This window comes from Phyllostomus hastatus, unplaced genomic scaffold (genome assembly GCF_019186645.2).
Source record: "Phyllostomus hastatus isolate PE091 unplaced genomic scaffold, TTU_PhHast_1.1 phas_contig_17, whole genome shotgun sequence".
NCBI lineage: Eukaryota > Metazoa > Chordata > Mammalia > Chiroptera > Phyllostomidae > Phyllostomus > Phyllostomus hastatus.
The window spans coordinates 33,609,291-33,753,469 of NW_025333664.1; the positions used below are offsets into that span (position 1 = coordinate 33,609,291).

The 144,179-nt window shown below is 37.5% G+C and overlaps 1 protein-coding gene and 1 pseudogene across 1 annotated transcript; one reads left to right on the forward strand and one right to left on the reverse strand.

Moving 5' to 3' along the window:
* Nucleotides 1–2,043: 2,043 nt before the first annotated feature.
* SEL1L2 (SEL1L2 adaptor subunit of ERAD E3 ligase) lies at nt 2,044–95,015 on the reverse strand. The gene is made up of 18 exons (XM_045832617.1): nt 94,999–95,015; nt 93,896–93,994; nt 90,358–90,520; nt 65,049–65,102; nt 64,551–64,610; nt 64,379–64,460; nt 62,941–63,095; nt 62,251–62,307; nt 49,861–49,929; nt 48,681–48,758; nt 27,100–27,162; nt 26,560–26,647; nt 24,203–24,351; nt 22,900–23,065; nt 22,727–22,801; nt 17,886–18,058; nt 2,308–2,436; nt 2,044–2,163 (listed from the first exon to the last, which is right to left on the reverse strand). Exons 2-18 carry the CDS (start codon nt 93,943–93,945, stop codon nt 2,044–2,046), a joined length of 1,731 nt encoding a protein of 576 aa, XP_045688573.1. The 5' UTR covers nt 93,946–93,994; nt 94,999–95,015.
* A 27,754-nt stretch (nt 95,016–122,769) lies between these two features.
* LOC123815385 lies at nt 122,770–123,170 on the forward strand (annotated as a pseudogene).
* The last annotated feature ends 21,009 nt before the right edge of the window (nt 123,171–144,179 follow it).

Here is a 144,179-nt window from a genome sequence, read left to right on the forward strand (position 1 = left end):
TAACCCACTATTTCGTTCTCCTTCCTCATTTTGATCAGCATAAGTAATGACACCTTTCTTGTTTCTAGGTTGGATTTTCAAATAGGCAAGCAGGATCTTTTCCTGCCAAAACAACTGGCATTTTGGCTGCAAAATTGACTGCATGGCCCCAAAACCACCCAGATTGGTATCAAATCATCTGACACCATATTCCAACCAATTTGCCTTGAGCTTTTAAAGAGCATTGAAAGTCACAGTTTATGGAGCTCATTCAAAATGCCCTGTGATAGTCCCTTTACATATCTTATCTCATTTAATCTCATACCAGCCCTTTAAGATAGGTATTATTCTTCCCATTTTGCAGATCAGGAAACTGAGGCTCAAAGAGGTAAAATAGCTAAAGAATTATGGAGCTGAGATTCAAGCCTGACTTTTGACATGAATCATGTGCCTTTTGCACTCCCCGTGTCCACCCTGCCCTCAGCTCTGGGACCCTGCTTTGCCTGTCATGGAGAGAACTGGAGCATTTAGCTTCCATCCCAGGAGGCTGGTACCTTCTCTCTCTATGTGTTCTTCAAAGGTGATGCCACCAAATAGAACAGGGTTCCAAAGGAAGATGGAAGAGAGGCATGCAATGCTGGATAGACCCCAAATGATGATGTTTACTACACAGTTACTAATGGTGCTTTGATAGGAGGCCCTTGGTGAGGAGCCTGAGTCACAGCATGCCACAAGGAGCTTTTGCACATTAGGTTTATGATGTAGCTCACAAGATCAAGGGTCTATGTGTAATTTTTGTATGTATCAGATGCTGAGGGATCTGTGTTCCTGCCCTCCCAGGACTTGCCCTTCTCCCAGCCTCAGTAGTCTGTAGGAGCCAAGGCACCCATTTGTCCTCTTGAAAGGTTGCTATAAGAACATAAAAAAATTGATAGTCTTTATTCCTGATTCAGAACTAAATCACTAAGATGACAAGTTTTCAATGAAGTCTTGGGTGACTAGTCCCTAGTACCCCTCAAGTGGTCACTTCAACTAAGCAGGAAGTGAAATATTTTCTCAGAGAACAGGTCCCAAGCTTTGTCCATTTTTCATCCCAGGCCTGTGTAGGAAATTGTTGGGAACCACCCTGACTGGTATCAGAGGCTGAAACCCCCGCCCAAGCTAAGGCTAAGGGAACGCCCTTGGAACTGTAAGCCAGCAAGGAGACAAAAGCTTATCTCCCTGGCAGGAATGCTGCTTCTGCTGCTTTATTCATGACTGAACCCCCAAAAGCTTGGTCGGTTAGCCAAAGATGGGTAAGATTCCCCACGGGGGGAACGACCTAAGCCAGGCACGATCACTTTGGGAGGCCCCCCCCAAAAGAAGGACTTGGGGGGCTGCAGCAAAAGGGGGTGATGGACCCTCACTCCTCGGCTTTGACAAAGTCTGAGTTCTCAGCGTCTGGAAGAAAATCTCCTTATCTCTTGGTTACCTAGTTCCCTTGCTCCACCTAAGCCTGAAACAATGACAGGGTAGTACAGCTCGGTACTGAGAAGTGCGGATTTCCCGGGGTGATCAGGCCTAAGAAAGAACATGTAAATTACTGTGAAACCTTCTTTGTTTAGAATGCTCTCAGTTGAATGAGAAGGGTCTTAGGAGGAAGTTATTTTGTTCCTCAGTCTTACAGCTCTTTGACCCCCAACTCAATAGACCGGCAGAGTTCTTTGTTTTCTATAGTTCCTTACTTCCCCTAATGAGTACTGTACTTTACCTGAATTATTATGTAGCATGAGCCCAATAAAAGCAGGTATGGACGGTAAATCAGTGTGCTCCCCACTAGGGGGGGGTGGCCATTTCGTCCCTACTTCCCCACAGAAACTAGTCTGTCTCTGTGCATGTGGTGTTTTTTCTCGCGTGTTTATCGTCGAGCCATCCACAGCGTTCCGTGGTCACTGCTGGCTGGTGACCCACGCGCAACAGGAAATCTGCAGCAGACTCTTGAGTTTGACGAGGAAATTCTTTATTTAGTGAAGATAACATGGCATGAACCAGTTCCCACGAGCAGGTTTTCCTAGGATCCAGATCCTATCTGTACCGATTTCTAAGCAAGAACATCAGTGCAGCAACAATTAGGCCAATCACGAATAAATCCCAGTATGATCCAAGGTTATTGTCCAATTGTATCCATTTCCATCTCATTGTAAACTGCTGGGAAGAGATATTCTGTTAAAAAAAAAATCCAAGCCTCCCACTTTATTCAGAACCATCATCTCCCTTCATCCCACTACCTAAGAATTGCTTACTGGACTTTTTTTTCAGAAATTTGAGACCTGTTCAAGACAAACTTACATTAAAAAACCAGATATCTTGGAGCAAATGCACAGTTTCCAGTTTCATGAGGGCAAGGAATACAGGTATGTGAGCGTCAGGACTTGTTTCAGCAGCCATGTCATATAATCTCCTGGCCAAGTGAATGTCCTAGAAGTAGAAGAATAGGCCCATTCTCATTAGGTACAGATTCTTTAGGAGTAAATAACCAGAAGCCATTGTAATTTATCTTTGGTAAGCAAATGTTTATGTCCTATTCCTCAGAGCCTGTGAATATGTTATGTTACATGGCAAAGGGGACACTGCAAATATAATTAAAATTACAGAACTTAAGACAGAGAGATCCTGGGTTATCCAGGTGGACTCAGTATAATCACATGGGCCCTGAACCACAGAGTTTTCTCAGGGCTGAGGACAGAACAAAAAGTCAGACAAATGTAGTGGAAGGAGACATCAGGAGTTCTAGGCATGAGAAGGAGTGAAGGATTCATCCCTCCATTGCTGGATGGCCACATGGAAAGAATGAGAAGGAATGTGGACAGCCAGCAAGGAAATGGGGAGCTCAGTCCTACAAATGCAACAAACTGAATTTGGCAAATAACCTGAATGAGCTGGGAAGTGGATGCTTCCCCAGTGTGGAGAGCAGGACCAATAAAATGGCATTGGTCCAATCAAGATAGCATAAAGTATATAAAACAAAGTGGAGTCACTCATGTTAACCAAAATGGCTGCCAGTCAGCCATGACACTTTGGTTCAAGAGGGAAACTACTTAAGTCAGAGCAGAGACATCTGGCAGGAAAACACACCTAAGATATCTGCAGATATGATCAGAATAGCCATGTTTGCAGAGCGGGACCACCCATAGATAGGCTCCTGGGAAAATTCCCCACTTGTCATCAGGGGTGCCAAGATTTATTAAAAGACCCAGAAGGGTGGAGTACTCCACTTTCAAGGTATAACTGGGGCAGGTACCAGACCACTGCTGAGATAGTGAGCTCCACACACCAGAGTGCTGCTCCATGCCACACTGATCTCCCTTGGCATCAGCCACAAGAGGCTCTGCCCTGTGGGACTGAGGACTTTGCCTGCCCTGCTGCCCACCTGGCTCTGGAGATCCTTCCTTGCAAGATGCTGACAACTCCCTTGCCCACCATGCTGTTTCCTGGACCTGCAGATTGAGACTCTGGGACTCGGGTTCATTATCTCCCATTGCTTGCTCTGTGTGTGTGTGTGTGTGTGTGTGTGTGTGTGTGTGTGTGTGTGTGTGTGTGTGTGATATTTCTCTTAGATTGTTAGAGTGTGAGTAGGATGTTAATGTATGTTGATGTTCTACTTTGTTTGAACTTGCGTTCAATAAAAGCTGAGTGAACAGTATATTACCATGTGTGACTCTTGTCCTGTCCTTGGTGCCAGGCTGCTTAGCAGGCAGCTAGCCACCAGTTGCCTGGCTGGGCTCTTATTGGAAAGACTATCATGAACATATGCTCATGACACCCAGAGGCCCCTGGAAGGAACAAGACCTATGCAGAGAACGCAGTCAAGCTCACCCAGACTTCTGATCTATAGAAACCATGAGATAATAAACGTGTGTTGCTTTCAGCTGCTAAATTTGTGGTAACTTGTTACAGAAGCCATAGGAAACTAACACAGTCTTCAAAAACTTTTTTGGATACCCCTGGACCTGATACTAGGTATGATTCCAATTAAAGGGGCAAAAGAATGCTTGATATTAACAGTGCAGTTCCTTAAAATAAATGACAATACAAATAATAAGTATTTAAAATCCTAGTTTCCTTCATAGTACTTATCATAGCTGAAGTTACAGAATTTGTTTATTCATTTGTTGAAGACAAGTAGTTGGACTACCTGTTTACCTCTGAATTCCCAGTGCTTTATGCAGTGGTGAGTACATAAAAAACTTTGATATTACAGTACTTGTGGAATGAATAAATAAACTATTTTTGTTCTCAGGCTGGAATTTGATTCCTCAGAGGACATACTATATTTTTAGGGAGTTTTTTTTTAAAACTATAACATATACCATGGCACATAAACATTTTTTTCTTTAACTTTCACCTACTATGACTTGTTCTTATTTGCTTTATTTTTGCTTTGTTTTCCAAAATGAAGTAATGAAAAGGCTAAGCAGAGTTGCTTTTAAAGATTGAAGTGCCCTGGGCCAGTCCCAGAATTTTGCTTGGGTGGCCTGTGGATTATTTTCAAAGAAGAGGAAGAAGAGAGATTTTCGCCCCCCACAAATTGTGGTCATTCAGTATCTCTGTTGTTCCTCTCCATTTCCCAGAACTTTATTATACAGAGTTCAGTAGTTATGAATCCTTGAGACTTCTGCTAAACCATTTTTTGGGTAGTGTCCTCTTTCAGCTATGTTTTGCTTGCTATTTTTTAAGTTTTCCCAAAGCTTTGTGTCTAGTAAATTGATTTGTTGGAGAAAGAGGAATGATTTTGATTAAAACACTTAAAATTAAGGAGACTGAGCAAGTCTTCCTGGGAACAGAAAAAGTGGATGTTGGGGGTGGAAAACCACAAAAATAAAAACACCCCCCACTCTAATTTGTGTCTCTAATTCCAACAAATTGAGTGTTCGTTTGAAAGCACCCTGCAGATGAGAATGGCTGTGTCACCACCCTTCCCCTGCCCTTCCTCACACCCCCTCCTCCACACACGTTAAAGGCATATTGACTTGAATAGCTGAGGGAAAGGGGGCCTTTGTCATTATCTTAGGTATTCATTCTTATTGGAGGCAGGCAATAGTTATTATTTCTTCAGGCACAAACATCACAATTCAATCACTAGGTTTATAATGAAAAGTAGTGAGAAGTACCTTTAATGCCCAATCAGTCTCACAATTTGCATTGGGGGTGGGGTGGTATAGAAATCCTTTCTTTAAAATTCCCAGAGAAAGAAATTCCTGAACACCTGTGGTTATTTTGGGTAATCCATACAAAAGAAATTGTATTACTAGACTCTAGAACAGAGTCCTGTTCCTTATCCTGTTTAGCAAAAAATCCAAATAGTTCAAATAAAAAATTTCCTCGCAGTAGTTTTGATGATGACCAGAGTTCATTAAATAAGTTCATTATATACCTAATCGACTTACATTTAACTTTTCTGTGGTACAGTGAGTTTATTGGCTTTAACTTCAGTGATTTAAGAGATTATGTAAAGCAATCTACTGATTCTTCTTTCTTTTTCCCTTTTAAATATTTTGTTGTTTATGCTATTATATTTGTCCCAATTTTTCCCCTTTACCCCCTCCACCAGCCCACCCTCTTCTCCAACAGTCACTCCCTACACTGTTGTCCATATCCATGGGTCATGCATATATGTTCTTTGACTAATCCCGTCATTTTCTTCAAACCAGTCCCCACCTCACCCCTCCCTTCATAGCTGTCAGTCTATGTTTCTATGCTTCTTATTCTATTTTGCTCATTAGTTAATTTTGCTCACTAGAATCCACTTGTAAATGAAATCATACAGTATTTGTCTTTAACTGACTGGCTTATTTCACATAGCATAATAGTCTCTAGTACCATCCCTGCAATCACAAAAGATAAGAATTCCTTCTTTTTTACTGCTGCGTAGCATTCTGCTGTGTAAATGTACCACAGCTTTTTTATCCACTTATCTACTCATAGACACTTACGCTATTTCCAAATCTTGGCTATTGTGAATAACATTGCTATGAACATAGGGGTGCATTATATTATTTTTTTAAATATATTTTTTAAGATATATTTATTTATATTTATTTATTTATTTTTAGGGGGAGGGAGGGAGAAAGAGAGGGAAACATCAGTGTGTGGTTGTCTCTCACACTCCCCCTACTGGAGACCTGGCCTGCAACTCAGACATGTGCCTTAACTGGGAATTGAACCAGCAACCCTTTGGTTCACAGGTCAGCATTCAATTCATTGAACCACACCAGCCTAGCAGGATTCTTAGGATATATTTCCAGAACTGGAATAGCTGGGTCAAAAGGCAGTTCCATTTTTAATTTTTCTATGGAAACTCCATACTATTTTACAGAGTGGTTGTACCAGTATGCATTTCCACCAACAGTGCACTAGGGTTCTTTTTTCTCCACATCCTCATCAGCTATTGTTGTATGCTGATTTTTTTATGATAGCCATTTTGGTGGGTGTGAGGTGGTATCTCATCGTGGTCTTAATTTGCATCTCTCTGATGGCTAGTGATGTTGAGCATCTTTCCATATGTCTATGGGCCATCTGTATGTTCTCTTTGGAGAAGTACCTATTCAGGTTCTTTGCCCATTTTTAATTGGATTGTTTACCTTCCTGGTGTGGAGTTCTTTATATATTTTGGAGATTAAACCTCTGATGTATCATTGGCAAATATGTTCTCCCATTCAGTGGGTTTCCTTTTCATTTTGATGATGGTTTTTTTTAGCTGTGCAGAAGCTTTTTAGTTTGATGTAGTCTCATTTGTTTATATTTTCCTTTGTTTCACTTGCCCTAGGAAATGTATCAGCAAAAATATTGCTACATGAGGTATCTGAAATTTTACTCCCTATGTTTTTTTCTAGGATTTTTATGGTATTGTGACCTTTATTGAAGTTTTATATATCTTTTGTTCTTTCAAGTTTATTCTGGTGTATGGTGTAAGCTGGTGGTCTAGCTTCATTTTTTTTTTTGCAATAGCTAGTCCATTTTTCATAATATCATTTATTGAAGATACTGTCTTTACTCCATTGTGTGATCTTGCCTCCTTTGTCATGTATTAATTGATCATAAAGGTGTGGGTTTATTTTTGAGCTCTTTGTTGTGGTCTATTGATCAATGTGCCTGTTCTTATGCCACTACCAGACTGTCTTCATTACAGTGGCCTTGTAGTATAGTTTAGTACCAGGTATTGTGATCCCTCCAACTTTATTTTTTCTCAAGATTATTGTGGCTATTTGGGGTCTTTTGGTTCCATATAAATTTTTGGAGTATTTGTTCTAGATCTGTGAAATATGCCATTGGTATTTTAATAGAAATTGTGTTAAATCTACATATTTTTTGGGGTAGTATGGATATTTTAATGATGCTAATTGTTCCAATCCATGAACATAGTATATGCTTCCACTTATTTGTACCTTCCTCAATTTTTTTCTTCAGTGTCCTACAGTTTTCAGAGTATAGGTCTTCTTACCTCCTTGGCTAAATTTATTCCTTGGTACTTAATTTTTTTCTGTTGCAATAATAAATGAGATTATTTTATTGGTTTCTTTTTCTGATAGTTCATTGTTGGTGTATAAAACTGCCATCAATTTCTGAGAATCGATTTTGTATCCTGCTACTTTGCCAAATTAATTTATTAGGTCTGGTAGATTTTTGGTGGAATCTATATGGTTTTCAATGTACAATATCATGTTGTCTACATATAACAACAGTTTTACTTCCTCTTTTCTTATTTGGATACTTTTATTTCTTTTTCTTGTATGATTGCTCTGGATAGAACTTCTAGTACTATGTTAAATAAGAGTGGTGAAAACAGATATCCCTGTCTTGTTCCTCATCTTAAAACTTAACAATTTCAGATTTTTCCTATTGAGTATGATAGCTGTGTATTTTTCATATATGGCCTTTATTAGGTTGAGGTATGATCCTTCCATTCCCACTTTGCTGAGAGTTTTTATGATTAATGGGTGCTAGATTTTATCAAATGCTTTTTCTGCATCTATTAATGTAGTTATGTGATTTTTTCTTTCATTTTTGTTTATGTGAGATATCACAATTACAGATTTGTGAATATTGTACCAACCTTGCATTTCCAGGATAAATCATACTTGATTATAGTGTATGATCTTTTTAATGTAGTTTTGGTCTAGTTTGCGAATGTTCATCAGGGATATTGGCCTACAGTTTTCTTTCTTTGTTGTGTGTTTACTTGGTTTGGAATTAGGATATTACTGGCCTGATAAAAAGAGCTTGGAAATCTTCCCTCGTCTGGAATTTTTTGGAAATAGTTTGAGAAGGATAGATGTTAGTTTTTCTTTGAATGATTGATGAAATTTGCCTGTGAAGCCATTTGGTCCAGGACTTTTGTTTTTTGGGAGTTTCTGATTACTGCTTCAATTTCATAAGTTGTAATTGGTCTATAGATTCTTCTTAAATAAACTTTTTTCTAATTAAAACATCAGGTGTGCCAATGATCACATGTTCAGAATAGGTTCTTATAATTCAAAGTACAAGATTCTTCAGCAATAAAGTATCTTGTTTATGAAAATTATTCAGTTACATCATGCAGGAATTTTCTATCTCCAAATATTCGAGTGAATATAAAAAAATAATTTTTTTTTGTATTGTGACAGGTAGTTTTTTGAATAATTATGCTAATTCTAGAAAATTTTGAAAATATGAAAGTGAACAAACTTAAAAATCACCTATGATTTCACTGTACAGAGGTAAGTTCTGCACAGTGAATATATCATATTTTACATCATCCTTCCAGCATTCCAGTGTGTGTGTGTGTGTGTGTGTGTATTTTTAATTTAGAAATTTTTCACTTTGGGTAATATTATGTCTTCTTCTTTCAATATACTTCAACATATATGTATCCTAAAATATTCCTCTAGTCTACAATATTTTATTTTTAATGGTTGTATAGTGTCTCATAATAGGCTAATACTTATTAAATACTTTTACTGCTTGCCAGTCATTGCTGTCATTTAGTTAAACCTCATGACAGTTATATAGGGTAGATGATATTATTAACTCCATTTTAAAGATGAAGAAACTAAGGCACAGAGAAGTTAAATCACTTACTTAATTTCATGTGACTTGTAAGTAAGTGGCAGAGCTGAGATTCAAATCTGGATAGTATGCTTCTAACCTGCTCACTTAACAACTAGGTCCTAAAATATCTAACGGAATCATAATCTACCACACAAGAGTTTAAACAACATGTTTTTTATTTTGGAGCATTTTGGTTGTTTGTAGGTTTTTTCCCCCATGATTAATAAAGGTTTACACACTCAATTTTCCTCCCACAGTTCTGATTATTTCATTAGGTAGCTGATATTTATTTCAAGAATGGTTGTGACCATTTCTAGGAGCTGTATATTATTTCCTGTCATATTTACAAGAGGGCCATTTTATATATCTAACTTAAGCTTTTTTTTTCAGAAAATAATTCTATTCTAGTATTTAAAACTATAGTTGTAACACTCCATAGGTGTGTTAAGACCAGACAAATGAGAAATTAAAAAACTTTGTGCCATAATTACTTTTCTTTTTAACAGGACTATTTATACCTTATTCAGTATATGCAGTTTTTGTTTTCCCTGCAGGATCCAAAAATGTGTTATTAACTACGTTGCAATATTGTGATTTGTAAGAAAATATATATTTGGTCAATCAGATGACCAAAATATATTTCTCATATATTTAGTTTTCATCTACAGGTCCTGGCTCACAGCTCTGAAAACTCTTGGAATTTCCAAGTGCTTAGAGTAGTGATTTTCAGCTGGTATGCTGTGGCACACCGGTGTGCTGGAAGAATTTTTAAAACATGCAATACCTGACTATTATTTTTAAAACATGCAATACCTGATTATTTAGTCAGGGGCACTGACTGCTTTTCCCTTAGATAGTCAAAGAAGATAGTCAAACAGCCAACACAACAATAGCTGTCCTGTGTAATGAATCAAAATTATACCTATTTTTTGTCAGATTGGCAAAAAATATATTTTTGATATGCCACAGAATTTTAGTAGTTAGCTCATGTGTGCCATGAGATAAAAAAAGTTGAAAATTGCTGGTTTAGAGTGATAAATGTGCTTTTGAATGAGGTGAATTTTGGATGCACCTAAGTTTGTGGTTGTTAGGGGGTTGGAACTTTCATTTCCATCCCAGACCTTGGGGGTAGAGAGAAAAGCTGGAGGCTGAATTAATGGCCAATGACCATTGATTTAATCAACCATGCCCTTGTAATTAAGCCTTGTAAAACCCAAAGGGCTCAGAGAGCTTCCAGGTTGGTAAACCCATGGAGGTACTGGGAGAGTGATGCACCAGAGAAGGCATGGAAGCTTTGTATCCTTTTCTCATATACCTTGCCCTATGCATTCTATGCACCAGTATTCTAGTAAGTAAAATGTTTCTCTGATTTGCTGTTCTAGCAAATTAACCATACCTGAGTAGGGAGTTATGGGAATATCTGATTTACAGCTTTGGGTCAGAAGCACAGAACAGCCTGGGCTTATGACTAGTGTCTAAAGTTGAGGGTGGGGACAGCCTTGTCAGCTTTAACCTGTGGAATCTGATGCTATCTCTGGGTAGATAGTATAAAAATTGAGTTGAATATTTGGACACCCTGCTGGTGTCTGAGAATTAGTTGTTGGTATGGGAACACACCCGACCCATTTTAGAAATTGGGTCTCAGAGCACCTTAATTGATAAATCTAACTATGTATATTTGAAATTCATTTCCAAGGATAATTCCCAAAACACATTTTGTCTTCATTTAGCATAGATTTCCTAGTTATTATCTTAAAATATATACATGCTTTCTTTCACTTAAAAAGATTGCCATTTGTTTCTTATACTCCATGTTACAAAAATATTTTAGAACTGGATCTGACAGTACTTATCCCTCCACCTGAATTAATTGTTCTCCATTCACATGTTTATAGCACTTGTGTGAACATGCACTCATACCATTTTGGGCTTTCGCTAGAGCTATGGACATGTTTCTTTCATAGTAATCTGTGATCTCCTTGAAGGCTGTCTTGTTCCTCTTGTATGCTCAAAACCAAGTTCAGTGCTTCTTGACACAAAACAATTACTTGATAAATATTTGAGTGAATAAAAAAAAAGCAAGGCATAGTGCTACAGTAATTTTGAAGAAGATATCTTTTTAATTTGGGTGTTCATTGCAGGGCTCAGAGAGGGGATGATATTGAAACTACTCTTTGAAAAATGGATTGGTCTTCAATGGGCAAAACTGTGGGAGAAGGTGAGTCTAGCAAATGGAGTGATATGACCAAAGGTCAGGAGGGTTTAGTTCAAACTCTTTTGGTGGGGAGAAAAAGTAGTTTAGAAGATTTACAGGGAATGAACTACCAGGATAGGAAGTTTGGACTTCATTAGGCAATTGAAAGTAAATAAGTTTTCTTTATTTTTATGTTTGCTTGCTTATATTTTTCTTGTGTGTGTGTGCATGTTTGTGGGGGGGGGGGGTTAAGATGGAAAGATAATAGTACCAGAGTTATCAAGAATAATCTGATGGTGCTTTGTTAGATGGATTATACATGGATTAACTAAAGTAATGCTATATCTGTTACAAATAACTCCCCTCCCCAAATTGCAGTGGCTTAACACATTCAACATTTCAAGTGGTGTTTGTAGGGGAACTTACTGAGATGCAATATGGCTCCAGCAGCAAAGGCATCTAGGAAATGTTGGACACTTAACTCTCTGTAGCCTCAGTTTTGGCTGACTCCCCAGAAAACAGAAATTTCATGCCCCAGAAAGGTTAATGAATGTGTAGAGTATAACAAATTCCTGATGTTATCTGTTAACATGCATTGTTTTTTCTGATGGTCTACATGACTACCGACCATATGATTTTACTACTAACCCCCTATCAAAAAGAGACCCTGTCCTGGCCTGCCACTACTGGGAGCAGATGCCTTGCTTATATATGTAAGTTTCTCTGTTAAAGCTCTTTTGAATTTGAATAAGGCTACATGTCCATTCTTCAGAATTGATCCTGAATTTGGATTTTTGGGGCTCTCCCCCAGCAGTGTTCCAGGTTGGTGAAGAATTTTATTCATGTGAAAACTGAGGGGCCCAAGCTCCTTCTAGCATGTGGTTCTGCCATTTCCTAAAGCTTCTGTGTCTTCTGCATTCAGTATTAGTCCAGAAACAACACCTTCACTTTTACTTCCATTCCTTTGGTAAGAACTACAAACATGGATGTGAAGGGAACCTGGAAATGCAGGTTCTGACTAGGAGACACATCCCAGCAGCAAGACCTCCCTGTGGATTGGGCATTACAAGTAATTAGTGGACAGAGCTACCCCTGCCTTATATTTAAAAAGGAAAATGTGGATGGGAGACCCCTGAAAAGCCTTTACAATAAACCTATGTGAATATAAATTTGGACCTAAACCAGTATATGGACAGAAGGAATGGGCAGGAAGGCATAGGCAATAGGTTTTGTTCTTGGTTGTATTTCTGAAGTACTTCTCGACTTCTGGCCAAGACAGAGGTGTAGGTAGATACACTTTGCCTCCTCGCACAACCAAAAGAAGGACAACAACAAATTTAAAACAAAAGTAACCAGAACTGCCAGAAAATTAAACTGTATGGAAGTCTGACTGGTAGGAGGGGCAGAGACCAGCAACCAGGGCGGAGAGGACATGAAGCATGGTGGTGGCTAGAAGACCAGGGTGAGTGAGGTGGCAGCTGGTGGACCAAGTGGTCCCACATTTGAATGGAGATAAACTGGGAGGAACAACTGGAGAGTGAGACAGACCATGCAACTCAGGGTTCCAGCCTGGGAAATAAAGCCTCAAAACCTCTGACTGTAAAAATCTATGGGGGTTGCAGCAGTGGGAGAAACTCCCAGCCTTGCAAGAGTTTGTTGGAGAGACCCATAGGGTCCTAGAAGGTACACAAAACCACCCACCTGGGAACCAGCACCTGAAGGACCCAATTTGCTTGCTGGTAGCATGGGAAGAGACTAAAAGTCTGCTGAGAGCTGAGCAAGTGGCATTGTACCCTCTTGGACCCCTCCCCCACATAGAGTGCCACAACACAGCAACACAGGTTGCTCCGACCTGGCCAATACATAAGGCTCTGCCCCTTACTACTGAACAGGTTGCCAAGACAAATAAATATGGTCCAAATGAAAGAACAGATCAAAGCTCCAGAAAAAAAAACAACTAAGCGGTGAAGAGATAGCCAACCTATCAGATGCATAGTTCCAAACACTAGTAATCAGGATGCTCACAGAAATGGTTAAGTATGGTTGCAAAATAGAGGAAGTAGTGAAGGCTCTACAAAGTGAAATAAAGGAAAATGTACAGGGAAGCAACAGTGAAGGGAAGGAAACCGGGACTCAAATAAAAGGTTTGGGCCTGAAGGAAGAAATAAACATTCAGCCAGAACAAAATGAAGAAACAAGAATTAAAAAAAAATGAGGAGAGGCTTAGGAATCTCTGGGACAACTTAAAACATTCCAACATCTGAATCATAGGGGTGCCTGAAGGAGAAGAGAATGAGCAAGAAGTTGAAAACTTATTTAAAAAAATAATGGAGAACTTCCCTAATCTGGCAAAGGAAATAGACTTCCAGAAAGTCCAGGAAGCTCAGAGAGTCCCAAAGAAGTAGGACCCAAGGAATCACATACCAAGGCACACTGTAATTCCATTACACAAAATTAAAGATAAGGAGAGAATCTGAAAAGCAGCAAGAGAAAAGGAGAGTTACCTACAAAGGAGTTCCTATAAGACTATCAGCTGATTTCTGAAAAGAAATCTTGTGGTCAAGAAGGGGCTGGAAAAAAGTATTCCAAGTCATGAAAGGCAAGGACCTACATGCAAGATTACTCTATCCAGCAAAGCTATCATTTAGAATGGAAGGGCAGATAAAGTGTTTCCCAGATGAGGTCAAGTTAAAGGAGTTCATTATCACCAAGCCCTTAGCATATGAAAAGTTAAAGGAATTTATCTAAGAAATAGAAGAAGATCAAAACTATCAACAGTAAAATGACAACAAAGTCACAGCTATCAACAACTGAACATAAAAAGCAAAAACAAAAGCAAACTAAGCAAACAACTAGAACAGGAACAGAATCACAGAAATCTAGATCGCATGGAGGGTTATCAGAAGGGAGGCAGGGAGAATGGAGGAAAAGGTACAGGGAACAGGAAGAATAAATGGTAGGTACAAAATAGACAGGGGGAAGTTAAGAATAGTATGGGAAATGGAGAAGCCAAAGAACTTATATGTATTATGCATGGACATGAACTAAGAGGCGGGGGGGGGGGGAATGATGGAGGGAGTGGGGGTGGAGGGGAATAAAGGGGGTGAAAAAATAGGACCACTCTGATAACATAATCAATAAAATGTATCTTAAAAAATAAATAGAAAAATATGAAACCTCCAAACCTCTCTCATGCATCCTCTGAAACTCTACTTGATTTCACCTTTCTAGATGTGAACACTTCTGACATTTAACATCACAGATTGATTTTGACTATCTTTTTGCTTTATCTAAATGGAATCATAGTGTGTTCTCAGTTGTGTCTAATTTCTTTTACTTGATATTAACTTTGTGAACTTATTCATGTTGTTAAATAGGTCTTTTTTTTTTTTTGCTGTGTTTTCTGGTAAATTCTAATACTGAATTTCTAATAAGTAAATATTCAAGTGTAACCATCACCACAGAATCCTCTATTGTGCCCCCTATTAACCTAAAAATAAAAGGCCAAAGTGAAAAAGCATTTTAAAAATATTTCTGAAGTACTTCTGAATCAAGTATTAATTGAGAGTTTCATAACAACTTATGCAATGAATATAGAATTATATATAGATATAGAATTTAGAATTTCTAAATTTAGAATTGGGAGGTCATCTCCCAATTTTTTCCCAGGTAGTTATTTTTTGTTCTCAGAACAATGGTACAGTCAGTTCTGGGTCACAGTTTAAGTCAAAAACTTATTGAGCTTAATCAGAAGCCAGAAATTGAGGAGTGACATGTTCTTAGTGAAGCTATGAGGATAACTCTCCTACATCTCCCCAGTCCCAATGTTCTCTCTAAAAGTAGAGCATTAACAATGACCTGTATTTTTACATTCACAATGAGTTGATTTATATTTCACTTTCTTCTCCTAGAGGGCTTAAATACAGAGTTTATAAAGCCTGATTCTACTCTATGTACTTTTTGATGGTCAGAGAAATCCTTGTAATAATATTACACTCATCTTTCCCACTGGTTGCACAAGGATTAAGTAATAAAGAGGGCTGTGAGGTGCCTTGCTGAAGAAATGCTTAATTGCTGGATGATTTAAGTGCCGGGAAAACCTGTTCTAATTGTTTTTCTTTCATTAACCATCACTAGGAACAAAGTTTGGGCTTATTCATTTTAAGATATTCATTTAAAAATATTCATTTAAGAATTAGAAAATGTGGAATCTCCTTGTTAACCTGACTGTGATAACAAAATTAATATACTTGGCACCTGAGTACTTGGTTATTATTTTATAATTGCTAAACAGAAGAAATTAATAAAGATAAAGAGCAATGGCTCCTCATTAACTAAATATAAAATTCCCATATCTTCCCACCTCAGGTCTGAGGTTAAGTGCAGGCTGTGTGTATGTGTGCACCTGTGTGCATGCACACATGTGTGTTATTTATTTTTTTTACATGTGGAGACTTTCTGTAGAAAATATGTATGTCTGTGTCTGATTGATCAAAATGAACTAACTACCCATGATAAAACAGAAACCCTGACAGAAAAGAACAGAAATGTGGTAAGAAAGAAACTTCAGAAGTTTTTCTAAAGGTATGAAATGTATGTCTTGACAACTGCTATCAGACATTGTGAAGAAAGTGCCTCGGAGAGCCATCAACGGTGACTCCAGAGAAGAAAAGCAGACCCTCTGACACAGCTGGCCAGATGGCACCAGCAGGGAGTGTCCTCTCTGGCATAGCTGAATGTCCTGAGTCCTTCTGGAATCACAGGGGGGTTGGAGAGTTAATTTGATTTTCACTTACGGAGTGGGGTCACTTTTACCTTTTATACAGACAATGACCCTCTTACCCTTGTTATGCTTTGCGTGGAGAATGATGAACAAAAGCTTTAATCTTTTTGAAGCCTTACAGTAGCAGTCAGTCACATTCTCTTCTGATCTAAATACCAGTCATTCCACACACACACTAGCTATAAAGTCCTTTTACAAAGGCTTATTCATTTTATCCTTAGAGCCTGGGGCAGGACAGGTATCACTATACTATTTACAGATGTGATGACAGTTGGAAGGGAACTGGGTGTGGCTAAATTATATCTCAAGAATCATCTAATACAGGTATACATCCAAACCCATTATCTTCCACTTCCGGAATTTTATAAACACAGGAAGCTTGCAGCTGCTAGGAATGGGGAAAACACACTGGATTTGAAGTTGACATTTTTTTCCACTACTTAGGTGCTGGGGCTGATGAAAAGTGATCAGCCAAAAACAGACAAACAGGCCACAGTGGAGTACAGGAAGGCAGGGATCTTCACCACTGGATTTTCAGGACCTGAATAAGACACTCTTGATTGCAATGTGAACCATTAGCAGTTGTCAGGTAGGAAATTCCCTACCACTAATTCTCAAATACTAGCACAACTGGAAGAAAAAGACAGCATTAAAAAAAAAAGCATAGAAAATTTGATAACCCCTCTTTATTTGGATCTAGAAATGCAGCCCAGAATATAAACACTGAAGTGAAACATGTTCTTTAGCACTAAGAATGACAATGCAAGGCCAACTCTTTTCTCCCAAAACATGGGGTCTGACAGTCCTGGGTTCAAATTCTGACACCGCTACTGGTAAGTTCTGCAAACTTGGCCATGTGACTTAACCTTTCTGTACTTCAGTTTCTTGATGCATACATTGAGGACAATTATAGAGCTTATCTCATTAGTGACTGTGTGATTTAAATGATATAGTATATATAATAAACCAATACCTGACTATTCTCATTATTGATATTTAATACATTTCTCACTCTATCAGATCCAAAGCCATTTTCTACCTTAATTACACTTACTGTCTAAGAGATTTATTTACCCAATAGTTCCTTGTTTTGTGAACTCATTTTCTTTTTTTTTTAAGAGTTTATTTATTTTTAGATAGAGGGAAAGGGAGGGAGAAAGAGAGGGAGAAAAACCATCAATATGTAGTTGCATCTCATGCACCCCTTACTGGGGGCCCTGGCCTGCAACCCTTGTGCCCTGACTAGGAATCAAACTGGTGACCCTTTGGTTCCCAGCCAGTGCTCAGTCCACTGAGCCATAACAATCAGAGCTGTGAACTTGTTTTCTTAATGAATATCGCTCATCTCCTCAAGTTACAGGTAATCTTTGAAGGGTGGAGATCTATTTTCTTGGGCCTTTTTAGAGTGCTCAGCACTCTGTCATGAACACAGTGGGTGTTTCATAAGACATTTCTAGATTAATGTCACTTCAGTATCCATCTCTAACCTCATTCCCACTTTCTCCTTGTTAGTGAGAGCTTTAGAGTCAATGGAAAAGGCCCAGAGGTAGAAGGGAGTTGGGGCAGAGTCCACTAGTATTTCTGGAAAAACCATGAATTTATAAATCAAATTGGCCTAGACTAGATTTATTTTACTCATTAGTTATGTCCTTGAGTATAAGTGGAGAAAATAACTTCTACCTCATGGGGTTCTTATTAGGGTAAGTAATATGTGTTGGCATGTAGGATGGACTTAGCAGGTGTTAAATCTTTTTCTTCTTTCCTCTGTATTTTGATGACATCCATGAAATGCAAGACAATTATAAATTTTCCCTTCCAATAGAGCTGCCATTACTAGGTTTGGACTATTACCAACACAATTACCTTTGCGACACCTAATCCGTGTTCATACATGTAAGCCAGATTGAACATGGCTTGTGCGTTGTGGTATTTGTGAGCTGCAATGCTGTAATGTGTGGCTGCTGTTTGATAGTCCTCCTTAGTCCCGTAGGCATAGTAATGGTAATCTCCAACTTTTATTCTAGCAAACGCATTGCCTGATAGAAATATTAGAAAGAGAAGATCTCAAATGATTCATATACATTTCCTAGTAACTCGACCTAATGAATATACTGTATTTTTCAGACTATAAGACACAGTCCCCCCCGCCCCCCAAATTTGGGAGGAATAATGGTTGTTAATGTTGCTATTGAGTTCTGTTTACATTTACATTGGTGAAATATTATGTTACTTATGTTATTAAATATTTTACCACATTTTTTGCTTCAAAAATTTTTTTCCTATTTTCCTACTCTAAAACCTAGGTGCATCTTATGGTCCGAAGAATACAGTGTGTGTGTGTGTGTGTGTGTGTGTGTGTGTGTGTGTGTGTGTGACCATATTAATATATATATGTGTGTGTATATATATATATACATATATATATGAAAAAAAATGTTTTAAAAGATTTTATTTGTTTATTTTTAGAGGGGAAGGGAGGGAGATAGACAGAGAGAGAAACATCAATGTGCGGTTGCTGGGGGTTATGGCCTGCAACCCAGGCATGTACCCTGGCTGGGAATCGAACCTGGGACACTTTGGTTCCCAGTCCGCACTCAATCCACTGAGCTACGCCAGCCAGGGCTTATATATGAAAAATTTTATACTCAGAATCCAAGAATCAGGATTAGATATAATTTATGGAATACAAAACATAATAACACTCACTGCTAGTCATCTTCTCTGTGGGGTAACTCTGATGGTATGGTATAAATGTTCTTAAAACATAAAAAAAGATTCAACATAAATGGTGAATCTTACCTTCTAATTTTGTGTTTTGAAGGTAGGTCAACTCTGGGGAAACTGGATTCCACCCCTCCCATTATCAGATTTCACTTATAATCTTTACTCTCCTGAATCATGTGTTTCTCCTTTTCCTAGATCAATCCAATCAGTCATTCAAACATACTTGGTATTTTCCATCAGGCAAAACCCTTTCTCTATCCCACAGTGTCTTCTAACTACTCCCATTTCCTATTTCTTTTACACTAACCATCTCCAAAGCTTCACCTCCCATAGACTCTTCAACCCACTCCAATTTAGCAACTGCCCCGCTCCTGCATTAAATTACTACTTTCAAGGTCATCAATAACCTCCATGCAGCCAAATCCATTGGCCACTTCCCTGTCCTTGGCCCACTGGACCTCTAAGCAGCACTGCAGCCATTGGATCTATCTTCCCAAGCACTTTCCTCTCTTTACATCAATGACATTACTGCTTCTTGATTCCCTCCTGCCTCAGAAGCCTCTCTTTTCTAACCCTTGCCTGACTTCTCCTCTACCCAAGTTCTAAATTATGAAATATCAAAGGCTTGCTATTTGACTCATTTTTTCCCTTTCTTCCCTCCCTTCTTTTATCTCCTTCCCCACCCCCTTCTCTTCCCATTACTCTCCTGTATCTCAACTCTTTCTCTAGGTTATCTCATCTAGTTCTGTGGCTATCTTTATGTTTACTATTACTGAAAGTATACCTGTAGTTCTGCCTCTTCCCAAGCCCCAGACTCTTATAATTGTCATATTGACTTCTCTACTTGGATCTAAATCATAAAACATTCAACAGAGATTCTTAACACCCTGCTATCCCCTCCCCCAAACAAAATCAGTTTCCTCCCTAACTCAGAGCCACTACCACCAATGTTCAGGGCATAAATCTAGGAAAATTATTTCTAATTCTTTTCCCCAATTTCCATCACCAAATCTATCCAGAAGTTGGTTCTACTTCTAAAACACACCTGTTTCCTGCATTCTCTTCCACATCTAGTCCAAGCTTGGAATACTATAATAGCCTCCAAACTGTTCTTGTATCTTATCAACATTTTTTCTGCACAACAGCCAAGGTGATCTTTAAAAATGTAAAATTTAATCATGTTATTCCCATGTCAAATCCTCCATGTGCTTTAGTTTGCATTTGCAATTATATCCAGACTCCTTACCTAACCTACAAGTCATGCTTCATCTACCTTCTGCCTCCCCGACTAGCTTTATCTCATGTCACTTTCTTGATATGCTCTAGCCTTTTTAACATTTTTTAATATTCCTTCAACACACTTAGCTTATTTTTGCCTTAAAATCTCTGCAGTAAGATTCTTCAAGTCCCTCTGCCTGGCATGTTTGATATTTCTCTGACTCTTTATGTGGCTAGTTTCTCGTAATTCAGGCCTCATCACAAATGTCACTTCCCTCCTAGACACCTTCTCTGACTACCTTGTGTCAGGGATCTGTTCAGCTTTCATCACAGTAGTTATCTATATCATCTCCATGTTTTATTTTATTCACAGCCCATATGACAGTTATTTTATTTGTTTACTAGTTTAGTTTCTCTCTTTCTCATGAGGGCAAGAATTTATAAGCTCTGGATCACTAGGATAGTCCCAGAACTAGAATGGTACTTGGTAAGTATTTGTGAAATGAATGCATAGACATGGTAGGAAAATTTTAGAAAATGCTTTCCCCAGATGTTAAGTATTTTAGAATCTTACTTTCCAATAAGCATGGATAAATTCAAGAGTAGAAAAATTCATATGACATTTTATGTTACAAGACTTCAGGTTTTTTTTTAAGATCTCTTAGGGATGACATCTAAGGGTCTCTTTGGAGTACATGGTTCCATCCACTAGGACAATGCTGATTGGAAAGATGAGGGAATGCTCATCTAGGGCATTCATCTCAGCTGTGGCCAATCCCTCTAGCACAGTCTAGGCTTGCTTGGAAAAGGAAGAACTCTCCTGTGTGGTATGATTTGAGGTATATCATGAAGGGCTATAGGATTCCTTCCAAATTCCATTTGGTCTAGTGCAATGCCTAAAAATTTTTGGAATTGATTATCCTGGGCACTGACGTTCTTTTAATCTGCTAGAATCCTCTATTAAAATGTAATACCATGAGCCATCTTTAGATCTTTCTGAGCATAAAATCCTTAAGCTGCCAGGATATTATTTATCAGGGTTTGCTTCCCTGGTGCTTCAGATGTACAGGTAGCTGGCAGTATGGTCTTATGGAAATGATGCCCAGGAGAGGGGTCTGCAGGATCCTGGAGAGGCAAGAAGCTCCAGAAGCCCTGAGGAGAAACCCACTGTATCTATAATTTTGCCAAAGGTACTTTCTTTTGACCCTAAGATTCCTTCTGTGCCATAACCACAAAAGGATAGGACTTCTGTACGTTTTTGAGCTGTATGAGCAGTAAGCAGAACCCTTGAAGCCTCTGAGAATGGAAAGCAGTGAACAAGTAGGGTCTCCAGAGGATTCAGATCCACCCTAATTAGGGAACTAACTGGGGGCATGTGGGGATCCTGACAGGCTACCAGGAGTCACTTGACAGTGATAGGGATTTCCCCTTCAATTATACAGTCATAGGACGGTGACTGAGTCCTGATGGTTCAGCATCCTCCTCACATACAGTAACTGCTGAAAGAAGCACTACCAGTGACTGATTAGAACTTTCATTACTAGATTTTCTAACCTCAAGTGAGCTACATCTTTGGGGACATTCATGCTGACCTCTCTTGTGACATGTAATTATTTTTAGCGGTCTGACATTATTATATTGGTGAATTCTGTTTAATATTAATGTTTTCTCATTATCAATGGCTCTTGGTGAAATTTCCACACCATTTCCTGGCTTGGAATAAACTAGTATTTGCTGCAATTGGGCTAATTTGCCATACCTGGGAGGTTGCTGGTATCATTTCTCACTCCACACAAGGTCTTTATTGCATTTAGAAAGAATAGACTTTTCTTTTTTAGGGAATTCCTCACTAAAATTTCATGGTTGGCTTGCTGCCGTGTTACCAGTTCACCTGGGTATGAGAAGCACTACTGTGACTTCTTCCTCTGCCTCATATTAGTATCAGCTGAGAAACATTTTTTTAATCCCACTCACTTATTGTAGAAAGGATGATTTGGCCTCAGCATGGGAAAATTTTAAGAAACTTAATTGGAAGTAAAATTACTCTCTTACTGCAGGAGAGTTCCTCATGTATACAAATGCCAAGTGACAGTTTTGCAGTATCTGTCTGCTCTTAGTAATATAGTTTTAGGGAAAGAATGGAATGAGACATAATGATGCAAAGCTTCCCCACTAAATGCTATGTTAACATTCCTTATCACATGTGATCCCTTCAAGTGGGGCATGAGAACTCCAGGAAAGGAAAGAGGATCTGGCCAGTTAACTCTTTTTTTTTTTTTTTTGATGGTAGCATGCTAATGGTTATAATAGAGATCTAAAGTTTGTAGTAATCATCAATGTGCTATTTTAAAAGAAATCAAATTAAGTCTTAGAGCCATGTGTATTTTTACCTACAAACTCATTGAGACATAGACCAATCTCTAATTAAATTCAGAAAAAGCTCAGCAAATGACTGAAGCCAGACCAAGAAAATTGGTTTCTTGAATAAAACTGTCATGTTTCAAACAACTGTTCTGCTTCCATAGAGACAGAGCCACAGAACAATTCATATGGTTTGCTAAAGTGAGGACCTTGAGAATACTAAAGAAAAGAAAGGTTTAGAAATGGCATGCAACCAAAGGCTAACCCTAACATCAGTACAATGTGAAATACCACCTACTTGATATTCTGCAACTCTCTGCCTCTGTACCCAAGAACTCAGTAGAAGCAAATGAGATGAATAATAGTGGACAGGGAACAGATAATTTATCTAGGTTCTATACCTTGAATAGCAGCTCGATTCCACAGGAGAAGTGCCATTGGATACATCTTCTCTTTTTCAATAATTTTAGCCTTTTCTAAAATAAAGGAGACATTCCATTAGGAAGACTTAAAATGCCCCTATAGTAAAGTCACATATGAATATGTATGATTAAGGAATTTTAATTTATCTTACTAGATTCCAAAATGAATGCTGAATTGCTTTGAGCTACTTCATAGCCCATTTCTGCAAGTAGTGCATATTGAGCAAGAGAAGAATCTATATCACCATCCTTATAGGCAAAGTATGCTGTCAGGAATTTCTCAGCCCAGTGTCCTAGTTCACAGACACCTTTATAGAGCTGTATATGGGAAGAGAAATCAAATAGATTAGTTAGCCAATATACTTCATTCCAGGTAAAAGATAAATGACATCATTCCTCAGGTCCTGCTGGCCAGCCAGACAAGGATTTCTGGTCTAAAGCATGGCATTTGCAAATGATTTAGGGTGAAGAATTAGTACCTTTCATGGAGACAAAGATTATAAGTGGTCTTTCCTTTTTTGTATTGAGCTGAAACTTTCTTAGGCTTATTTTATGTTTTATAATAAACTTTCCTGAGTTGGAGGCTGTTTGGCAGGACAAGACTCTATCGACCTCTGTTTTTAAACAAAAGGCCTTCCTGGGCACTGCTGCTCTGAGAAGGGGAGTTATAAGGCTGAAGCTGGTGTGGAAAGGAGAGAATGAAAGGGAGACAGTGCCTGCGGGTATAGGTGACATAACCATGAGGGAGCTGTGTAGAGATCTATGGGGACAAACGTCAACTTAGCTGAATAGCCCTTATGTAAACAAAAGAGGTTAGCCATACATAATTCATTAGGAGTTGGCAAAGGAGCAAATCTAAAGATAGATTATTATCTGGCAGCTTTTGAAATGAGTTTCAGACAGGCCAGATAGCAACATGGAGGCATTTATATTGGTGCAGTGGAAGTGTTTAATAAATCAAAGAAAGACATTAAGATCCTAAAAGCATTCTTTTGAAAAGTACATTCCTGGCTCAGGCTGAAATACTTCACTTTTTCAGTTGTCAACCAAATCATAACATACCTAAGGACCCTGCTTTTGGGGAAGAAGTTAACTACATTTTCTAGGCTAGATCAAGCCTTTCATTTCCTAAGCTGCATTGCCCAATCCCACTGGAAGTGCCAAATTGCCCTGGTGATTCGATTGAAGACTGAAACAGAGCTTCTTAACTGAATTCTGAGGGAGCTCTGAACTGATGAAAAGCCAAATGCAAGAGCAGAGGGATCATTTCTCTTCCTCCGTTTCCCAGCCTGAGTTACATCAGTGCTTTTCTCCTCTGACAACTGTCAGGGTACACATTGTCAACTGGAAGAACAGAGGTAATATCTATAAAATCAAAGACACCAACAATTTCAGGGCAGTATCACTTTTTCTGAAAGATAAATTAAAAGTACTTAAAAACATCTCATCATTTACCTCCACAGCAGTTCTGCATGATCTCAACACTCCTGTTCCTGTTGAGTACATCTCAGCCAGGTAATAAATGGCAAGGGGCTGCCCACTCTGAGATGCTGAGTAAAAGTATCTGAAGGCAAGTTTATAATCCTTCCATACTCCAGAGCCAGCTGAAAATGGAAATCATTCTGAGTTACTGCTTATTTCTATTTTTCATATTATAATCTTTGTACAGAATGGTCATAGTGATGCCTACTCTTTTAAATGGATGGAAAAAGCCAACCAAAAATTAAGCTGTTCTAGGGCCACTGTTTTGGGGGTGGGAGGTTGAGTTTGATTATAAGTATGAATATGGAAACTTTTGTTTATGAAAATATTCAGAAAAGCAAAGCACTGTTTAGTCTCATGAAAATATCTTGTCAATATAGTATAATAAAAGTTAATAAATAGGAGAGCAAATGGTGGTCTCTGAGGACCAGAAGCCTCACCATGATGTGTCTCTCCATCCTTGTCATACCTTTATGCCAGGAAAGCAATATAGCTCCTCCCAGTTGTAACTATGGAGTTTGCAGCAGGCAAATCCCAGCTCCTGAAGGTCCTGCTGGTACTCAACTCGGGCTTGGAGCTAGGGACAGCGAATTAACATACACCCAGCAGCTGGGACTCTGGTCCTGGCTCTTCTTTGTGAGTTGGGCACCTCCAGGGACTTCATTTGCAAAAGGAGGGACTTTCAGTAGTTGGTCCTTAAGTTCCCCTCCAGTACTAATGTTTCATAGCCTTTAGAAGCATGCCCTGTAGTGGATATTAGCAAATGCTCTAGGGGCAGATTGCTTGGATTTGAATCCCAGGTTCACTGTGATCTTGGCCAAGAAGTTTAACCACAGTACAGCTCAGTTTGCTCATCTATAATCTATGGGAAACCCCCTAGACATTTTGAGATAACTAAATGAGTTAATACATATAAAGACTAATAAGCATTAGCTATTATTATTACTTTTATTCTAGAAACTTAAAGGATAGATCCTGAGCCTGTGATTTGGAATAAACTAGAGAAATAAGGCCATCTTAGGTAACTCCCCAAGACAGTACAGAATAAGCCCTTTCTCAGGCTACTGTGGAAAATGCCAGCTGACTTTTTAGCCAGCTCTAACCTCTTGGATGATGCAGCCTACTGTTACACTAGCCCAACCTCTGACAGGAAGGTCTTAGTTTAGTGACTCAAGTATGTTCAGATCTCCTGATACCTGCCTTGACCATGCCCCATCTCAGTCCCCACAGAGATTATTACAAATCTGTATGGCTTTCTAAGAGCTCCTACACCAATCACTCTACCTTTGCTCTTGGAAGCAATTTTTAAACTGACAGCTCACTGAGGAAATCCTCACCTGCCTCTTTCCCCTGTCCCTCAGATATACATATGTATTATCTTTTTCTCCCTGCCTTCATCTTTGGATATGAGAAATCCCTCCTCTATATCAAGCATATAGATCCTAAAGCCACCCAACTTTTTCCAGAACCCCTTTTCATCAATTATTTCATCTCTCCCATGATTCATTAACCACCTTCATTGATTGGTTTTCTTTCCTCTGGAAAAAATTATACTCACATATCTCATCATCTTAAAATCAACTCCTCTTGGTTCTTGGTTCCCATCATGCTACCATTACATCTCTTTCCTTCCATTTAAATGTGCAGTACTTCAAAAAATAATTTTTACTCGCCTACTTCCTCACTTTCCACTCACATTTCAACATGCTGTATCTGGCTTCTACACCAAGCACTCCAATGACCTCACTAACATCCTCAATATTGACAAGCCCATGAATATTCAACCCTTCCCTCCCTTCCCTTCCCTTCCTTCCTTCCTTCCTTCCTTCCTTTGAAAATTGAGAACCAGGGGTGCTCATTCATTTACTCTTTCTTGAAAGTTCTATATTTGAGTTCCTTAAGATCACTTCCCCCCTACTCCTTTGACCATATGCCTTTTCAGTCTTCTTTTGATATCTGCCAATCTTTTTAATATGACACCAAAGATCACCAGATTTCTAATCATGGCCCTCTGCTTCACCTTCTAACACTCTCCTTTCCCTTGGAAACCTCAGCTGTTCTTAACAAACACCTACAAGTTTGACCTTTCTTGTGAGTTTCATAACTTGCTTCTGGGTATGTGTGTTGGATATCACAAGGTACCTCAAACTTAACCTTTTCAAAAGTGCACTTCCTGACTCTGTACCTCCTCTCCCATTTGGCATTCTTTCCTTCTGTCTTCTTTACATTCCTTTTCAAATTGCTATCTGAGTGTTCTATCTAAACCACACACACAATCCCTTGATTGGTAAAAAAAGAGTAGATTTAAAGATCATATTCATAGCACTTACAGTAGTACATGAAGCCTAATTGAAACTGTGCATTGGGCCATCCTTTCTCTGCAGCTTTCTGAAAGTATTTAAGTGCTTCAGCATAATTCTGCAAGATAATTACATTACTCAGAGGTGTATGTATAACTCCATGGTACAATTATCTTCCATTTTTTAAGAGTATGGATAGTACTTTATGTGATTTAGGCTAATTAAAATAGTACTAGAAGTATTATACATTTTATTTATTAAATTATGCTGGGAAATAATTATCTCATTTTTGATATAAACTGTGTCTTTTCTTACACTGACAGGAAGTTTTTTCAGATACTGGGGAAGGTCACTCAAAGACAGAGGTTATGCTAAGAAGATAAATTATCAAAAAAATTCTCAGGGTTAGATGATTTCTAAAGTTACCATTACATTAGGTTATTATTCCTTAGGTAATGATTAGGGTTGCTATTCTTGTCTCAAGGTTGTTCTATGTCTCTTTGGCAAATATTTCACTAGATCATTTTATTCTCTATTATGTTGAAATTATAAAGAAATTATTTAACTTACCACAGGAACTCCTTTTCCATAAAAATAAAGGAGACCAAGCCCATGAAGACCAATTGCATTGCCCTAGAACAGTTTTAAAAGTCCAAGTAAAATTCGAGAATAATTAATGGTAAGGACAATTACTGAAAAAATCATTTAAACTACTTGACATTACACAGTAGGTAATTAATCAAGGCAGTTTAATCAGGCAGTTGGCAAGTTATTCTGACCCTCTCTAGTTTCTATTTCATACCTTCATAACTCTTTTTTTAAAGATTTAAAAAATATTTTATTTATTTATTTATTTATAGAAGGAAGGGAAGGAAGGGAGAATGAGAGGGAGAGAAACATCAATGTGTGGTGGCCTCTTGTGTGCCCCATACTGGGGACATGGACTGTAACCCAGGCATGTGCCCTGACTGGAAATCCAACTGGCAACCCTTTGGGTTGCAGGTAGGGTGCTGAATCCACTGAGCCACACCAGCCAGGCTCATAACTCCTTCTGACTAAAAAAAGGTAAATTAAAGTCAAATCTTTCCTCCATTCTTTCATTCAGCTTTTATTTAGTGCTTGCTTTGTGTGTGAGTCCATAAAAGGCATATGGCAGAGTTAGGAGGTAAAGGTTAGAAGGTGAATACAATGATCCTTGCCTAGTGGCATGACTCACTAGGTAGGCCCTCTTAAAGTGATCATGTCAAATGTGGTAAGTCCTATAGTAAAAACAGATCAAGTGCATTGCGGGTACATGGAAGAGGAACACCCAAAGGCCTGGATGAGACTAGAGTCTGTGGGGATTGAGTAGTCAGAAATAGTTACATTTGAGCTAAGTTTTGAAGGGTATATAGGAGTTTTCCAGAAGGGAGAAGTCTATGCAGACATTTGTTACCTGCTTTGGTCAAAGGAAATTACCACAAATGCCCAATAACATTTTAGGGAGTGGGGATCTTAATGAGTCATTATGCATAATTAAGCATTGTTGGAATATGTTTCTTTATTCAAATTTGACCCCTTATAATATCAACAATGTTTTCTTTTCCATTTGATGGTTAATTACAATTTCTTTTTCTGATTTGTATTCTGAATAGTCTAGGGAATGGAGTATTCAGCACTTTAGCATTTAGCACATGTTCAAATATATTCATATTTAGCATATTAATCCTTAAAGAATGTAAACCTTGCAAGTAATTTCTCCATCAGAAAATTGACTTTTTCTTTCTTTAAAAATTGTTTTAAAGATTTTAATTTATTTATTTTTAGAGAGAAGGAAAGGGAGGGAGAAAAAGAGGGAGAGAAACATTGGTGTGAGAGAAAAACATCCACTGGTTGCCTCTCACACACACACTGACTGGAGACCAGGCCCACAACCCAGGCATGTTCCCTGACTGGGAATCAACTGGTGACCTTTCTGTTTGTGGAATAACATCCAGCCAACTGAGCTACATCAGTCAGGGAATCACTTTTTCTTTCTATTTTCCATCATGCATTTCACCCTGTGGTGACTTAGTGATGAGTCACATTTGGCCATTTAGCTTTCATTCACCAGATCTACAGGTTTGTTTTACTTATTTATAGTATTTCCTTAGGAACTTTAGTTCTAATAGAAAATTCTCGACTTCCGGCCAAGATGGAGGCATAGGTGGACACACTGTACCTCCACCCACAACCAAGATTGGAACAACAACAATTTAGAGGCAGATTAACACCTAGAACTGACAGAAAATTTATCTGAATGGAAGTCGGACAGCCAAGAAGTTGAAATAGACCCGTTCATCCAGACCAGTAGGAGGGGCGAGATGCTGTGCTGAGAGCAGAGAGAATTGGGTGCATAAGGCAGCCGGGAGCACATAAGGCATCTGGGGTGCGCAAAATCGCAGCGGGTGGACCCTGAGTATGCAAGTGGCTGCTGGAAGACCCAGTGAGGCGGCAATTGTGGAGGAGGGCAGAGCATGCAACCCAGAATCCCAGGGAAGGGACTAAGGTCCCATGAAGAATGGAGCTACCGCCATTGTTCCTTCTTGACTCTGCCCTCACATACAATGTCACAATCTAGCGATTGGGGTGCCCAGCCTAGGTGAACACCTAAGGCTCCACCTCTCACCATAACAGCAGCGACCAGTCCAAAAGAGAGAGAGAGAGAGAGAGAGAGAGAGAGAGAGAGAGAGAGAGAGAGAGAGAGAGAGAGAGATGGCTCAAACAGAAAAACAAATCAGGGCCCCAGAACTCATCCTTTTGAGCGACTAAGAGATAGCTAACCTATCAGATGCACAGTTCAAAACACTGGTATTCAGGAAGCTCACAGAATTGGTTGATTTTGGTCGTAAACTAGATGAACAAATGCAGGTTACCATAAAAGAAATGAAGGAAAATGCACAGGGAACCAATAGTGATGGGAAGGAAAGTGGGACTCAAAACAACAGAGTGGACCAGAAGGAAGAAAGAAACAACCAAACAGGAAAAAATGGAGAAATAAGAATTCAAAAAAATGAGGAGAAGATTAGGAACCTCCAGGACATCTTTAAACGTTCCAACATCCGAATTATAGGGGTACCAGAAGGGGAAGAGGTAGAGCAACAGATTGAAAACATATTTGAACAAATAATAAAGGAGAGCTTCCCCATCCTGGCAAAGGGAATAGACTTCCAGGAAGTTCAGGAAGCTCAGAGAGTCCCAGAGAAGTTGGACCCAAGAAGAAACACACCAAGGCACATCATAATTACATTAGCCAAGGTAAAAATGAAGGAGAGAATCCTAGAAGCAGCAAGAGATAAGGGAACAGTAACCTACAAAGGAGTTCCCATCAGACTGTCAGCTGATTTCTCAAAAGAGATCTTACAGGCAAGAAGGGGCTGGAAAGAAGTATTCCAAGTCATGAAAGACAAGGACCTATATCCCATATTACTCTATCCAGCAAAGCTTTCATTTAGAATGGAAGGGCAGATAAAGTGCTTCTCAGATAAGGTCAAGTTCAAGGAGTTCATTATCACTAAGCCCTTATTTTATGAAATGTTAAAGGGACTTATCTAAGAAAAGAAGATCGAAAAAAAAAGCATGTATAGTAAAAGGACAGCAAACTCACAATTATTAACAACCACACCTAAAGCAGAACCAAAAGAAACTAAGCAAACAACTAGAACAGGAACAGAACCACAAAAAATGGAGATCACATGGAGGGTTAGCAACAGGGGAGTGGGAGAAGGAGAGAGGGGGAAAAGGTACAGAGAATAAGTAGCAAAGATTATAGGTAGAAAATAGACAGGGGGAGGGTAAAAATAGTATGTATGAGAAATATAGAAACTAAAGAGCTTATAAGTATGACACATGGACATGAACTAAAGGGGGGGAAAGTGGGTGGGAGAGGGTATACAGGGTTGAGGGGAGTGAAGGGGGGAAATGTACAACTGTAATAACATAATCAATAAAATATATTAAAAAAAGAAAATTCTCCATATTTCTTGTTACCACCTAAATGTAACTGTGGATGGAGCCAGAGTACCCCTCAGTGACACAGGAATAGCACATAACTAGAGAAGGTGTAGTTTAAAGACTATTTTAAGACTCCAAACTTTGGGCCTGTTAATATTAAAGAGCCAGCTATTGTAAGAATTCTTAAGGATAGTGCACCTGAATTTAAAGCAGGTGGTATATGTATGTCTGCTCTCTTCTTCCTTCTTCTCCCCAAGAATATCTACTCGTGGTCCTAGGACTATTAGGATAGTATGGTTTGATGATAGTAAGGCCTGATGTGATGGATGTGATAAAATCTACTGAATCTGTCTTCTAACTATCCTTATTTAGGGGTTGAGAAAAAAGGAAAGGAAGAGAAATGAGAGGAGGGAAGTAAAAAAGAGAGAAGGAGAAAGGCTAGTATAGTGTGGACAAATTACTTTTCTTCTCTAAGAGAGTCCCTGGGAAACCAGGGGCTTATTAGATGACTGCCCAACTGATTAAGGCCCATAATACCTTTTATAACACTCAGGTAAGTAGTGGCCATGCAGGTAATGTAAGAAGTGCATTAAACCAGTTTATGAAATGGTGGAGCCCAAGGCAAGCCAGAGAGTGCCGCCCTGTCTAAAGGTAGTGGCAGGTCCTCATTATCTGCTCTAAGCAGTTACATTTTAAAAATAAATGTATATTTCAAGGGAACCAACCATATGGGAAAATATATTTGCCAATGATACCTTGAGCAAGGGTTTGATCTCCAAAATATATGAAGAACTCACACAACTCCACACTAGGAAGACAAACAATCCAATTAAAAAGTGGCAAAGGAGCTGAACAGACACTTCTCCAAGGAGGACTACAGAAGGCCCAGAGACATATAAAAGGATGCTCAGCATCACTAGCCCTCAGAGAGATGTAAATTAAAACCACAATGAGATACCACCTCACATTGGTCTGAATGGCCACCATAAACAAATCAACAAAGAAGAAGTGCTGGAGAGGTTGTGGAGAAAAAGGAATCCTCATACACTGTTGATGGGAATGAAGACTGGTGCAGCTACTGTGGCAAACACTGTGGAATTTCCTCAAAAAACCTGAAAATGGAACTGTCTTTTGACCTGGCAATTCCACTGCTGAGATTATACCCTAAGGATCCTGAAACACCAATTCAAAAGAACCTATACACCCCAATGTTCATAGCCATGCAATTTACAATAGCTAAGTGCTGGAAACAGCTTAAATGCCCATCAGTAAAAGAGTGGATCAAAAAACTGTGGTGCATTTACACAATGGAATACTATACAGCAGAAAGAAAGAAGGAGCTTTTACCCTTTGTGGCAACATGGATGGAACTGAAGAGTATTAATGCTAAGTGAAGTAGGCCAGGTGGCGAAAGACAGATACCATATGATCTCACCTATAAGTGGGACCTAATCTATAAAATAAACAAGCAAGCAAAATATAACCAGAGACATTGAAATAAAAAACAAACTGACAATGATAAGAAGAGAGGAGGGAGGTAGATAAAAAGTGAAAGAAGGGGAAGGGTCAAGTCAAGGAACACACAAAAGACCCATGGACAAGGACAATGGAAGGGGAAGACTGAATGTGGAAGAGGTGGGGTAGGCAGGACAGGGGAGAATAATGGGGAAAAAGGGGGACAATTATAATCAAATAACATTAAAAAATAAAATAAAATGAAAAAATATTTTATTGGAAAACTCTGGGAAAATATACATCAAATCATTATTATGAAATTATGACAAATTTCACTTTCTAGCTATCTGACTTTTTTTGGTTTTATCTTTTTTTAATTAAAATGTTTTTCAGTTACAGTTTACATTCAGTATATTTATTAGTTTAAAGTGTTCAGGGGGGCTAAGATGGTGTCAGAGTAGGAAGGAGCAGATTTGGCTTCCCTCTGCTCAGGGGAGAAAATCCTGACCGATCTATGGAGTAGAGAAGCAAGCAACCAGCATACTTCAGCATATGTGAAAATAGGGGACAAAGGATTGTGGTGGAACCGAAAAACCGGACCCTAAGAAGATTACTGCAACAAGAATAGGTGGAGGCAGTGAACACCAGGATACCCACTGGAAGAGGAAACCCAACAACAAAGGAACCACTAACAGATAACAACAGAAGAAGGTGAAGGAGGGAGTGGTAACCACACAAACCTCAATCCAGGACCTATTTGGAAATACAACTAAACAGTAGAGACAGTACCCAATACAAACAACTGAACAAGAGCAAGAGAGAATTCCTTAAACCTTATACACATGGAAGAACCAGCTTCAACACAACCTGCCCTCAACAGCACAACAAAATACAGGAGGTGGTGGACAGAGTGACCTTCATTTAACCAGCTGGTGGGAAGGAACCACCAAAGAAAGACTCAACAACAATTAAAACCCAAAGGCAAACACAAAGACAACTTAAATGACAGCCCAAGACCAGTGAGCTTGGGAGATAAAGGAAACTGCACCACTGAAACTCACTGCTATTCTACTAAAGAAGTTCACACCACAAACCCAGGGAGCCAGAACAGATCAATTTAAGAAGCTGAGGCTAACAAGAAGAGTCTCACAAACCATGGGAAGACAAAGAAACAATCCCCAAATGAAAGGAAAGGAGGAAGCCTCAGAAAGAATGCTAAATGAAATAGAGGCAATTCAACTATCAGATATTGAGTTCAAAGCAATGATTGTCAGGAAGCTCAATGAGCTCACAATGAGCTACCAGAAACTATAGGGAAGCTACAATGAACTCACTGAAAACTACATCAACATGAAAAAAGGAAATAGAAACTCTCAACAAGGGCCAAGAGGAAATGAAGAATACAATTTCTGAACTGAAGAACACAGTAGAAGGAATGAAAAGCAGGATCGATGAAGCAGAAGATCGGATTAGCGAGCTGGAGGACAAAGTAGAAAACAACATCCAGAAAGAGCAAGAAAAGGAAAAGAGGCTCAGAAAGAATGAAGAGGGATTAAGATAAATGCAAGACAATATGAAACGTAATAATATCCGTATAATAGGGATACCAGAAGGAGAAGAAGAACAGAAGGGATAGAAAACCTATTTGAAAAAGTAATGATGGAAAATTTCCCTAATTTGATGAGAGAAAAAGTCACACAAATCCAGGAAACACAGAGTCCCAATCAAGAGGAACCCAAAGAGGCCCACCTCAAGACACATCATAATTAAAATGGCAAAATTTCAAGACAAAGGGAGAATATTAAAGGCAGTAAGGGAAAAACAGGAAGTAACATACAAGGGAGCCCCAATAAGGCTAACAGCTGACTTTTCAATGGAAACGCTCCAAGCCAGAAGAGATTGGCAAGAAATATTCCAAGTAATGAGAACCAGAAATCTGCAACCAACGCTACTTTACCCAGCAAGGCTCTCAATCAAGATAGAAGGCCGAATAAGAAGCTTCTCAGACAAAAGAAGTCTAAAAGAATACACCTCCACTAAACCAGCTCTGCAAGAGATGCTAAAGGGACTGCTTTAAGGAAAGAAAGGAAGAGAGAGAGAGAGAGGAACACACATACATAAAAGGCAATGAATAAGTACCTATCAATAATAACCTTAAACGTAAATGGATTAAATGCTCCAATCAAAAGAAATAGAATAGCTGATTGGATAAGAAAACATGACCCACACATATGCTGCCTACAAGAGACCCACCTCAGGATTAAAGACCTGCACAGGCTGAAAGTGAAGGGCTGGAAACAAATCTTCCAAGCAAACAGACAGGAAAAAAAAAGCTGGGGTAGCAATACTCATATCTGACAAAATAGGCTTCCAAAAAAGGACCACAAAGAGAGACCCAGAAGGTCATTTCATAATACTCAAGGGAAGAATCCACCGAGAAGACATAAATATTGTAAATATATATGCACCCAACCTAGGAGCACCGAAACACATAAAGAAAATCTTAGAGGACTTCAAGAAAGATATTGACAGCAGCACAATTATTGTGGGGGATTTTAACACCCCACTATCAAAAATGGACAGATCTTCCAAACAAAATATCAACAAAGATATTGTGGCATTGAACAATGCCCTAGATGAAATGGGCTTTACTGATATATACAGAACTCTCCATCCCAAAGAAGCTAAATACACATTCTTTTCAAATATACATGGAACATTTTCAAAGATTGACCACATGATAGGACACAAAACAAGCCTCAACAATTTCAAAAAAATTGAAATCATACCAAAAATTTTCTCGGATCACAAGGGTCTGAAGCTAGAAACCAACCCCAAGGAAAAAACCCCAAAGCACTCAAAATCATGAAGATTAAATAGCATGCTATTAAACAATGAATGGGTCAAGAATGACATTAGGGAAGAAATCAAAAGGTTTCTGGAAACAAATGAAAACGAACTCAGAACAACCCAAAACTAATGGGACACAGTGAAGGCAGTCCTGAGAGGGAAGTTCATAGCGATACAGGCCCACCTAAAAAAGTTAGAAACATTTCAAACAAACAACTTAACCCTATGTCTACAAGAACTCGAGGAACAACAACAAAGACAGCCCAGAGCAAGCAGAAGGAAGGAAATAAGTAAGATCAGAGCAGAATTAAATGACATAGAGACTAAAAGCACAATTCTAAGAATCAATGAATCCAAGAGCTGGTTCCTTGAAAAGATAAACAAAATCAACAAGCCTTTAAGCAGACTCATCAAGAAAAAAAGAGAGAAAACCCAAATAAACACAATCAGAAATGAAAGAGGAGAGATTACAACAGATACCACAGAAGTACAAAGGATTGTAAGAAATTACTACGAAGAACTGTATGCCAAGAAATTTGAAAACCTAGATGAAATGGACAAATTTCTAGAAAAATATAATCTTCCAAAACTCAATGGAAAAGAAGCAGAAAGCCTGAACAAACCAATAACAACAAAAGAAATTGAAGCAGTATTTAAAAAACTCCCAACACACAAAAGCCCTGGACCAGATGGTTTCACAGGAGAATTTCTACAAAGCATTTAAGGAAGAGCTAACCCCTATCCTTCACAAACTATTTAAAAAAATCCACAAAGATGGGAGATGCCCAAACTCTTCTTATGAGGCCAACATCATCCTATTTCCAAAACCAGATAAAGACACAACAAAGAAAGAAAACTTCAGGCCAATATCGCTGATGAACATTGATGCTAAAATCCTCAACAAAATACTGGCAAACCACATCCAACAGTACATTAAAAAGATCATACACCATGACCAAGTGGGATTCATTCCAGGGATGCAAGGATAGTACAATATTCGCAAATCAGTAAGTGTAATACATCACATAAACAAAAGCAAAGACAAAAACCACATGACCATATCAGTAGATGCAGAAAAAGCATTTGATAAAGTACAGCACCCATTTATGATAAAAACACTCAGCAAAGTGGGAATAGAGGGAGCATTCCTCAACATAATAAAGGCCATATATGAGAGACCTACAGCCAACATCATACTCAATGGGCAAAAATTAAAATATTTTCCACTAAGATCAGGAACAAGACAAGGCTGTCCACTTTCACCATTTCTATTCAATATAGTACTGGAAGTTTTAGCCACAGCAATCAGACAAGAAAAAGAAATAAAAGGCATCCAAATCGGAAAGGAGGAAACAAAACTGTCACTGTTTGCAGATGACATGATAGTGTACATAGAAAATCTTATAGACTCCACCAAAAATCTTCTTGACCTAATAAATGAATTTGGCAAAACAGCGGGATACAAAGTCAATATTCAGAAATCAAAGGCATTTCTGTACACCAACAATGAAACAGCAGAAGCAGAAATCAAGAAAAATATCCCATTTGAAATAGCAGAAAGAAAAATAAAATACCTAGGAATAAACCTAACCAAAGAGGTAAAAGACCTGTATTCAGAAAACTACATAACACTCAGGAAAGAAATCAAGGAAGACACAAACAAATGGAAACATATACCATGTTCATGGATTGGAATAATTAATATCATCAAAATGTCCATATTACCAAAAGCAATTTACACATTCAATGCAATACCTATTAAAGTACCCATGGCTCATTTCACAGACATAAAACAAGCACTTCAAAAATTTATATGGAACCATAAATGACCCTGAATAGCTGCTGCAATTTTGAGAAAGAAGAGTTAAGTAGGAGGGATCACAATACCTGACACTAAACTATACTACAAGACCACTGTAATCAAAACAGCCTGGCACTGGCATAAAATCAGGCACATGGACCAGTGGAACAGAACAGAGAGCTCAGAAATAAACCCAAGTCTCTATGGTCAATTAATATTTGACAAAGGAAGCAGCAATATAAAATGGAATAAAAATAGCTTCTTCAACAAATGGTGTTGGGAGAACTGGACAGCCACGTGCAAAAAAATGAAACTCGAGCAGCAACTTACACCTTATACAAAAAAAATAAATTCAAGGTGGATAAAAGACTTAAATATAAACCGTGACACCATTAAAGTCCTAGAAGAGAACGTAGGTAGGAAAATCTCAGATATTTCACGCAGAAACTTTTTTACTGACATGTCTCCTAGAGCAAGGGACATAAAGGAAAGAATAAACAAATGGGACCTCATCAAAATAAGAAGCTTCTGCACAGCTAAAGAAAACAGTATCAAAATAAAAAGAGAACCAACTGTATGGGAAAACATATTTGCCAATGATACCTCAGACAACGGTTTTATCTCCAAAATATATAAAGAACTTACATGACTCCACTCTAAGAAATCAAGCAACCCAATTAAAAAGTGGGCAAAGGACTTGAACAGACACTTCTCCAAGGAGGACATACAGAAGATCCAAAGACACATGAAACAATGTTCAATATCGCTAGCTATCAGAGAGATGCAAATTAAAACCACAATGAGATACCATTTCACACCAGTCAGAATGGCCATCATAAACAAAGCAACAAACAAGTGTTGGAGAGGTTGTGGAGAAAAGAGGACCCTAGTGCATTGTTGATGGGACTACAGACTGGTACAACCACTATGGAAAGCAGTATGGAACTCTCTCAGAAAACTAAAAATGGATCTGCCTTTTGACCCTGCAGTTCCACTGCTGGGACTATATCCTATGAACACTAAAACACCAATACAAAAGAACCTTTGCACCCCGATGTTCATAGCAGCACAATTTACAATAGCTGGGTGCTGGAAGCAACCAAGATGCCCATCAGGAAATGAATGGATCAAAAAACTATGGTACATTTACACAATGGAGTTCTATGCAGCAGAAAGAAAGAAGGAGCTCCTACCCTTTGCAACAGCATGGATGGAGTTGGAAAGCATTATGCTAAGCGAAACAAGCCAGGCAGTGAAAGACAAATACCATATGATCTCACCTTTAATAGGAACGTAAACAACAAAACAAAGAAACAAGCAAAATATAACCAAAGACACTGAAATAGAAGACAAACTAAGAGTGACCAGAGGGGAGAGAAGAGGGAATTTCAGGGGAGAATGGGAAGGGTTTACAGGAGCAAATTTAAGGGACACATGGACAAAAACTAGGGGGAGGGTGATAATGGGAGGGAAGTGGGGAGGGTTGGGTGGGTGGGCTAGCATGGGAGCAAAAGGGAGAAAACTGTACTTGAACAATGATTAAAATAAAATAAAAAATATAAAGTGTTCAGCATAGTGTTTAGACAGTCATATATTTTACAAAGTGTTCTTCCCCAGAATTTCCATTACCCACATGGCACCATAGGCAGTTATTGCAATGTTATAGATTATATTTCTTATGCTGTAATTTACATTCCCATGCTTATTTTGTAACTAAAAATCTGTACTTCTCAGTTCCTTTACTTTTTCTCCCAGTTCCCAAACCCCTCTCCCTTCTGGCAACCATTATCCTATTTTTCATATCTATGAGTCTGTTTCTGTTTGTTCATTTATACTGTTCCTTACATTCTGAATATGTTATATCATATGGCATCTGTCTTTGTCTGACTGACTTATTTCACTTAGCATAATACCATCTAGGTCCAACTGTGTTGTCACAAATGGTAAGATTTCATTCATTTTTGCGGTTGAGTAATACTCCATTGTATATAAGTACTACCGGTCTTTTATCTACTGTTTATTGATGTGCACGTGGGTTGCTTACATATCTTGGCTATTATTAGTAACTGCTGCAATGACGAAAGGAATGCATATGTTCTTTTGAATTAGTGTTTTGGGTTTCTTTGGGTATATACCCAGAAGTGGAATTGCTGGGTTATATAAAGAGTTTCATTTTAATTTTCTGAGGAAACTCCATACTGTTCTTGATACTGTTTGCACCAATCTTCATCCCCACCAACAACACACAAGCTTTCTTCTCTCCACATCCTTGCCAGCACTTGTTTGTTGATTTATTGATGACAGCCATTCTGACAGGTGTGAGATGGTATCTCATTATGGTTTTAATTTGAATTTCTCTGATGATTAGTGATGTTGAGCATCTTTTTCATATGCCTATTGGAAATCTGTATGTCATCTGGAAAAGTGTGTATTCAGGTCCTCTTCCTGTTTTTAATTGGATTTTTTTTTGTGTGTGTGTGTTTTATGAGTTCTTTATAAATTTTGAATATTAACCTTTTATTGAATATATCATTAGCAAATATCTTCTCCCACTCAGTAGGTTGTCTTTTTGTTTTGTTGATGGTTTCTTTTTCTGTGCAAAACCTTTTAGTTTGAAGTAGTTCCATTTGTTTACTTTTTCTTTAGTGTTCCTTGCCCAGGGAGATATATCAGAAAAAAATATTGCTAAGAGAAATGTTAGAGATTTTGCTGCCTATGTTTTCTTCTAGGAGTTTTATAGTTTCAAGTATTACATTAGAGTCTTCAATCCATTTTGAATTTTTTCTTGTATATGGTGTAAAATGGTGGTCTAGTATCATTTATTTGCATGCATCTGTCCAATTTTCCCAACACCATTTATTTAATTGACTGTTTTTACCCCGTTGTATGTTATTGCCTACTTTTTCATATATTAATTGACCATATAGGTGTGTCATTTCTTAGTTCTCTATTCTTTTGCATTGTCTATATGTTGGTTTTTATGCCAATAACATGCTGTTTTGATTATTATGGCCTTGTAGTATAGTTTGATATTAGGTAGCATGACACCTTCCACTTTACTCTTCTATCTCAAGATAGCTGTGGCTATTCAGGTCTTTTGTGCTTCCACATAATTTTTTGGAATACTTGTTCCAGTTCTGTGGAAAAAAAAATGCCATTTGTATTTTGATAGGGATTGCATTAAATTTATAGGTTGCTTTGGGTAGTGTGGACATTTCAATGATATTAATTCTTCCTATCCTTGATAATGGTATATGCTTCCATTTATTTGTATCTTCTTCAATTTCTTTCTTTAATGTCAGAATTTTTTTAGTACAAATATATACCTCCTTTGTTAAATTTATTCCAAGATATTTTATTTTTGATGTAATTGTAAATGGGATTGTTTTCTTAGTTTCTCTTTTTGATAATCATTACTGTTGTATAAAATTACAATCAATTTCTGAATAATTATGTTGTATCCTTCTTTACTGAATGCACTTATTAGTTTTGTAGGTTTTTGTATACATGTGTGCAATCTTTAGGGTTCTCAATATACAGTATCATGTCACTACAAATATTGACAGTTTTACTTAACTTCTCTTCCTTTCCAATTTGGATGCCTATTTCTTCTTGTCTAATTGCTGTGGCTAGGAATTCCAGTACTATGTTGAATAAGAGTGGTGAAAGTGGACATCTCTTTTGTGTTCCTGATTTTAAAGAAAACACATTTAGTTTTTCTCCATTATGATATTAGCTCTAGGTTTGTCATAAATGGACTTTATTATGTTGAGATATGTTCCCTTTATTCCCACTTAGCTGAGATTTTTTTATCATATAAGGGTGCTGGATTTTGTCAAATGCTTTTACTAAATCTACTAATATTATCATATAGTTTTAATTTTTTATTTTGTTCATGTGGTGTATAAATTTAATTGATTTTCGACTATTGTACCAACCTTGCATTCCAGGAATAAATCCCACTTGATCACTGTGTATGATTTTTTAATGTATTGCTGGATTCAATTAACTAGTATTTTGTTCAGGATTTTTGCATCCATGTTCTTCAGGGACATTGGCCTATAATTTTTTTCTTTGTACTGTCTTTATCTGTTTTTGGAACTCAAATAATGCTGACCTTGCAAAATGAGATTGAAAGTCTTTCCTCCTCTAGAATTCTTTGAAATAACTTGAGGATAGGTATCAGGTTCTTTTTGAATACATGGTAAAATTCAAATATGAAGCCATCTGTTCCAGAACATTTGTTTTTTGGATGTTTTTGGTTACTGCTTCAATTTCATTAGTTGTAATTAGACTGGTCTTTGTAATTAGACAAAGAGAGAGAGAGAAACATTGATGTAAAAGAAAAATTGATTGGTTGCCTCCCATACATGTCATGACTGGGGGTTGAACCCACAACTAAGGTATGTGCCCTGACTGGGAATCAACCAGTGACATTTCTCTTTGTGGATGAATGCCAAACCAACTGAGCTACACTGGTCAAGGCATCACTTTTTCTTTCTATCTTGCATTTGGATCAAATCCTCAACCTTTTGATGTATAGGATGATGCTCCAACCAGCTGAGCCACCCAGCCAGAACTCCTCTTTTATTTTTTATTTGATTTATATAGGATCTCTCTTTCTTTTTTTTCTTGATGACTGTGGTTAAAGTTTTATCAGTCTCATTAATTTTTTCAAAGAAACAGATTTTGGTTTCACTGATCTTTTGTATTGTCTTTTTTAGACTCTATTTCATTTGTTTCTGCTGTAATCTTTATTATTTCTTTTTTTCTACTCACTCTGGGCTTTGATTTTTATTCTTTTTCTAGTTCCTTTAGGTGTAAGTTTTGATTATTTAAATTTTTCTTGTTTCTTGAGGTAGGCTTGTAATACTATACTATAGTATAGAAATACTATACTAATTTCTCTCTTATTACTGCTTTTCTGTGTCCCATAGATTTTGAGTTATTGTGTTCCCATTTTCATTTATCTCAAGGTATCTTTTGATTTCTTCCTTGATTTCATTGTTAACCCACTCATTGTTTAGTAAGCTATTATTTAGCTTCCTTGTGTTTGTGCATGTTTCAGTTTTTTCTTGTAACTGACTTTTAGTTTCATACCACTGTGGTCAGAGAAGATGCTTGATATAATTTCAATCTCCTTACATTTGTAAAAACTTGTGTCCTAACATGTGGCCTGTCCTAGAAAATGTTCTGCACATTAAAAGAATGTATATTTTGCTACTTTGTAATGAAATGCTCTGAAAATATCAATTGAACCCATCTTACCTAGTGTGTCATTTAAGGCCACCATTTTCTGGTCAATTTTCTGTCTGGAAGATCTGTCCATTGATGTCAATGGGGGTGTAAAAATCCCCTGCTATGACTGTATAACTGTCAAACTCTCCCTTTACATCCACCAAAATTTGCTTTATATACTGAAGTGCTCCTATGTTGGGTGTATAGATGTTTACAAGGGTTATATCCTCTTGTTGAATTGTTCCCCTTTTTGTTATGTAGTGTCCTTCCTTGTCTCTTATTATACACTTTGTTTTAAAGTCTATTTTTTATCAGTATAAGTATTGCTTATATCAGTAATTAAGTATTACTTATATCAGTAATTAAGTATTACTTATATCAGTAATTACTTATATCAGTAATTAAGTATTACTGATATAATCAGTATTATATTATCAGTATAAGTATTGCTACCACAGCCTTCTTTTTCATTTCTGTTTTCATGAAATACTTCTTTCTATCCCTTTATTTCAGTTTGTGTGTGTTTTCCATTCTGAGGAGTGTCTCATATAGACAGCAAATATATGGGCCTTGTTTTCTTATCCATTCTGCTGCCTTATGTCTTTTGATTGGAGTATTTAGGCATTTATATGTAAAGTGAGTATTAATAGGTACATATTTATTGCTATTTTATTTTTTATAACTATATTTTCTTTTTCTCTCTTTCTCCTTCTTAAGGAAGTCCCTTTAATACTTTTTTTTTTACAATACTGGTTAGGTGGCCATAAACTCCTTTAGCCTTTGTTGTCCAAGAAGCTCTTTATTTCTCATTTAATAACAAATGGTGGCCTTGCTGGGTAGAGTAGTTTTGGTTGCAGGTCCTTGCTTTTTATCACTTTGCATGTTTTGTGCCAATCCTTTCTGGCCTGAAATGTTTCTGATGAAAAATTAGCTGACAGTCTTATGGGAGCTCCCTTGTAGGTAAGTAACTGTCTTTCTCTTGCTGCTTTTAAGATTCTCTTTGTCTTTAACCTTTTCCATGTTAATTGTGAAGAGTCTTAGTATTGGCCTCTGTGGGTTCATCACATTTGGGACTCTGCATTTTTGGACTTGTGTGGCTTTGTCCTTCACCAGAATAGGGAAGTTTTCAGGCATTCTTTTTTCAAATAAGTTTTCAGTCCCTTGCTCTCTCTCTTCTCCTTCTGGTACACCTAGTATGCAGATATTCTTATCCTTCATATTGTTCCAAAGGTCCCCTAAACTATTCTCATTTAATTTCTTTTTCATTTTGCTGTTCTGATTGGGTGTTTTCTGCTATATTGTCTTCCAAATCACTGATTCTATTCTCTGCTTCATCTACCCTGCTGTTGCTTCCTCCTACTGCAGCAATTTTGAACTGTTGTGCTGTGGCTTATGGGTATGCTGCAAGGCATTTTAAAACATGTAATATCTGACTATTTAATCAGGGCACTGACCTCTTTTCTCTTAGATTGTTCAGTAAAAAAATGGCAACAGCCAATACAACAATAGCACCAACACATCCAGTGTGAATGAATCAAAATTGTATCTTTTTTGTCATATCAGCCAAAAATATAACATTATTTGGTGTGCTGCAGAATTTTAGTAGTTTGAGTGTCATGAGATAGAAAAGGTTGAAAATTGCTGATCTAGTGTATTATTCATTACAGATAGTGTACTCTTTATTTCTGATTGGTACTTTCTTATGGTTTACATGTCCTTCTTTATGTTGGTGAAGCTATTCATTCCTAAGTTCCTTGAGCATCTGTATAACCATCATGAGCTCTGTATCTGGTTTATTGCTTGCTTCTGTTTCCTTTAGTTATTTTTCTGAAGATTTTTTATTTTCTTTCTTTTGAGGCATGTTTCTTTGTCTCTCCATTTTGGCTGCCTCTCTGTGTTTGTTTCTGTGTATTATGTATATCTGCTATTTCTTCCAGTCTTTGCAGGATGGTCTTATATATTAAGTGTCTTATGGGTCCCAGTGGTGCAGTCTCCAGGAATGTACTATGTGTACATTCTTATTGTAGGTGAGTTTTGATTGCTGTTTGCCCCTCTGTGTGTAGGGCTGGCTGACTCTGAGGACTGACCCCAACTAGTTTATGAGATACTCTGTGGGTGCTGACCACACAAAGTGGAATTATCACCAGCAGGGTCTGGTGCCTGCTGAGATCTCCTATTGGATGTGCCACTTGTGGAGCTAATTGGACCCTGCTCTGATATTGTCTGAATTCTGCTACTGGATGTGTTGATTTGGGGGCTTCTTGAGAGGTAATTCAGTGCAGATCAATGTCAGAAACTTCCTGTAAATGCACCTGAGAAAACTGCTCAGATTATAATGTATCCAGAGTTTATGGCTGCCCTTTCTGGGCCTGTGTGTGCAGTGGAAGAGCCAAGCTGTGCACCACAGCTGGCTGCTTCCTGCACCAAGTTGGGGGGCAGATCAGCAAAAGGCCCAAGGCATCCTGAGATCTTCCTCTGACTGCCTCCGCTAGCTGCCCATTTGGCTCAGTCCCTGAAAGAGCCTCTGGCAGCACTTGAGTTGCATGAGGTAGATTCTCAGTAAGTTACCAGCTAGGGGTGAGTGGTGTTCACTAGACTGATACAGATTCAAACTCTGTGCCAGTGCTAGGTCTGAGACCACTCAGAAAAAGTCCCAAAGTATACCAGCACCAGCTGCCACCTTCCAGGTGCCTGCAGACCTTTGTGTTGAGGAAGGGTCTTGGGTAGTCATCAGAGTGAGGCATTCAGAGCTATCAGCCCCAAATAGACCAATTTGGCCATATAAAGGGAGGACTCTACACAGGAATATTTTGAGGGAAAAATGGCCCTCACCTTAGTCACAAGACTCAGTCTGTCTTGGATTCTGCTGATACCTACTCAAGAGCCTGAGTCCAGCAGAGTGAGGTGGCAAGGAGTTGGGATGGTGGAGCTAGTTAATCTCTCATGGGGTGTCAGCTCCAGTCAGGCTCTCAGGAAGAAGAGGAGTGGCCTGTGTCTCAGAGCCACACAGCTCAGTCTCTGATATGACCTAAGTCTACCTAGACCTCTACACCACAAGTCCAGGAACCTGACTCCTCTGCAGTGTGTGAGCTCAGCAGGGTGGGGTGACAGCAAATCAAGAGGGTGGGGCTATTGCATTCTTCCAGGCTGATGCCCTATGGAAGAGAGTGTTCAACCCAAGAAAGATGGCAGCTGTGGGAAGTGTGGGAGAGGGACTCAGCACAGGGATCCTGGTAGTTTTCCCTTCAGCTCTGTTTCCTGAGGCACACAATCTAGTTTATTCCCACACAACAGTCTGTTCTGAGCTGCCCTCCCTCTGCCAGAGCCAAGAGTGGTGGCTACAAACAGGGTATTATATGTTGGCCCTTTAAGAGGGTGCCTGAGTTTCTAGCAGACTCTCATCTCTCCTTGGCAGACAGAATCCCTGCTGATTTTCACATCCAGCTAGTGTGTGGGCTCCTCTTCCTGGCTCTTGTACTCTGGGCTGGGGAGCCTGCCTTGGGGTTGAGACTCCATGCTTCTCAGGGGAAAGTTTACAGCCAAGATATACCTCTGGAGTTTTAGCCACTGAACATGGGTGTGGGGCTAGCCCTTTTCATGGCTCTGCTCTTCCTGCCAGTCTTGATGTGGCTTCTTCTGTAAATTGTTGGTTATAAGACTTCTGTTTAGCTAGTCTTTAGTTGGTTATTCAGGATGATTGTTCTATATACTAGTGGTAGTTCCAGTTTGGCCCTGGGAGGATGTGAGTGTAACATCCACTTACCATGCCACCATCTTGGATCCTCTCCAGGCAGTTGTTACATGGAATGGCATCCTTATATGGTCAGTTTTTCCCATTTTCCAAGACAATTTTGATATCCAGACTTTGATATGAAATTTCCTTAATTTTAAAAACACTTTCTGGGTCAAACTTGATGTTTGTATAAGCAATCACCCCAAATATAACTTCCACATTAGAGTCCTTGCTTAGGTTAATTGACATGAACTTAGGGAGGATAGGATCATTTATTTTGCAAATATTTAATGAACTCCTACTATGTACCAAGACTGTAGCCCTTCTCTAGTTGAGGAGATATGGTCTTCAGACAGTAGGGGAGAATCCCTAAGGTAGAAGCAATAAAGTTCTAGCAGTATGTAGCATGAGTGCAGGGCAAGTTCAGAAGAGAGAAAAGATTACATGAGCCAAGAAGGGTAAGGGTGGCTTTGTGGAGGGAGAGAGGATTAAATTCTGCTCTGGGGGATGAATAGATTCAGAATATGAGACTCTGGGAAGGGAGAAGGAAGGACAAAAGTATGGAGATGAGAATGGACCTGATATGTTAAAGTCTGTATCTTTGCATCCTGGTACTGATATGACTCAAAATCAAATTGAAAAGCAATGAAAAAATTAGTAAAAGAAGAGTATGAGTGTGCAAAGAGTGGAAGACAGAAACCTTTTACTTTAATAGTGACCTCAAGTGAGAAATCTCATAAATTGTCTAGGTCATGATAAAGGAATATGTGGCATGTCCACCTGATGCCATTCAGAGCAATTACCTTAAATACAATGTCAGATTTCCTCTGTAAAAGAAGGTAGCTCAGGTTTAGAACATGAGTAACTTAGATCACTGCTGATTACACAACCCTGAATAGCTTGGGACTTGGGTTAATTTACACACTCAACTTCCTGGCATTATTCCTTTGGGCTGACAAATCAGCATTATTTTCCAGATTACAAGACATCTCCCTATTATATTACCCCCTTTTTGGTTGACTCTTTCTTGTCACCCTCATCTAATGCTACATCAGATAGCTGTCTCGCTGAGCAACAATTTCATATAACTTACAAGGGAGAGAAGTTGAGTACCAGTCTTCTCAGTAATTTATGACACAATAGCAGCAACATGGAAGTGTTAGTTGTTTATAAATAAGCTCCAAGAGCAGCATGCGGGTTTCAAAAAAAAGAACAGTTGATAATATTCACTGATTTGAGCATATCTTTACAGCTAGTATTGCAGTATGACATAATAAAATAAAATGTTTCCTGTTGTGCAGGAATATAAAGTTTTCACCTATGTTAAATTGATGAATGTTGTGATTAGGAGCTCTTTATGTACTGAAGAGATTCAGGGTAGTCTACTATGTTCTATCTGAGAGATACCAGCCTCACTGAACCTAGCAACCAAGCAAAAACTTCAGTATAACACCGTTTGTATATTCCCTCATATACCAAATCCATTTTGCCTTGGATAGGCTTTGAATTTTACTCTTTCTAACTCACCCCAGGCTGCCAAATATAATAACTGATGCATAGAACTTACTGTGTGCCAGGCAGTGCTTTAACTACTTTACAATAGGAAGCAAAGAAATGTCGACTCAATAAATCTTGACAACAACAATACAAGGCAAATCTTTCTATTCCCATTTTATAAATGGAGAAGTTGAGGCCCCAAAAGATTAAGTAACTTGTCCCTAGTTGTTGGAAACTGCCCTGCCTGGTTTCAGAAGCTGTAACCCCCCATGGCTAAGGTTGAGTAAAAAGACCTTGGGACTTAAGGAGATAAAACTTATCCTCCTGGCAGGGGCACAGCCCCTACCCCCTTTACTTCACCCTGCTTGGTCCCTGGAGGATGACTGGATAGTCAATGACAAGTAAGATTTCTCAAGGGAGGAACAACCTAAATCAGGCACACTCACAAAGGAGCCATTAGGTAAGGGTTTAGGGGATTATGGAGAAGGGACAAAAGACCTTCACCCCTCAGCTTTGTTATAGCCTGAGTCCTCATTCTATCTGTAAAAAGTCCCCTAATCTCTTTGTTGCCTTACTTCCCCTGCCTGACTTAAACCTAAAACAATGCTGGAGGCAGTGTGGCCCTGTGCTGGAACAGAAGGTTCCTGGGGGCAATCAGGCCTAAGAAAGAATGCATAAAATCCTGTGAAACCTGCTTTGCTAAGAATCCCCTCAATTTAAATGTTAAGATTCCCAGCATAAAATGTTTTTTTTTCCCAAAGTTTTATGCCCTTTTGTTGTCACTCTATCTATCTGACCCTGACTCAGAATAAGCCTTTATACTTCTTTGAATGTTATCTGTTCCTTGATTATTACTGCCTGAAAATGATTGATGAGCTTTACGTATATGCCCTGTATTCCTATGCAAACTGAACCCAATAAAAGTGCACTGAAAAAGAGGCTCAAGGCCTTTCTCCTCTGAGAGACTGGTCAGCCTTTACTCCCCAAGCAGATCATGTCTTGGTAGACTTATTTTCATCCTGGTTTCCAGGGGAGCTTCGTGGGATGGAGCTCCCCCCACCTAGTCACACAGCTAGTAAGTAGCAGGGCTAGCATTCAAATCAAATGTCTGCAGAGCCTTGCTCTCAATCATCTTGTTCTGCTTGCCTCTCTGACAACTTTCCTCTTGGGCCAGAGGCATTTCCGGCTTTTGGGCAAGGTCCAGTGGGAGAAAACTGGGCATTTCTTGGTTGTTATTGTCCTGAAGTTACTGCTTTATTGATTGAGTTTTTCCTTCCTCTGTCCTTATCTATTGTATTTTATTTCTTGTTTGCTGAGTTAGATGGCCTCATCTATGCATGGAAGAGGGGAGAGCTGAACTTATCTCTGGTCTTTTGCTAGGATAGCACAAGTCATTGGCATTTCTGTTTACCAAGAAGACATGTCTCCCCTGTGACCTGAATCCCATATTTTATAGTTAACAATATTCTCCTTCTCTTGGACACAAAAGTCCTCCTAGGCCTGTTAGCCAGGCATGAGGCTTTGGAGTCAACTTTTCAGCATAAGTCTATATGTAATAGAAGCCAAGTATTTTCATGTGTTTGCAGAAATGGGCTAAGTACATACCTTATTGGCTGCCATGGAAAAGTATTTGAAAGCAGTAGCATTATTTTGTGGTGCTGCATCATTACCTTCTAAATACATCTAGAAAAAAATTAAAAGAGGATGTAAAAAACTAAGAAATTTGAGGGTGATGAAAATGTTTTAGAACTACATAAAGGTGAAGGTTGCACAACACTGTCAGTGTAGTAAATGCCACTGAAATATACACTTTTAAATGACTAATTTATGTCATATGGATTGTACTTCAATTTTTTTTTAAAAGGGAAAACTAAAGAAACAATCTACTACATGCATTCTGGAGTGACATTGCCCAAACCAAAACATGAGATCTACTTGTGTTTTTTCACATTTCCTAGCATCTAAATTTACTGTATGTAGCACTTCTGGAAACAGGGCATTTGTCCCCATGGTTGCTAATAAATATAAGCTCGCTGTAAGGAGCCAAAGGCAGTACTTGGCAAAGGGAGTGATCTTTGAAGAAGAAAGAACATGCATTTCTAGAGGAACACAAGGGTGGACTTTGGTCAACCTGGAGCTGGGTCTCCTTCTGGGAGTTAAGGAAGGAGACACCTCATTGAATTGAAGAATGTACCAGTCTTCAATTCACTAGCCCTGTGAATTCACTAGCTAGTTATGTACAACTAGCCCTGATCTCCTGTTACATGCCAGGGGAAAAGATTGTGGGAGAGAATCTGTGCTATACTCAGTCAGAAACCCTGGGACAGGTGTACTTCAAGGTTGTTTTTGGTATCTCAGGTGAAAGTTGTTGATTTCTGGGGACTTTTAAAAACTATCATCTTGGGCCCTGGCTGGTGTAGCTCAGTGGATTGAGTGCAGGCTGTGAACTAAAGTGTCGCAGATTCAATTCCCAGTCATGGTACATGTCTGGGTTGCAGGCCATGACCCCCAGCAACTGCACATTGATTTCTCTCTCTCTCTCTCTCTCTCTCTCTCACCCTTTCCCTCTCTAAAAAAAAAAAAATCTTAAAAAAACAAAAAACAAAAAACCAAAAAACTATTATCTCAGGAATACTACCCTCATTTTGCAGCCAAATGCTCCTCTCAGCTGCTTTCATGAAAGAGGCCTGCATCCCTGTACCCTACATTGGCTTCAATCAACTAATACCATTAATTTCTTAGGTTTTTAAAAAATGAAAGTTATTGATCAAGATGAAGCATGTACCTTTCCTATAAATGCCATGGCATTTGCACTTCCAGCCTTTGCTGCCTTTAAAAAGTAGTATAGTGCTTTCTGGAGAGAAATGGAACAGTATTATTGACAGTTATAAACATATTATACAAAATGGCTTTTCAAAGAAAACTATTTCATTTAACATGCATTAAAAAAATCTATTAAATTTCCTCTTTCTTCAAGGCAGTATTTCAAATGCTATTTGAGCCATAAACTGAACAGTGGGAGAATGAATATATAAATATATACACACACACTATATATATATATGTATATATATAGACACCTTTGCACACACACACACATATTGTATATATGTGTATGTGTGTGTATACAAGGTATGTCCAGAAAAAGTCCAGCCATTATTAATGTAATGAGAACGGTGTGCGCAATATTGATGTAACCTGGCAGCCAAGGAAAGTGGACTGGAATGCACATGTGTGAACAATGGTGACTTCTCTGTATTAATCAGTTGGGGAAGTAGATGCCACTGAGTGAGCATGTGAACTGTGTGGTCATCACATTCAAAATGACTTAGTAAATAGAGCATGAATCTGCATCAAATTGTGTGTTAAGCTTGAACCTTCTTCTGTGGAAAGTATTTGGGTGATTCAGAAGGCCTCAGCTATGGACAACTGGTGACTGGAAGCTTCATCACAACAATATGCCCATCACGTCTCATGCAGAGTTTTTTTTGTGAAACATCTAATCACCCAGGTGACTCAGTCCCACTACAGCCCAGATCTGGTGCTCTGAAACATGACTTTTCCCCAAACCAAAATCACCTTTGACAGGGAAGAGATTTCAGACCATTGATGAGATTCAAGAAAATATGTTGGGGGTTCTGATGGCAATTGGGAGAACTGTGAGAGGTCCCAATGTGCTTACTTTGAAGGGAACTGAGGTATCATTGTCCTATGTACAATGTTTCTTGTATCTTCTTCAGTAAATATATCTAATTTTCATATTACACATCTGGATACCTTCTAGCCAGACCTCAATATATATGTGCATGTGTGTGTGTGTGTGTGTGTATACCTGTGTATGTGTGTATGTGTATGTATAATACATATAACCTAGAGACCACACACACACACACACACACACACACACACACACATATACATATAGTCCGGCACAAATAACCCCTTTTTATTACAAAATCTTTTATTACAAAATCATAAGCATTTAATTCTGTAACATAACAATATAACACTTAAACATACCATATGACATTTTAGGTGAAATGTTCAAGTTGCTGTCCATCTCATGCGAGACATTCACAAACCCTACCAACCACACTCAAGCAAGCTTTACTTCTACTGGACCCTGTGTGTGTGTATTTATATATATATATATATATATATATATATATATATATATACATATATATGTATATATATGTACATATATATTTAGAATGTGAGGACTTTTCACATTTGGAAAGGCATGATGGGTGTATGACTTAATGAGAACAGACAAATCTCAGCTGCACACCTAACAGTCCATTGTTTTGAAAAAGTACACATCTATGTTGATACTATGTACTGATAAGACAGTTTATACAACTGGCATAATTAGGTATGTAGCATCTTAATGTTTATAAGGCAGAGTGAATAGAACCAGACACAACTGTCTGCCTGCTGAGACCAGATATTTTTGTAGAGGTGAACTTGAGGCCAATTCTTTCTAAATCAAATTGAAGGATGCCAGCAAACCTTCTGATTCTCTCTAGGTCATAACATTAGATGAAACTCTCAGTCTAGAATGCATAAGGTCTGCCCTGCCTCTTGCTGCTTCATTCCATAGGCCTCATCCTGAATTCCCAGAAGCTCTCCTCAGACACAATATGGAGTAATAAAAAACGTCAGCCCCAGGAATAAGAAATGAAGACACTCTCCAAAGTATCTTATTAGGACACAACTCTTCTGCACTTTAAAGAGCATTAACTAGGCTGATGTGCAAGGGTCTGCTGCTTCCCAAAAAGAAGAAATTGTCTACGGAAGAAATGTGGGTAGTTCTTTTATCTGTAAATTCGCTCTAGAAATATTACCGAATTATTTGACAACCACAGGCTTATTAGTTAAGTAGGTCTGTCTTGTAGACATAAGTACAAATGTCACCAGTGCTGGACCTCATCATATCATGCATACATTTGTCCATCCATCTCCTCTCTTCTTTTTTAAAAAAATATTTTACCTTTTAGAAAAAGGTAGGGAGGAAGAGAGGGAGAGAAATATCAATGTATAGTTGCCTCTCTCACCCCCTCCCAACTGGGGACCTGGTCTGCAACCCAAGCATGTGCCCTGACTGGAAATCAAACCTGCAATGCTTTGGTTCACAGGCTGGCACTCAATCCGCTGAGCCAAACCAGCTAGGGCTCTTCTGTTTTTCATTTATCTTTTCAAAGCTTGATTGAAACCTGATGTATATATGGTAATATGCTAGGTAATATAGGTGATTCATAGGTAAAAAACACTGTGTCCACAAAAGAATGTAAATAAATGGCAACAAGGCAATAGATGATAGGTGGGATAAAAGGAACATCAAACAAGAATTAGAGGGGTATAAATAATACATATTGTAATCAGTTCTGTGATAAGTATTTTACAAGTTTTTTCTTAACTAATATTCACAATGACACTATAAGGAAGGTATTGTTAATATCTAAGCCTTTTTAGTGACACTTAAGGGTACTGGAGTCCCACAAAAAGCCTGAACCCAATTCCCATGTACTTGGCACTCAGCCTTCTCAGTTAAAGAAAGAGGGCTTAAGTGATAAGGGTCTCATGAAAGATGGAGAAAATTTACCAGTATAGAGGTTATCATAGGCTTGGAGAATAACATGAGTAAAGAAAGGAGATGGGAATGTCCAAGGTGTGTCCAGGAAATAGTAATTTTTTCAGTATGACTTAAGTAGAATATCTAAAACCTAAGACTTGAAAAAATATGATGGGTCCATATTATAGAAATCTTGAATACCAGGCTAAGGACTTTTATTTTATTTGGTTGAATATAGAAGCCACTTAAGATTTATAAACATGAGTAAATAAATTAAATGTATGGTCAAATGTATGATTTACAAATTACATTTATCAGAGCCAATATAAAAAATAAGGTTATTTCTTATGAATGTCTCTATTGAGCCAAGATCCAAATATACTCTTAGATTACTATAATTTGTGCACATCACAGTATCTCCAGGCCTTGCTTTCCTCATTTATGTTTTCTTCTGTGTGGTCCTAGAGCATTCTGTCCTTCCTTATAATGCCATCCATTCATTGATTTAATTGTCTGCTTAACTGTTTGTCTTCTCCAATGTTGAATACTCTATACTTAGTACAGTGTCTACTATATGTTAGGCACTCAGAAAATATTTCTGGAATGAATAAATAAATTGTGAATTTAATAATAAATGTATAAATCTTTAAAACAAGAGGACTGCATTTTAATCTTTATGATCCATTTTAGCTCTAGTATTATGATTCTATGAAATCATTTTCAAAGTCCATTTTCAGAATTTGGCTCTCAAATAGGCCATAGTGAGTTATAGAAAAAAATTTCACTCTAGAAAACTAGATTTGAACTGTTAAAAGATAATAATCTATTCACCAGCACCTATATCTTGGTGCTTTCCCCATTGTTCAATATAACCATTCAATAAAGACCAAAGGAATTGAGGTTTTCTGAAATTCCCTGTTCCATACTCCTCTACATTCATGGCTTACTTGGCATTTCCATTCTCTCTTCTTTCTATTTAAATTAACCTGCCCATAAAGCTATCACTTCAACACTTTATTAAATAAAAATAACATGCAAGTAGTTTTGATGGATATGCAAGAGCCAACCTGAGTGCTTGCTTTCAAAAAGTTAAGATCAAGTATTCATTCATCTGTTATGGGCTACATATTTGTGTTCCCCCCAAAGTCATAGTTCATATACTGAAAACCTAATGCCCAAAGTAATAAGAGGGGAGGCCTTTGAAAGGTGATTGGCAGAGCTCTCATCAATGGGATTGATGCCTTTATAAAAGAGTCCCCGGAGATTTAGCTCATCCCTTCTGCTATTGGAGGAAACAATGAGAAGTCTGAAAACTGAAAGAGTCTTAACCCAACTATGCTGGTGTAGGAGACCATTCTACGTGGTGTGGGCCCAGATCCCACTTGGAGATGCACAGGACCCATGCCCACAGACAGGTTTTTTTCATGGGGAATCAGGCCTGCATTGTGCCTAGGCCACTTTGAGTCTTGCTCTTGTTAAAAAACTCCCTCACCCTGAATTGAGGACATTTACTGCAAAGTAACTTCCTAAAATCCATGCTAAACCTTCCAAGGATGAGTGTAACCAGTTCAACCACTTTTGCCTTTTCACTTGCAAATATTCCTCTTCTGTGATGTGATTAGTGGCATTGGCTCCTTTGTTTTCTGTAAAAGGTAACTAACTACCTAAAGTGAACCTGTGCATAGTAAATGAGGACCATCATGTAATGTGCTGAGAAACCCAATAAAGGCAGGTCACGGCAAGGGCCAAGGCTTTTGCTCCCCTTGAGAGAAAAACCATGCTGTCCCTTTCCCTCCACTAGACTCAGTAGTTCTTGTGAATGTGTCATTTTATCCATAATGATGTGAACACTGTGGGCCGGTGTCTGCAGCATGCTGGCACTCTGATCTCAGATGTCCAGCCACCAAAACTGTGAGAAGTAAATTTCTATTGTTTTAACTCTCCCATTCTATGGTATTTTTGTTATAGCAGCTCAGACAGACTAAGGCTCCATCCTTCATAGATTTACTGAGTACATACCATTATATTTTACTGATTCTAAGATGCATATCCCTCTTTAATAAAGATATTTCTTATCATAAATGGCATCATACAATTTATGTTTGCAGTGTTTTTTCTTTCTCAGTTGAACATAAAATAATGTATCTTATATTGGTGATGTCTTGTTATAAAATATAGTATGTCTTAGGTATTATGCTAAGTGAAGTTTTATTATTTGATTACACATCTTTTTTTAAAAAAATGAGCATCATTTTTTGTTTGTTCTAAGAAAACTCCTAGTTTAATCAGTTTGTAACATTTTCTCTACAATAAAATGCCAGAAATATATTGATCTAAAGACATTTATGAACACTTCTTTTGTCTTAGGCTCTATAAATCATCTTGGGAAAGGACAATATTAGCTCTTTTTACTGGGTGGCAAGGTAGACAAAGCAGTTGACCTTACATGTTTATATTATTTTTCTGTTAAGTTTAATTTAATTATGCCTTATCCCTTTTAGTAATATACACCAAAACACCCATATTTTCTAATCCAATTCATTCTGATCTCTATATATTTAGAAATGCAAATTACATTAAAATGTATGTGTAGAAATGAAAGATAATATAATCAAAGGTATTGTGTATACAATACTTTTCAATAATTAAGAATTTTTGTGGTGGAAAGAGGGCTGAAAATATTTCTTGAGGTGACAACTCATGAAAGATTAATTAAATCAACAGTGAGAAGAAAAAACAAACAAACTAGTTATTTCCAGGTATTTTGATATTTAATTTGCTAGGCAGCAAAATAGGTTTCACTTATATTTATAAAGAACCTTACACTAAAGTGGCCCACTCCAAGACAAATTACAATGAAAATGGAAAAATTTAAAGACACAGAGAGAATCTTAAAGGCAGCAAGGGAGAAACAGCTAGTAACATACAAGGGAGCTCTGATAAGGCCATCAGCTGATTTCTCAACAGAAACACTACAAGCCAGAAGGGATTGGCATGAAATGTTTCAAGTGATTAAAAGTGAGGACCTACAGCCAAGACTACTCTATCCAACAAGGCTCGTATTTAAAAGGTGAAATAAAGAGCTTCCCTGACAAAGGAAGGCTAAAAGAGTACATCTCCACCAAACTGGCACTGCAAGAGATGCTAAAGGGACTGCTTTAAAAAAAAGAAGAAAGAGAGAGAGAGAGAGGGAGGGAGGGAGAGAGGAACACAGGAACAAAATAAAAAATGGCAATGAATAAGTACCTATGAATAATAACCTTAAATGTAAATGGATTAAATATTCCAATCAAAAGATGTAGGGTAGCTGAATAGATAAGAAAAGAAGACCCACATATATGCAGTCTACAAGGGACCTACCAAAGAACAAAAGATATACATAGACTGAAACTGAAGGGATGGAAAAAATATTCTGTGCAAATGTTCATAAAAAAACTGGGGTATAAATACTTATATAAGACAAACTAGTCTTCAAAACAAAGGCCATAACAAGAGATAAAGAAGGTCACTACATAATACTTAAGGGGGTGGTTAAACAAGAGGATAAAACTCTTGTAAACATATATGCACCCAATAGAGGTACACTTACTGTAAGTATATAAAGAAAATATGCGAGAATGTTAAGCAAGAGAGTCAGCAATACAGTTATTGTGGGGGATTTTAACATCACACTGTCAACAATGGATAGATCTTCCAAACAAAAAGTCAACAAAAATATGCATAATTGAATGACACTCTAGGTCAAATGGACTAAATTGATATTTATAGATCACTTCACTCAAAAGAAGAAAAATACACATTCTTCTCAAATGCACACGGATCATTCTCAGTGATAGACCACATGGTAGGATGCAAACCAAGCTTGAACAAATTCAGAAAAATTGAAATCATATCAAGCATCTACTTGGATCACAATGACTTAAAACTAGATACCAACCTCAAGGAAAAAAACCCTCAAAAACATTCAAATACATGGAGGCTGAATAATATGTTATTAAATAATGAGTGGTCAACAATGAGGTCAATGAAGAAATCACAAAGTGTCTGGAAACAAATAAAAATAAACATAAAACAGACTAAAACCTATGGGACACAGCAAAGGCAGTCCTGAGAGGGAAGTTCATAACAATGCACAACTACTTAAAGGTGAGAGAAAACTCTAAAATAAACAACCTAACCTTACACCTATAAGACTAGAAGAAAAACAACAAACAAATCCCAGAGCTAGAAGAAATGAAATAAACAAGATCAGACCAGAATTAAATGGCATAGAGACGCAAAAAACAATTCAAAGGATCAATGAATCCATGAGCTGGTTCTTTGAAATGATAAACAAAATTGACAAACCATTAAACAGACACATCAAGAAAAAAAGAGAGATAACCCAAATAAACAAAATCAGAAACCAAAGAGGAAAGTAACAACTGATAACACAGAAATACAAAGGATTAGGTCTTCCTGCCAAGATGGAGGTGTAAGTAGATATGTTACAGAACACACAACAAGGGGGGCCTTGGGATGATATACTATTATTTAAAAGGCCCCCAGGTCCATCATGTCCGCCACCAGAGGAAAGACATCTCTCAATGCCAGAGATTCGTGAAAAGGAAAGGAAATGTTTATTTAATGCTATACTAACTTAAAGTAGTGACCTAATGTCTTTATCAAAAATCCCAAAGTCCCTTAAAACACCCACAAACAGACACAGTCCTTCCTTCCTTCCCCCCTTTGCCCAGTCCAGAGTACCGTATCTCAGGAAAGGAAATAGAAGTCCATGGCTCAGGCAGTCCTCTGGTTCTTCCCAGTTAGTCCTCCATCTCGACTGGGAGACCTCCCTGGGTTCCCGGCACCCTCCTCTGAGTCGCCAGGATCTCTGCTAAAACCAGGTGGTGGTTCCCCCTTCTAAAGCTGCAGGGGTCCCCACTCTGGCACAGGCACGTGGTCCTCTTTCCCAGGGCCACGGGAGTCTCCACTCTGTCAAGGCCACGTGGTTCTCCTCCTCAGGGCTGCGGGAAGGGGGAGTCCCCACTCTGCCAAAGCCACGTGGTTCTCTTTTTGCAATGGCCGTGATCCTCTCTGCACCTCCACAGCCACATGGTTCTCTCCCTCTCAGGGCTGCGCAGGGTTCACCTTCCTAAAGCAGCATGGTTCTCCCTCCTCTCAATGGCCGAGGTCCTCCCCATTCGGCTAAAGCCACATGGTTCTCTCTCTCTGGGATGCGGGAGTCTCCACTCTGCTAAAGACGCATGGTTCTCCCCTTCTCAGGGCTGTGCATGGCTCTCCTCCTCAGGGCTACGCATGGCACTCCTTCCTAAAGCAGCATGGTTCTCCCACCTAATGGCCGCCAAGTCTGGGTTTTAAATCCTCGAGGCCAATCTTCCTCTGCAGCCTCATTTCCGACTCCTCCCACACTCGGCTTCACATGCCAGAATTCGTATCCTTCCAGGTTTACTGGGCTGCCATCATGAGTCTGGGCAGGTGTGGCCCCATGTCCTGGAGCCAATCTTCTCCGAGCTCCCACGCAGGCGCTGTAGCTTGGGGGATCTGCCCCCAGTCACCTCTTGGTGGGGAAGTTACTTCCATTCCCCTGGCTCAGGGCATGGCCACAGCTATTTAACATATCTAAGCGACCAGACAAAGGCTATAGATATGTTAAATGACCACACCAGAGGGCAGCTGCAAGGCTGTTGCTATGCAAAATAGCTCTCAATGGCCCTGCTCCATTTGTCCCTTCCCCCAACCCACACCCTGGGTGGGGGGGATGGAGACATCTTAAAATCTCCTGGGCACCTTAAGTTCTGGACCCCATTTCAAATGCCCATTTGGGGTCCCCCCTCTTGGCTGCACCCTGTAACAGATACGCTTTGCCTCCTTGCACAACCAAAAGAAGAAGAACAACAAATTTAAAAACAAAACAATAACCAGAACTGCCAGAAAATCGAAATGTATGAAAGTCTGACAACAAGGAGTTAAAGAAGAAACATTCATCCAGACCAGTAGGAGGAGCAAAGAGAGGTAGCTGGGGCAGAGAGGACTCACAGTAAGGTGGTAGCTGGAGGACCCAGGCAGGCGAGGTGGTAGCAGGTGGACTGGGAAGTCCAACATTTGCATGTGGATAAACCTGAAGAAACAACTGGGGAGTGAGACAGACCATGCAACCCAGGGTTCATGCCCAGGGAAATAAATCCTCAAAATCTCTGACTGAAAACACATGTGGGGGTTGAGGCAGCAGGAGAAATTCCCAGCCTCACAGGAGAGTTTATTGGAGAGACCTACAGGGTCCTAGAATGTACACAAAACTACCCACCTGGGAATCAGCACCACAAGGGCCCAATTTGCTGGTGGGAAGCAGAGGAAGTGACTGAAAGTGAAAAGCTGAGCAAGCAGCATTGTTCCCTCTTGGACCCCAATCCCATATACATGCCACAGTGTAGCGACTTGAATTGCCCCATTCTGGCAAATACCTAAGGCTCTCCCACTTGCTACATAACAGGCATGCCAAGACAAAAAAAATATGGCCCAAATGAAAGAACAGATCAAAGCTCCAGAAAAAATACAACTAAGTGATGAAGAGATAGCCAACCTATTAGATAGAGAGTTCAAAACACTGGTAATCAGGATGCTCACAGAAATGGTTGAGTATGATTACAAAATAAAGGAAGCAGTGAAGGCTCTACAAAATGAAATAAAGGAAAATATACAGGGAACCAATAGTGAAGGGAAAGAAACTGGGGCTCAAATCAATAATCTGGTATAGAAGAAGAAATAAACATTAAACCAGAACATAATGAAGAAACAAGAATTCAAGAAAATGAAGAGAGGCTTAGGAACCTCTGGGACAACTTTAAATATTTCAATATCTGAATCACAGGGGTGCCAGAAAGAGAAAAGGAAGAGCAAGAAGTTTAAAACTTATTTGAAAACATAATGAAAGACAACTTTTCTAATCTGGCAAAGGAAATGGACTTCCAGGAAGTCCAGGAAGCTCAGAGTCCCAAAAAAGTTGGACCCAAGGAAGCACACAACAAAGCACATCATGATTAAACTATCCAAGATTAAAGATAAGGAGAGAATCTGAAAAGCGGCAAGAGAAAAGGAGTTTCCTAGAAAGGAATTCCCATAAGACTACCAGCTGATTTCTCAAAAGAAACCCTACAGGCAAGAAGGGGCTGGAAAGAAGTATTTGAAGTCATGAAAGGCAAGGATTACCTACATCCAAGATGACTCTGTCCAGCAAAGCTATCATTTAAAATAGAAGGGCAGATAAAGTGCTTCCCAGATAAGGTCAACTTAAAGGAGTTCATCACCAAGCCCTTATATGAAATGTTAAAGGGACTTATCTAAGAAAAAGAAGATCTCAAAAACTATGAATAGTAAAATAACAACAAACTCATAACTATCAACAACCAAACCTAAAAAACAAAACAAAAAAACAAAAACAAACTAAGCAAACAACTCTAATAGGAACATATTCACAGAAATGGAGAACACGTGGAGGGTGATGAGTGGGAAGGTGGGGGGGCGGTGAAATTTGGGAAAAGGTACAGGGAATAAGAAGCATAAAATTTGGTACAAAATAGACAGGGGGAGGTTAAGAATAGTATGGGAAATAGAACAGCCAAAGAACTTATATATATATGATCCATGGACATGAACTAAGGTAGGGGAATGATGGTGGAAGGGAGAGTACAGGGTGGAGGGGAATAAAGGGGAGACAAAAATGGGATAACTGTAATAGCATAATCATTAAAACATATTTAAAAACAAAAATAAAAAAGACAAAATCACAATATCATATCAATTGGTGGAGAAAAAGCACTTGATAAAATCCAGCACCCATTTATTATAAAAACCACTCAGCAAAGTGGGAATAGAGGGAGCATAAGTCAACATAATAAAGGCCATATACAAAATAACTACTGCCAACATCATATTCAATAAGCAAAAACTAAAAGTTGTTCCTTTAAGATCAGGAACAAGACAAGGGTGTCCACATTCTCCGCTCTTACTCAACATAATACCATAAACAAATCAACAAACAGTAAGTGCTGGTGAGGTTGTGGAGAAAAGGGAACCCTAGTACATTTTTGGTTGGAATGCAGACTGGTACAGCCAATATGGAAAGCAGTATGGAATTTCCTCAAAAAACTAAAAATGGAACTGCCTTTTGACTCAGCAGTTCCACAGCTGGGATTATACCCTAAGAATCCTGAAACACTAATTCAAAAGAACCTATGAACCCCAATGTTCACAGCAAAACAATTTACAATAGCCAAGTGGTGGAAGCAACCTAGGTGCCCATCAGTAAATGAGTGAATCAAAAAACTGTTGTACATTTACACAATGGAATACTACACAACAGAAAGGAAGAAGAAACTCCTACCCTTTGTGGCAGCATGGATGGAACTGGAGAGCATTATGCTAAGTGAAATAAGCCAGGTGGTGAAAGACAAATACCATATGATCTCACCTTTAAGTGGAACCTAATCAATAAAACAAACAAGTGAGCAATAAGAACCAGAGACATTAAAATAAAGAGCAAACTGACAATGACAAGAAGGGGGGTGGGGGATAACAAGAGAAAGAACGGGAAGGGTCAAGTCAGGGAACATGTACATATAAGGAACCCATGGACCTAGGCAATGGGTAGGAATGTGGGAGGTTGGGGTGAGTATGGCAGAGGAGACTAATGGGGGGATATGGGGACAACTGTAATTGAACAAGAATAAAAAAGAAAAATAAATAAATAAAGTGAGATGGAAAGTAACAATAGATAACTCTTTTATGTGACTGCCTTATGAAGTAATTTCTACTGTTAGCTTTTGGGAACACATTGAAATACAGTATGTTTCTTTGCAACAATGAGCACATGGGTACTATAAAATAACAAGGGCTGCAAAACTCTTTAAAAAAGAATCCTAGTTATTTTCCCAGATCCATGGGGATCTACAGTCAGGATCTAGACAAGATATCTCATCCCAGGACTCTGGTATCTAACTGAGGAGGATCCTGTGTAGTCAACTTTATTTGCTTTTTCTTCACTAAATTTGAATTGTTAATTAATCATCTAACCTCATTGGGATAAGGTAAGGTTAAACAAAATAATTGAAGAAACTATACTAATTTATCAATATGCTTAATAATACTTCTAATTACATTGAAAACTGTTTGTCCTCTGATCTAACCAGATGGGGTTGAGGCTGGTCCACGGGCTTGTTAGTAGGAAACTCCCAGGTCGACTTTCCACCACTGACCTTTGGGGAATGTCCAAGGCCAGCAGGTGGAGGTATCCTCTTCCCTCACCTCAGTCTAAAAGTGTGTTTGGGTGGAAAGAGGCAAAGTTCAGAGCATGGAAACTGCCCTGCCTCAACTGCTCTTTCTGAAGCTTCTATATCTTTGTACTGGGAAACAGGTAGGAAAAGTGTTGCCTCTGGTGAACTTTGTTTTTCCTCAAAAGCTGGAAAGCTAATCTGACTAAGGAAGCAGCAGTGAGCTTTCCCCAGCAACTCTTCTACTACCCCTTCCTTTTTCACTGGCCCATCATCCTTCCTCACTACTACCCTTCCCACTCCACATGATGGAATCTCGAGATTGACTTACGTAGTAATCTTGATCTAGACCTTTCCCCCCAATCAGATGTAATTGTCCAAGAGAAACCTGGGAAAGAGGATTTTTGAAAATTATCTTAGCAGTGCTATTAATTTAAATAAAGGAAAGAAAAATTTTACTTGGTGATTTTACTATAGTATATTGATTCACTTTGATGCAGTTGATATGTCTTTAAAAAAGAAGCAGGGAAATATTCCAGACTATATCTTTGATTGGGTAATTTGCTGATACTGAGCATATAACTTCTTTAATGAGTGGCCTGCTGTATACAGTACTACCTGGGCACATAACCCTAGAGGCCTTAACTCTTGACTCTAAAAGGTGATACACACACCATCCCATTCTCATTCCCAAAGACAGAACATGTCTAGATCCTGGTAAGAAAGATCCTGGTAAGTTCATTTATATTAAAACCAACATTGGATGGTGCTTTCTTCTATAATTAAAATCTAGGCTTTTTAAAAATGAATTTTTAGGAGTGAATGTAAAAAAATTGCCATTACTGGCTTTCCTATAAACCATAGGAACTGCAAATGGCAGGGGTCATAAAAGGAGAAAGAGGAAAGACTGCGTCTTCCCTTTCTCACTTAAGATGGAGAATTTTTAATTCTAGTTCTCAGAACAAACCAAGCACTTGATAATATGCATGTTCTTAAAATTAAACTTGTCTGTATACATTACTTGTATTTGAACATCTCCTCTTTCTGCCAAAAATTTATAGTATTGATATATGTCCCAATCCAGAATTCCACTGTTGGAACGCAGATTTTCAGGTATCTCAGTTAGTCTCACTTTTTCCACTGGGATACCTTCACTTCTTTCTAATTTTTCAGCAACTGTGAATAAAACAAGCAAGAAAATAGTCGGAATACACAGGTTGCAAGTGGTAACAGTCAACTTAGAGAAAACTGTTAGTCAGTCCTATTCTCTTTAAATTGTGCAGAGATCTAGTCTATTAACAGAAGGGAAATATCCTCAGGTGATATAAATTTGCTGAATGTATTTAGTTCTGAGAAAAGTGCAAGAAAGCTTTGCAACCCATACAAATATTGTATCAACATGCATCAGACCCTACTAAAGATCTTGGCCAAGCAGTTTCAAGAAAAAAAGAGCTTTTACAGATTTTAGAAGGCAACTGACCCCTTCCACTATTGACTTCCGGAGACTGAAACTACAATATAAGAGTAACAACTGCTCCTTAATTACTTCCTATGGATAATCTGAAAATAAATATAAAGATAACTATGCTTGAATAAACCTAATAAAGCATGCAATTTGAAATATATATATATATATATATATATATATATATATAGTTATGTACAGCATCTTAAATTCAAAAGTAGTTATTTTCCTTTCTTTTCTCAGATCCTAATAATGCAAAAACATATATTTAGATGTTGTTCTGATTATAGAAACTAATCAAATGGACTTCTCCTTATTCACTTCTTGGCAGACTTTTATTTAATATTCTATTATGTAGTCTGGTTCAGTGATGTTGCAAGACGAAATGTTACATACAGCCTTGAAAATTATTCTAGGAATATACCATATTTTGTTGTGTATAATACACATTTTTGTTCAAATTTTTGAGGGAAAAATAAGGATGTGCATTATACATGTGCTGTAGTAAACCATGGGTTTAGTACTAAACATTATATATAGTAAAATATGGTATGTTAATCTCATGCTCTTTTTTGTAGACAAAGGATACTTGAATTGTTCTCAAGTGTAGTAATAGAGATCACCAATGTATGTATGTTACATCCACTTCCACAGGCATTTTAAACAAGTCATCTCATATTCTAAATGTTAATATTTATTGATACAACATTCAAATTCTCAGTAGAAGTGAAGAACAAAACAAGAATAAGTAAAGCATAATTGTCTGGGGACATGTAATAACAAAAATAAAAGATGAGCACAATCATGTAAAACTTTTTGAAAAATAAGTACAAGAAATCAGAAAACTCTACACTGTATTAAAAGAATTGTATTATAACAGGTGTTAAAAGCATACACTTTTAATACTTTCATAAATATGTCAATTGGCATTGATTTAGTTTTTAATTGCTTGGAAAGTATGTTTATCTTAAAATAAATTATGTGGATTACTCACTATATTCTGCCACTTTCTTGTAATGATATAGGGCAACTTCACAATTCTGTAGAACATTGATTCCTGACAAATATCTGTACCCCTAAAACACAGGCATACATATTCTTAATATTCTGATAGTGCTATAATAATAATACAAATATTTGGATCCAAGAATATTTAATTTACAAACCAATATCATCTGGGACATCATGCTTCCTCCAGCACTTCCAAAGGTGTAATATATTAGTGCCTAAAGTTAAAAAACACACATGTATATAAAATCGAAACTTGAAACTCAAACTGATCATTGCCCTTTTATTCCTAGCACAGAAATGAACCTTTAAGAGCTCCAAAATAAATTCCATATTTCATTCTCTTCTTCTGTAAAGACAGCTGACATTTTGTGGGCTGTCTTACTGAGCTCTGCAGCCTACAAAAAGGCATTGTACATGAAATTTATTTAATTGTCACAAAATCCCTATGAAGTAGTGTTATCTACCTTTAATGAAGAAATTGGAATATGGGACATTAAGAAAGTTACAGCATTTTAATCCTAAACTTCTCTGACTATTTAGCTGGTGCTTTTAATCTCTGTGCTACAGTGAGCCCTTTTATCTAAAGAGTAGAATCCCTATTCAATGTGTCTTTAAAAAATCAGTTTTGTTCAGAAAAAATAGAATGACCTTACCTTGGCTTGATTATATTCCATTCCTATTCCATAAGAAGACAAAAATCCTAATGCCTAGAGCCCAAAGAAAAAGTCAATCAATCAATTTATTTATTTCACAATTATTCTTATCTACATTGGTAAGGGGTATTTTAAATATTTGCTTCATTATAATCAGCATTATCTTATTTCTTATACCATAACAAAGTGCCTATAATATACAAATGGACAAGAAGCACATGAAAAGATATTCAACATAACTACTAGGGAAATACAAATGAAAAATGTAATCAGATATCATTTCATATCCATTAGGATGGCTACTTTCAAAGCAAACAAACAAGCAAAGCTAGAAAATAGGAAGTGTTGACAACGGTATGAAGAAATTTTGTGGGAATGTAAAACAGTGCAGCAATTGTGGAAAACAACCTGATGATTCCTTAAAAAGTTAAACAGAATTACAATATGATCCTGCAATTCTACTTTTAGGTATATATGCAAAATTATTGAAAAGAGGATCTCAAAAAGATAGTTGTATGCCCATCTTCATAGAGCATTATTCACAATAGCTAAGGTTGTAAACAACCCAAGTGTCCATCATCAGTGATGAATGAACACAATGTGGCATGCAATTATGTTGATCATTGTAGCTTAAAGTATATCTTTAAAAAAATATATATATGTTAGAGAGAGAAAGAAACATTGATGTGAGAGAGAAACATTGATTGGTTGTCTTCCATGCAGCCTGATCAGGGGATCAAACCCACAAGCTAGGTATGTTCTCTGACCGGGAATCAAACCCACAGCCTTTTGGTGTATGGCTGACACTCCAACTGAGCCACACTGGCTAGGTCTAAAGTATATCTTGATATCTCATAGAGCAAATCTCCCCTCCTTATTATACCCTCCAATTTGTTTACTACTCTTAACCATTGTAGACAAACTTTAATGTATGTATTCCATGTATCACCAAACTTTCATAAATTAATTTTTTTTCACTTTCTGATATATTTTGGAGATTTTCTTCTGCCCATACATACTTATGGGTGGACATGACATAATTTCATAGCATAGTCATTCCCCTAATGTTAGACATTTAGATTTTTCATCTCTTACTAAATAAATTGCAAATCTTGTACATTCACAGGTATATATATATATATTTTTGGAACAAATAACTGAAAATGGAATTGCTGAGTCAAAGTGTATATGCAGTGAAAATGTAAATAGTTACTGACAAATTGCCTACTAATGTATTATGCAAATTTATGCTCTTACCAAAAATATGTGAATTATCCATTCCCCCATATTCTCACCAATGCTAGATATCTTTGATTTTCAATTTTTTAATTTTACTAGTCTAATAAATAAGAAAACCTTGTTTATATTAGGATTTTCCAAATTATTGGTGAAATTAAGCATCTTATTTACTAGCCATTTAATTTCTTCTGTCACTTGAATGTTCATATCCTTTGATCATTACTACTATGTTTATTTATCTTTCCTTGTGGTGGTTTAGGATCTCTATATAAACTGTATGTATTAGTCATTCATTTGTTATATATTTTGGTGAATATTTCCTCCTAGTTTATATTACTATTTGTCTTTCATCACTGATTATGCTGCTATTTCATTATACAGATGTTGGGAACCACCCTGCCTGGTATCAGAAGCTGAAACCCCCACCTAGGCTAAGGCTAAGGGAATGCCCTTGGAACCGTAAGCCAGCAAGGAGACAAAAGCTTATCTCCCTGGCAGGAATGCTGCTTCTGCTGCTTTATTCATAACTGAACCCCAAAAAGCTTGGTCGGTTAGCCAAAGATGGGTAAGATTCCCCAAGGGGGGAACGACCTAAGACAGGCATGATCACTTTGGGAGGCCCCCCAAAAGAAGGACTTTGGGGGCTGCAGCAAAAGGGGGTGATGGACCCTCGCTCCTCGGCTTTGACATAGCCTGAGTTCTCATTGTCTGGGAGAAAATCTTCTTATCTCTTGGTTGCCTTAGTTCCCTTGCTCCACCTAAGCCTGAAACAATGACAGGGTGGTGCGGATCTGTGCTGAAAAGGGCGGATTCCCCGGGTGATCAGGCCTAAGAAAGAATATGTAAATTACTGTGAAACCTTCTTTGTTTAGAATGCTCTCAGTTGAACGAGAAGGGTCTTAGGAGGAAGTCAGTTTGTTCCTCAAAGTCTTACAGCTCTTTGACCCCGACTCAAAATAGACCGGCAGAGCTCCTTGTTTTCTATAGTTCCTCACTTCCTTGTAATGAGTACTGTACTTGAATTATTATGCAAAATGAGCCCAATAAAAGCAGGTTTGGACAGTAAATCAGCGCTCTCCCCACTAGAGGGGGTGGCCATTCCGTCCCTACTTCTCCACAGAAACTAGTCTGTCTCTGTGCATGTTTTTTCTCACGTGTTTTCGTCGAGCCTTCCACAGTGTTCTGTGATCACTGCTGGCCAGTGACCCACGCATCATACAGAAGCTTTAGAATTTTAAAAGATTTCTCAAGTTTTCCTTAAAGAATGCAGCAGATATCAATAATAAATCCTCAGAGTGACTTTCCTGTATTCTACACATGCCATTTATTCTGTATTTTATATCAGTGAAACTGAATATAACATGTCCTTATGTTGCCTTCCCAGATTATGTGTTTCTATGCCACTGTTATACATTAGGATAAAAATAATGCTTACTTGCATGTTAGGTGCCAAGATTAGCATTTTAGCTTGAATAGTCATTGGAGGGAGATAAAGGAGTGGGAAGTGGAGAAAAAATACCTTACTGTATCAAAAATGAAATTAAATGGCCCAAATCCAGGGCAATAGCAAATGCTGGTGAGGTTGTGGAGCAACAGGAACTCTCATTCATTGCTGGTGAGGATGCAAAATGGTATAGTCACTTGGGAAGACAGTTTGGACGTTTCTCACAAAACTAAATATACTCTTACCATATGATCTATTAATCACACTCTTTGGTGTTTACCTAAATGAGACATAACTCATGTCTACACAAAAACCTGCACATGGATGTTCATGACAGCTTTATTCATAATTGTCAAAACTTGGAAGCAACCAAGATGTTTTCAGTAGCTGAATGAGTAAATAAACTGATATAGCTAGAGAATGGAATATTGTTCAGTGCTGAAGAGAAATGAGCTATTGAGACACAAAAATTTATGGAGGAAATTTAAATGAATATTACCAAGTGGAAGAAGCCAGTCTGAAAAGGCTACATTCTTGATAATTTCAACTACATGACATTCTGGAAAAAGTAAACCTTCAGGCAGTAAAAAGGTCAGTCAGTGGTTGCCAGTGGATGGGGGGAAAAGAATGACTAGGTGAAGTACAGAGGATTTTGAAGGGTAGTGAAAATACTCTGTATGATACTATAATGGTGGGACACATGGCATTATATGTTTGTACAAATCCATAAAATGCACACCATCAAGAATAAACTCTTAAAAATTAAATTAAATTCCTTTTATTGAGAAAAACTGACAGAGATTGCTGGTTGTACCTTGAAATCCCTCTCCTTCTAGGGTAAAAAAAGCCTCTTAATTTATAGCTGAGGATGTGGTAACCAAAAAAGACTGTAAGGATGAACCATAAGGATGTAAAAGTGTTGTAGGTCAAATAATAGCAGTGTCATGTGTGTTCTTCAGCCTCCTTAGCAGTCAGATGTGGTCATGTGACTAAGTTGTGACCAACAGACATTTGTGACAGTGATGTGAGCAACTTCCAGGTCATGATATTGAAGGTATGCCTTGCCTTTCCCCTCTTTCCCACTAGCTGGAATGATGACATGATGCTGAGCCAACCTGGACGATGCAGAAAAGGGCAACCCCCCAAAGATGGCAAAGCCACAAAATAGAAAGAGTTCCTGATGATTTTACTGAGCAGAGCTACCTTCTTCACTCAAATTTAACAGCAGTGAAAATGACGATTCTGTTTTGTGTATGTCAGTTTATTCTGGGTCTTGGTCATACCCAGCTAAACCTTTATCCTAACTCTGTGGTTATCAGAGTATAGTTTGTGGTTTACTTGGATCATCAAAACCTTTCAAAAGGTCTTCAAGGTTAATACTATTTTTATAATACTTCAAAGATATTATTTAAGTTTTTCATCAATGACATTATCATTGATGATGAAGAGCAATGGTAAGTAAAATTGCTGGCATGTTATCATGAATCAAGGAAGTGCTCCAAATCATCATTTACATTGTTTTGTATTCTTCATACGCTGTATCATAGGAAAAGTAAATATGCTAGTTTCATTTAAGTCATGGATTTTGTCCTGGATGGGTGGCTTAGTTAGTTGGAGCATTGTCCTAACACCAATAGGTTGTAAGTTCGACTTCCAGTCAGGGCATGTACAGGAGGTAACTGAGTGATGTTTCTCTCTCACATTGATGTTTCTCTCTCTCCCTCTAAAAATCAATAAAAATGTCCTCAGGTGAGGATTAAAAACAACACGTGGATTTTTATCTTGTCAGTCTTTGGTTACATGAAAAGGTACATATAAGCTAAGTAAATTAAGGTTTTTCCTAAATTCTCATTCAGAGTCTGACTGAATCAGTTTTAAATTTAGAAAACCTAGTAACTGTCTTTGTTCAACCTGATATCATTGTGCCATTAAGAATATCAGCAGTCCAACATTTCTTAAGGGAGTGTTTCTTGATTACCTCTAATGTTTCTTCCAAACTACTGACTCATTCTGCAACTATTAATGTTGATGGGAAGTTCATTAAGTTAATTGTGCTGCTTTAGTACTTAGTTGCCTTAAATGCATAGTAACTTGGTACTCAATAAATCAATTTTTTTTTTGCAACACTCTGTCTTTTAGACACTTGAGGGTACTGGAAATATCAGAGGAATATTTTGTAAAGTACATGATTATCTAATCACTATGATGTACACCTGAAACTAATGCAAAAAAATTGAATGTAAATGGTAATTGAAAAAATATACTAAAAATGTGCAAAAAATATCACTGATCAACCAATCTGATTGGATGAACCTATGTCATGTGACCCTGATGCTAGATTCAGAAAGGAGAAGCCCCTTAGTTCATTGTACCAAATGAACTAAGAATGCGAGAAAGGACATTTCACAGAGAGAATTGAGGGAGACAAAAAAAGAACACACTGACTATGTATAAATACAAAATTAAATCTATATGGGAAAGTATCCTAACAAAATTAAAAAGCTAAAATTTTGAAAAATAATTTTCAAAAAATAATCACACCAAGAAAAATGTTAATTTATTTAAAAAATATAATTGATACCTCATTTTTAACTAGAAGCAATAAAACAAAAAAAATTAACAAGAAGATAGCTTAAAATTTAGCTGATTAATTTCAAGTCTCTCAATTTTTAGAAAAAAGCAAAGATAAAATAGAAACTGAAATAGCTTATTAAGAAGTCAATGATGATGATAACACTACATGTAAAAGTTATAGAATACAGGTAAAGCCAGATGCAGAGGAAAATATATAGCTTTCAATGTTTTAATAACAAGTAACTTAAGCTTATATAGCAAAAAGCTAAAAGAAAAACTACAAAATAAAATAACAGTAGAAAACAGTATTTTAATAGGTTTTCAGCTAATTTTTTAAAGTATTTTTATTGATTATGCTATTACAGTTTTTCCAATTTTCCTCCCTTTATCCTCCTCTTCTCTGTTCTCCAACCTTCCAGCATCCCCCTTCTTTAGTTCATGTCCATGGGTTGTACATATAAGTTCTTTGAGTCCTCTGTTTCCTATACAATTTTTTATCTTGCCCCATCTATTTTATGTCTACTAATTATGCTTCTTCTTCCCTGTATTTTCTCCCATCTCTCCCTTCCCTCTCCCCACTGAAATCCCTCCATATGATGTCCATTTCTCTGATTCTGTTCCTGTTCTGGTTGTTTGCTTAGTTTTTGTTTTCATTGCTTTTCTTTTCTTTTCGGTTCATTTGTTGTTATTTTACTGTTCATATTTTTTATCTTCTTTTTCTTACATAAGTCCCTTTAAAGTTTCATGTAATAATAATGACTTGGTGATGATGAACTCCTTTAAGTTGACCTTATCTGGGAAGCACTTTATCTGCCCTTCCATTTTAAACAAAAGCTTTACTGGATAGAGTAATCTTGGAGGTAGGTTCTTGCCTTTCATGACTTCAAATGCTTCTTTCCATCCCCTTCTTGCCTGCAGAGCTTCTTTTGAGAAGTCAGCTGATATCCTAATGGGCACCCCTTTGTAGGTAACTGTCTCCTTTCCTCTTGTTGCTTTTAGGATTCTCTTTATCTTTAATCTTGGGTAACTTAATGATGATGTGCCTTGGTGTGTGCTTCCTTGGGTCCAACTTCCTTGGGACTCTCTGAGATTCCTGGACTTCCTGAAAGTCTATTTCCTTGGCAGATTGGGGAAGTTTTCTTTCATTTGTTCAAACAAGCTTTCAATTTCTTGCTGTTGTTCTTCTCCTTCTGGCACCCCTATAATTTGTTGGAATCTGCCCTGCCTGGTTTCAGGAGCTGCAACCCCCCCCGCCATAGCTAAGGCTGAGTGAGAGACACTAAGGAAACAAGCCTGTCTCCCTGGCATGAGTGCTGTCTGCTCCATGTCTGGCTCCCCATTGCTTGGTCAGTTAGCCAATGATGGGTAACATTCCTCAGAGGAGGATGGATCTTAGACAGGCACAATCACGTGAGAAGGCTCTCAGGGAAGAGACTCAGAGGGCTGTGGAAATGAGAGGGTGATTGACCCCTGCCCCCTTGGCTTTTACAAAGCCTGAGCCCTTATTCTACCTGTGAGAAATCCAAATCTTCTGGCTGCCTTTGTCTTCTCTGCCCAACTCAGGTCTGTGGAAATAACAGGGGCAGTGCAGTCCAGACCAGAGTCAGCAGACCCCCAGAGTAATTAGACCTGAGGCAGGGAGTATGCAAGATCCTGTGAAACCTGCTTGCTGAGGATGCTCTTGAATTAGAATATGAAGGCACTGGCAAGAAATGAACCTAGTCTTTTAGGTCCTGAAGTTTTTAGGTGATAAAACCCCAAACTCAGTGGGAGCCCTTTCAGTTCTTTGAAAGTTACCTACTTGTTTGATCTTCCCTGCTAGACTGTAATCAACAAATTGTATCTGTATTCTTAATAAAAGCCTGCTCAGGAGGGAAGGTTCGACGCTCTCCCCTTGAGAGAGTGGCTGTTCTGTTCCTATTCCTCCACAGGACTCAGTAGTCTGTGTGTATTTTTCTTGTATCTCGAGCATCAGCAGTGCTTGCAGTTATTGCTGGCTGGTGACTGCCTCAATAATTCAGATATTGGAACGTTTCAAGTTGTCCCAGAGGTTCCTAAGACTTTCCTCATTTCTTTGCATTCTTGTTTCTTCCTTTTCTTCTGGATGGATGTTTATTTCTTTCTTTTGTTCCAAATCATTGCTTTGAGTCCTGGTTTCCTTCCTGTCACTGTTGGTTCCCTGAATATTTTGTTGTATTTCACTTTGGGCATCCTTCATTTGTTTTTTCATTTTTTGACCAAGCTCAATCAGATCTGTGAGCATTTTGATCACCAGGGCTTTAAATTCTCCATCAGATAGGTTGGTGATCTCCTCCTTGCTTAGTTCTCTTTCTGAGGCTTTGCTCTGTTCTTTCATTCTGGCTGTACTTCTTTGTCTCAGCAACTGATCAGTGTGTAAGGGGGCGAGGCCTTAAGAATTCACCAGGGCTGGGCAGCCCTCCTTGCTGCACTGCAGCACTGTATGTGGAGGAGGTGCCAGAGAGGGAACAGTGTGGCTTGCCTGCTCATCTCTATCGCACTTTTCAATGAACTTAAAACTCTCATGTGAGACTGGGAGTATCTTCCACTGTGGCAACCCCAGCCATAGCCCACAGTCAGCTCTGAGTCTCAGTTTTCCCCTTAAGGCAGCCCTGCCTGCACAGCCTACTGAACTCGGCAGCCAGCCCCACCCCCATGGTCTGCCCAGTTGCTGTAGTTTTTCTGAGTTGGCCTGTGCTGTCCATGCCTTACCGGTCTGGTTGTTATGGTTGATTTTTTCTTTAATTCCTTGGTTGTCAGAGTTCCATGCTGTTTGATTTTGTGATGCTTTTGGGTTTTTATTGATTTTAGATTGGTTGTTATCCACATTTTGGTTGTGCGAGGAAGCGAAGGGATTCTACCTATACCTCCATCTTGGCCAGAACCTATACTTTCAGCTAATTATATATTCTCTTCTTTGGCTCCATGCCAAAACTCAACTGTAATTGATAACTTTGTAAAGATTAGTTGCAATGTGGAATTTGAAATCATATCAATGAACTTTTCCTATTCTCTTACATTGAAATCAACTGGTCTATCTTGCATTTTGAATGGCATTCTTTTACCCATACGTGATTTTATATCATCATGTATTGATCGTTTAGAAAACATTAGTTCACTGAGTTATACAAATCTTGAGAAAGTGATCTAGATGACTTAAATCAGTATCTATAGATAAGCTGCGAAATATATAAATAAACATCAAACAGTAGCAGATTCTCCAGAGTCATAACAGTGGTAATTATCAGAAAAGAACAACTGAGTTACCAGACAGCTGTCCTTAAACAGCACTGTTAATAGGAATAAAACAAAAATTATAATAAGAAAACACTGGATTATAGTTTAATTGACAGCACTTATTGATATAATTATATAACTTACATTTTAAAATTATATAACTTATAGTCAATAGGGTCTTACAATGGATAAAATATGAAGCTATCATCTCTACCACAATTTTTCCATGTCTTTTTTTTTAAAGATTTTATTTACTTATTTTTAGAGAGGGAAGGGAGGGACAGAGGGAGAGAGAGAGGGAGAGAGAGAGAGAGAAACATCAATGTGCAGTTGCTGGGGGCCTGTGGCCTGCAACCCAGGCATGTGCCCTGGCTGGGAATTGAACCTGCCATTCTTTGTTTTGCAGCCCGCGCTCAATCCACTGAGCTACGCCAGCCAAGGCTAATTTTCCCATTTCTTAGTTTAGCAACCCTGTAAAACAGCTGTCTTAATACAAGTTGTTTTTAAGGAACTCATGCTGCTTGACAAATAGTACAGTTTCATTTTATGGGATTTTCTATTTTTTCATCTAGGACATGAGAACATCATGCAGGACTTTGTTAACTGCATCCCTAAAATCAAGATCCAACAACATCTGATAATTCAATCAAAACAGAACATGAATAAGTTTGCAAACTTTTATTACAATGTGAAGGACAAAGAACTATGTTACTTTTTAAACTAGGGAACTGACTACACCAGTTTCCCAAAGCATTATAGCTGTAATATGTGGTTTATAAGTATAATTTGTATAATCTACTTCCTCCATAAACTTAAAAATTTTTTTTCTATGATTCAGCCAATTTGTTTTTAGTGTCCAAGATTCTCTTTTTAGGAAAGTTGACCATAGAGGCTGTTACTAGTAATGGAAGGCATCTGGAATCCTGGTACTCCTCTAACCCTTGTAAGTTTGTATTTAAAATGGTTAAGTTGGTTCCTTTTAATAATCTCTCTAGCCAATATTTGATTTCTATTTTTCTTGCAATGCTTAGCAATTTCTGATTCTGTTCAATTTAGAATCTAGTTTATTTATGTAGAAACTTTGATAGTAAACAAATATATTATATATAAGAAAATTAAGATACCATGCTATTCAATTGAGCTTGCATTTAAAAATATGCTTTCACCAACAGTGTATCATTTTTGTGCAGAGCCTACCATACTTTTTTCCTGACCCTTCTGAGAAATTTGCAAGGTCATGAAATTGTGGAGTGAATTGTATGGGAGTTAAATTTCCATCCTGTGACTGCAGAGAAGAGCTTTCCTCTGTATAAAGCTAACTCAAGAAAGTAAAAACTAAAATCATAATTTTACCAGCTGCAAAGAAGCATCCCAGAGACATGCTCCCTGTCTCTTTAGAAGAAAAATAATAATGGGTGATTTTGAATTAATTTCCTGGAGGGGATATATATATATATATGTGTGTGTGTGTGTGTGTGTGTGTGTGTATAAATATAAATATATATATAAAATATGTATGATATATGTTATATATCATACATATATCTATATCTATATATCATATATCTATATATCATATATAGCATGATATATATTTGATATGTATCAAATATATATGATACAAGATATAATAGAAGAATATATATACAAAACATTGTACATAGGACAATGATGCCTCATTCCCTTTCAAAGTAGGGACCTTGGGACTTCACACAGTTCTCCCAATTGCCATCAGCTGCCCCATCATATTTTCCTGAATCTTATCGATGGTCTGAAATCTCTTCCTTTTCAAAGGTGATTTCAGTTTGGGGAAAAGCCAGAAGTCACAGGGTACCAAATCTGGGCTGTAGTGGGGCTGAGTCACCTAGGTGATTTGATGTTTGATGAAAATCTCTGCCTGAGACATGATGCATGATTGGGCACATTGTCATGATGAAGCTGCCAGTCGCCAGTTGTCCATTGTTGCAGGCTTCTGAATCATCCAAATAGTTTCCATGGAGGAATGTTCAAGCTCAATGCAAAATCTGATGCAGATTTGTTGCCTTATTTGCTCAGTCATTTTGAATGCAATGGACACACAGTACACATACTCATTCAATGGTGTCTACTGCCCCCACTGACTAGTACAGTGGAGTCATCATTGTTCACATGTGTGCATTCCAGTCCACTCTCCTTGGCTGCCCGGTTACATCAATGTTGTGCAAACTGTTCTCATTATATTAACAATGGTTTGACTTTTCCTGGACAGAATACACACACACACACACATACACATACACACACACTCCTTAAATCATGGCCAGCACTAGAGGAAGACAAAAGAAGTTATGGGCTTTCATGTAGTAAATATGCTGATTACAGTCAGGGCTGTCCTTTACTATAAAGCTGTTGGGCATTGTTGCCTAACAGCTTTATAGTAATTAGGTTTTGTATTTGATCTTTTTCTGAGATAAGAGCTAAGATGAAATGAGATCTATTATAAAATGATTAAATTTTAATCCAGAAAAGAAATGCTGTGAGTCAAAAGAGAATCTATATCATAGTGATGACATCAATGACATTTGCAGTGGTTTTTAAACATCAAGTTCTGCAAATTAAATTTGTTTATAAGACTTGATTCTAATCTCAGTCATTGTGCCATGCTTTTTAAAGGAACTGTTACAGTAGCTGGGATTTGAAGAGAAAGAGTTAAGCATAGAGAATATTTAATTATATTTAAAAATAAATTACTCAAGTTCCATAATAAAAATTTAAAAATTAAATATTCCTCCTTTTACTTGTTATATTGGACATTATTGTTAAAAGAGAAAAAAGATAGCAAGTTTTCATTCATTGTTGTACAAGGTTTGAAAGTGTCTGAGATCATTACTTTTAGCTCAAATTGCATACCACACAAAAGTGTGAAGCAACCCTGATGAACAACTTAGTTCCTCTCTGCACTCTCTACGAAAAGAGCATTAAGATGCTCTTAATAAAATGCTCTCTCTATACAGGTCAAGATGAAATGCTCTATAAAGGTAATCCTAGAGTCATCAAAGTGAGTATCAGATCAATACTATTTTTTTCTTAGTAATAGCACATAACTATAGTCCCTCCTCTATGAAACACTTCTATAAATCAAATCTGAAATAAAGAAAGAATATGTGGCATCTGCCATTGTGATAGAATTATTCTAGAATCACAAAGCATGGTAAAATCTTTATCATTATATATCAGTTATAGTTATTTTTACACAATAAAATGGAGTGAGATGTATTACACATAGTGAGATACATAGTGAATTATGAGATACATAGTGATACATTATGAGATACATTATGAGTTACATAGTACTTTGTACTGTGTAACCAAGAGAGTACATTTATCTAAGTTAAATAACTTTCTTTGGTATCCCAGTAATATATATCCATGAATAGGAAATTTAGGGAAAAAAGTAGAAGTATTTCTATGTCAGTGCCATGATTACTGGGAGGTAGGGGGGATATGGGTGGGTGGAGGTGGAAGAGGGTATATGGGGGATATATGGTAGTAGAAGAACTACAATTTTTAAAAGATTACATCACTAAAAATAAATAAATAATAGATATATAAATAAGTAGAGGGAGGTATAATAAAATATATAAATAAATACAAAGAAAAGAACCATAAATAATACCATTACTTAGAGATTACAGTGATTAATTTAAGTTTTAAGGTGGTACAATGTGGATGATTCATTTCTTGATTCTTCTTTTTTCTTTTTTTTATTGTTCTCCATGTACAGTTGTCTCCATTTTGCCTCCAATCATTTCTTGGTTCTTAAAGCCCATGATGTTTAACCCTACTTTCTTTTTTTGGCAAATTAACAAATTTCCTATTAAAACAGATCATCAAGAAAAGTTAGTTGTTCTAATTCTGAATTTTTGCTTCCTCAGTGAGAATCAGAGAAATAAAAAATAAATAATTTATCTACCTCCAGTGAGAATACTACACATCTTATAGGTCATCCTCTAGGGTATGACTCCTTTTTGTCTGCTATTTCCTCAATTTCTACCATTGTCAAGAAGACTACACAATTAATAGTTCTCATTATTTGAATGGTACAGATTCTTTGAAAATTAATTAAATGGGCTCTGTTCATAACTTTAAATGTTTTTATTGCTTTTATTGTGATTTCTTTTAGTTGATTTGGAATTTTGTGAGGTAAAGCATTCAATGTGCATGAAAAGAAATAATTACACCTTTTCCTCCATCCAGCTTCCTTCTATACATAGCCTGAAATTGCATTTTCTCCAACCTCCTCAATACCATTTTATAATATGAATACATATATTATTTTTCTTTGTTAACTCAGGTCTCTGCCAGATCTCTGGCACTCCATGCTTCTCCCACCTATACATTTTAGTATTTCTGATTGTTTTTCCTCTTCCCTGACAGAGGTAGGTGTCTTCATTCTTTTTTCTCTCCTCTCTCTCTCTCCCCCCCCCCCCCTCTCTCCCCCTCCCTCCCTCTCTCTCTCCCTTTCATTATCATTTTGGTGTACATTTATAGCTTCTATAGCCATATTTCTGTTGTTATATTGTCCTCACAGTTCCTAGCAATATTAAGTATGAGTGTAGGCAGTATTCCTGTACCAGACTAGCACAAACAGTTTGAGAAAGTCACCTGGTCAGCCCTATTAGACAGCTGTGATCAATGTGGCATGTGCCCAGCCCGGTCCCAGCAACCTGCCACCAAATTAAGCATTGTTTTTAGCATAGAATCTCTTTAACTAGTTGTACAAGGAGAAAAATAAACTACAATAGGGCTCTTTACTGGAAACAGATTTTCCTATAGTGATGACAGTGATGACAGTCAAAATTTCAGAATAGACTCTGACTGTAGCATTGGAGCAGGGTCCTGTAGGCTCTCTGCTAATTCAGATGTTAACAGTTTGGTCACTAGATTATGGGGAGTTCAGGGGAAGAGGGAGATTTTGAAGTGAAGAATAAGGGTGTCCAGGATGTCGGGCATAAGGGGAGCTTGGAACTGAAACATTTTGCTAAGTAGTATTGCACCATTTCAATAAACAGTGTGGTTGCATTTTGCATATCAGGTCAAGGTCAGCCTTTCAGGTGATAAATTTGTTCTCACCCACATTCTGTCTTCTTGTTTTCATGAGACACACACACACATATATTAGACAAATATTATCCTCATTTTACAGATGAGGAAATTGAGACTCAGAGAGGGCAGGTCGAAAGGGTCAGTGTTAGAGCTGAGATGTAAAGCCAGGACTAACTTACTCAAAGGCAAAGAAGTTGGAATTAAAATTGTTACACGACATCATTTTTAAATGTTCTTTAATATTTGCTAAACATTCTTGAAGATATTTAGTTCTTGTAGCAACCTTTTGGAATAGTGTGGACCTTATTATTAATACCCTTTTCATGTGTGGGAAAACAGTTTTAGAGAAGTAACTTCTTCAAGAATACTGGAAGATTGAACAAAAGAATGGGTATCATTAGGTTGTACAATCTGGATTCACACACTGTCAGACTGATTCTGGAACCCATGCTCTGCTACTACACCATGCTTCTACCCCAAATGCCTGTTCTTATCTACAAAGATGGCTTTGATAACACATGGCCATTTAGAGTTGTTTTTTCTGGTATTGATTTAGCACTAAACCAATTACATTTTCCTACCTGGTTCTCCTTAAAAAACAATGGCTAAAGATTGAAGGTCAATTAACTGGAATTAGAAAGTGTTCTGTGACTGTGCAACAGAACCACACTTACTGGGGTTTGTGGAGTGAAACTTGGGGTTCAGATCTAAAGTCCAAGTGTTTAATGTATCATTTATGTTAACTTGAAATTTCTTTTCTGAGAGAAGAACTTTGACATTTTATCAAACAGAAAAAAATAAATGTTTTATATTACCTACATCCAATATTCTAGACTGGGTTCAAATGTGACTTCTTCCTCGAAGCCTTCTCTACCTGATCTAAGGAGAGCTAGTCAGACCCTTTTCTGTGTCAAAAGCACTTTTCTTTAGGGAAAAAAAACTAGACTTTTAAAAAAATGTTGCTTTCTTCTAAGCTGAAAACACTTTTTGTTATTTTGGATGCTTCTAGTAAATTCATTAGAGAAAAACCAATTTTGTAATGTGTCTCCCACAACATCTTTCTTCTGGTTGTTTTTAAAAATATATTTCATTGATAATACTATTACAGTTGTCCAATTTCTCCCCCTTTTACCCACTTGACCACTAGCCTTCATTTTCTCCATCAATCCCCCCACCCGACTTAGTTAATGTCCATGGGTCGTGCATATAAGTTCTTTGGCTACTCCATTTCCTGTACTGTTTTTAACATCCCCTTGTCTATTCTGTATCTAACAATTTGTACCTTTCAATCCCTGTGTCATTCCTCCCATTTTCCCCTCCCAATTGATAACCCTCCAAATGAACTCCATATGTATAATTCTGTTTCTGTTCTGCTTGTTTCTTAGTTTGTCTTTTAGATTCAATTTTAGATAGTTGTGAATTTATTGCCATTTAAATGTTCATAGTTTTTACCTTCTTTTTTCTTAAATAAGTTCCTTTAACATTTCATATAATAATGGCTTGGTGATGTTAAACTACTTCAGCTTTACCTTGTCTGGGAAGCACTTTATATGCCCTTTGATTCTAAATGATAGCTTTTCTGGATAGAGTAATCTAGGTTGTAGGTCCTTGCTTTTCATCACTTTGAATACTTCTTGCCAGTCCCTTCTAGCCAGCAGGGACAGCAAAGTTTCTTTTGAGAAATCAGCTGACAGTCTTTGTAGGTAACTATCTGCTTTTCTCTTGCTACTTTTAAGATTTTCTCTTTATTTTTAACCTTTGTAATTTTAATTATGATGTGTCTTGTGGCCTTTTTGGGGTCCATTGTATTTGGGATTCTTTGTGCTTCTTGGAATTGCATGTCTACCTCTTTCACCAAATTAGAGAAGTTTTCTTTCATTATTTTCTCAAATAATTTTCAATTTCTTGCTCTTTCTCCTCTCCTTCTGGTACCTCCATGATTGGAGTGTTGCTATGTTTGAAGTCCCATATGGTCCTCACCCTAGCCTTGTTTTTTTTTATTATTTTTTTCTTGTTTTATTTAAACATCTATTTTATTGATTATGTTATTACAGTTGTCCCATTTTTTTCTCCCCTTTATCCTCCTTTTCCATGAACCCCCCCAACCCTCTAGCATTGCCTCCTACCTTAGTCCATGTCCATGTGTTGTACACATAATTTCTTTGGCTTCTCCATTTCCTATACTATTCTTAACTTCCCCCTATTTTGTGCCTACCAGTTATGCTTATTCTCTGTACCTTTTTCCTCCATTCTTCCCCTCCCCCACCCCACTGATATTTGCTAAAAGTGATTTATGTGATCTCTATTTCTGTGATTCTGTTCCTGTTCTAGTTGTTTGCTTAGTTTTTGATTTTATTTTTAGGTTCAGTTGTTGATAGTTATGAGTTTGTTGTCATTTTACTGTTCATAGTTTTTGGGATCTTCTTTTTCTTAGATAAATCCCTTTAACATTTCATATAATAAGGACTTGGTGATGACGAACCCCTTTAACTTGACCTTATATGGGAAATACTTTATCTGCTCTTCCATTTTAAATTATAGCTTTGCTGGACAGAGTAGTCTTGGATGCACGTCCTTGCCTTTCATGACTTTGAATACTTCTTTTCAGTCCCTTCTTGCCTATAACGTTTCTTTTGAGAAATCAGCTGATAGTCTTATGGGAACTCCTTTGTAGGTAACTCTTGTCTTTTCTCTTGCTGCTTTTGAGATTCTCTCCTTATCTTTAGTCTTGAGTAACTTATGACATGTCTTGGTGTGTTTCTTCTTGGATCCAACTTCTTTGGGACACTGAGTGTCCTGGACTTACATGTCTAGTTCCTCACCAGATTGGGGAAGTTTTCCTTCATTATTTGTTCAAATAAGTTTTCAATTTCTTACTCTTCCTTTTCCCCTTCTGCCACCCCTATGATTTGGATATTGGAATGTTTAAAGTAGTCCCAGAGTTTTCTCATCCTCTCCTCATGTTTTTGAATTCCTGTTTCTTCATTCTGTTCCTGTTGGATATTTATTTTTTCCCTTTTGTTCCAAATCATTGATTTGAGTCATGGTTTCCTTTCCTTCACAGTTGTTTCTCTGTATATTTTCCTTTATTTTACTTTGTATAGCCTTCATTTCTTTCCTCATTTTGTGACCAAACTCAATTATTTCTGTGAGCATCCTGATTACCAGTGTTTTGAACTCTGTATCATACAGGTTGTCTGTCTCCTAGTTGCTTTGTTCTTTTTCTGGAGTTCTGATCTGTTCTTTCATTTGGGCCATATTTCTTTGTCTCAGCTCACCTGTTATGTTGTACAAGGTGGAGTCTTAGGTATTCATCAAAGTGGGCAACCCACTTTGCTGCATTGTGGCACTATATGTGGGGAAAGGGTCAGAGAGGGAATAATGCTGCCTGCTTGCTTGGCTCTCACCCCACTTTCTGTTACTTCCCTCACTTTCCACAAGCAAATTGGGCCTTTCTGGTGCAGATTCATGGATGTGTGGGCTTGTGTATGTTCTAGGATCTTGTGAACCTCTACAACAGACTCTCATAGAAATGAACACAGGGAGGCTGCCAAAATGAGACAAAGAAATATGACTCAAATGAAAGAACAGAACAAAACTCCAGGAAAAGAACTAAGGAAAATGGAGATAAGCAATCTATCAGATACACAGTTCAAAACACTGGTTATTAGGATGCTCAAGGAACTCATTGTGTACTTCAACAGCATAAAAAAAGACTCAGGCAGAAATGAAGGTTACATGAAGTAAAATAAAGAAAAATTTATAGGTAATCAACCATGGAGTAGATGGGACCAAGAATCAAATCAATGATCTGGAACATAAAGAAGAAAAAACATTCAGTCTCTTAGATTGTACCTAATAATAGAACTGCTTTGACTCCCTGTTATAGCATGGCCTACAGTAGAAAAGCACACCCATAAGGTGGATGGGGCAGAACCTTAGGTAATTGCCAGGGCAGGGCAACCCTTATGAACCAGATCAATAGAATCTCTGATATGTTGTTGCTGTGTTATGGCTCTGTGTGGAGGAGGGCTCAGAAAATGGTCAATGGCTGCTGCCTGGCCTCTAGCTTTTTGTCTGGAAGGAACCTGTCCCCCAACATTCTTCTTGATGCCAGACACTTCAGTTTCTCCCCATATGCCAGTGGTGCCCTTCCAGCTGCTGCTCTGGTGCTGAAGCCCAGATGGAGTGAGTCTGCATAAGTACTAAGTCTACTGTGGGCCCTTTAAGAGGAGGTGTCTGAGAATCGCACAGTTTCTTCCATTGGCCCAATCCCCACTGGTTTTTACAGCCAGAAGTTATAGGGACTTATCTTTCTGGCACTGGAATGCTGGGATCCCTTGCTCCTGAGATATCCCTCCCAATTTTTAACCACCACACATACATGTGGGATTGCCCATTCTGTATCTCCATGTTGTGGGTCTCTCGCCCTTGCACCTATATGGATGAATGTAACTTCTTCAATTCCTTTGTTGATAGACTTTCATACAGCTTGATTTTCTGATGATTCTGGGTGACAGTTGTTTTGTAATTTAGTTGTAATTTTTACTGTGGTTGTGCAAGGAGGTGAGCTGTGTTTACCTATGCCTTCATTTTGACTGGAAGTCTCTTTTCTGGCCAGGAGCCTGGTGGTGTGGGCAGCACAGGGAGAGGTCCGGGGTTGTGAGGCTGGGCTGCTTGGTCCTCTAGTGGAGACTGTTTGCTGCCATCCACCCAACTTCAGCACCCAGTGAACAAGGAGAGAGCTAAAGCACTTTATACACATATTAACTGGAGTCCACATGGATTGTGCTGCAATTATTTGTTTATATTTCAGATTGACTAATAATCACTTTGACCTGTTAATCTTTTTGTCTCCATTAGCTAGATTATGTTTACCACATAATCAATGTCCAAGAAATAATTGTTGACTTAATTAATTAATATACCCCTTGAAAAGTAAAATACATGTTCACTAGTTTTGAAAGAAATTAGGTTGTTCCTTTTTTAAAATTTTAAATAATTTTTAATTTTTAATTAGTTGATGTATAATATTGTATTAGTTTCAGGTGTACAACCCAGTGATTAGACATCATGTAACTTACTAAGTGATCATCCCCAAAAATCTAATTTCCATCTAACACTATACAGTTATTACAATATTATTGACTATATTCCCTATGCTGTGCATTACATCCCCTTGACTATTCTGTAACTACCAATTTCTACTTCTTAATCCCTTCACCTTTTTCACCCATCTTCCATCCCCCTCTCCTATCTGGCAGCCATCAAAATGTTCTCTATATCTATGAGTGTATTTCTGTTCTGGTTTATTTTGTTGTTTAGATCTATTTTGTCCAGTATAAGTATTATTACCCCAACTGTTTTTTTGTTTGTTTCCATTTTCATGAAATATCTTTTTCTATCTATTTACTTTTAGACTGTCTGTCTTTCAATCTGAAGTGAATCTCTTGTAGACAGCACATGTAAAGGTCTTGTTTTGTTATCCATTCAGCCTTCATATGTCTTTTGATTGTAAGATTTAATCCATTTGCATTTAAAGTAATTGTTGATAGATATGTATTCATTGCCATTTAATTATTCATACTTTTGTTTTTTTCCCCTTCTTTTTCTTAAGTAAGTTCCTTCAACATTTCTTATAATACTGATTTGGTGGTGATAAACTCCTTGAGTTTTTTCTTGTCTGGGAAGCTCTTTATCCATCCTTGAATTCTCAAAGATAGATTTGCCAGGTGGAGTAAGCTTGCTTGTATGTCCTTGCTTTTCATTATTTTCAGTATTTCTTGCCAACCCTTCTGGATTGCAACATTTCTGTTCAGTAATCAGCTGACAGTCTTATGGAAGGTCCCTTGAAGATAACTGCTTTTCTCTTGCTGCTTTTAAGATCCTTTCCTTGTTTTTCACTTTTGTCATTATATTTATGATGTCTTGGTGTGGACTTCTTTGGGTTCATATTGTTTGGGTCTCTGCACTTCCTGAACTTGTATGTGTATTTCTATTACCAGGTTAGGAAAGTTTTTCATCATGTTTTACATAGGTTTTCTTTTCTTTTCCATTTTTCTCCAATTTACTAATTACTGTTCTTTTCTCTTACATTTTTTATTATATTTTCTCATTACCATTTATCACCGTTATACCCCCTACAATCACCACACTGTTGTTTATGTCCATAAGTCCTTTTTCCTTTTTGTTCAATTCCTCCAGCCCCTAACCTCCACTTTTTCCCCCACCCCAGAGCTGTCATTCTGCTTTCTATCTATGAGTCTGTCTCTTTTTTGCTTGGTAGTTTAGTGTCTTCATTAGATTCCACATATGAGAGAAATCATATGGTATTTGTCTTTCTCTGACTGGCTTATTTCACTTAGCATAATGTTCTCTAGGTCCATCCATGTTGTCACAAAGAGTAAAATTTTCTTCTTTTTCATGGCCAAGTAGTCTTCCATTGTGTAAATGTCCCATAGTTGCTTTATCTGCTCACCTACTGATGGACACTTGGGCTGCTTCCATATCTTTGCAATTGTAATTAACACTGCAATGAACATAGGGTAACACAGTAGAATTACTGGGTCTAAAGGGAGATACATTTTTAATTTTTTGAGGTATCTCCATACTGCTTTCCACAGTGGCTGCACCAACCTGCATTTCCACCAATAGCACAAAAGTGTTCTCTTTTCTCCACATCCTCAACAGGACTTGTTCGTTGATTTATTGATGATAGCCATTCTGACTAGTGTGAGGTGATATCTCATTTTGGTTTTAATTTGCATTTCTTTGATGACTAGTGATGGTGAGCATCTTTTTGTATGTTCATTGGTCTTCCATATGTCCTCTTTGGAGAAGTTTTCAGTTTACTGCTCTCTCTCTTTTTGGCTCCCTCATGGTGTGAATATTGGTATGCTTGAAGTTGTTCTAGAGGTTTTTACACTATTCTCATTGTTTTTGTATTCTTTTTTCATTGTGCTGTTCTGGTTGGGTGGTTTCTGCTTCCTTATCTTCCAAATCTCTACTTTGATTTTCTGCTTTATCTACTCTACTTTTTAAAAAAATATTTTATTTATTTTTTAGAGAGAGGGGAACACAGGGAGAGAAACATTGATGTGTGAGAGAAAGATCAATTAGTTGCCTCTCATCTGCACCCCAACTAGGAACTTGGCTTGCATCCCAGGCATGTGCCCTGACAAGGAATTCAACTGGTGACCTTTAGCTTTGCAGCACAATGCTCATCCAACTGAGCCATATCAGTAGGGCTCTACTCGTCATCTCAGCCAGTGCATTCTTCATTTTTGACTGTTTCTTTTTTATGTCTTCTATTTCCATTTTGGTGTTTCCTATTTCTTTGTTGAAGTTCTCATTAAGTTCATCTACTCTTCTCCTGAATTCACCGAGAACTGTTATAACCAATGTTTTGAATACTGCATCTAGTAGATTGCTTGTCTCCATTTTGTTTAGTTCTTGGGACATGTTTCTTTGTCTCCTCATTTTAGAAGCCTCCCTGTGTTTGTTTCTATGTATTAGGTTGAGCTACTACAACTCTTAGGCTTGGCACAGTGGCTTTATGTAGCAAGTGTCCTATAGGGCCCAGTGGCACAGCCTCCCCAGTCACCCAAGCCAGGCACTCAAGGTGTGCCCCCCATGGGGGCTGTGTAAACCCCCCTGTTGTAGTTGAGCCTTGATTGTTGTTGGCACCTCAGTAGGAAGGATTTACCCCTAGGCCAATTGGTTGTGAGGGCTGGCTGTGACTATTATGGAGGATCAGTTATACAAGGGCTCACTTCTTTGGTGCTCTGGTGCCCGCCAAGTCCACCCCTTGAGTGTGTCCCTGTGGAAGAGGTTGCATGGTACTTCTATGTGGTCTGAAGCTATCCACCAGGTGGGCTGCCTCTGGGGCCTCCCTGGAGATGAAACCAAGGTCAGCCGTTACCTATGCCTTGCATGGAGCCACCCAGCATTGCTGCAAAGTGATCTGCAGATGACTGCCTCTTATGCTGGGCCTAGAGGTGCCCAGGAGAGGCCAAGCTGTGAACTAAGGCCAGCTGCTGCCAGTGCCAGGCCTGGGACCATTTAGCAAGAGTTATGGGACATGCTGAGGTTAAATGCTCTTATTTGAAAGATTTTAGGAATGTCTGAAGCATGAGCTAAGATAGGCTGCTGTATGGAAAAGCCACGGGAAATGGCTTGGGGTGGGTCCACAAGTTGGTGTGGAGGGATCTCAGGGAATCACCAGGGTGGGGCAAACTGTATTAGCCAGGTTGATGGAACCTCAGACACGGTACCCGCCTGCTGGCTCTGTTCCAGAAAAGGAACAATGGCCTCTGCTTACACTTCTGTCTGGGAGAAAGCTGCCCCTCCAGTTCTTGCCCTGATACTGGACAACTCAGTTCCACCCTGTGTGTCCCAGCACTGGAACTCAGAGCAAGTGAATTGGAGTAAGTCCATGTGCAAGCCTGTAAGAGGAATTCTTGGGCCTCCATAAGCCATCCAGCTCACTCAGCTATAATCTCTGCTGGTTTTTACAGCCAGAAGTTATGGAAACTCCATTTCTCAGCACTTGAACCATGGACTGGGGGCCCTGGTGTGGGGCTGTGATATTTCACTCCTCTGGGAGGGGGCTCTGCATCCAAGATATCCTCCCTGATTTTTATCCAACACATGTGGGTGTGGGACCAGTCAATTCTGTGTCTTGCCCTCCTACCAGTCTCAATGTGGCTTCTTTTTATCCTTAGTTGTACAACTTCTGTTCAGCTAGATTTCAGGCAGTCCTGAATGATGGTTGTTCTGTAGTTTCATAGTAATTTTGAGGTGGTTGTGGGAGGATTGAATACCGTATTTACCTATGCCACCATCTTACTGTAAGGGCTTGTTGGTACCAGTTTAGTGTTGTGCATGATAACATTTGGTCTTTCTTGGAACTTGACTTTTTACATTTGATTATCCAAATATGAAGAATGAAGGTATACTAACTCTATAGTATTTATAAATTTGTTTACTTTTTTGTAAATATAATTATTTTATATTTAACTGCAAAAATTTGCTTGGTGTAAAAATAATATTCAACAGCTTAATAGCAATTATATGGCTATTTAAAAAAGTGATGTTGATCTGTATGTGTTTACATGGGAAGATGTCTATAATATATTGTTAAGTGAATAAAGAGCAGATTAGGAAACAGCAATTAATGTGTGATCTCATTTTAAAAAATAAATTCTACATAGTTATAGCAAAAATTGTAGAAGAATAATAGTGGGAGCAATATTTATATTCTTCTTTATAATGAATGATTACAAAGTTCTAGGTGTGGAATTAATTATTTTAATCCTCACAATTATTTTATTATTGTAATTCCCACAGTAACTCCATTAATTATTTTACTGTTAATCATTATGTAATAATAATTATTATACAATTAATTAATTGCACATATATTTAATTATATGTAAATATATGATTCATTATATTTCTTGTCCCAGGCACTGCGTTATTATAGAGCTACAACTAAAAACCAGATAGACACAGTACCCAGTGTTTTTTTAAATTACAGTTTACATTCAGTATTACCAGTATTTTGTATTAGTTTCAGGTGTATAGCATAGTGGTTAGACAACCATGTACTTGAAAATGTATTTCCCCCAAAGTTTCCAGTACTAACCTAGCACCATAGTTAGTAACTACAATCTTATTGACTATATTCCCCATGCTGTACTTTATATTCCCATGACTATTTGTTCTATTTTCAATTTTTTATTGTTGTTCTATTACAGTTGTCCCAATTTTCTCTCACTGCTCTCCCCTGCCCCACCCACCCACTGCTCCCCTAGTCAGTCCCCACCCTGTCGTCCATGTCCATGGGTCATTTATACTTGTCCTTTAACTAGACCATTCCCTTTCTTTCCTCCATTTGTTTGTTTTGTTCATTAGGTTCCTATTATATGTGAGATTATACAGTAGTTGTCTTTTGCCACCTGACTTATGTCACTTAGCACAATACTCTCCAGTTCCATCCATATATACAATGGAATATTACTTGGCCATAAAAACGAATGAAATCTTACCATTTGCAATAGCATGGATGGACCTAGAGACGGTATTATGGCTAAGTGAAATGTGAGTCAGAGAAAGACAAATAACATGATTTAATTTATATGTGTAATCTAAAGAACAATATAAATGAACAAACAAAACAGAAACAGACCCATGGATACATAGAACAGAGTGATGGTTCCCAGTGTTTTGTCATTATCCTAACTCTACAAATAGAAATTAGAGAGATTGTCCCACTATCATTGAACTTATGGTACAATTTCTGGTTCAAGTAAACATACAGATTCACAAGGCTCCCATAAACTAAATTTATCAACAGTCTATTCAGGTGGACATAGCACAGGAACCACAGTTTGCCAGAAGGCAGCATCAGCCTCTCCTTCCTGTGGGAGTCTTTGCAGCAATTTGCACAATCTTATAACAGCCATCATCTTTGGTCCCTCAGATGATGGCTGAGACCCAAGGAGTGAGATCCACACTGGGTAGGTGTGGGAGCCAATCTGACATAAAAATGTCATTTCCCATGTAACAACTCCACAACTACAGGGTTCAGGGTCTCTGTAGGAATCACTACCACCATCACCACCATCAGGTATTTATAGTTCATTTCTCCCAGTCTAAAGGAAGTCTGCCAATCAGAGGTCATTTCAAATACAATCAATGCTACCTAGAAGCACAATTAATGTTTAATTCCAATCGAATTACCAGGGCAACAGAACTAGAAAGTGAACAAAAGGTCAAATTCTTATGAGGAAGAAGGGGAAAGGGTTTTGTTAAGTAGCTTCACAATAAGCAAGTGGCAGAGTAGATTTAAACTTGTGTTTCTGATTTTAAAGCCTAGCTTCTGCAGTTTATTAGATGGTTAAAAAATAAAGTTCTTGGAGGAAAGTTTATAAACAACATTTACTTTCTTCTTCAGACTTCCTGAATTCTTAGATTTCTTTTTGTAATAAGCAGGAATTTCTTTGTTATTAGAAAGAAATATTTTCATTAAAAAGACTAGCAACATGAAAACAGGCTTTTGCTCTAGCATTAAGTGAAAGTAGCCAGAAACAAAATGATATATACACTTGCATTGTGATTAGGATTATGTGAAAAGAAAGATGCAGACAGAGAAGCTGAGGGCAAATATAATTCAGTCAGGATAGTTGACTTATGAAGGGCTTTTCTTCTGTTTTCCAGATTTTCTATGAAAGACTTAACGTTATTCTTAGAAGAAAGTGAAATGCATTTCTTAAAATAGAAAAGGAAATATATTTATCTTATAAAATATTTCAAATGTAAAAACCCAGAAAACATCATCCTAAGTAATAGATTTAGTTCCATATTTCTTTGTATAGGTGAATATACTTTACATAAAATTTATGTTAGAAATTTGGAGTTTTCAAATTATCTCAAAACATATACATGGACATGAAAGATGGGAAGGTAGATTAGAAAGTAGTTCTGTTCCATTCATGAAGGCTACCTATGCAATTGTAAGAATTTTCCCAGGGCTACATCTGTGTCCCTGTCCTGATTTTATACTATTTTAGTGTGTTACAGTAACTTCCCTAGGTTTGGGCTCACACAATAGAATGAAAATACTATTGTCCAACCCCTTTTATAGGTTACTTGCCTATATTTATCTCAGAATGTAGCTAATTAATATTTCATTTTTCTTCCAAAACTCACATTTTGGGCTTTATGTGATCCTTCTTTAGCCAAAGACTCATATAATTGGATAGCTGCTGTTATGTTTTGCATGCCAAAATTTCCAAATAGCAAAGCATCAGCCATTTTCTCCATAGCTTTCAAGTTTCCCATGTCAGCTGCTTTGGCAAAGAGTATGTAGGCTCTGTTTCAAGAATATAAAGTTAGAAGTTTGATTATCAAAAATGCAATTTTACATCCCCTCCTTCATACTGCTTGTCTCTAGGACTCTGTTATGATTGTTCTTAACAATACAGTTTAGCTGAGGTCCATTACATCCCTAGATGAGTAGTTTTTTTTTACTCCTAGATTATTCTATGATTATAATTGCACTATATCTGACAAATAGTGAAGCTGATAAAAACAGTAGAAATATATAGGATGCATTATGTTTCAAGCTTATATACCAAGTGAAGTGAAGTGAAAAAATTGAGGTACTTATCCTAAAATAGCAAACTGCAAGTTCACCATGAGTACTTGTTTTATAAAATGAACTCAGAAATATATTATAGAAATCAATTAAAATAGTAAAAAATGGTATGTCACATCAAGGATGTTACTAGTTTGAGAACAAGAGTCCATTAATATTCTAAGATAATTTAAAAAAATGCAACATATTCTTCAGCAGATCAAAGCCTGGCTGTGCAAAAAAGAACAATAACCTAACAAAAACTGATGGTTATGAGCTCTAGAGTTTGACAGCCTGGGTTCAAATCCTAGCTCCACCACTTACTAGTTTGAGAGTTTTGGGCAGTTTACTTACTTCCCTGTGCCTCTCTCATCTATGGAATGGGGATAATAATAGTGCCTATTTCATGGGGTTGCTGGAAAAATTCAGTGAGATAATCCATATGTAGTGTTAGGTACAGCAACTGGTACAGAGAAAATACACAATAAATTTAGCTACTACTACTACTGCATAGGTTCTAAAATGTTATAGTATTGTAATTTTTGTCCTATAATTAGTGGGTAGATGGTATAAAAGCTTAGTGATTGCAAATTTAGATGCCATAGGATTGCCTTACATTGCATTTTCTGAGGGGTCAGAAGTCACTTGAACCTGATCTGTATAATAGAAATGATAGAGAGACTTACAAGGCCAAAACTTGTGTCAGAGACACAGAGTACTTTTGGGATTAATTTTTACTATTATAACTTACTTTTTTTGTAGTGGTAAGACAAGAAAGCACTAACCCCTACCTGTGACCTTGAATCAAATGCAGGAACAAGCACATATCTACCATTGCTACCAACTCAGAAGGATTAGGAGACTCAGCTTTATACACCATCTTTCCAGATGGATACTAAAATAACCTGCTCTTTGTAAAAGACTGGAGCAGAATAGAATGGACAAAAAGAGATGGTACTGAGTGATATATAGATAGACATTAGGGTTCTGGATGGCAAAAAAATTGTCAGAGCCTGCTGGGATTCTGGGGGAACAGAAAACAAATAAGATAGAAGGTCTCAAAGGTCAATGAATGCAAACGTCTGGCATCTAGGGATACATTTGACATCAGGATACAGACTCCTAAAGCCCTTCTGTCACATGGCTTGTTGTTGCAACTGCATAGCCTTTTGAGATGCTCAGACTTGAAGGGCATCAACATGGACCACGGCAGAGAAAACTTGGACTGAAGAAGCCAGCAGTAAGATATATCCATTCACTGGTCCTGGTGGCAGCAATAGGTTGCAAAACCAACCCTACTATGTGTCTTTGATTCCAAGGGAGAGGTGGGTATCTAGATCCCCTGCCAGGAAAGTCAAGGTGATATAACGGATACTAGAAGCAGGACCCAAGGCTGGAGAAAGTTGTTGGTGAATTAGGTAGGATTAAAATCTGGACTGCCATTCTCAAAAGGAAAAAAAGTGGGTAAAACTGGGCAGCAGGAACATATCCCAGAAAGAAAGTTCAGTTAGGTATCTTGATTATCTCTAAAGGATTTGGCATTAGATACTAAGGTGGGTGCTGGGGAAGGGGGAGGCTAAATACCTCTCTAGAACACATCAGAAAATTGGTGTGGGGTAGCAGCATGGCTCCCAAACTTTCTTTGCTGATGGAGAGTAATTTTTAATGATAGTTAACCCTGGTTGTCACTGAGGCTTCTTAACTCTTTCAGACAAGTTTGTGTTTCCCTGACATGCTTGCTTAACATCTGTCTATATGTCTAATAACACTGACTAATTCAGTGATTTTCCTCTCATACGTACAAAGAGGCTGAATGAATGAGTGAGAGAACCAATGCCCTTCTTTCTTTTCTGACTTTGGCAGAATTACAAAGTCCTTTTGGTGTTTCTTTTCCTCCTCTGTAATTTGGGGATAATAATCTATGTCTAATAATATAATAGTAAGCAATGAATAATATCACACACATAAATGCCTAGAACATTAACTAGCCCAGGACAGATACTTTTAAATGGCAGTTGCTGATGTTGTTATAACCAGGTTCATAGTGGACTGCCTGCCCCCATCCTCTGTACTCTTACACTTGCTTTGAGTTTTAAGAAAGAATTCATGGATTCTGCTGTTGGCCTCTCTAGGGCTGGCTAACACAGCATTGGGATGCTTCCTCCAGGGCTAATAAGTTTGCTTAATTTGCCTGAAAACAAAAGATGCCTCCTTGGGAGTGCAGAGCCTGGCCTTTCTACTATTGGTTCAAGACACACTTGCTTTCTTTTATACCACATCTTCTACTTACTGGTTAGAGGACTAGAGATAAAAATAAATGCTTATCTCCTGGTTACTGTGTGTCAGTCATTATTCTAAGAACTTGACTATATTATTTAGGGCAATAGGAGGTTAAGTAACTTGCCCAGGATCACATAGCCAGTAAATGGTAGAACTAGGATTTGATGCAGGAGTTTTAACTAGAGACTTGAGGGGTGACCTCATACTGTGCCCCTCTACTGAGGGGAGAAGATATTTCTGACCCCCTTGAAGACAAGTAGACAAGTGAAAAAATGGACACACACAGCTTAGTCACTTCCCTGCTTTATATTTGTGATCATCTTAATTTAACATCCTTGATTCCCTGTTCTCAACTTTTTAATGGGGAAGAGTGAAGCTCTTAACTCATTAGTCTGTTTTGGGGATAAAATGGGATCACATACATGAAAGTGCTTTAAAACCAGAAGTGCTGAACAAATGTTTAGTTAGGTAGAATAAGCCATTTTAAAACAACTACTGTAATTTAAACAACACATAGTTATTATAATTTCATTTGGAATATCTAATAAAAAGCCAAAAGAGAACATTTTTACCTGAAGGCTCAGGTAAGTTCCTTAATTCTTCATTTAACTTAATGTGGAGAAACCACAATCTCATATACAGTTCTATTTATTTAGGCTGATAATTTGTAGGATTTTTTAAATACTATTTGATCATTTAAAAAAGAAAAGCTATGGGCAAATACACTTATTTGTTATTTCAATAAAATTTTAATGACAACCTAGATTTTGGAGTCTTCTTTTTTTCAAGCTGGAAATTTAACTTGGTTTATGTAACTGGGTAAAGACTTACTCTGCTTTTTGTTTTTGGCTTTTAGACTGCTGGAGAATCTTGATGCCCATCTTAAATAGCTGCTCACCTTCACCTCTGAAATTTTTCTTTGCTTGCTTTCTTACTGTATATGGACAAACAAGGAAAAGTAACATTATTTTTGTGCTTTATATTTTAAAAATAATGTGCTGGTATGTTAGTTTGAGTTTTATGTTCCCTATTTTTTAATCTTCACTTCAAGAAAAATCACTTTACTTTTGGTCAGAAGGTGGAAACTGCTTACAAAAGCACCCTCTTCCTGTCTTTTGTGAAAGGGTCTGAAGGGTGGGGGAGACAGAAATGCCTCTGATGGTAGAAGAGAAAGAGATATTCCAGTCTGGAAAAGGGATACAAAGTCCTGCAAACTGAAGGCAGGAAGCAAGGCCTCCAAGAGAAGAGTTTGCTGGGTATACTCTAGTGGCTGGATCTTAGACCCCAGCCTCTCAGCTCTCAGACTCCCTTATTTGAGCATGGGCCATAAACCTCAGGGCTATAATATTCCAGGAGAACATGAGGAAGGACATAGACAATGGGCATCTCCAAGATGACAGATGTGCGCCCAAAATTGGAGGTGAAAATTTTGCTCTGCCTAAGACCTCTTCCTCCTCCCCTGGAAACTTCCTAAGACCTTTCTAGACTGTCTGAGAACTGTTGGGGATGACTATCAGGAATAAAAGAGGGAAAAGTAAGTGTGCCACGTGTAGAACCTTAGGGAAGACACACAGAAAGAGTACCAATGATAATTTGCCTTGTGGGATGGGAGCTCAGAGTAAATTTTATAGGACTTAATAAAAATAAAGAAATAGAATTTTACCTGCTACAATCATGGTATTTCTCAAACATTTATATAACACCTCACAATTTTCAAAACATTATCACCAGTTTACAGATGGGGAAAGCTGGTTAGCATTATAGTCCTCCACCCCACTCCGACACACACACACACCCTTCTGCAAACTCACAGTGCCTCTTGAAGTCCATTACAACACTCCATGAAACCTCTGATTAGATGAACCCCTTGTGAAATCATTTTAAATGAAAGGCATTCCGGGATTTGATGTCTCATTAAAAAGACCACAAAGAACTTTAAGTGCTTTTTGTTTTTCTTCTACCTGATAATCTCTCCGAGTTGTTCACTTTGTTATTCAATCAATCTACTAATACCAGAAATGTTAGCATCTAATTTCTGCTTTGAGTTATATGAGTGTTATTTATCCTCATGATTAAGGAGGAAAGATAATGGGAAAAAGTCTACTAATCTGTGTATGGAATAGCAATTGTTCCTATTACCATGCTTCCAAAGATCAAAAATACATTTTTAAAGGTTTACTGCATGCATATACATAACAATAATGATTTACCACTATCTACTCATGGCTTCTACTTTTTATTTGTAATCCATGCTGTGATGACCAAATATATTAAAATTTGAGTTTTCTTTACTATAAAAGTCTCAATTATCAGATAAAGTTATCTGACAATACTTTAATTTTCTTTTTATTGTTCCCAAATTTGGAAAAAGCAGTCAGGAAATGATTTGAGACCACTCTGAACTTAATGTAAAGGATCTTCACAAGTCTGAAGTCCTCTGAATGGCCAACTAAGGACTCTGTTGTTCTGTCCTTATAGTGGCTGTAAGCTGACTGAAGTGTTGGGATGGACAGTAAGAATAAAAGGGGACAGAGTAGGTGTGCCATAGAACTATTTAAGACAGCAGCAAGGGTGGAATGTGCTCCAACTAGATGATCTTATATTTTAGTGTTTGTTGGAGACATAAATTATAGACAGTTCTTGACATTTTATTACTTCTGCAGTCTTATCATGACACCATATCTAACCTAGATACTATGACAGGCCCAATTGTGTCCCTCCAAATTTATATGTTGAAGTTTCAATCCCCAATAATTCAGAATATACCTTTATTTGGAAAAAATAAGGTCTTTGAAGAAGTGATTACATTAAAATGAGGCTAGTGGGGAAGGGCCCTAATCCAATATGACTGGTGTTCCTATGAGAGGAGGAAGAAACACCATGGGCATGCAGGCATGGAGAAAAGACTATGTAAGGATGAAGTGAGAAGGTGGCCATCTATAAGCCAAGGAGAGAAGCTATAGAATGAAACCAACTCTGCTAATCCTATACTTTTAACCTTCAGAACTGAATAAACAAATTTCTGTTGTTCAAAACTACCCTCTTTGTGCTATTTTGTTATGACAGTCCCACCAAACTAATAGAGATGCCAACTCCCCATCACATGGAAAACAAGCTGCCCTTCTCCCCATTAGAAGGAATGCATCCAAACCTCAACTTCCTATCAGATCAGTGGCTACATTTCAAATGTAGGAGGGACTGCAGTTTCCCATGGGCCCCTAAGGTCTTTAGATGCTAGACATCTGACTTTTCCAGGCAGTCAGATGCCCAAGTAGCTTACCTCTGAGAAGACTATTTTGTTTTTATGATTGTACTCTTAAGTAGGCAATGTAGCAGATAGACTGCCCATGTATGCAGCAAACCCTGGACCCAATTCACCTTTCTGTGGGATGATGGGAGAACTGGGAACCTATGCCTTCTCATGCTGACCCTTCAAGTATAAATTTCCCTAATCAAATCTATGCCTTAATCCCTATCACTTGTCCTTGTGGAATTCATACAGACTCTTGTTTATGATGACAAAAAGCAAATCTTTGGAACAAAAGGGGCCCACTTTCTTGTTTCAGATATTAATAAGAAAGAGGACAGCTGGAGACAACTTATTCTCTGTCATTCATACATTTACATTTACATATTCATTTAGTTGGTATGAATTGAACACTTATCATGTGTTAGACACAGTGCTAGATATTGTATTCACATATATGATCAAGACACTGCCTCACCCTGGTAATAGAGACAGACATGTTTACCAAAAACTACAATGCCATGTGGTAGACACTATGTAATAAGGCACTGTGGGAGTGCAGGAGCCTTCTTTGTAAGTAACACAAACCTAATCTGATTGACGTAAGCAAAAGGAACTTATTGAGGGGGTATTGAAGGCTCATAGAATCAGTGAGGTTGGTCAGGAACCAAAAGCATCCCTGGAAGCAGAAAGGCAGACGCTGCTATGGAATAGACTAGAATCCAATCCTTTTAGGACTTTTTTCCTCTCTGCTCTGGACTTCATGGAGGGCAAATCTGATGAATCGAGTTAGGGAAGACAGGCTTATTATATTCCTAACAATCTATCCACTGGGGAAGACTTAATTCCTTAAAAGAAACTTGGGATGGTGAGAAAAGTGAAATGGTTGATGGAAGGCTCCCAAATAGCAAATGCCCACTCCAGGCATCTTTCCTTGGCTAAGCGAAAAAATCTTCACAGGTGAAGTGACATTTTAGAGAGTTCTTGAAAGGTGTATAGGAGTTTGTCAGGCCAAGAAGATGAAACTGGCATTTCATTTGGAGGCAATAGTCTATGTAAATGAACCATGGGTATGAAATGATTGCGGAGGCAGGTGTCAGTGTGGCTTGAATGAAGAATGAGGGCTTGAGTAACATGGTTGGTCATGCATTGCAGCCTGGCTGTGGAAGGAAATCATACTGACAGAGTCCTCAGAGGAGTAAAGAGGGAGTGAGAGGAGGGACTTGAGGTCATTGTGAAGGTGAAGGCAGGTTGGTTGGAGAAAGAGAGAATTGGCAGGAAGGGGACATTGATCAGAGGTTATTTTGAAGTCTGAAGTCATATTGGTGAAATAGCTCTACAAGTGGCTGGTAGAAGGCTGAGGAGAAATAGAGACAAAGATGACTGGAATTAAGGAGGTTTAGGAGATAAGGCAAGGTCTTTAATGTGGATATTTAACCCTTCAGGTGCTGGTGGCTGATAGTTATTGACTAATGTGGGGTAAAACAGCCCAAACCCCTTGCATATGGGCAGGGGCAATCCTTTAGGGCAATTCACTCTTCAAAGTTCTAAACTTCTTAAAGCCTATCTTTGCTTAGCTCCTTCCCTTGCCTTATCTTTCATTCCTCACTTTTTCAGAAGTTGTACCACAAAATCTAAAACTTTAATATTTCAGTAAACACCATCTAAATCATCTAGAAAAATAAAAGGAAAAAGAATAATTTATTATTTTAAATCTCAAGTTACAACTAACATCCTGAACCACACAAAGAATGACTGAGTGCTCTTCCGGCTAAGATGGAGGCATAGGTAGATACACTGTGCCTCCTCGCACAACCACAAGAAGGACAACAACAATTAAAAAAGCAAAAAACAACCAGAACTGACAGAAAATTTAACTGTATGGAAATCCGACAACCAAGAAGTTAAAGAAGACACATTCATCCAGACCGGTAGGAGGGGCAGAGTTGGGCAGCCTGGGCAGAGAGGGCTCACAGCAAAGTGGTGGCTGGTGGACCCAGCAAGGCAGTGGATTGTGGAATGAGGTGCAGCGTGAAAGGCAGCTGGTGGACCGTGTGGTCCCACATTTGCACACAGATTAACCAGGTGAAACTAGAGAGAGAGAGATAGACCACTCAACCCAGGGACCCAGTGCTGGGAAATCAAGCCTCAAATCATTGATTGCAAACACCTGTGGGGGGTTGAGGTGATGTGAGAAACTCCCAGCCTCGAAGGAGAGTTTGTTGGAGAGACCCACAGGGTCCTAGAATGTACACAAACCCACCCACATGGGACTCAGCACCAGAAGGGCCCAATTTGCTTGTGGGAAGTGAGGGAAGTAACTGAAATCCTGCTGAGAGCGGAGCAAGCACCATTGTTCCCTCTCAGAACCCTGCCCCACATACAACATCACAACCCAGTGACAGGGGTAGCCCCGGCCTGGTGAACACCTAAGGCTCCACCCCTCACTACGTAACGAGTGCATCAAGACCAAAAAGGTCCAAATGAAAGAACAGATCAAAGCTCCGGAAAAAATACAACTAAGCGATGAAGAGGTAGCCAACTTATCAGAGGCACAGTTCAAAACACGGGTGATCAGGATGCTCACAGAATTGATTGAATTTGGTTGCAAATTAGATTAAAAAATGAAGGCTACGCTGAGTGAAATAAAGGAAGATGTAGAGGGAGCCAATAGTGATGGGAAGGAAACTGGGACTCAAATCAATGGAGTGGACCAGAAGGAAGAAAGAAACATCCAATTATAACAGAATGAAGAAATAAGAATTCAGAAAAAACTAGGAGAGGCTTAGGAACTTCCAGGATGACATCTTTAAATGTTCCAACATCTGAATTATAGGGGTACCAAAAGGAGAAGAGGAAGAGCAACAAGTGGAAAAGTTAGTTGAACAAATAATAAAGGAGAACTTCCCCAATCTGGCAAAGGAAATAGACTTCCAGGAAGTCCAGGAAGCTCAGAGAGTCCCAGAGAAGTTGGACCCAAGGAGGAACACACCAAGGCACATTATAATTACATTACCCCAGATGAAAGATAAGGAGAGCATCTTAAAAGCACCAAGACAAAAGGAGAAAGTTGCCTGCAAAGGAGTGCCCATAAGGCTGTCAGCTGATTTCACAAAAGAAACGTTACAGGCAAAAAGGGGCTAGAAAGAAGTATTCAAAGTCATGAAAGGCAAGGACCTATATCCAAGATTGCTCTATCCAGTAAAGCTTTCATTTAGAATGGAAGGGCAGATAAAGTGATTCCCAGTCAAGGTCAAGTTATAGGAGTTCATCATCACCAAGCCCTTATTATAGGAAATGTTAAAGGGATTTATCTAAGAAAAAGAAGAAAAAAAAAACATGTATAGGAAAATGACAGCAAACTCACAATTATTAACAACCACACCTAAAACAAAAACAAAAACAAACTAAGCAAAGAACTAGAACAGGAACAGAACCACAGAAATGGAGAACACATGGAGGGTTATCAACAGGGGACTGAGAGGGGGAGAGAGGGGGAAAAGGTACAGAGAATAAGTAGCATAAATGGTAGGTAGAAAATAGACCAGGGGAGGGTAAGAATAGTATGGGAAATGTAGAAGCCAAAGAACTTATAAGTATGACACCTGGACATGAACTAAAGGAGGGGAATGTGGGTGGGAGGGGGTGTGCAGGGTGGAAGGGAATGAAGGGGGGAAAGTGGGACAACTGTAATAGTATAATCAATAAAATATATTAAAAATGAGTAAGAAATTAACAATTGAACTGTCTTTTAATCTGACTAAAATCAGGTGCTTTCATCATAAAATGACACAAAGTGATAAAAACGGGAAAGTCTTTACCCTGTGGAAAATCTTGTCTATATAGACACTACACCCTTCTTATCTAAATTCAATTGTATTTAATATAAATCAACTTCAGCTTCTGATTTTCTAAATAGTGCATTAGAAGAGATCTTCACATTTGCCTTTAATGTGTAACAATCCCAGATAAGGAGGGAAAATAATGATCCATTACTAAAAATAACATCCTAGAAAGAATGACTCAGAAAAGAATTAGACATAGATACGATCAACTCAAATGCACCTGAATAAGATCACAGATATTTACAAAAATCAGATTTATTTATACTGCTTCCAGATCATTGTTGTCAAACATAAATATCTCCACTTGTGTTGTTAGGACACCTATAGGTACTTATAGATAATACTTATAGATAAACTGTATTATGAGTAAAATAAAATTTTCCTCTTTAAATATCTGCTAAGCAAAACTTGAAATAACAAGATTCTGACTTAGATTTAATTCAATATTAAATCTAATATTGAAACTCTTAATTCAGCAGAAAGAAGTGTGGTTTATAAAACTAGTGAAGAATCAAAACCAATGTATATTTAGTTACAGTAGGAGCTAATATTTGTAAAGCACTTAGGCACCAGGCAGTTTTCTCATTGATTGTAAAAGGAAGCAGCTATTATCATTTTAATTTTATAAATGAGGAGATGTAGGTACAGAGAGGTTAAGTAGCCTGCCCAAGGCCATATAGTTGGTACCTGGCAAATGAGGATTTAAATCTAGGCACTCTGACTCAAGGGTCTCATAATGCTGTGAAATAATGTGCTCATAATGCTGCTTCTCAGAGTCACATAATATGCAGAACCATATGATAAGTGAAAGAAACTATCAACTAGTGAAAATTTTGCAAAGTGGGTCCAAAATATATTTTAAAAATAAATTTATTGTAATTTGTTCTAAGTATTTTAGACAATGTGTTGTTTATTTATATAGTAATACTTTATCTGATATTGAGAAATGTTTCATATACATCATTTTTCACATTAGATGAATCATATCTCTTTTTATTTTGACTCTTTTCTGATGTAAATCTGTGTAAGAAATACAAGATATAAATCTACTTTTTCCAGCAGAATTCAATAGGTATGATTTAACCTGGTTTTGATTCAGAGCGTCATTATACACAATGGATAGTATCTGGTTTGAAAATGATTATGTAAGAAGCCAGTGCCTGTTGGGAGGCCCTGGATAATGGTAGGCTCTTTGGTAATGAAAGGGAACAGAGGGCCAACAGAAAGATGGGGACATGTTGTACTCATGGCTCTCTGGGGGGCAAGAGTGTCTGCTGAAAGTGGCTGGGTTGACACTTAGCTGCTTATTTGTACCACCTTAGGTTACTGTTTTCCAAAGGGTACATAAGATAATTTTAAGTGGTACACATACAAACTAAAATTTTGATAGTTAATATATTTAATACATTCATATGTAGATATTATTTGAGGCAAGTGATACTAAGCTCCATTTTTTCTTTAAAAAATTATCATGAAATATTTCAATCACACAAAAAAATCCAGAAAGCATATTACCTTTTACTTTTACATATATAATTTAACAGGTGGTAACATTTTGCCTTGTTTGTTTTAGGTATCCCTGTATGGACACACCCAAAGCCTCTTCTCAAAATTCTTTTTTTAAAAGATTTTTTATTGTTAGTCTATTACAGTTGTCCCAATTTTTCTCCCTCTGCCACCCTCTGCCCATGTCCCCCTACTCCAACAGCCAATTCCCACACTGTTGTCCATGTCCATGGGTCATTCTTATACGCTCTTTAATCCTTTCCCCGTCTTTCAACCATTATGCCCCTCCCACCTCCCCTTGGGTCATTGTCAGTCTGTTCCATGTTTCCGTGCCTGTGGTTCTATTTTTTTCATTAGTTAATTTTGTTCATTAGATTCCTCTTATACATGAGATCATATGGTATTTTTCTTTCACTAACTGGCTTATTTCACTTAGCATAATAGTCTCTAGTTCCATGCATGCTGTCCCAAGAGGTAAGAATTCCTTATTTTTTACTGTTGTGTAGTATTCTGTTGTGTAAATGTACCACAGCTTTTTTTATCCACTCATCTACTGATGGGCACTTAGGCTGTTTCCAAACATTGGCTATTGTAAATAACATTGCTATGAATATAACAGTGCATTATATTCTTTTGAATTGGTGATTTGGGATTCTTAGGGTACATTCTCAGCAGCAGAATTGCTGGGTCAGATGGCAGTTTTTCATTTTTAGTGCTTTGAGGAAATTCCATACTGTTTTCCACAATGGCTGCAACAGTCTGCATTCCCACCAACAATGTACTAGGGTCCCCTTTTCTCCATATCCTCGCCAGCACTCGTTGTTTGTAGATTTGTTTATGATGGCCATTCTGACCAGTGTGAGATGATATCTCATTGTGGTTTTATTTTCATCTCTCTGAAGGCTAGTGATTTTGACCATCTGTTCATACGTTTATGAGCCATCTGTATGTCCTCCTTGGAGAAAGTCTATTTAGATCCTTTATCCATTTTTTAATTGGATCTTTTGTCTTCCTGGTGTTGAGTTGTATGAGTTCTTTATATGTTTGGGAGATAAAACCCTTGTCCAATGTATCACTGGCAAATATGTTCTTCCATACAGTTGGCTCCATTTTCATTTTGATGATGATTTCTTTAGCTGTGCAGAAGCTTTTTAATTTGATGTAGTCCCATTTGTTTATTTTTTCCTTTATTTCCTTTGCCCTAGGAGATATATTGGCAAAAATATTGCTATGTGGTATATGTGAAATTTTACTGTCTATGTTGTCCTCTAGGACTTTTATGGTGTCACAACTTTAAGTTTTTTATCCATTTTGAGTTTATTGTGGTGTATGGTGTAAGTTGGTTGTCTAGTTTCATATTTTTTTTTCATGTACCAGTCCTATTCTCCCAACACCATTTGTTGAAGAGGCTATTTTTACTCCATTTTATGCTATTGCCCCCTTAGTTGAATATTAATTGACCATAGAGACTTGGGTTTACTTCTGGGCTCTCTATTCAAAATTCTTTTTCCTTGCTCTTGCTTAGGAGGTAGCTATCTTCCTGAAGTTGCTATGTAGCTCTTTTATTACATATATGTAACCAATATTATTTCTATACTTTATATGAATAGCATCATACTCTATATACCTTTGCAACTTGATTTTTCACTTTTTGAGATTTATACAACTAGATACAAGTAGGCTTCATTCATTTATTTTAACTACTGCCAACTGTCTGGTCAAAAGTCTTTGTTTTAATAGACCCATTTATTAATTCATTCCTCTATTATTTATCCTACCCATTCCAGAGACAGAAGTTTTTTTTTCCACTTCTCTGCTACCAAAACCAATTCTGTAATGGAAATTTTTGCACACACTTTCTTATAGAGATGTGTGAGAATTTCTATAGGATATACTTCTAAAAATACATGTACTTAGTGTGGGGTATATGCATTTTAAATGTCATGAGATATTATAAATTGGTCTTCAAAGACGTGTACCAAATATATACTGTCATCAGGAATGTATAAGGCTTCCAATTTATCATATTCTGGATCACTCATGAGGTTATCTGACATATTTTTGCCAATCTGTGAAAAATGATAAATATTTGCTATCAAACTTGCATTTCTAAGTTATCTTTATTGGCCATTGGTTGTTTTCTTCTAAGAATTGTCTATATGTATTTTTTGCTCATTTTTAAATTTGGTTTTCCTATTGCTTTGTAGGTGTTATTTATGTAACCAATACTTACTCGTTGTTGACTATGTTTGTCTCAATACTTTCTAGTCTGTGGGATATTTTTCCATTTTATAAAATAATTAATTTTTTGTAATGGTATAAAAACTATGAATTTTGCCATTATAGTTTTATTTTTTCTTTTCTAAGAATTTCTTTCTTATGCCAACATATTTTTAAATAAAACAATTAAGCTCTGATATTCACTTGGTTGGGTCTTTAATCCACCCTACCTGGAATTTACTTTTGTATATGAGGATGAGATCTGATCTTAATCTTCTTCCAAATGAGAACCAATTGCATATGTACAACTGGTTATCATTTCCAGTTAATTTATAATTTCACCTCTTTTATATACCAAGTTTCCCTGTATATATGGGATTCTAGACTCTTTAACCCATTTGCCAATGCCATACTGCTTATATTATAAATATTTTATAGGAATAATCTAGTAGTGCACATTCTTCTTATCAATAGTTTGTCAAATTCCATGAAAACTCCTTTGGGCAATTTTATAATTAATTTGGCAAGAAATGATTTCTTAGAATTTTGAGTCTTCTCATTCAAAACCATAATTACTCTTCATTTATTCAGGTATTTTTGTTCTTCAATAAAGTTGTACACTTTCCCTCTTTTTCTCAAATACCTTATATATCTTTTGTTAGGCTTCTTCTTAGGTAATGTTTAGTTTTTATTGCTATTTAAAATAATTTTTTTGTAATTTCATTTTAATTTTTTATCTTATATACAATAATGTTTTAATTTTTATATACTAATTTTTAAATCTGGTAACTTTGCCAAATTGTATTGATCTCATGGATTAACCAGTTTTCCTGAAATTTTTAACACAGATATCGTATCATTGTGATGAATTGTTCCTTTGAACACTATGTGATGATGCTCTTTCTCTCTATAAATGCCTTTATCCTGATATTAGTATTAGCTTTCTTTTGCATAGTATTGCCTCAGATATCATTTCCAAACATTTACTTTCAGTCTTTTTGTGTCGTGTTTTAAGAATAGCTGTTGCAAACAGTATGTATCTGAGTTATAATGTTTTTATTTTAACCTAAGAGTCTCTGTCCTTACCCATATTTTCTTCCTAGACTGCATTCAGGGTAATTTCTTCTAATATTTCTTTGGTTCATTAAAATTTTCTTCTACAGTGTTTAATCTTATGTTTTACCTATATACTCGCTTAATTTAAATGAACATTTCATATTTCTAAGTTCCACTTGTTTTTTGTACATATATGTCTATTCTTATTTTTCATGATGCTTTGTTCTTTTCTTATACTTTTAAACCATTTTTAAATTATTATATTTAGTCCATAGACTTTTTTCACATTATTGTTCTACTATGTCAAGACTTGGGGTGTATTGTTTACATACGGTGTGTGTGCATGTATGAGGTGCATGTAATGTATGTGGAAACTGACTTTCACTGAGTAGTTTTTTAAATGGTGAATTTTATAAAATTTTCTTGCTAGTTCATCTCTAACAAGGCTTTTTTTATATGGAGGAACTGTGGAAATGTTTTTCCGGGCTGGTTTTGTGTTGCTTCTGCCAGGTTTCCAGACTCAATATCTCACTGATTGAAAGAGAATTGTATATGTTAACACATTGGCTTGAAAATGTTCACCAAAAACATCAGGTAGCATAAATTCAAATCTGTAAAAGGTGTAGGGCTGTGCTGTTGGCTTTTCCAGGAAGTTGATTTTCCTGGGGAGAGCCTAAGTGGAGGAAGAGCTCCCTTGGTGTTTGCCTATAATGATGGGTGCGTGGTTGGTTGTTTTTCCTAATTTTCCCTTTCACTGAACTTACAGCTCTATGAGACTCCTACCTTTATTCATAACTTTTCACTCTGATTCCATTCTCAAAAATCCTGACATCTTTTTGACATTCCCAGCCTAGGATTTAAAATTCAAGGTTCTATTACCAGTTCTTATCATAGCTTGCCAAAACATCAACTCACATGCTTATTTTTCATCATTTCTAGCACCTGAGGATTTCAGTTTCTTATGAGCCCAACTCTGCATTAAAAAAATAATAAAAGTTTGTTATGCTTTAAGTGTCATTTTTAGATATTTGTAGAAGCAGAATTCTTATACTGGAATAACTGACCATTTTGCTAGAATGAGATATCTTGAGTAATTTTCTTTAAAATCAACTCATTTACATAAAATTTGTGTAAAACTTTTAGTAATAGGAAAGGTAGTAAATGGTATGCAGGTTGTGTTTCCTGATAAGCAGACTCTAAAGAGTTCATGGTGTTACTGAGAAGTGCCCTTGTGTAACAGGGGGGATCTGGCCAGACTGCTGGGCAGAGGGGAGGGACTCTCAAGAGGGATTGGGAAGTGCTAAAGGTGGCAGGATTGAAATTGCAACAGAAACTGTGTGACAGATTTCCATACCCTCCACGTCCACCCACAGTGTAACTCAACATCACTTTGAGTGTTCCCCCCAAGTATTCACTCTTACAAGGCATTTATGAGGAATGTATATTTTTACCAAAGATTTTATAGAGCAGAATGAGAAGATCATTAATTCCAATAACAAAAACCACTCTGATGGTTATCGTAGGCATCACTGAATTAAAATATCAGTTGGGCCCTGGCCAATGTGGCTCAGTTGGTTGGAGCATGGTCCTGTAACTGAAGGGTTACAGCTTCCATTCCTGGTCAGGACACATACCTAGGTTGCAGGTTCACTCCTGGTTTGGGAATGTAAATGGGGCAACCAATTAGTGCTTCTTTCTTGTATCAATGTTTCTCTCTCTCCCTTCCTCTCTCTCTTAAAGCAATGAAAGAAAAAGTCCTAGGATGAAGATTAAATAAATAAATAAAGAAAGAAAGAAAGAAAGGTCCCCAACTTTGAAATTTTATTGGTTTCTCAAATTAGCACAGCCAATAACCATCTTTCTGGCTTTTTTCCCCCTCCACTTCCTTCATATTTCTTCTTCTATTCTCACTCTTGCAAAAATAAAATGACATGATTTCTCTTTCTGCTTTTGCAGTGCAATTTCTTTCCATCCCTGTATTCTTGGGAACAGCTGACAACAGGCTTCTGTGTGGGGTTGGAGGTGGGGGATTAGAAAGGGATGTTTGTCTGCCTTCTATCCACAAATGCATATTAAGCCATTTTTCCAAACAAGGTCAATGATCACTGTACAAGGCATTCTGGTAAATAATATTTTATTTTCTTAACCTGATTGCAAGCAGATTTTTACCTGGTTGGTCAGTGAATAAATATAATTCTAGAAATATAAATCTAAGAGTATTGTGGGTTCTAGGCTTTAAACTTGGCCCTGCTTTGCTAACTTCTCTAATAAGAACTTGAGCAAAAGATTGGAAGTCATGCTTGTCAATATTTTGAATGACAAAACTAGAATAGATGATAAATTGACTAATGTAATCAATGACTTAGAATAACACTATAAAATGAACACAATAAAATTTAGTAGACATGAATATAAAATCTTACGCTTAGATTTAAAAATTTAGGTGAACATATAAGAATAGGAAGATAACTGGCTGTACTGATCAATTTTATGTGTCCACTTGACTAAGCTACAGTCCCCAGGTATTAAATGAAACACTACTTGTTGCTGTGAAGGTATTTTATAGATGTTTGTAAAACCCATAAGCAGGTGATATTAAGCAAGGGAGATTATCCTAGATAATCTCAGATAGCCTGATGTAATCAGTTGAGAAAGGCTTTAAGAATGGAACTGGGGTTTCCCTGAGGAAGAAAAATTCTACCTGTAAACAGTGGCTTCAGCTCCTGATCTGAGAGATCTGGCCTGCCTTTTCTGATAGCCATGCAATCATGTAAGCCACTATCTTGCAATAAATCCTTTAACACATGTCTTATTGGTTCTTTTTTTCTGGTTGAGCCCTGACTGATACACTGGTTTAGTACTTTAGGTGAGCAAATATTTCAATGTGTTGTAAGTTCATTATACGTCATGACTGTAAGTGATGCCAAGAACAAGTAACAGAATCTTAGAAACAATATGCGCGAGCACAATATTCCGTGAGGTAGGGTAACAGCGCCACTGTACTCTGCATGGAGCAGTCAATAGCAGGATTATTTTGCCCAGCTCTAACTGCCATTATATAATACAAACACAGACTAATATTTAAGACCACTGTTGGCAAGTGATTTTGGTTTAATCTAAGTTAAGCACTTCATATGAAAGATGAATTAAATAATGCTAGAAGCTGCTTTGTACAAAATAGTGAGCTTAGTCACAAGTATTTAGGTAGGAGTTTGTTGTCATATGCCAGGAATGCCTGATGAAAGATGATATTAGATTAGATGACATCTAAAGCTCTCTAATTCTAAAATTCTGAAATTTTACTTTTAATAACTATACTACTAAAAGCCATTCTTTTATTTTATGCCATCTAATTTCTTTGTCTGGAAAACCTGGTATGTTGAATGTCTTCTGATTGTCTTCCCAGATCCACTCCACCCTGTTCTGTGCCTTGGTACACTAACCCACATGGATTGTACCAGTAGACTTCCTTCCCCTCCAGCTTCTGGTCAGGTTGGGCTGAAAGGCACCAGCAGGAGGGTTGGAGGGAAGGAAGAACCTGAGGTAGGAGTATTTTATTCCGTGGCTTTCCATTCTGGGTTACTGCAGGTAGACTTTGTCCCTAGACCTAAGGTCACAGTTCTGTCACAGAGGCCTCTCCACATTTCTTTTTGCTTTCCTTCTCAGCATTCCAGGAGCCACCACTCTCCTGTGACTCTTCAGGCCTAGGGTGGTAATGCCATTACTGTTCTAATCTTTGTGGTTTCCCTATATATTGTCTGCACTTTTGGAAATAGTCCCTTTATTAAACTTTCCTTAAATGATTCAGTTTAAATGTGCCATTGATTCCCTGTCAAAAACATGAGTGACACTTTGAGTGACACACATGTCAACATTCTTATGTCATATCTAGAGCATGCTTCAATTGAGCATCAAGTTAGTCTTTTGAGGTAAATAAGGAAAAAAAGCACTCTTAAAATATTGAGATTTAAAAATTTTTTAAGTATTTGTTGAAGCAAGACTCTCATAAAACAAACAAGCAGTAATAACTTTTCTCTATTTACTTCTATCAGAAGGACACATTTTCTAATTTTTTTTATTCTTACTCTAGGACTTGCTTGTTTATTTTTAGAGAGAGGGGAACAGAGGGAGAGAAATATCGATGTGAGAGGGCAACATTGATCAGTTCCCTCTCATACACACCCCCACTGCGGATAAATCTGTAACCTAGGTATGTGCCCTGACCTGGAATCAAACTGGTGACCTTTCAGTTTACTGGATGATGCTCCAACCAAATGAGCCACGCTGGCCAAAGCAACACATATTCTAATTTACATAAAGCGTGATGAAAGAATATTATAACTTGTAAGGCAGGGCTTCTCAAATGTCCTTGAACATTTAGATATGCAGGAATGAATGCACGTATACTACCTAGGTGTCAGGAGGACAGGAAGACATTTTTTAAAGTCTTGGGTTTGATAACTTAATTGTGCATTTTGAAATATATTACATACATTATTAGCTGTTAGTTTTAAAATAGAAAAATTTCAATTATTTACCATTTTTTATAAATTTCCCCAAACACCTTCAAGTAAATTTAGTGCTCAGAAAATTAAAGCATCTTTACCATGTAAGTTCAATATTTTCCCCAAACTGTTTTGAGATGTATAGGATTAAAATCTCTTTATATTTTCAGCTTACTTTTGTGAAAGGCATAATGGCTAAGAGCTGGAGGATTTAGGCACCAGACCATCTAAGTTCAAATCTCAGTTTCCCTATTAAATATTAGTGTTATGATACTAAGCAAATTATTGTATTTCTCTGTGCTGCAGGTTTCACATTTTAGAAAGTGGAGACAATAGTAACTTATTGTCTTAAATTAGATAAAGAACTTAATATAGAAAATGCTCAGTTACAGTTTGCTTGTTATTTACTATTACTAGTCATAATATAACCCCTTGCATATAAAGGATAGAAATCTCATTTGAAGGGTGACATTATTTACTCTTTTAAACTGTAGAAGCTCTCTTAAACAACCTCTACTTACCTTATTTGCCAAATTAATCAACGCTTTTTATTTCTTCTATCCAGCTTACAGAAGTCCACAGCATACCGGATACTTACAGCTAGTGGGATTCTCTAGTACCTGTGTGAATTTCTGTTCCCACTTCTTGCTTACCAAAAATCAGGAGTGCTTGTTCCTAAACCTGTTTATACCAGTTATACTTTTATCATAATGATGGAGTTTAATTAAACAATATGTAAACTGATTGAATATAAATGCAGAATGAATATGTGTTTATGTAAAGTAATTGAAATACTATGAGAAAACTTGACAAAGGAGAGCCACGAAAAATTATCCAATTTAAGTGTAGGTAAAGCAACTATAAGTGAGTGGAGGAAGAGTCTGAAAACTGCTGGAAAGATTCTACCAAGTTTACTCCATAAATGTCTTTAGTTTTTCATTTCATTAAAAGTCTGAAATCATTAGATGATGCAGTTTGAGTGTGGTTTATACTAGAAATGCCAGTCAGTAGACATATGTTAAATAAAGGCTGGTCATGTTTCTAAGTCGAAAATGGTCAAGTGAAATGTTTCAATGTATATGATTTAGATTTAAAATAAATTAAAGATATGTATATGTAATTTTTATACTGCCATTAAAAATGGATCTTAATTTTTTCAGTCAATAATGTTTTCCTCTCTTAAGTAAGATGTTCATAAAATAAAATCCATACATATCTGTTAGAAAGCAAAAAGCTTCCATGCATCAGACTTAAATAAAATGTTGAAATTGACTCAAATTTTATATTTGAACACTCACTAACTCCTATACACAGAATCTATACAGACATTGTTTGTATTGTCTACACCATTCCTGCATCTAGAGAAAATTATGCATTATTCAGGTATGTCTTTGCTAAGGAGAGTAGGGAAAAAAGGGCATTACATTAGTTTCAGTTTTCTTCAAAGTATACAGGTTTCTATTAGCAGAATAGCTGATACATGTTTTAGCCACATAATTTTGGAGAATTTTCCCTGTGAGCCCTAATTATCAACCCTGTTTATTATCATCAGTACAAATTCTGAATCTAAACAAGGGACAGAAATGTCCAGATTTAAGACTTTTGAGTGTATAAATATTACTAAATGTAAGACTTTTCAAAAAGTAGCTTTAAAATTCTAGATTACACAGTTATTTTAAATTTACATGTGAACGGGAATTCAACTTACAATAATTTTGATATGTTTTTGAGAGATCTTTACTTTGAACTCCTTTTATTCTTAATTTACGTTGATTCTTCTTTTTTTCTATGAGATTTTCTTTATTATTGATTACTTTGACCAATTTTCTTCGTTCCAAAATATGTGATAAAAATTGTTTTATTTCATTCGCTGATATCTACAAAGAAAAAGATTTTCTCATTTTGTTGTGTAACTTTAAAAAACAATAAGATAAGAAAGTGAAAAATGTATTTATTCATGGGAATAGTTTAATGCAATCACTCTGGTTCCTGCTTTTTTAAAATAAAAAAATGACTTACTTTTCTTTAACAATTCATATTTTATGAATAAACCTTTAAACCTAATAATGCATTGTCATTTGAAATGGAGAGACAAGCATTAAAATTTCAGTGTTATAAATAAAATAGTAAGAGAATTTAAGCAGTTTTACTATTCTGCTGTGAGTTGTCATGGCAATATCAACTGCATGAGCTTAAAAAAACGATAAGATGCTGGTAGTTACTGCCTTACACATTACAACAAATTTATAATGGATAGAAAGGAAGAAAAAGGAAGAAGAGTTTTGAAGGCATAATTTTGAGTAATAGAAAATAATGTGGATTTTAAGAGAGAAAATTAAACAGCTTTACAGAGATACATATTCGCGACTTACATATATACTTTTTCAGGGAAAATTTTACTGGAATATTAAAAAACATTCTTAGTAAAGTACTACTTCCAAAAAGAGTCAAGGTAATTACTTGCTTTTAAATTTTTTTTTCAGTATCACAATTTAAACTCCTTGTTTCCAGGGCCACTTTCTGGACTGTTTAACATCTTCCCAAGTTGTAGCAGAGATGCCAGAGCAGTGGCCCAGAGGTTGGAGCATGTAGGGACATGAAGCTCTGTAAGTACTTTTTTTTAAAAACAGCTTTATTGAGATATAATTTCCATACTATAATCATAAATACATGATTGTACATATAAAGTGAATTTTACATTTAAAGAATAAAATGCAATGGTTTTTTGAATATTGACAGATATGTGCAAACATCAACACAGTCAATTTTTGAACATTTTTATCACCGCTAGAAGAAACCATGGGTCCTTTAGGTATTATGCTCTGTATTCTCCCATTCCCCTTACTCCCAGTCCCAAGAAACCACTATTCTATGTTCTATCTCATAGATTCCCATATTTTGGAATTTACATAGTATGTGGGCTTTAGTATCTGCCTTTTTTTCACTTAGCATAATATTTTCAAGGTTGATCCATGTTGCAGCACACATCAGCACTTCATTCCTTTTTATGGCCAAATCACATTCCTTCTAAGGGTCTACTATATTTTGCTCATCCATTCATCTGCTCATGGATATTTGGGATGTTTTTGTATTTTGGCCATTATGAAGAATGCTGCTATAAACATTCATGTACAAGTTTCTGTGTGGATATGTAAGCACTTGGAGTGTGATTCTTATTGTGGGGTGGCCAGATTCAGCAAATAAAAATACAAGATGCTCAGTTAAATTTGAATTGCACATAAGCAATAGATTTTTAAAAGTATAAGTTTGTGCCAAATATTGCATATTAAAAAATAAATCCACATTGTATAATAGCTCAAAATCAAGAGGCCAGTGCTCAAGTCAGTAGCAGCTCTGCTCCATGCTTTCATTCAGGGACCCAGGCAGATAGAGGCTGTGCCAGCCTCAGCATGTGAATTCTAAGGTTTCCCTAAGCACTGATATCAAGCAGGCAGAAAGGGAAAGAGCATAGAAAATCATGTGCAGAAAGTGATTCTCCTCTCCCCTCCCCTGCCCTCCCCTCCCCTCCCCTCCCCTCCCCTCCCCTGCCCTCCCCTCCCCTCTCTTCTTTTCTTAATAGGCCAGACCTAGAAGTGGTATACAGTGTTTTCAGCCACTTTCCACTGAATAAAACTGTTTCATAGCTCTACCCAAATGTATGGGGAGCTGGGAACATGCTACCTGGGTACCATGAAGAAGAGAACATGGATGATGATGAGTGCCCAGAATTCCCTGGTACAATGGGATTATCATATATTATCACCTTTGAAAGAAAAACACTTTCAATTCAAAAAATAGCCAATAGCTAAGTAAGCAGTACAAGCTTGTCAAATTCCTCTGATATTCTAGTGTTTCTATCTCCATCTACAGTGGCCATTGTTTCCTGATATTGATTCCTTTTTCACCCAGTAGGAGTGGGCTGAACACAGCTAGCTGCAGCAAGTATGATGAAGCCCCAGCAAACAGAGAGCCTTTCTCTAACTGTCAAAATCATCCAAAGATTCTATAATTCAATGACAATTACTTATTGAGTGTCTATCTCAGGCCCTTTTCTAAGAGCTAGGGAGACAGCCATGCACAAAAAATGTCTTTGCCCTCATGAAGCCCATGTTCTGGTGGGAAATATAATAGTCAACTGATAAAAAGAGGTGTTTTTTTTTTTAAAGAGTAAGGGGATGAAAGTGATAAAAGTTGGTGTTATTTGGTATAGGGTGTAATACAAGTTCTCATATTACATTTGAGTAGACCCTTATGTTAGGAAGGAGGAAAGTAGTAATAAAATTACCTCAGGAAAAAGAGATCCGGCAGGGGAAACATCAAATGCAAAGGCCCTGAAGTAGGAGCCCATGGAGCAGAATGATTGGTGATGTTAGATAGGACAAGGGTCTCAGGCAGTTCTTACTAAATGCTCTTCTGCTAATGCTAAAATGTAGCACAGTATTTTGTAAATAGAGCTGTAAAGAGGAAGTGCTTGACAGGTACCCAGGAACACTGATAAGTGTAGCGAATTGCAAGGAGGAAATCAATGTGTGATTAACCAAATAGTGTACATAAGCAATGTGTAAGCCTCCTTTTTGGAGAGGCAGCTTTGGATGTACCCCATTTTCTTTATTTGCCACAAGTAAATAAAATTACTTTACAACAACCATGTCTTGTTCTCAAAGAGAACATCCCAAGTGGTGAACCCCTTGATTTCAGTAAGAATGGGTGGAGAGTGTCAAATGCTGACATAGAGAAGCAGCTCTGAGGAGTGTGAATCATGTTTTTTTGTGAAGGAGAGACCCTTAGAGAGTTCTGACTGGAAAAGTGGTATTGGCTGATTTAAATTTCAAAAGGATTACCCTGGCTGCTGTGTGGAGAATATTATGTGCAGAGAAAGAGTGAGGGAAAAGGAGGTCACTAAAATAAACCAGGTTAGAGATGATGGAGGCAATGGAGTAAAAGATGGTAGGGATTAAGTGGTGATACTAATTAGTTTTTGGATATATTCCAGAGTTATTATTGGCAGGAATTTCTATTGAAGAGCTTATAATATGTCTTTTAGTTTTTAAACAGCAAACCCAATGAAAGTATGCTTTTAAAATCCAAGTTTAAAGTACATGTTTTACAAGTATGTTTTTAAATTCCCAAATCCCATTTATAGACTAACTATAGCTTTTAACAGAAGTGACCCTGCTTCTTCACTGCCCTGTATCCTGAAGATATATGTTGGATGCATTTTTCTCAAGCATCCTTATGTTGGGAACAGCCCTGCCTGGTATCAGAAGCTGTAAACCCCACCAAGGCTAAGGCTGAGGGAGTGACCTTGGACTGTAAGCCAGCAAGGAGACAAAAGCTTATCTCCCTGGCAGGAGTGCTGCTTCTGCTGCTTCATTCATAACTGAACCCCAGTGCTTGGTCGGTTAGCCAATGACAGGTAAGATTCCCCAAGGGGGGAATGATCTAAGACAGGCACGATCACGTGGGAGGCCCCCAAGGAAGGACTTTGGGGGGTACAGCAAAAGGGGGTGAGGGACCCTCACTCCTCGGCTTTGACATAGCCTGAGTCCTCATCATCTGGGAGAAAATCTCCTTATCTCTTGGCTGCCTTACTTCCCTTGCTCCACCTAAGCCTGAAACAACAACAGGATGGTGCAGCTCTGTGCTGAAAAGGGAGGGTTCCCCGGGTGATCAGGCCTAAGAAAGAACATGTAAATTACTGTGAAACCTTCTTTGTTTAGAATGCTCTCAGTTGAATGATAAGGGTCCAAGGAAGAAGTAGGTTTGTTCCTTAAAGTTTTACAGCTCTTTGACCCTGACTCAAAATAGGCCCTCAGACTTCCTTGTTATCTATTGTTTGATCCTAACTTCCTAGCAATGAGTAATGACCTTTACCTGAATTCTTATGCAAATGAAACCAATAAAAAGCCTCTCCAGAGGGGGAAAGGGGCACTCTCCCCACCAGAGAGAGTGGCCATTCCGTTCCTACTTCCCCACAGGACTTGGTTGTCTCTGTGTATGTTTTTCTTGAGTATTGACGAGCCTTCCACAGCATTCCATGGTCACTGCCGGATGGTGATCGCTTCATCCTTATGAACATATCACTGCCCAACTCAGCAGCCCTCAGTCCTCAGTGACAACAGAATATAAGATTCTTTATAGTCTGTCCTAAAAATGTCATAGTAACCCTATTTTTTACTACTCCCACACCTACACAAATATAATGATAGCTAAACTCTTCTCCCTGTTCCCCAAATAGAATAGGTTCTTCCCCACTTATTTTCTTGCCCTTGCTTCATAATTTTCATTGCCCTGTCTTTCCTATTATTCCAAATATCACTCCTGCTCCCAGGCCCAAGTCAAGTTCCTCTCTCCAAGCCTCCCATGTATCACTCTGACCCACAGGATCTCCCTTTCCTCTGATGTTGTGGTATCAGCCCTTTTGGTTAGCAGTAGCTCACTGCTCTACATTATTAAAGCTGAGGTCATTCCACATTATATATTTCATGTTTTATCTACTCAGTTATAGAAGCTTTAAAACATTTTAGTGTAGTTCTGATTTTGAGGAGAGTGTCTTGAGTAGAGAGGAGCCTAATGCATGTGTGGATTTCTTCATTTTGGGGAAATCCCTTATTTTCTTTAGGAAAGATAAGAGCATCCTCTCAAAAAAAGAAACTAAAATGATCTGTGGGTTTGGAGGAAAAAAGATTTCAACTTATCTCACTGTACCTTTAATCCTAATTTATGTGTGGCTATGTTATGTTTCTAGTGCCAGGAGAGAAGGAGACATTTCTCAAGTTGGACCCAGTCCTATGGCACTTTGCTTGAAGACACAGAAACACACACACCTGCACACACACGTATGGGGTACTGGGAAGCAGAACCTATTTTAAATAGCTTTTTGTTTAAAAGAATAAGTCAGTCTGCCAAGGCTAGAGGTTCGACTCTAGGTCTTTACATTGTTTTATTTGGATAGTAATTAGTTTTACTCTTGAAAGAATGCACTATATTACTTCTTAAACATAAGAAACTTTGATAACTTGTTAACATATAAACAGATAACTTATTCAAAATCATCCATACTAATTGTTTATACGCCCAAATAAATGTTATAGATATTTAAAACTTCATTTACATTCCCTTCATAATATTTTCTGTTCACCAATAATTAGTTCTATCTAATTGTGGACAAGTTCATTAATCTCTCTGTAGCTCAGTTTAAAGTAAATGTAAATGTAAGATGGAGGTAATAATATTGCCTATCTCATTGGGCTGTTGTGAAAATCAAATACGTTGATACATGTGAGAAGCCTTGTATATAGTAAGCACTCAGTAAATATTAGCTATTATTTTTATTATTATATTGGCTATATATGTTTTCTCTGTAAATTAATATTTCTGTTTCTGTGTTTCAGATTCTAAACTATCAGGACCTAGATTATCTGGCTATTTAATTTGCTCTGTTATTTAGTAAACTATGATATTTTCAGCCTGGGAAATCAGTAAATATTATTTGTTGCTTTGAAATACTCTTTTTTATCTCTTGAGCAGAATATCTAAAAACATTTTTACTGGTAAGAAATACTTTGTGATATACCTTTTTTTTCATACTAATTCACCTCTAAACACAGTGAAGAGCAATTTTATCATATCCTAGGCCCCCATTGCTACCTAGGAAGTATTTGATATTGAATATAAGTTAGCCCCCAAATCCCATGCTTATTCTTTAATAGAATTTCAATAACAGCACATGACTAATGTTAATGAGCCTCCTCAGAAAATTATTTGGAGGCAGCAAGTGTGGAAATAATCAACTAACGAACCAACCTTGTTCTTTAAGAGCTACACAAATCAGTGACTCATTCATTCAACAAATCCAGGCTGGGCATGCACTAGGAATTGAAGATAGGCAAATAAGACAGAAGACTTTTCTGATCTTATAGAGTTTCCTTTTATCTGGGAGAAGACAGACAATAACTAGTAAATAATAAATGAACACATTAGTGTCAGACTCAATACATGTATGATGAGAATAAAACAAGAAGATGTAAAAAAAGAGTGAAATGCAGAGTGAAGCAGGGTTTGTGCATAGCTAATTTAGTCAGATGCCCAAGAAAATCTTTACTGAAGAAGTGACTTGGGAACCAAGAATTTAATGACAAGAAAGCAGTCCTGCAGAGATATGGGGGAATAACATCTCAGGCAGAGGGAAGTTCAAGTGCCAATGATCTAAAGTGCGAACAAATTTGTATGTTCTGGGAATGAAAATAAGGTCCAGTGGGTGACAGACTATGAGCTAAGTGGAGAACTGTAAACAAGAAACACAGAGAGAAGCAGTGGTCATATCAAACAGGGACATGGTAAGGAGCCGGCATTTTATTTGAAAGATAAGAGGAAGACATTGAGGGTTTTAAGTGACAAGCTCTGATTTATATTTTAAAAAGAAAGAACATTCTGGCTGATGTGTGAGGAAGGGATTGTACAGGATTAAGAGTGGGGTCAAGCCCTGGCTGGCATAGCTCAGTGGATTGAGCGCGGGCTGGGAACCAAAGTGTCCCAGGTTCGATTCCCAGCCAGGGTACATTCCTGGGTTGCAGGCCATAACCCCCAGCAACCGCACACTGATGTTTCTCTCTCTCTCTCTCTCTCTCTCTCTCTCTCTCTCTCCCCCTTCCCTCTCTAAAAATGAATAAATAAAATCTTTAAAAAAAAAAGAGTGCGGTCAAGAAGAACAGTTCAGAGACTATTTTAGTCAACCATGTAAGGCATGATGTGACTCAGGTGAGTGCAGAAGAAATGGAGGTAAACTATATGAACATATTTAGAATGTTTTGGAAGTAGTGCTGATAGGAATTAGATATGCACTGGATATAAGGGTAAAAGCAAAGACAAAGACAAAGATAACCTTGTTTGTTTGCCTAGCCCATCTGAGTGGTTGGAGATTCCAGTTATAGAGGTGAATAAAAGTGGGGAGCAAGTGAGAATTTTGGAGGAGGGCATCAGTCTCACCCCACCTATTCACATACCTGTGTATGTGGTAATGTCTCTGAATTGTGTGACTATACATATATAGAAAACAATTTTTTTTTTGGTCTAAGAGGGAGTGAGTGGTATTCCCTATGGAATGGGAAGTTTAAGAACTGGAAGGTAAGGATTCTTAGCTTGTCAGTGACTTACTTTCCCTAGGGTTCAACAATCAAAGTCATTTATTGGTTTCTTTAAATGTCTGTGTCCTTTCTTCTTTCCTGGCTCAGATGCCTCAAAATAGTCATTATTTTTTGTCAAGGGGTTATATCTTAAATTCTTCTGAAAAACTTCTCTGGAAATAGAGCACATGAATAGTAAGAACTTATTGAAGCACCATCAGTGAGCACAACAGTGACAAACTAAGATTAGCTCAGCACCTCCTCCTTAGTGGCTCTTGTCTAGTTAGATGAATGAGGTGCTACAGGGCTGTGGCAGAGAGAGAGATTCAGGCTGCTGTTATTGTTTTGGCAAGAGAGAGAAACTGAATTTCCACCTTCCCATCTATGTATACATGTGGATCCCATGTTTAGGCCACTACATTTCCAAAGAGCATGAATATTAGTGCCCCAGGCACCATCAGAGGAAGCCAGGTTAGGGAGAAAGACAGGAGATAGTGGAAAAACAGAAAATGAGTTTGCTTATAAGAAAATCAGGTTTCCCTCAGTCATTGGTTTTCAAAGTGTGGTACCTAGAAGAGCAGCATCAGCATTTTGTGGGAATCTGTTAGAAATGTAAATTCTAAGCTCCACCCTCATGTCTATAGGATCAGAAACTCTGGGGGTGAAGTCCTGCAATCCAGGTTTTAACAAGCTATCCAGGTAATTCTGATGCATGCTAAAGTTTGGAAACCCACACCCTGGGAAGGTAGTCAGCAAATTAATGTACAATTAAAGTACACAAAAAAGAGTACACATATAGCCAAGGCTCACATTGAAGCAGATGTTGTTTGAATTATGGTTTAATCAGGAATTTAAGGTATATCAGATTTTTCAAGCTTTCTAGGCCTTAAATTATGTATGTATGTATGTATGCATGTGTGTATATACATATGAAAGAAAAAAGGACTAGAACTTTTTAACTTGGAAATCCCATTTAGCAGCTTTAGTAGTGATTCTCCCTTAAAATAAGATTTTATTTATGAGATGCTTAAATTTAGGCAAAAGTGGTTTGGGTAATGGTATTAGTGTTTTTCATTGTTCCTAGATTATTTTCAGGTAAGAATTAAAACAATTAGAATACTTTTTCCTAACATGCCTAAGATATTTTAAAAACAAAGCAAGTATGGAAATAGCCGCCCCTGACTTAAAAGAATAGCTACATCTTACAAAGAAGAAATAACTCATTCATCATTAAAAAAACATCTTTTTCTTGGCAAAGACAATACTAGTCATTGTATTGTATATTTGTGCATCTACCTTCTAAAGTCACCAAATAAAAACAGTAGACAGCTATTCAAGGATAACTTCTTAAAAGTGTGAAAATGGTGAAGTAGAAACTAAAATAAAATAGCATGAGTGACACTATTAACATGGTGATAATATAACACTCTTATTAGTTGCTAAATGCATTATAAAGGTAGCTTTCTAAAACTGAGAGAACATTACATACTGGAGTATTTATATTCTGCATTTTTACACACAAGAAGCAGAAATCATAGGAAACATATAGCCATATTAATTATTCATGGTACTGTGGATAGATGGATTATTAAAATCAAAAGGTAACCTAAGAAAATTGGTTTTGGTATTCATTTTGGCAAATTTCCCCCATAACTTTTATTAGAGCTACTGACAGATAGTTTATGTTTTGTCCCTTATACAAACATTGTTGAACAATTACATTATGTCACTTATAAATGTTTATTAATCACATACTAAATTTTTGAAAAAGGCTCTGTGATACAGAAATGAACAAAAACAACAACAACAAAAACTAAAGAGCCTGTATTTGTGGAGCTCAATTTCCAGTGTGGGAACCAAAGATGAACAATTACATAGATATATAATGATACATGGTGATAAAACATATGAAAGTCCAAACTGGATAAGGAATTAGAAAGTGATGGAGTATGCTATTTAGAAAGGTGATCAATAAAAGTTTTTTTTAAAATATTTCTCTTTTTTTACTTTTTTAATTCATGTTTGAATGCAGGTGTTTCCATTTTGCCACCACCACTTTATCCTGGTTTACCCACACCCACCTCCTATCCTCAATGTCATCCCCTCACACCTTGGCTCTGTCCATGGTCCCTCATTCGTGTTCATTTACAACCCTTTCCCTTCTTTCCCACGTTATTTTCCCCTCCCCTCTGATTACTGTCAAATTGTTCTTAATTTCAGTGTCCCTGGCTATATTTTGCTTGCCAGTTTGTTTTGTTAATTAGGTTCCACTTATAGATGAGATCATGTGGTATTTGTCTTTCACTGCCTAGCTTATTTCACTTAGCATACTTTCCAGTTCCATTCACGTTGTCTTGAAGGGTAGGAGCTTATTATTTCTTTCTGCTACATAATGTTCATTGTGTAAATGTACCATAATTTATTGAGTCACTCATTTACTGATGGACACCTAGGCTGCTTCCAGCACTTGGCTATTGTAAATTGTGCAGCTATGAGTATTGGGGTGCATAGGGTCTTGTGAATTAGTGTTTCAGGATTCTTAGGGTATAAACCCAGCAGTGGAATTGCTGGGTTGAAAGGCAATTCCATCTTTAGTTTTCTGAGGAAATTCCATACTGTTTCCCACACAGCCTGCATCAGTGTGCATTCCCACCAACAGTGTACTAGGGTTCCCTTTTCTCCACATCCTCTCCAGCACTTATAGTTTGTTGATTTGTTAAGATGCTCATTCTGACCATTGTGAAGTGGTATCTCATTGTGGTTTTATTTGCATCTCTCTGATGGCTAGTGGCGCTGAGCATCCTTTCATATGTCTCTGGGTCCTCTGTATGTCCTCCTTGAAGAAGTGTCTGTTAAGGTCTTTTGCACATTTTTAAATTGGATTGTTTGTTTTCCTGGTGTGGAATTCTGTGAATTCTTTATATATTTTGGAGATCAAACCCTTGTCCAAGATATATTGGCAAATACATTTCCCATACAGTTGGTTCCCTTTTCATTTTGCTAATCTTTTCTTTAGCCATGCAGAAGCTTTTTATTTTGATGAAGTCCCATTCATTTATTCTTTCCTTTATGTCTGTTGCTCTAGGAGACATATCAGTGAAAATATTGCTACATGGAATATCTGAGCTTTTCCTGCCTATCTTCTCCTCTAGGACTTTTATGGTATGATGACTTATATTTAAGTCTTTTATCCATTTTGAGTTTATTTTTGTGTATGGTGTAAGTTGAAGGTTGGGTTTAATTTTTTTGCATGTAGCTGTCTAGATCTCCCAACACCATTTGTTGAAGAGGCTATTTTGATTCCATTTTATGTTTCTGCCCTTTTTGTCAAATATTAACTGACCATAGAGACTTGAGTTTATTTCTGGGCTCTCTATTCTGTTCCATTGATCTAGGTTTCTGTTCTTATGCCAGTACCAGACTGTTTTGATTACCATGGGCTTGTAATATAGTTTGATGTCAGGTATGGTGATCCCTCCTACTTTGTTCTTCTCTCTCCAAATTGCTGCAGCTATTGGGGGTCATTTATGGTTCCATATACATTTTTGAAGTGTTTGTTCTATGTCTGTGAAATATGTCATTGGTATTTTAATAGGGATTGCATTGAATCTATAAATTGCTTTGGGTAGTGAAGACTTTTTAATGATGTTAATTCTTCCAATCCAGGAACATGGTATATACTTCCATTTATTTGTGTTTTCCTTAATTTCTTTCTTCAGTGTTGTATAGTTTTCTGAATACAGGTCCTTTACCTCCTTGATTAGGTTTATTCTGAAGTATTTTATTTTTCTTGTTGCTATAGAGAATGGGATTTTTTTCCTGATTTCTGTTTCTGATATTTCATTGTTGGTATACAAAAATGCCTTTGATTTCTGAATATTGACTCTGTATCCCGCCATTTTGCCAAATTCACTTATTAGATCAAGTAGTTTTTTGGTGGAGTCTGTAGGGTTTTCTATGTACACTGTCATATCATCTGCAACAATGACAGTTTTACTCCCTCCTTTCCAATTTGGATGCCTTTTATTTCTCCTTGTCTGATTGCTGTGGCTAGAACTTCCAATAACATGTTGAATAGAAGTGGTGAAAGCAGAAATCCTTGTTTTGCTCTTGATCTTAGTGGGAAAGCTTTTAGTTTTTGCCCATTGAGTATGATTCTTCATGGTGGCCACCATCTTGGGTTTGAAATTTTGAACCCTAGATGGTGGCCACCATGAAGAAGGTGGCTGCAGAAGATGTCAATGTTACTTTTGAAGATCAACAAAAGATAAAAAAATTTGCATGGAATACAAGAATCACAGAGCTGAAGGAAGAAATAGACATAAAAAATAAATAACTCCAAAATTTAGAAGATGCTTGTGAGAATATCATGCTTGCAGATGATGACTGCTTAATGATATCTTATAATATTGGTGATGTTTTCATTAGCCATTCTCAAGAAGAAACACAAAAAATTTTAGAAGTAGCAATGAAAAATATACAAAAATAAATTGATGCTTTAGAATCTAGAGAAGAATAAATTCAGTGGTGTTAGCAGATGTGAAAGTTCAGTTATGTGCAAACTTTGGGAGCTATATAAACCTTAAAGTTGATGAAAGTTAAGCATTTTACATTACTTTAAAATTTTGTTCAATAAACTTAAATATTGTTTAAATGACAATTTCCCTTCTTCAAATGATATAGAAAGCAAAACTTTGTATTTTAAAAACATTTGTTATTTAATAGAAACTTGCCTATTTTCATGTCTTGCTTATTTACTTCCTATTTTTAACAGAAGACCGTATTCATTCATCTATGTATTTTGCAGAATGACTATATCAATATAGGTGTTTTATGTCATGTTATTAAAGTCAATTAAGCATTCAAAAAAGGAAAAGATTTGTTTTCTGAAAATATTTTTTGAGGGGGAAATACATGAATAGGTACCTGAATAAGTGATGTATTGAGGACAAAAAGACACGTGTTTATTTGGCAGATCATCTAGGCAGAGGAAACAGCAGGCACTGAAGTAGGTTTATCCTTGAATATTCAAACATAGCAGGAAAGTCAAGATGGCTGGAATGGAGTAAGTAACAGGGAGAGTGGTCAAAGCTCAGACAAACAGCAAAGACCAGGTCATGTATGGATCCATGGGACATGATAAAGAATTTATGGTCTTTGTGTAATGGAACATATACTTTGAGATGAATAGATTGGAGTAGGCAAGAAAGTAGGCAGGAGACCAGGGAGTTGAGTACCAGAGACTCTAGATGAGTGACATTGGTCGCTGGTGGTAGAGGGGTTAAGTGATTGGATTCAGGATGTATTCTAAAGACCAAGCTAGCTGTTGTATTGGGCATGAGAGAAAGAAGTTAAGATTTTTATCCCTAGTATCAGGTGGATGAAGGAGCCATTTACTGCTATGATAAATGTTAGGAGAGGAACAGGTTTAAGGTTGAGGAAAATCAAGAGTTCAGCAGCCAACATGTCAAATGTCATTCCTTTTAGACATCCCAATAGAGATGTGACTTAGTTTGTGGCTGAAGTTGAGGCATTGTACATGGGTATAAATGCTGGTACATTGATAGAGTAGTTGATGTGGGAAGATGAAAAATTGCTCTTCAGGAAAGTTGGAGGCTGGTCTTGAGGTGGCTGGTTTGTGAGGGAGTTAGGTGCATGTTCTTCTTTTGTCCTGGAGCACTCTCTGGTTGCTTTGATATCTCTAAGTGCAGGCTGCAGAAGGTCTGTGTTCCTGAGGAAAGGCCTGAAGGAGGATGAGGATCTGAGCTGGGAATACAGGATGGAGGTGAAAAAGAAGGAAGGGGTCCTCTGAGTGAAGCCATGTCCCTGCAGGGAGACGAATGGGAGCTAAGTAAAGAAAATGTGCAACCCTTAAGGCAAGGGCAGAGCATATCCACACTTCAGGAAGTATTGCCATAACAAGAATTTGCCCATAACAGTACTCTATAGCAGCAGAAATGGTGTGTAGAACAGTTGGGGCTCAACCTGTCATGATTCATCCCCAACTGTGGTAGATAATTTGTGGGGATCCATGCACAATGGTATAAGAACTGCTCTTCAAAAATTGATAGTCCAAGAACCTGCTGCTTGCCTGCTTTCTCATCACAAGATATCTAAAGATCTCAGATATGATTAAGAACAAGAGCTCTAGTATTTCATTTCATTGTGGAGCAACCAAACTCTTATATCAATAGAAATGCATTTTATACAGGGACAATCAGAAGCAAAGTAAAGCAAGTATCATATTACAGTATTTCCCAAAAGTATTACATCATTTGAATCCTTAAATAGAGTTAACTCTTTTCTTTGACAGTAATCAATTAGAGACATTTCTTCCTTGGATTCTTTTATGTGTATTCAATTATTAACTTTCTAGGAAGGTATTTTTGATAATGTGCTGAAAAGAAATAGTGATCTCCAAAGAAAATGTCAACCTCAAAGAAACTGAATTTATACTAGAAAGTGTTTCAATAATGACTTAACAAACTTTGGATAAGCAAAAGCTGAAAAATACAAGTACATTATTCAAAAGGAAAAATTGCTCTTCAGACTGTGTGTATTTTTTCAATAAAAAAAATAAAACAAAACAACAAAACCCAGCAAAGTCATCAGCTGAGAGTGAGGGACAGGTATGTTGAATTTTGAGAAGGAAGGAGACTATGTGAAACAGTAGCATTAGAGATGGAGAATAATAAATCTGACTAGAGAAATGTTGAGATTTTCAGGGAGGCTTGTGTTCATAAAATTGAAATGAGGCTGGTTGCCTGATTGTGCTTATTTCCAGCCACATTCAGCTACTCAGTGTAGGAACTAATATGTGGAGAACTGCTTTCCATTAGGGTTGAGGTTTTATCAATAAATTGGATAAAGTGCCCCAGCGCCAAGTGTCTAGCAAAGAAGAAGGTAATGCTATTTACTGAAATAAAGGATACAGAATGCACAGCTGAGGTCAAGGAGGGAGAAGGAACAGAAAAAGGCCCTTGGCTTTGGTCATGTTGAATTTGAGTCATCTATGGAACACACAGGAAGGGGTTCCTACAGGGAGCTAGACAGCAAAGAGCTCCTCTAGGAGCTGGCCCAATGCTTTGAGTGCAGAAGAAGCATGAGCAGGCCAACTCTCGTTGGGGTCATTTCTGGTTTGAAGTTGTTCATGGTCAGAGGTAGACCATAATTAGTTATGATGGCCAGTGAACCTTCAGGGCTTCTCCGTGGCCAAAGTTTTATCTTCTAAAAGTTAATCTAAGAAGCATTTAGATTAAAAGAGCTGCTAATCTCACTATATTTTCTTTTCTGGAATTCAATTTCAGTCTCATCTCAAAATGGCAGATCTTTTCAAATGTAAATCTGATCCTATCCCTTTCCTACTTAGAACCTTTAAATAAATCCCCATTTCAAGGAGAAATTCAAATTCTTCTTTATCCTCTCCTGTGTATCATTATGATGATGATTTTTCAATGTGGATACTAATTCTTCCAATGAACATTTCCTAGCCCCTCAGGGCCATATCTCAGTGAAGTAGAAAGTATTGTAGTCAACTTTTTGCTAATCTGCATTACCCTCTATTAAGCAACTTGATAGAGACTGGCATTACTTACTGATTTATAAAAAGGCAGTCCCATGGATTAGAACTGAAGGCCTACTATGTGCCAGGCAATCTGAAAGGGGTTGAAACTAAGTACAAGCTCCAAATTGTTTTGTCTTAATTATGTATTGCAGGGGTGTCCAACCTGAGTCCCATGGGCCTCATGTGTCTCAGGATGGCTATGAATTCGGCCCAACAGAAAATCATAAATTTACTTAAAACATTACTTACTTTTATAATACTAAGTTTTATTACCTAGACATGTACATTTTCTCTTTTTATGATAAAAATAGGTGATTTTTATTTTTATTTTTTTATATTGGTGATCAGAAGCTTGGGACCTGCTTGACAATTTTAAAAGATTACATAATTGCATAATTACAGTTATTATGTGAGGGCTTTTTTTGCTTATCTGTGGTGCCAGATATCACCAAAATTATGCACGGACCTTTTTTTTTTTTGTTCATCAGTTTTTGTTAGTGTTTGTGTATTTAATGTGTAGTGCAAGACAACTCTTCTTCCAGAGTGACCAAGAGATACCAAAAGGTTGGACACCCCTGATGTATTATATCTTTAAGAGATTAAAATGCTAAACTTAGTATCTACGCATGTTCCTGACCAGTTTTCCTGGGTTGACCATAGAATTCTCTAAAAAATAAAAATAAAAATTAAATAAAAATGGAGAGAGTGCAAAAGGAGGAGTAACTACATGGCAGTTGTATAACAAGGGAGAGATTTCAGAGGATCACCAAACCCTTATCTGCAATGCTAAAATCCAAAAGTATCTGAAAACTAAAAGATTTTCAATAGTTTGGTACTCACAGTCAGTTGGTGGAAAAATCTGTCTGCACCTGATGTGAAATTATGTTCTTTGTTTATTTCATTTAATGTGAATATTCATGGGTTTTACGGCATACATGTTAATATGTTTGAAAACAACCCATTTTCCCAGTCTCTGCTGAAGGCAGTCTATAAATATAATGTATATATCTCTCTCTCCGTGTATGTGTGGATAGTATTACATTTCTACCACTAAAAGAACATGAATTCTTCTCAAACTCTTCCAAAAAATTAAAGGGGAAAGAACACTTCCACACTTATTCTTGAGGCCAGAATTACCCTGATATCAAGGCCAGACAAAGACACTAAGAAAACTACAGACCAATAATCCTGATGAATATCCAGCAGTACATTGAAAAGATTATACACCATGACCAAGTGTGATTCATTTCTGGAATGCAGAGATGTTTTAACCTGCAAAAATCAATCAATGTAATATATACCACATTAACAAAAGGGAGGAAAACATATAGTCATTTAACTGATGCAGAAAGAATATTTCACAAAATTAATAGCATTTCATAATAAAAAACTCAACAAACTAGGGATAGAAAGAAACAACCTCAATATAATAAAAGCTACATATGAAAAACTCATACCTACCTTCATACTCAATCTTTCACTTTTTAGAATTACTGCAAGATTTTCCTTTAGGATTAGGAACAAGGCAAAGATGTCTACTCCAACAACTTATATTTAACAAAGTACTAGAAGTCCTAGCCCAAACAACTAGACAAGAAAAAGAAATAAAAAAACCCCATCTAAACTGGAAAAGCAAAATAAAATTATCTGTGTTCACTGATGATATGATTTTATATGTAGAAAACCTTAAATACTCTACACAACTATTAGAATAAGTAAATTTAGCAAAATAGCAAGATATAAAGTCAATACATAAAAATCAGTTGATTTCTACACACTAACAATGAACAATCATAAAAGGAAATTAAGAAAACAGTTCCATTTATGATAACATCAAAAAGGATAAAGTACTTAGGAATAAATTTAGCTAAAGAAATGAAAGATACATGCACATTGAAAACTATAAAACATTGCTGAAAGAAATTGAAGACAAAAATAAATGAAAAGACAGCATGTGATCATAAAGTGGAAGATTTAATATTGTTAATATGTCAATGATACCAAAACTAATTACAGATTCAATGTGGTCCTTATCAAAATTCCAGTGGCTTATTTTTTCATAAATACAAACACCCATTATAAAATTTATAGGGAGTTTGAAGGAACCCTGAATAGCCAAAACAATCTTGAGAAAGAAGTTGTATGTCTCACACTTCTCAATACCAAAACCTTTTACAAAGCTACAGTAATCAAAATAGTATGGTAGTGACATACATACAGATGTGGAGTAGAATAGAGAGCTAAGAAATAATCCCTCTCAAATATGGTCAAATGATTTTCAATAAGAGTGCCAACATCATTCAATGGGGGAAAAACAGTCTTACCAACAAATAGTACTGAGAAAATGGATAGTCATGTACAAAAGAATGAAGTGTCTCTTACTTTATGTTACATATAAAATTTAATTCAAAATAAATTAAAGACCTAATGCAAGACCTATAACAAAAAATCTCCTAGAATAAAGCATAAGGAAGAGCTTTACTGCATTGTATTTTGTAATGATTTGTTGTATGTGACAGGCAAAAAAAAGTAAAACTAGATCAACTGAACTACATCAAAATTAAAACCTCCGTGCATCAAAAGATGCTATCAACAGAGTGAAAAAGCAACCCATGGAATGGGAATATTTATAAATCATATATTTATATGATAAGTGGTTAATATCCAGTATAGATTAAGAACTCCTACAACTAAACAACAAGAAAAATCCAAGCAACCCTATTAAAAATGGACGAAAGACTGAATAACCATTGCCTTAAAAAAGACACACAAATGGCCAACAAGCACATAAAGAGATCCTCAACATCACTAATCATTAGGGAAATGCAAATCAAAACCACACTGACATACCATATCACATCCATTTGGAGGTTACCCTAAAAAAACAAACAAAAAGAAGATAAGAGTGTTAGCATTACACTTGTGTTCTGCTACCTAACACAAGCGTTAGTATGGAGAAACTGGAATGCTTGTACACTGTTGGTAGGGATGTAAAATGGTGTAGTTCTGTGAAAAACAATATGATAGATCCTCAAAAAATTAGAATTAGAATTACCATATAATCCAGCAATTCGACTTTAAGGTATAAGCCCCAAAAGAATTGAAAGCAGAATATCAAAGTGATTCACCCGTGTTCATAACAGCATTATTCACAATAGCCAAAAGTTGTAAGCAACCCAAATGTCCATCAGCAGATGGATGTATAAACACAATGTAACATACATATAATAGAAAATTATTCACATCTCAAAAAGGAGAAAAGTTCTGAGACATCGTTATAATATGGATGAACTTTGTGGACATTATCCTAAGTGAAATAAGCCACTCACAAAAAAACAAATACTGTATGATTGCACACTTATATAAGGTACTTAGAGTAATCAAATTCATAGAGATAGAAACTATGATGGTGGTTGCCAGGGACCGGAAAGAGAGGAGAATTTGAGAGTTGTTTTATGGATACATAGTTTCAATTTTGCAACATGCAAAAAATTATGGAGATTTGCTGTACAATAACATAAATGTACTTAACACTAACAGACTATACACTTAAAAATGATTATAAGGGCAATTTTATGTTATGTGTACTTTAACCACAGTTTAAAAAAAAAAAACACCCTTGAACTATGAAACATATTTGTTCCCAACAGTTTTGGTAAAGGGATTGGTGGTCCTGTAGTAATGAGCTGTCAACTCTAAACCAACTAAGAAGAGAAGTGAGGGTCTTAAGGGAATGATGAACAGTAAAAGTAAACAGATTTGAGGTCCTGTGATGGAGGATACTGGAAAGCATAAAGTGGTCATGAGACTTGGCAGCTTTAAATTGAAATTTTAAGTTGGAAAACAAAGTCTAAGTCAGGGGTGTCAAACTTATTTTCACTGGGGGCCACATCAGCCTTGTGATTGCCTTCGAAGGGCCAAATGTAATTTTAGGTCTGTATAAACATAACTACTCCTTAACTAGGGGCAAGGAGCTGGCACTGTCACCAGGTAGAAATAAGGTGCAGCTGGATAAAACAAGGCAGAGGGCTGGATTCCGCCTACAGGCCTTGTGTTTTCCACCTATGGTCTACATTATTGCCAGTGAAGCAGAAAGGAGGGTACAATCATTAGAACAAAAAGATCTAAACAATGAAACTGAGGTGTTAGGATTCATGGATGCCAAAACCTCCAGGAATGATAACAGGAGCAGATAGAAAAAGATAACAGAGTTGGGAGAAAGACTGTAAGTTACTTCTATATTTATCTCCTATCACTCTCCCAATGAGAATGTGGTAATAAAAAGGGAGAAGGATAACAACCACCTAACAAGAACCAGCATAATTGGGCTGTGACAGAAAATGTTCGAGTCAGCTACAGGGGAAGCTCTCAGGAGACAAGATTTTCTAGATTGCAGTTAAAATGAAGGTAAAGGTAACATTTGGAGAAGTATGATGCCAAGATAGGTGATTCTAAAGGAAAGATGAGTCCAGGGGATGGAGAATCTATCTGTTTTATAACCACATCTTCAATAATTGATAGTAGCATATTTAATAAAATCTATAAACCTTTACTGTATCTTTCAGATATTACTGGGAAGGCAATGCATATGACAAGATATCAAGAGCCCACAAGGGAAAGCAAGGTGACCTGATAAAGCTGATGGCCATTCAATCTCCACCTGCCCAATGACAAACTATGAGCTTTATGCCAAGATCACTTGTGTTTCTGCAGATAATAATCCCACTGTTAATTATGGGATGTGATGGTTATGGTAATGAAGACAAGCTAAATTTGGAGTTTAGAAAATGTTAAAATGGGCAATGGAATTTCTAATTTATATAAACTTTTTTTTAAATGTACTCCTTTAATTTTGATTTATATTTATTCATTAAATGAATAAACATTTGTTGAGTGCTTATTATGCGCCAAGCACTGTTCTAGTTACTCGGATAATTTCAGTGAATAACACAGACAATAAACCCTGCTCTCACAGAGTTTATATTCTAATGGAGGGAGTGTGACAAAAAACAACAAAATGTGGTATGTGCATAGTGATATTCTGCCAGACAAAAATATAGCAGGGCAGGAAGATAGAAGGTGTCATGAAAGGATCTGCAATTTTATAAGAGTGATTGCAAATTTACAGTGTGTCCAGGGACAGAACCTCCTAAAAGGTAACATTTGAGCAAAGATCTTGAGGAGGTGAAGGAAGGGAGGCACATGGATATCTGGGTTCAAAGGCATTCCAAGAGAAAGAATAGAAAGGTGAGCTCATACCTGGGGTTTCTGGTATGAGTAAGGGAAATAGTAGTAAGATGATGTCAGAGATAAAATTGGTACAGACCACAGAGTCTAATAAGCAAGATACTGGTTTTACTCTGAGTGAGATGGGAAGCCACTAAGTTACATTAGATTTGAAAAGACTTACAGAAATATGCTTGTTGCTGGGTTGAGAATAGACTGAAAAAGTTGAATTCTCTACTTCCAACATGTCAAAAGACATCATGAGGTTAACAAGGTTTAACAAGCATCTGTAACACTATAAGCCAGACTGGCCTCTGTCTTTTTTGTTCTAACACTTAGGACCTCAGACAGGTCATGGCTTATGAGAATGCTTGGGCTTAATAACAGCCTTATCTTCTCAGAGTGGAATGAATAAATATTAGTTTAATGAATGAACAAAAAATACTGATTGAAAATGAAAAAAATAAGAACAGAAACAATAGTCAATAACTACTTGGGTAAGAATTCTGAGCAGGCTGAATTAATACTAACAGTGACTAGAGCTTAAATTTTGTATTTTGTATTAGAAAATATAATGATTTAGCAAAATATTTACCTGTGTGGTGACATTTCTTTGTTTTTGCTTTTTATTATACCTTTCTGTTTCAACATCTGCAATATAGAAAACATTTTTATAAAATTTGAAAGCATCTTTAAATAATTTCACTAAATACAATTTCTTGTTTAAAAACTCTCTAGCTGATTTTTAGAAATCTAAGAATAATAGGTGAAAATAATTTATAAAGTTACTAACAATGTATTACAAAATAACTTTTTCACTGATAATTTTTAAATGTTAATGATACTAGAGATAATCTAAGTATTTTAATGATGCATCCTGAAATTGAGTTAATGTGAAAGATTTCTACACATAATAATTATGATAGTGAAAAACTTTCTGAGTTAGAATTTAATATAAATTTATCTATGTAAATAAACACCATCTATTGATAGATAACATTAAAACAAAGAGGAATGCAATTTTTATATATTTATAGACTCATTCATATGTCAGAGAGATGCTAAAAGTTAATATAGTTGAATGATATAAATATTTGAGAAATGTAGACTAATTACATTAGGCTTAAAATTTTGAGAAAATAATTTTCAGAATCAAATTTAAATAATTGTTTTTCTTTTTTAATTATATTTTATTGCTTATGCTATTATAGTTTTCCCAGTTTTCCCCCTTTGCTTCTGAGCTCCCAGCAATCCCTACTCCCTCAGGCAATCCCCACACCTTTGTTCATGTCCATTTGTAATGCATATAAGTTCTTTCATTACTCCATTTCCTATACTCTACTTTAATCTCATGGCTAACCTATAACTACCAATTTGTATTTCATAATCCCTTTACCTCTTTACTTATTCCCCTAAGTAAACCTCCTATCTGGCAACCATCAAAACACTCTCTATATCCATGATTCTGTCTCTGCTCTTTTTTGCTTAGTTTGTTTTTTAGATTCAATTGTTGATGGATATGCATGTCGTGCCAGTTTATTGTTCATAGTTTTGATATTTTTTTTTATTAAAGAAGTCCATTTGACATTACAAATAATAATGGTTTGGTGATGATGAACTCCTTTACTATCTTCCCTTTGATTCTACATGATAGCTTTGCTTGCTACAGCAGTCTTAGCTATAGGTCCTTGCTTTTCATGACTTTGAATATTTCTTGCCAATTCCTTCTAGCCAGCAAAGTTCCTTTAGAGAAATCAGCTGACAGTCTTATTGGAACTCCCCTGAAGGTAACTAACTGCTTTTCTCCTGCTGCTTTTAAGATTTTCTCTTTTTAAATATATTTTATTGATTATGCTATTACAGTTGTCTCATTTCCCCCCTTCATTCCCCTCCACCCTGCATACCCTCCCCAACCAAATTTTTCCCTTTAGTTCATGTCCATGTGTCATAAGTTCTTTAGCTTCTACATTTTCCATACTGTTCTTACCTTCCCCCTGTCTGTTTTCTACCTACCATCTATGCTACTTATTCTCTGTACCTTTTTCCCCTCTCTCCTCCTCCCACTCCTCTGTTGCTAACCCTCCATGTGATCTCCATTTCTGTTGTTCTGTTCCTGTTGCTTAGTTTGTTTTTGTTTTAGGTGTGATTGTTAATAACTGTGAGCTTGTTGTCATTTTACATGTTTTTTTGTCTTCTTTTTCTTAGATAAGTCCCTTTAACATTTCCTATAATAAGGGCTTGGTGATGATGAACTCCTCTAACTTGACCTTATCTGAGAAGCACTTTATCTGCCCTTCCATTCTAAATGAAAGCTTTGCTGGATAGAGCAATCTTGGATGTAGGTCCTTGCCTTTCATGACTTGGAATACTTCTTTCCAGCCCCTTCTTGCCTGAAAGGTCTCTTTTGAGAAATCAGCTGACAGTCTGATGGGAACTCCTTTGTAGACAAGTCTCCTTATCTCTTGCTGCTTTTAAGATTATTGCCTTATCTGGAAGGGCCTGAAGTCTGACAGAGAGCAGAGCAAACACCATTGTTCCCTTTTGGACCCCCCCCTCCACATACAGTGTCACAACCCAGTTCCTGTGTTGATCTGCCCTGGTGAACACCTAAGGCTCTGCCCCTCATACATAACAGGCACAACAAGACAAAAAAGAAAATGGCCCAAATGGAAGAACACATCAAAGCTCCACAGCAAATACAACTAAGTGACCAAGAGATAACCAACATGTCAGATGCACTGTTCAAAGCACTGCTGATCAGGATGCTCACAGAATTGGTTGATTTTGGTCACAAATTAGATGAAAAAAATGAAGGCTACACTAAGTGAAATGAAGGAAAACGCACAGGGAACCAATAGTGATGGGAAGAAAACTAGGACACAAATCAATGGAGTGGACCAGAAGGAAGGAAGAAACAAATAAAAAAGAATGAAGAAACAAGAATTCAAAAAAAAAATGAGGAGAGGCTTAGGAACCTCCAGGATATCTTCAAATGTTCCAACATCTGAATTATAGGGGTACCAGAAGGGGAAGAGGAAGAGCAACAAGTGGAAAAGTTATTTGAACCAATAATAAAGGAGAACTTCCCCAATCTGGCAAAGGAAATAGACTTCCAGGAAGTCCAGGAAGCCCAGAGAGTCCCAAAGAAGTTGGACCCAAGGGGGAACACACCAAGGCACATCATAATTACATTAGCCAAGGTAAAAATGAAGGAGAGAATCCTAGAAGCAGCAAGAGATAAGGGGACAGTCACATACAAAGGAGTTCCTATAAAACTGTCAGCTGATTTCTCAAAAGAGACCTTGCAGGCAAGAAGGGGTTGGAAAGAAGTATTCCAAGTCATGAAAGGCAAGGACCTACATCCAAGATTGCTCTATCCAGCAAAGCTTTCATTTAGAATGGAAGGGCAGATAAAGTGCTTGTTAGATAAGGTCAAGTTAGAGGAATTCATCATCACCAAGCCCTTATTATAGGAAATGTTAAAGGGACTTATCTAAGAAAAAGAAGACAAAAAAACCATGTAAAATGACAACAAGCTCACAGTTATTAACAACCACACCTAAAACAAAAACAAACTAAGCAACAGGAACAGAACAACAGAAATCGAGATCACATGGAGGGTTAGCAATAGGGGAGTGGGAGGAGGAGAGAGGGGGAAAAGAGAATAAGTAGCATAGATGGTAGGTAGAGAACAGACAGGGGGAAAGTAAGAACAGTATGGAAAATGTAGAAGCTAAAGAACTCATGACACATAGACATGAACTAAAGGGAAAAATTTGGTTGGGGAGGGTATGCAGGGTGGAGGGGAATGAAGGGTGGTAATGAGACAACTGTAATAGCATAATCAAGAAAATATATTTTAAAAAGATTCTTGCCTTATCTTTAATCTTGGGTAATACAATTATGATGTGCCTTGGTGTGTTCCTCCTTGGGTCCAACTTCTTTGAGACTCTCTGAGCTTCCTGGACTTCCTGGAGGTCTATTTCCTTTGCCAGATTGGGGAAGTTCTCCTTTATTATTGGTTCAAATAACTTTTCCACTTGTTGCTCTTCCTCTTCCCCTTCTGGTACCCCTATAATTCAGATGTTGGAACATTTGAAGATGTCCTGGAGGTTCCTAAGCCTCTCCTCATTTTTTTTTGAATTCTTGTTTCTTCATTCTTTTCTATTTGTTTCTTCCTTCCTTCTGGTCCACTCCATTGATTTGTGTCCTAGTTTTTTTCCCATCACTATTGGTTCCCTGTGCATTTTCCTTCATTTCACTTAGTGTAGCCTTCATTTTTTTCATCTAATTTGTGACCAAAATCAACCAATTCTGTGAGCATCCTGATCAGCAGTGCTTTGAACTGTGCATCTGACATGTTGGTTATCTCTTGGTCACTTAGTTGTATTTGCCGTGGAGCTTTGATGTGTTCTTCCATTTGGGCCATTTTCTTTTTTGTCTTGTTGTGTCTGTTATGTATGAGGGGCAGAGCCTTAGGTGTTCACCAGGGCAGATCAACACAGGAACTGGGTTGTGACACTGTATGGGGGGGGGTTCCGATAGAGAACAATGGTGCTTGCTCCACTTTCTCTTGGCTTTCAGTCCCTTCCTCTGCTTCCCCCAGCAAGCTGGGCCTTTCTGGTGCTGATTCCCATGTGGGTGGGCTTTTGTATATTCTAGGACCTTGTGGGTCTCTCCTATCAACTCTCCTGTGAGGCTGGTTGTCTCTTCCTGTGCCTCAACCCCAACAGGTGTTTTCAATTGGTGTTTTGAAGCTTTATTTCCCAGCACTGGGACCCTGAGTTGAGTGGTCTGTCTTGCTGTCTAGTTTCGCCTGGTTTATCTGTGTGTGAATGTGGGACCTCCCTGTCAGCCAGCTGCCTTGAGCTCAGTGCCTCAATTCACAATCGCTGCCTTGCTGAGTCTTCCCATTATACCCTGCACCAGGGTCTGCCAGCCGCCACCTGCACACCCAGGGTCCACCTGTTGCCATCTTGCATGCCCAGGATGCCTTGTGCAACCAGTGCCATCACTTTTTGTGCTGCGACACTTCTCCGCCTGGCCATCTGACTCCATCCCACCTAGTGGTCTGGATGAATGTGTCTATTTTAACTTCTTGGTTGTTGGACTGCCATACAGTTCAATTTTCTGTCAGTTCTGGTTGTTATTTTGTTTCTAAATTGTTGTTGTCCTTATTTTGGTTGTGCAAGGAGGCACAGTGTGTCTACTTATGCCTCCATCTTGGCTGGAAGTCCTTTTATCTTTATCTCTAACTTTTGGCATTTTAATTATGATGTGCCTTGGTGTGGGCCTTCTCGCATCCATCTTTTTGTTTGGGACTCTCTGTGCTTCCTGGACTTGAATGTCTATTTCCTTCACCAAATTAGGGAAGTTTTCTTTCACTATTTTTTCAAATAGATTTCCAATTTCTTGCTCTTTCTCTTCTCCTCTGGTACTCCTATGATACAAATGTTGGAATGCTTAAAATTTTCCCAGAGGCTCCTTACCCTATCTTCATTTTTCTGGATTCTTTTTTCTTCTTGTTTTTCTGATTGGTTCCTTTTTACTTTCTTATGTTCCAAATGACTGATTTGATTCTTGGCTTTATTCACTCTACTGTTGTTTCCATGTAAATTGTTCTTTATTTCAATTAGTGAATCCTTTGTTTCTGACTGGATCTTTTTTATTCTGTTGAGGTCCTCACTGAGTTCCTTGAACATCCTTAGTTTTGAACTCTGCATCTGATAGATTGCTTATCTCCATTTTGTTGTGTTTTTCTTTTTTTCTGGAGTTTTCTTCAGTTCTTTCATTTGGGCCATATTCTTTATCTCCTTGTTTTGGTAGCCTGTCTGTGTTTGTTTCTATGTATTAGGTAGAGCTGCTTTGATTCCCTGTGTTAGTAGTGCCTCCTATTGCAGGAAAGCTCACTGATAAGTTGGCTTGGGCAAAGCCTTAGCTAATCACCAGGGTGGGGCAACCCGTGTGAACCAGGTTGACAGAGTCTCTGATATGCTGTTGCTGCTCTGTGGCTCTGTGTGCAGGAGGGCTCAGAACAGAGACAATGCCACTGCCTGGTTTCTGGAGTTTTGTTTGGAAGGAAGCTGTCCCTGGCACTTGTCCTGACACCTCAGTTTCTCCCCATATGCCACTGGTGCCCTTCCAGCTGATGTCCTGGTGTTGGAGCCCAGAAGGAGTGAGTCTGTGTATGTCCTAAGTCTGTTGTGGGCCATTAAGAGGAGACATTTGGGAATCCTGAGTTTCTTCTGCTTCTCCAACCCCCACTGCCTTTTATAGCTAGAAGTTATGGGGACTTATCTTCCTGGCATTGGAAACCTGGGCTGGGTGTTCTGGTGTGGGGTTGGGATCCCTTGCTCCTGAGATATTTAGGCAGACCAGTTATCTTCAAGGACTGGCTGTGACCAATGGCCACCAACCTCCACCCTCTGTTGAGGATCAGCTGTGTAGGAGCAGGGGCAGGGTACAGTGGTCTTTAGCAGTTCACTGGGTGCACAGGCACTGGCGTTTCCCAGTTGGTGCAGGCCAAAGTCAGCCACCACCTGTGTTTTTCCTATGGCCACCCTACATGAGCTACAAAGCAATCTGCAGGTGGATACTACTAGTGCTGGGCTTGGAGGTTCCTAGGTGAAGTCAACAAATGAATATAGGCTGACTGCTGCTAGTGCTGGGCCTGGGGACCCATAGCAAGAGGTACAGAGGCTGGAGACTGGCTGAAGCCAGCTATTGCTTGTTTGAGAGAATTAAGGAAGTTGTGAAGCATGAGCCAAGACGAGCCATTCACATGGAAAAGCCACTGTTAAAGGCATTGGTGGGACAATAAGTTGTGTTGGGCAGATACTCAAGGGATCTCCAGTGCCTGGCGAAAAAAGTTAGCCAGGTTGATGGAGTCTCAGAAATGGCACCTGCCTGCTGATCTGTGCCTCTTTTGGTAGAGGGTTCAGAAAAGGAACAATGGCCTCTGCCTGCCTTTCTGTCTGGGAGAAAGCTGTCCCTTAGCTCTTGCCTTGATGCCAGACACTTCAGTTCCTCCCTGCGTGCCACCAGTGCCTTTTAAGCTGCTACCCTGGAGCTGGAGCTCAAAGGGAGTGAGTCTGAATAAGCCCATGTGTGGGTTCTTTAAGAGGAAATTCTCGGGACTCAAGAACTTCCTTCCACTGACTCAGTCCCCACTGTTAGCTTATAAATGTTAGCTATATATTATTATGATTACTATATGAGGCCTATTTTGTTAAAAGACTTCAAATGCCTTCAAGAGAATGATGTATATAAACTAGTATTTTAAAAGGACTATGACAAATAAACCACTATTTGAAACTTAACATGTTAAAATTATGCTAAATGAAATAAGCCAGTCAATGAAATACAAATACCATGTGATGTCACTTATAAGAGGAATCTGATGAACAGAATAAACTAATGGGTAAAATAGAACCAGAGGCATAGAATAATGGAACAGACTGGCAGCTGTAAGAAGGAAAGGAAAACTGGGGACTGACTGAAAGAAGGTGAAGGGATTAGTCAAAGAACATATATGAAGGAGCATGGACATAGACAATGGTGAGGATACTGATTATGGAAGTGGGGGACAGGCTGGGTGGAGGAGGATGAAGGAGAAAAAGTAGGACAACTGTAATAGCAGAAACAATAAAAACATTTAAACATACACATAAAATGTTTTAATTTTTTAAATGTTAATTTTTCATGTATTCAAAGTTGATGTTATATTGTTGAATATTTATTAGAAATTCAAATAAAAATTAAGATTTGGTCATTGAAAAAGAAAAAACAAAACAAAAATGAATTTATTATTGCTTTGCCTATGAGACTTCTTCCTCAATTAAAGTATTTTACTCAAAACAAATTACTTAACCTAATTATATGTGTATTAAAGATCAGACAGTGTGACTGATATTGCAGTGAATGCTTAGTAATTTTTAAACTCCATTATCACAAGTAGAAAAAGTAAACTGGAGAAAGCAATGTGACTTGTATATTCCCATTATTACATTATCTAAAGTACACAGAATAAAATTAGAGTTAGCATGCACAGAATGTATAGACATAGAATAAGAAATATAAAATGTCATGCAAAAATTATGAATATCAAATGGAACAAAGTTTGTATCATACACTGAACCAGAAAATCAAACTGTCAGTGGTCAAATATTAATATGAAAATTACAAGGATAAAAGCAGTTATCAAAGGTAGGATGAGTTTAGATAAAAGAATTAGTAAGATGGGAGGAGGTATAAGAATATAACTGAAGGAACAAACCATTTAATAGCTTAAAACATAAAAAGAAGATAAAGATAGTTGGTCATTACTTCCAACAGATGATGCATGATCACCAAAAAACTCTACTCTTTTAAAACATTTAAAAAGTGTTTATTTTCTAAATTTCAGGCTTTTAGGTTTTCATCTAATAAGAACAAGTTTTGATTGGCTTCTGAGGAAAAAATTCTGCTATAAAATAGTACCTTGAACAATGCTTTCTGTATCAGTTGAGAAATACTGGTAATTTCTGGAGACTTGTCCCACTGTTTGATTACTTCCCTTTATATGAATACTAGTATTTCCATAAATTCCAGCACTCCCCATGAAAAACACAAGTCACTGGGTGCAGGAAGAAAAGATTGATCTACTTATGTGAAGTTTTAAAAGATCTCCTTTTTAATATCTACTTTTGGGGTATGTTTACAAGATCAGTAATACATCATCATAATGAATAAATAAATATACATATAAGGGGCAAGATGGCAGCGAGGTAGGTGGGAGCTGAACCCACTTACTTGTGTCCCCAACTGGGATACCTGGCCTATCTGAAGAACAGAGTGAACAGCCAATAGAATCCCAGCTTATATGAAGTTTGGACACCAAAGATTGCAGAAGACATTGAAAAACAGATGGTAAGGAGATTACGTAGGGATGGTAAGGTCCTGGGGACCTGCACTGAGGCCATGGCTGCTGTGGTCCTTCCCCCAGTCTCCCCCACCCTGCCTACCCCACCTGGTGCCAGGGACTGTGGCTGCTGGAGGAGAGCAGGATCAGCTATTACAACTTCACAGTTTCTTCTCCTCTCGGAACAGGGAAGCCAGTACTGCACCAGGAGAGACCTGGATGCTTGAAGTTGATGGGGCGGGGGGTGGTAAAGACACAGTGGGAAGCACACAGAGGCGATATTCCCCTGCAGGGACTGTGGCAGCCAGCTGGGACAGTACCAGAAAAAATGGGGAGCTGGGTGACACCAGGAGATGGGAGGAAGAATTGGGCTGTGATGGACCCTGACCCATATAGTTTCAGGACTGGTCAGAGAGTTGGGCTGTGTGAAAAGCTGGGTGCTTGTTAAGAATGGCTGGTGCAAACAAGGGGAATTTGCTCAAAAACAGGCTCTCAGCCACTGTTTAAGGGCCAGGGAAGAGGGAAGAGGAGGGGCACGATTTGCTCCAAATCAGGGCATCTCACAGACTGATCAAATTGGGACAGAAGGGACTCAGAGGGGTAGCAGTTCCCAGAAAGACTTAATTTAATAGGAGAACTAAACTGCCTTGAAGGGATTTTGTGGGAGCAGAGCACAGCACTCAGACCAGCAAAGAGGGAGGAGGGGTGCCAGTTGTTCCCACTAGGTGCACCTCATGGACTAATCAAAGGGTGGTGGATTAAAGGCACTGCCCTGTTGTATATGGACAGTGGGGGCTGTGCAATGCTCTGAGGGCTTGGGATGGAGGCTGGACACCTGTGAATATTAGAGCCCAGACCAAGTCCCCAACACAGAACCATAGGAAAGGAAAAAAAAAAACCTCGGAGTCCAGAGCCACCTCCACCCCCACCCCCATGCAGCATCCAGGAAGATCAGCAGAACATGTTGGTGGGTCTAAAGTCAGCAGGAGGCTTTTTTTTTTCCTTTTTATTCCTAGTGTAAGACAACATGACCTGAAGCTGTGAAAGGATCAAAGGCAGTTCCAGAGAGAGAGATCAGAGGGCTAACTCCAACAGGTGAGACAAAATTAAAAAAAAAATTCACTTTGTTATCATACAAAACTTGTATTTTATTTTTTACCTTTACTTTTTTGTTAGTATTATTTTTTATTATATTATTTTAAATTTCTCTTCCTTCTGTTTAGAATTCTTTGTTTTGTTTGTTTGATTTCATTATTTGACTGGTTTTCTTTGCTCTCCCTTTCATATTGCATTTCAGTTTCTCTTCCTTCATATAATTCATATTCCAATAACACACTACTCTTGGTCTTCTGCTTTTTATTCTTTTTATTCAGATCATATATTTCTTGTCATATTATTGTTCCTATTCCCACACAGTACCCTTTCCTGGGTAAAATGGTCTTGGTCCATTTTACTGTCTTCCTGAGTTTTATTACTGTTGTGGTTAACTTCATCCTCTTGCACACTATGCCTCTTGCACACCTGTTGTGGTTTACTCTCACTATATCTCACCATATAACCTAGCATAAGATCTCTGCTTTCTGGAGTCAGCTCACATTCTTTTTCCTCTCCAACAAGATTCTTATCTCTTTTTCACCTTTTAATAAAAGTGGCTGGTTGGAGAGGAAATATCACAGTTGTTGCTGTACCTCTCCAAAGGATCTCCTATCTGTTCTATACTTATCAGTACTTTAAATCCCATAGAATACTATCCCACTGTCATAATCCACTCCACCTTTGCCCTGCCCCAGATCACATACAAGACAAGATGGAAGGTGCGAATACCAGTAAACCCACTGGAGGAGAGAACTCACTAACAAAGGAGCTACCAATGAGTAAAACCCAAGTACAACAAGAGAGCGTACTCAAGAGGAAAAAAGGGGCAACCCTAGAGCATCCAGGCAAGGAGATCAAAGAGACCACAACACTGAGTCCCACAAAACTCCTACCATAGAAGTTTACTCTATGAAGACAGCTAGCAAAGCAGTGCATTGGGAATCACAGAAACAACAAAAAGAGTCAACTAAAATGGGCAAAGAAAGAACTTGCAATTGAAAGGAATGGAAGACTCCCCACTGAAAGAGCTAAGTGAAATGGAGGCAAACAAACTATTAAATACAGAATTCAAAAGGATAGTTATAAGTATGCTCAAGGAAGTCACAGATAACCACAAGGAACCTGGTTGAGAACTACAACAGTGTGAAAACGTAAATAGAAACTATAAACAAGAACCAGGAAGAAATGAAGAATACAACTCCTGAAATAATAATAATAAAAAAAAACACTAAGAGGAATTACAAAGCAGGGTGGATGAAGCAGAGAACTGATTTAGTGAGCTGCAAGACAAAGTAGAAAGCAATACCCAGGTAGAGCTGCTGCATGAAAAAGAGACCAAAAAATATGAAGACAGCTTAAGAGAACTGCAAGACAACATGAAACACAACAACATTCAAATCACAGGAATACCAGAAGGAGAAGAAAAGAAGCAAGGAATAAAAACCCTGTTTGAAAAAATAATGACAGAAAATTTCCTGTACTTGGAGAGGGGAAAAACCATGCAAGTTCAGGAAGCACAGAGGATAAAAATAAAGATGAACCCAAAGAGGCCTACTCTAAGACACATCATAATTAAAATGCGAAGTTTTAAAGATAAAGAGAATCTCAAAAGCAGCAAGGGAGAAACATGAAGTAACATACAAGGGAGCTCTCATAAGGCTAGCAGCAGATTTCTCAACCAAAATACTGCAAGCCAGGAGAGAATGGCAAGAAATAGTTCCAGTAATGAAAAGCAAAGGCCTGCAACCAAGACTACTGTACCCAATGAGACTCTTAGTTAAAATGGAAGGCAAAATAGGGAGTTTCCCAGACAAAAGAAGACTGAAAGAATACACCTTGAACAAACCAGCACTGCAAGATGTGCTAAAGGGGGTGCTATAAGAAGAGGAAGTAACAGAGTGAGAGAGACAGGAACACAGGCACAAACAGAGTAAAGTGGCAATGAATAAGTCAATCATGCCCTTAAATGTAAATTAATTAAATGCTCCAATCAAAAGACATAGGGTACCTGAATGAAAAAGAAAACATGACCCACATATATGCTGCCTACAAGAGACTCAACTCAGAAAAAAAGACCTACACAGACTGAAAGTGAAGGGTTGGGAAAAAATATTCCAAGCAAATGGACAGGAAAAAAAAAGCTGATGTAGCAATTGTTATATTGACAAAATTGACTTCAAAACAAAAGCCATAAAAAGAGACACTGAAGGACACTTCATAATAATGAAGGGAAGAATCCATCAAGAAGACATAAACATTATAAACATATATACACCCTACACAGAAGCACACAAATATATAAAGAAAATATTGGAGGACTTCAAGAAAGATATAGAATGCAGGACACTTATACTAGGGGATTTTAACATCCCGTTGTCAAAAATGGATAGATCTTCCAAACAAAATATCAACAAAGATATAGCAGCATTGAACAATGCCCTAGATCAAATGGACTTAACTGATATATATAGAACCTTTCATCCCAAAGAAGCAAAGTACACATTCTTTTCAAATGCACATGGAACATTTTCGAAGATAGACCACATAATAGAACAAAAAACAAACCTCAAAAAATTCAAGAAAATTGAAATCATACCAAGCATTTTCTCCAACCACAAGGGCCTGAAACTAGAAACCAACCTCAAGGAAAAAAATTCAAAAGCACTTAAATTTATGGAGATTGAATATCATGCTATTAAATAATGAATGGGTTAATTATGAAATCAAAGAAAAATCAAAAAGTTTCTGGAAACAAATGAAAATGAACACACACCAGTCCAAAACTTTGGGACACAGCAAAGGCCTTCCTTGAGAGGGAAGTTCATAG

Excerpts from the sequence above, each read along its gene's own strand:
- SEL1L2 (XM_045832617.1), bottom strand. The coding sequence starts at position 93,945 with ATGGGCATCAAGATTCTCCAGCAGTCTAAAAGCCAAAAACAAAAAGCA. Across the intron at positions 65,103-90,357 it reads GATCACATAAAGCCCAAAAT|GCATTAGGATTTTTGTCTTC; the intron begins GTGAGTTTTGGA and ends TTTGGGCTCTAG. Across the intron at positions 64,461-64,550 it reads TGATGTCCCAGATGATATTG|GGGTACAGATATTTGTCAGG; the intron begins GTTTGTAAATTA and ends CCTGTGTTTTAG.